Below are 144,179 nucleotides of genomic sequence, written 5' to 3'. Positions count from 1 at the left end.
AGTCATTTGTCAGACGCTTTTATCCAAAGTGACTTACAAGTGAGGTACAAGGCAGCAAAAATCTAAGACAAGGAGAAAACATCAAAGCAAAGTCCTATCAGAAAAGTGTTCACAGTTCATGAGATGCAAGTGCGAGAAAGAGCAGAAAGGATTTTTTATTTTTTATTTTTTTTAAAGAGATTTAAGTGCATATTAAGATGCGGAAGAGTTCAGTTGTCAGCAGTTTTTTGAATATTGGGAGAGAGTCAGCTGAGCGTGCAGAGTTTGGTAGCTTGTTCCACCATCGTGGGATCATTGCACTAAACAGTTTTGCTTGGTGTCTTCTGTGCGGTGCTGGGACACCAGACATCGTTCGTTGGCAGACCGCAGCAGGTGGGAAGGATTGTAGACTTGAATGAGTGAGTTGAGGTAAGCGGAAGCTGTCGAGTTAACCACCCTGTAAGCAAGAGACACAGCTTTGAACCTGATGCGAGCAGCTACAGGAAGCCAGTGTAGAGATCTAAAAAGTGGTGTGACACAGGTCTTTTTGGCTGATTAAAAATTAGGCCCTAGAGACTGAGGAGATGTGGTCCTTAAAGCTCAGTTGATCGTCGATGATGACCCCCAGATTTTTGGCCGATTTAGTGGGACAATCACTGTAGATCCAATGTTGATGCTGATGTTGTGTTGCATCGAAGGTCTGGCTGGGAAGACAAGGACTTCGGTCTTGGAGAGGTTGAGCTGAAGGTGTCTCTCACTCGTCCAGGCTGAGATGTCTGAGAGACAGGCAGAAATGCCCGATCAGACTGTGGAGTCGTCCGGTGGAAAGGACAGGAAGAGCTGTGTGTCATCAGCGTAGCAGTGATAGGAAAGACCATGTGAGTGAATGATGGCACCTAGGGATGAAGTATAGATAGAAAAGAGGAGAGGACCAAGAACTGAGCCCTGCGGCACACCGGTAGAGAGGCTATGAGAGTTAGAAAGATGCCCCTGCCAGGATACCTTGAAGGTTCTTCCTGATAGGTAAGAACAAAGCCAGTCTAGAGCTGATCCAGAGATGCCCAAGTCAGAGAGTGTGGACAAGAGGATCTGATGGTTCACAGTGTCAAAGGCTGATGATAGATCAAGTAGAATTAAGACAGATGATTGACCTGTGGCTTTTGCAGCTCGAAGATATTCCACAACAGTCAGGAGTGCCGTTTCCGTGGAGTGACCCCTCTTGAAGCCAGACTGGTTGACATCGAGGAGGTTGTTCTTGGAAAGGAAGTCTGAGAGTTGTAGACTGCTCGTTCCATTGTCTTGGCCAGAAAAGGAAGGAGGGAGACAGGTCTGTAGTTCTCCACAACAGAGGGATCAAGAGAAGGCTTCTTGAGCAGTGGGGTAATCAAGGCCTGCTTGAAAGAGGTTGGAAAAGTCCTTGTTTTGAGAGATGTGTTGATGACTTGTGTAATAGCTGGCATTAGTGCAGGTGCAACTGCTTGAAGAAGAGTGGAAGGGATTGGATCCAGAGTGCAGGTGGTCTGATGATTAGAGAGGAGGAGGGTGGATACGTCATCCTCAGTCAGAATTGCAAATGATGAGAGCAATGCAGTGTTGGAAGAAGTTAGATGGATGTCATCATCTGGAGGAGAGAACTGTGAGCTGATGGCTGCCACCTTGTTGGTAAAAAAGTTGGCAAAGTTGTCAGCAGTGAGAGAGGTAGATGGCGGAGGTGAAGGTGGGTAGATGAGTGATTTAAAGGTGGAGAACAGCTTTCTGGTGTCTGAGGTGTTGCTGAGCTTCTCCTGGTAGTAATTGATCTTTGCCCTGGTGACACTGTGAGAAAAAGGTCCAAGCAGATTCTGATACTCAGCAAGGGCAGATGGAGTCTTGGATTTGCGCCACTTCCTCTCAGCACTCCTGAGCGGATTAGAAGGTGAGAGACGAGCGGGTCTCAAAGACTTGGGACAGAGACAATCCAGACATGATGAAAGTGTATTGCAAAGGCTGTCTGTGGCTGCATCTGCATCGCGGAATGGAGAGGTCCTGTGTTGGGGGCAGAGTTGCGGAGACCAACGAGGAGAATCAATCCGGGTTGAGAGACCTGAGGTTGCGCTGGAATGTTACAAGTGTGGTAGGAGATTGCGAAGGTCTAGGGATAAAGACTGTGAGTTGAATGAAGAAATGATCCGATACATGCAGAGGAATGAACAAGATGTTGTCTGTGGTGCAGTTCTGGGTGAGGATGAGGTCGAGGTTGTTGCCAGCTTTGTGGGTCGGAGGAGTGGAGACCAGACTCAGGTCAAATGTGTTTAGAAGAGCAAACACATCAGCCGCCTGTGGTTTGTCCAGGTGAATGTTCAGGTCTCCCATGACGATGAGAGGAGTGCCATCTTCCAGGAAGTGGGACAGCAACATGTCCAGTTCATTGCAGAAGTTCCCCAGCTGGCCCGGTGGTCGATATATCACAATCACCTGGACTGCAAACGGTGCTGTGATCCTAACGGCATGATATTCCAGAGAAGACAGATTGCCGAGTGGTGCTGTGGAGGAAAACTTCCAGGTGTCATTGATGAGAAGTCCAGTCCCACCCCCCGACCTGATGAGCGAGGAGTGTGAGAGAATGAAAAATTGACAGTTACATCATCAATACACTTGTTGATGTAGGCACTGACAGTCTCTGAGTACTCTTGGAGGTCTGTGGTGTTATTGTATGTGGCAGCCTGCTTAAACATATTCCAGTCAGTGGAGTCAAAACAGTCCTGAAGAGCCTCTGACGACCCTTCCGGCCAAACCTGTATCTGTACATTCTCTGTCAGCATGCACACATGGACATTACATGGCTCTCAGACACACACTCTTTGATTCTTCTGTTCTAATGGAGGCTTGTATGTAGGGATGGACATTCAGCAAAGACTAAAGGAACTGGAGCAGAGTCCAAGAGGAGCAGCTTTACAGACACTGCAAGAAAAAGTTTTAGTCTCATTTGTTGGTTTTATTTAATCAAATTGTTGTAAATTAATCACAAATGACACAAAAAGTGGAAAAATATTATATTTGGCTCTTCTTCCATAGTTTGAGCGACCTGTCATTTCCAGTGTAGGTTAAACTAAAAACATCAGAAACTCTTCAGTCTGTACTTGTCATGTGAAAATATCTATATGTAATATATCCACAAAGACAGAAGACAGAAGACACAGTGGAAGGTCACATCTGCCCAAGACAACAAGTACTTAGAAGTCCTCCATGAAAGACAGACATGTCACTGCTCCTGAATTAGCTGCATCGTTGAATAAAACGAGAGAAACCGGTGAGCACAGACACTGGCCTCATGGGCAGAGACGCTAAGAAAAACCCACTAAGTTTGTCAAGTCAGAAGAATAAATTGCAGTGGGTCAAGATGTTCATGGAGTCTGTGTGCTTGTAATTGTTTGCTACTGTTACGGTCCAGGCCATATGTGTTGTTTTTATTTTGTTGTTCTTATAGGTGCCCTGCCTGATTGGCCGGATTGGGGGGCAGTACAGGAAGCTGATTGGTCCATCCTACACTTCCTGGAGTTTTAAAAGTACGGTTCCCAACAGCTAGCGAGGCTCTTTCTGGCAGCAGCACCTGTTTGCTGTTCTTGGTTTCCAAACCTTATTTAGCATTTTTGAATTGTTAGGTTTTGTGCCGTGGTTTTGTTTAGAAATTGTATATTTTGTAAATAGTATTAAATCTGTAGGGGTGAACTGCCATTTTCTTTTGATTGTTTTCACATTAGGGAGTTCGGGTTAGCGACTGTCTTTTGGTTTGTTTATTTCTATCAGGCTAGCTAGCACTTTCTGTGGGAAATAGCTTATTGTGTTTATTATGTTGGCCTTGGTTCGCCCTGAGTTGTAGTGTCATGTTTTGTTTGACACTTTCTTTCGTTTAAAATAAATATCGTTCTGTTGGGACATCTCAAACCTGGATTTTGGTTTGGGGACCGGAGAGGGAACATCCTAATTTATCTTTGTATGTTGCAGCCTGACCCCCTAGACAGGGGCGTAACAGCTACTTAGAGCCAAACCACAAGTGTTTAAATGTTATTTTCATATGTTACAGAAAACCCTTCATTAAATGTGTAGCAGGAGTTTGAGCCTAGAGACGTCGTTATGTGCACAGACACAAATAATTATAAAATGGGGTTAGCAGGAAGCTTGCTCCCCACTTTGTTGGTCCTTTCCCCGTCACCAAGGTCATTAACCTTGTGGCCGTCAAGCTGCGACTACCCAGTCCACTTAGGATCCATCCCACGTTCCATGTGTCTAAGGTCAAACCAGCCCTCACCAGCCAACAGATCGTCTGCTTTCTCAAACGGACTTTTCAGATTTCATCAAAATCATCATCTACGGTTCCAAGCTAGGTTTTTGACCTGACTCTGCTGCTACTTTGTTTTTGTGAGTAACTGCTTCCTATTGAGTCTCTCTTGCCGATCGCATGTATGACTAAGGATTATGAGAATTGTTATCGACCCATGAAGAATCAGCATTATCATGAACTTTTGTAACCACGTCATTAGAAGAAGAGGATACATCAGGCTATGTCTACACTTTGATCAGGCCATGCACACGTATGTTTTACTAAGCCGTGTGATTGTCTGTCTACCACTTTTTATGGAGCCTGTGCCAAGAGATTTTGGAGTTTTTTGAGATTGTATCACTAAAGGGATTTTGGAATTTGGATATCATGTCACCAAAGGGATTTAGGAGTTTTTGTTGTTATATCACAAAAGGGGAATTTGGAGTTCTCTCCATGTCAGGGATTGGAGATTCACCAAGGCTACATTCCACTCACTCACCACCAAGCCTGCCTCTGTGTTACGGTTCCAGACCACTACATCTTCCCCAGTGGACCGTCCTCCCACCATTTCCCTCCCCTTTATTCTAGTCTCTCATCTTCGCTGCATCTCAAGAATATCTACACTGCCAGGACCATACTCCACTCTTCCCTATGAGAACCTTGCTTCTCCTTTAGACTCCGCTTGTTGCCCCACTCACTCTAACTGGACTTCACCACCACCTAGCGAGTCGGAAGACTTACTACATCTCCACCCTGTTTTGCCAGCTATTATATTTTATAATAAACCTTATTTAAGCTGAGCAGTTGTGTAAAGCACCTTATTGGGTCCAATCCTAAAACTAGAACCTTACAGTAACTTATTTAGGTTATGTGATCACAGCTGAGGGCATAACCAGACAATCCATTCTCTTCACTTTAACCAAAAAAGAAATGATGAGTTTCTTGGGTATGACGTCATACTGAAAGCAATGGATTCAAAATGATCAAGACAGAAAAGCTTCAAATTCCAAATTTGTCTCTATTATTCCATAGAAAATAACTCTCAGCTTATGATAAAATAATTTGAGCACCATAAGCAGATTCCACATGTTAAGTTTGTTAACCTGAGAAACAGCTGTACAACCTATTGCTTACTTTTCTGCTAAACTGGACCCTGTAGATGCTGGATTACCCTGATGCTTGCAAGCTGTGAAAGTTGCAGAGAAAGCTGATCTACTGTAACCTTTTTGGTTCCTTATGCAGTCTCTGTCTCTGTGTCTCTCTCTGTGTGTCTCTCTCTGTGTGTCTCTCTCTCTCTGTCTCTCTCTCTCTCTCTGTGTGTCTCTTTCTCCCTCTCCACACCCTTCTACAGTGAGATGGCTGAGATATGATACAGTGTTACTTTACATGCTTAATGTAACTGTTGATGGATGTAATATTCTTGACCCAGTTACACTGTTACTTTTTCCTGAAGGTTCTGCATTATTCAAACCCTCCACTGGAGAGAATCAAGAAGATTTTACAGTTGTTACATTAACTGATGTTTGAGGTTTTGTGTGTTACCATCTTATTGTTTAGCTTACGGTGCTGATTTTGTAGCTCATGGAAGCACGAGATAAGCTGCAGATGAAAACAGTAAAGATTCCAAGTTCTAGATGTGTATTGGAATTCTTCACCAATCTGCAGCACTATGGACAAACAGAGAGTTCAAGGAATCTGATAACGATCATATTCTTTAACATAATAATGTTGCTGCATAGCTTGATATAAAGGTTTGTCTAACAACACTGACTTAGTTTCAGCAGGAAACCAGAGAGTGGATGCTGTAGCTAAGAAAGCTGAGCAACAAGAAGTCACACACACACACACACACACACACACACACACGTTGAACAGACACAGACATTTGACCATCACTTACTGCTACTGCTACGTTTTCTACTGCAGAAGATAGAGAACGTTGAAAAAAGGTAACAAATTCCAAAATGAACTTTGGATCCCAGTCTTCATAAAAACGTATGAAGTTGACACACAGGACAATGATTTACCAAAGATGATAGGTGAGAAATATTCTCAATCCTGAGACATTGTCTTCTGTTATGACTGACATGTACAAACAAAATTGGTACCTTGAAGAAACTGGTCTCCCTTGGACTGAGGTTTCACCGGTTGTTTTAAGGAACATGAGAATAAGACCAAACAATTTGTTTGGGGAATCTCCAACTTTGGGAATAGGACATTCAGCAAATTCCCACCATCCACTATCGTGAAAAATAACATGCTGCAGTATTACCAGACCTTGTCTTGTGCTTTGTTTCAAATATATTAGCAGTTGAAGGACATTCTTCATATTCCAGCTGAAAGCTGATGTCTAGAAAGTAGAACAGATTCTTCCAAATGATGCACACAAACCACAGTGCAGTGCAGGATGCACTGCACTGTGTGAAATACTGAGTGAAATACTAGGTCTAATTATGCAAAGCACAGCAAGTGCTGTGACTCATCAGATGGTACTAACTGACATAGAATCTCTAAAGTATATTGTTCCTCTCTTACAATCTGATGTTCTCTCTTAAAAAAAAAAAAATACTTTCTGCTCTCTTGCACTTGTATCTGGTGAACTGTGAACACTTTTCTAATAGGACTTTGCTTGGATGTTTTCTCCTTGACTTAGATTTTTGCTGCCTTGTACCTCACTTGTAAGTCACTTTGGATAAAAGCGTCTGACAAATGACTAAATGTAAATGTAAAATGTAAATGATGTTGGTTCATCCACAGATACAACGTATATTGAATCTCTGAATTTGTACATCTGATGACTAATGTTGTATGTCGTGTGATTAAATTGTAATCAAAAAGTGGGAATTGTGATGGAAAATCAAGTATGAATAATGTTAGTTCTTATGTTTTCTCCAGTTGTAATGATAAAATGTACTAATTGTACTTATGCAGGATGTTTTATAGGGATGTTGTGACACTTGGTTTCATTTAGATGTTTTTGTTCTGATTGTCTGTAGAAGTGCTCTAGGTCAGCTACATGGTTGACTGTCCACACAGAGATGTCTCCAAGTTACACCAAGTTCCTATGTGTTTAACATATGTTGGAAAAGTTACCATAAAAGGAGAAAAGCTGGAGGCAGCAGCCTGGAGGGTAAAGAATATTCTGCCCAGCAACAGAAGGATATAAATTCATGTTTGACATGTTAAGTCCTTAGAACTGGAGACGGAGACTTGAATCTGTTGGTGAACTTCTCTCTTGCAAGAAAATAAAACCCTTAAAAACATCCTGGATGTGGAAGCTTCTTTAGTGATTAGACTGAAGGTGTCTGTCACCAGTTATTGTCGAATTTTGCCGCGACACTTTGCTTTGTGTGTTTGGTAACTGATCTTCATGAAGACAAGTTACTGTCGGTGTATGTTTGATATTAGACTTTAGTGGAATAACATCTGTCTGAGAATATACACACACACACACACACACACACACACACACACACACACCATTATAATGCTACAGCTGCTCAAGGTGAAGTTGACATTAACTACTTTAGTTTAGAAACTGTTGGGATGTTTAAATTTGACTCCTATTTTATAAACTTATCACACACAAATACAAAATATCAAACTAACAATTAAGTAAATTACTAATCTTACAAATCATTTCATTAGTAAACTGATGTTAGAACTTCTGCAACATAAAACAAATCATGTTCCATTTACCTGAGCTGTGAGATATAAGGCAGACACTGTAGGAAACTCCTCACTTCACTCTCTTCATCTGACCATCCTGTCAGCTTCACTGGTTTCTTTTCTGGTTGTAGTTTCAGCACTTCCAGGAGGATGGAGGTCTTTCTCTCTGAGAGGTTTATGGATGTAGTGAGAGAGGACATGAAGTTAGTTGGTGTGAGTGAAGAGGATGCAGAGGACAGAGTTAGATGGAGGCACATGATTCACTATGACTCCTGAAAGGAAACAGCCCAAAGGAAAAGAAGAAGACTGTTTTTTATGGAATCTTTTCAGTAAACCAGGATCAGGCTTAGTGTCAGTTCCTCTTTCCATGCTCTTATTTCAAAGACCTATTGTGTACTGACTGATATTAATGAGCTGATTTTTCGTCCTCCTCTCCATCTGAAGAAGCAGCCACATGCACTAATGACCATCCACTGTGTTTACTTGGATTAAATCAGGTGCAAAGAACAAACTAAAGCTCCAAGAGAAGCACAGAGCTTTACACTTATGTTACCTCCTTGTGAGGGGATTTCTGTGGCTCTTTAACTCTGTGTCTTCACCTTATGTCCAGCTCTCTTGACATCGTATCAGTGGTTGCATCTGTATTTGTGAAGTTACAGAACTGTTAGTTAAGCTGTTACTGTCACTGTAGTTTCCATAAAGCCCCTTTGTTCTGACTGAAAACATGAACTCGTGCTTCCTGCTTGCTCGACTTGAGAGGTTTAAAAATAACACTGAAAAAGCATCAGATCAGAAATCAACCCATCATTTATGTCTATTACCATGAATGAATGAATGAATGTCCCTCACCCCCCTCCAAACATAAAGCAGCACTGAAAAGGACATAAACATTATCACTATATCAGGACAATGGACATAGTAAAAGCTGATTGACTTTATTGTTATGAGTGGGACTGTAAAACTAAAATGGTTAAAATCCTTTATTAACTTTCTATTACAATGTGATTTTGATGCTGAAAAAAATGCGTCCAAAATCACAGTCTAACGTCCCCAATGATGTCACATTATGGGGCTGACGCACGTCTCCACAGGAAGTGACTTTCCACTGCCCGGAGTAATGACACAGGTTTTGAAGGTTCACATCTTTAACACATCTATATATAAAAGCAGCAGTGAGGTCAGATAACGATAGATAACAACCCTACAGAGGAATCAGCTCGACAGAAGACGTGACTGAGTGCATGCTGGGAGGGAACCATCAGTCCTGGAGTCTCTACTGTTCTGGAACCAGTTACTCTGTTTCTCTCAACAGCAGAACAACAGATCCACCTGCTCCCTCCTCCTCTAACAGAGTAGAAGTGTATCTGGACTGGTCCTCTGGCACTTTGTCCTTCTACAGAGTCTCCTTTGATAAACTGACCCACCTTCACTGAACCCGTCCACCCCTCATTCAGAGTTGGCTTTCAGCTCGGCTTCCTTGGTTCCTCCGTCTCCCTGTGTGAGCTGCAGGAGGGACAATCGTCCTGGGTTTGAGGACACATTCAGACTGAAGGTGAGAGACACAAAAAGACTGCAAACAATGTGATGGACTCACATTTAGTCGGTTTGTGTCCGTGGGCCTTTTGGTCCTAATCCATCCATGTTTATGTGCGAGTCTCTTTTACTTCACGTGTTTAAAACCAGCCGTTAATTTGTTTGTCTCCCCACTGTTATCATTTCTTAAAGTGCTGTGTAACTAAAACATGTCAGACTTTATTTTCCTCATCATTTTCTCACCTTCTGCCACTACAGGTTCGAGAGTTCAACAGCTTATGACATGTATTTTCCGCTGTGTGAGACATTTGACAGATACGTTTCCTCAAAGTTACAGCGAGCGACATTTTCCACGTTGTTTTAATAGAAATGTGCAGTAAATGTCCAGAGGTCCAGTGAAGCCTCCTGGGACACAGACTCATTGAGCAGCACTGGGAACCAACAGTTTGAACAAAGCTCGTCCTACTGACCAATCAGAGAACGGCAACGATTTCTGCTGCATTAATACGTTTATTAGCTTCTTATTGATTCTGATTTCATAACTAATATTCAAACTACTATAAACTGTCAGTACATTTTAGATTCAGCATATTGTTTCCTCTGCAAGATTTATTACAGAATTAGCTGCATCTTCACTGATATTTCTACATACTGATGGATTTATGTGTGATCTTCTGTACATCAAGGACCAGGCACAGAAGCTGTGGGCTTCTCCTGATGTGCAACAGCAGCAGGTGGAAAAGCTGCATCACTGACACCTGTGAATAAACTTTAGAAACTCAGATTCCTCTTTTAGAAAAAGGTTCATTGAGTCAATGCAGCAGCAGATTTTGCAGATTGTTAAAACAGAATCTGATGAAGTAATAAGTGCTGATGTCAGTTTATCTGCTAAAGAAAATTCAAAGTTTGTTTGCAGCACAAAACTAAATTGAGTTGATCACAAATTGTTTTCTGCTTGAATCTGTAATAAATGAAACTTATGAACTGAACATTTTATTTGTACGTTATCAACAGCATCAAGTTTAATAGTGTTTGTTTAAATCAGTAACTCAGAAAAATCACTTTCTTATTGCAGCACTGATGGACTTAAAGTACTTTTTACTACAGGTACTTGGTACTTTTTAGCAAAGTTTCTGCGGTTTCTGCTACTATTGAACGTTCTGAAAGCTCAGGATCATATGACTCATCATTAACTCGTTATTTGTGACATAATGTCACTCAGATAATAAACTGTTTTCATCTGTTAAAGTATTATAGTGAAGAGAAACACAAAATAGTCAAATACACAAATATCCTTTAGCTCTTGTATTTCATTTAAAATATCAAATAAAAAGTATATTTAAACTGAGATACTGTATCTTTGGAGGTAGAGCACCTGTCCATCAATACTGGGTTCAATTCCCAGCTCCTCCTGTAACATGTCCAAGTGTCTGTGAGCAAAACACTGAACCCAAACTTAGTTGTTCTGGGGGAGTGTAGACCAGCAGCACAGCAGCTGCCACATCAGTGTGTGTGTGTGTGTGTGTGTGTGTGTGAATGAGAAGCAGTGTAAAGTGCTTTTGGTACCAATGTGGAAGAAAAGCATAGACCATTTACTGCTGAACATACAATTGCATCAAAGTGCTGCTGAACCAACATTTCACCTTTTAAAAATCATTTTAAAATCATATGATTCCAACATTAATCCAAGAATATAAACATAATTTTTCCTCACAAAAAATATAATTATGATCCCAACAGAACAATCTGTTAAATTATGTAAACAATGAAATACTTTTCACAGTTTCTCAATCAAAAATGTAAGTACATCAGTAGAAGAACTGACGGTATCGTAACAAATAGAGACGAGGATGACGAGGATCCTGCTGGAGTTTTCATCATTGTATAAAACTGTACTTTTAGAACTGACTGCCACAAACACAGTATTAGTAGAGTACTTGTACTACTGCAGTATTTTCTTGAGTTTCCTCCCTGATCATTGTCGTGGCAAAAACTGTAAGGCAAGTTAGGAGGCAAAAGGCAACTTACAAGTGAATGATAACGGTGAATTTAATCAGCAAAATAGAGAAACATGCAGAGCAGAACAGAGCTACACTCTAGAGTGGGCCAGTCTGATTGACCAAGATGTGTAGGTTGTTCAGCCTTTTATACATACAACTCAACAGCTGGGTTCACACAAAGAACAAAGGGATGAGTCAATGCAAATCAACCTTCATACAATGTGGTCAGGAGTCTTAATTAACAAGTTCATGTTACTTTGTCCTTTTGTCTTCATAGTCTTTTAAGTTCTTGATGATTTGTGCTGGTTCCCGTGGGCTCCCTTCTGGGAAGCAAATGTTCAGGTGTAGGTAGTTTTATAGTTGATATCTACCTAACATACTTCTTTGTGTGGCCAGAGACATGATGTCTTGCTGGGGAGCAAAAGGGGAGGGGGCACTGGTGTAAGCAGGTTTGATAGTGGGTCTGTGAGAAGTGTGAGAACAGTGAAACAGTGTTACCTAGATTTTGAAATTTCTCTCACAATCATCACATCACTTCACTGACACTGATTCCCCACATTTCAAACTGCTTCTGTTTCTTAAAGGGAGTTTTGTCCACAATGTTGTTGCTGAAGAGTCTAAAAAAACAGAACAAAAGTCACTGATACAAACTGAATAATATGTGGAACTGAGATAATTAATGATCAGTCTGTAAGTGAAGGAGTAGAAATGTCTCCATTAATCATATGATAATTAATGTTTGCTCACCTCACTGTGGTGATGGAGGAGTTGATGGAGACCAGCTGCAGTAACCTGACAGTCGAAGCATCACTGATCTTATTGTGACTCAGACTGTAACATGGACACAAACACAAAAGATTTACGTCATTAAAGTCAGAGGAGCTGATGTTATTGGTTATTAAGCGTCACATCCTGACTCCGCCTGTTGCTATGAGACAGATTTGATACATTATTACTTCACCACCACCTCAGCAGGAGCCAACACTGCATCCTATACAGGACAATGTACACACAAGTATGTTTACAGTGAGACTCACTCCAGGACGTGGACTTTGTGCAGATGTTTGATGAATGTGAGCAGCAGCTGGTCCGTGAGATCACAGTGACTCAGGTCCAGTTCTGTCAGTCCTTCAGAGAAGTCCAGCATCAGGTCCAGAGCTTCACAGACCCTCTGATCCAGTGTGGTGTGACTGAGGTCCAGCTCTCCATCCAGGGCTCTACACAGGGACTCTGCACGTCTCACTGAGTCCCTCTCACTGCTCACAGGGACCAGGGACACCAGCTGGAGGAGGACGGCTTTACTGGCTCTAAACAGGACAAACAGAGCAAAGAACAACTGTTAGGATGCAGAAACATGAAAGTGGATCAGGCCATTTAATGTTCTTTCCCACCTGAGGTGGACTCTGTTTAGGACAGGAAACAGCAGGTCCAGTCCCCTGTCCTCCACCTCACAGTCTTGCAGGTCCAGCTGTGTGTCCTCTCTGCTATGTGTCAGGATGGTGGAGATGGACCTGCAGTCTGCAGCAGACAGACTCAGAGTCTCGGTCTGATCCTGATCTGTCAGCTCCACACAGGGGGAGCGGGACAGAACCAACCTGTGCTGCAGAGACCTGATCAGACCTGATGCTGCATCCTGCTGGACGTCAGTGGCAGCACAGCAGTGGATGAACCTCAGCAGCAGATTCCTGTCGACACTGGTGGAGACAGTGATGCATTAATGCAGAGATTATTGTTATTCAATGTTCATTTTGATTCTTATCAGCACTACATGAAACTGTCTGTTGGAGAGAACTGATACAGGTACAGGACTGAGAAACAAGCACTGATGTCTGACCTGAGGTGAGAAACTCTGTCCAGCGTGAAGACGATTCGCTGTATTTCCTCTGCTGGTATGGACGTCCACACAAGCTTCAGTGTAACTCTGTCACTGTGTCTCAGGGTGAAGATCAGAGCAGCACAGTCCACTGAGTCCAGCTCTCTGCAGGTCAGGCTGATCACATGATCCAATGACCTCACTAAACTGGGTATGAGGTGACTGGCCTGAGTTTTATAGACCTGTCTGATGGCAGCCAGCACAAAGCTGGGACCGGGCCTGAAAACACAGAGCTCACAGTATTTATCAGGACACTTTGTTTAGTTTGTATCTGTTAAAAACTAATTCACCACCTTTTAAATCTGATCCGATCCAGAAAGGGCAGCAGACGTGTGACGTTCTCCTGTAAGAACTGGTTCTTCCTCAGGTTCACAGTGAAGGTCTGAGCTGACGACTGCAGCACAAAGTGGAGAAGCTCCCAGTTCAGACAGTAGGAGGTCAGGTCTCCACCAACTTTACTCAAGAAAGACCAGGCCAAGTCTTTGTCCTGGATTTCATGGAGGAGGACCAGTAGCTGCTGGAAAACCTCATCCCTCAGTCTGAAGGATAAATACATTTAGAATGAACTAATAATAATTATTTTCATCTTCATTCATCAGTGTGTTTATGAGGCTCAGAAAAGACATTTACTTGATAGTTAGAGGACCATCATGAAGCAGCAGTGGACAGAGACACTGAGCAGAAACACAGAATTCAGTCAGGTCTAAATGTCTGACTGTCCAGTGTCTCAGCAGAGACGCCAAACTACTGACAACCCTCAGTGATCCTCTTTGTGACTGCAGCGTCTTTGGAGCAAGACAAAGTTCTTCGATAGTCAACAGACAGACGACTCTTCCTCTTCTTATCCACTGAAACAGCAGCATGGCCATGTCATTGGACAGCCTGAAAGTCAAAGACACAGAATGATGTCTCTGCTAACTGGACATTTAAAAGATGTTACTGTAGGAACAGAAGCAGTGATTGTATGAACGTAGACCTCAGACTGTGTAGTTGTGTTGTACGTCTAAAGAGGTGAGCGGCTCCTCTAACCGACATCTTTCTGGGTGTCAGGATGAGATCCACCTTAGAGCCACAAACCCTGAGAACTCTCCCCACAGAGCAGCAGGTTTTCCTGGGTAAGTATCCTGTTAATGTCAGGGTGAAGCCCAGCAGCTGCAGCAGAGAGGCCAGCTGCTGGACCTCCTCTCTGGATCTGACACACATGGATGTACACATTCTCTGGAAGAAGTCTGGATCACAGCTGAAACACAACATTATGATGAACTGTGAAAGCAGCAAAGTACAAAAGTAAAACAGCAACTGCAACAGAAACCAGCTTGTGTAACACGACTTTTATCAAGTAAGAAATTCAAGGCAAACACAAACCGAACATTCAAGGTAGAAGCTCTGTGTGTGATTCATTATCTGTGACACTATCACACTATGATTATTAGCTGTTATTGAAATCTTTGACATAAACCATGTTTCATTTTAAATAAACAGTATTTGTCAGTGAGTTATAAATGTTTTATACTGCAGTTTGGAGTAAGTGGGTTGGACCATGATGTACTGGAGTAAGACCAGGAGTTATTTTAGAACAAAACTGTTCATATTTAAATCAGGTTCCATTTACCTGAGCTGTGAGATATAAGGCAGACACTGTAGGAAACTCCTCACTTCACTCTCTTCATCTGACCATCCTGTCAGCTCCACTGGTTTCTTCTCTGGTTGTAGTTTCAGCACTTCCAGGAGGATGGAGGTCTTTCTCTCTGAGAGGTTTATGTACCAGACTCTAGGAGCTGACTGGAAAACTGACAGTAATGATGGAAGAACTCTCAGACCTGTTTTAGTCTCATAGTCTTTCACACAGGAGAACACATCCAAACGGAAATCACACTGACGTTTTATAACATCATCATCCACATATGCGTCACACAAAGGCAATGTTTGATATGTGCAGACTGATGATAACAGCTCCAGTATCTTCTCTCCTGTCTGCTGTTCTCTCTCTGCTGCTGCACAGAGCAGATTCACAAAGATCCTGGTTTGATCTGAGTCTTTAAACCAGTGTCTGACACTGAAACGAGAATCAAACATTTTGTTTCAATATCAACAGCAACAAAATTCATGTAAAACTGGTTTTACAGATGTTTCTTCTAAAAGCCAACAAATACCTGCTAATGAGCAGAAACTGAAATCAAACATGAATCAGTGTAAAATACAACAATAACAGGATAAATCATACATGGAGTTTTTACTTTTACTCACTGAAATTCTTCTAAAATGTTGAAGGAACCACAAACATCAGGCTACAATGGTAAATCCTCAGTATTTTTATCAATTCATCTCCTTCAAAGCTCAAAATACTGGAGCGGAAGTTTAAACATCCATTATTCTGTAAAACTCTATCAAACTTCACACACTGATGTTGTAGCATAGTGAAGATTTGCAAAGCTCTACTTTCACTTCCATGTGACGTGTAATTTCATTTCAGTGAAGCTACAGAAAAATAAAGTCATTCAAACATTCGACTAAGTTCCAGTCACTTTACTTTCTGTATCAGAGTCACAGGAGCCACTGAATGAGTGTTTGATCCAGCATCCATCACTGATATTTGATCAGAGAAATGATAAAGTCAAAGTTCAACCACTTTACATAAATGTTCTTAAGATGATTTGTAGATCAAACTCTAAAACCCTGATGTGTTTAGAACAACTGAACTTCTAATCATCAACACTGTGCGATCGTCTCTGCTGCTTCACAATAACAACAGTTAATGTTCAGAACAAACTGGGAGCTTAGTGAAGTAAACATGTATCAGTTAATGAGAGATGAGCAGTTCTCTGTAGGAAAGCTGCCTTTAGGTCCTACTGAACTCTGGGAAATGTAGGACATTAAAACTACACTCCATGATGTGATGTTTATGTGGACACATCAGCTGAACACATTTTAACTTTCAAACTAACAGTGAGGTGGTGTCGATGTGAGAACACAGCTCCACAAATGTTCACTACAATCATTTACCTGAGCTGTGAGATATAAGGCAGACACTGTAGGAAACTCCTCACTTCACTCTCTTCATCTGACCATCCTGTCAGCTTCACTGGTTTCTTCTCTGGTTGTAGTTTCAGCACTTCCAGGAGGATGGAGGTCTTTCTCTCTGAGAGGTTTATAAACCAGACTCTAGGAGCTGACTGGAAAACTGACAGTAATGATGGAAGAACTCTCAGACCTGTTTTAGTCTCATAGTTCTTCACATGGGAGAACAGATCCAACAGGTAATCACCCCTATTCAAAAAAAATGTTTGATATCTGCAGACTGATGATAACAGCTCCAGTATCTTCTCTCCTGTCTGCTGTTCTCTCTCTGCTGCTGCACAGAGCAGATTCACAAAGATCCTGGTTTCTTCTGAAGGATCTGATGACTGAGGATAAACACTGGAACAGTGAGAAACAGATATTAGCAGATATGAACAGATATTAGCTTGTAAATGTCCTGTATTAAATGAAATGTAAATGTACTTGGTGGATGAGTTTTACCAGACATGAACAATATATGAATATATTACAAAGCAAAACATCTAAAAGTCTTTATCATGTCCAGTAGTTGTACAACAATTCCCATCATGCAATGCTTCATCCTGCTCTGGAGAAGACAGATGTGTAAACTTCCATCACGTTGAACTACATGTGTGAGTAGAGACACAAAATGATGATGATTCATACTGAAGGTGTCTGAACTCTTCATTTGTTGTTCACTGGTACAAATCTTATCATGGTCAGTAAAGTTCATTATAGTTAGAAACTAAGAGGCAGCTGAACATACTTCTCTTTGGTTTCAGTAACTGTTTTAAAGATACTATTATTTTGGATTCACATCATTCTCTGAATTACATTTGTGTTTCAACGTCATGTTTTTCTATTAGCAGGGCTGAATTCTTCCATTTTTATTCTTCTTCACATTTCATTCTATCTTTGCTTTGTGTGTTTGGTCACTGATCTTCATGAAGACAAGTTACTGTCAGTGTATGTTTGATATTAGACTTTAGTGGAATAACATCAGTCTGAGAACACACACACACACACACACACACACACACACACACACACACACACCATTATCATGCTACAGTTGATCAAGGTGAAGTTGACATTAACTACTTTAGATTAGAAACTGTTGGGATGTTTAAATTTGACTCCTATTTTATAAACTTATCGCACACAAATACAAAATATCAAACTAACAATTAAGTAAATTACTAATCTTACAAATCATTTCATTAGTAAACTGATGTTAGAACTTCTGCAACATAAAACAAATCATGTTCCATTTACCTGAGCTGTGAGATATAAGGCAGACACTGTAGGAAACTCCTCACTTCACTCTCTTCATCTGACCATCCTGTCAGCTTCACTGGTTTCTTCTCTGGTTGTAGTTTCAGCACTTCCAGGAGGATGGAGGTCTTTCTCTCTGAGAGGTTTATGAACCAGACTCTAGGAACTGACTGGAAAACTGACTGTAATGATGGAAGAACTCTCAGACCTGTTTTAGTCTCACAGTCCTTCACATGGGAGAACAGATCCAACAGGAAATCGGACTGATGTTTTCTATCACCATCATTCATGTATGAGTGATTCCAAAAGAATGGTTCATATGTGCAGACTGATGATAACAGCTCCAGTATCTTCTCTCCTGTCTGCTGTTCTCTCTCTGCTGCTGCACAGAACAGATTCACAAATATCCTGGTTTCTTCTGAAGGATCTGATGACTGAAGATCAAAACTAGAACAGTGAGAAAGAATAATTTTGTGAATATCTGATCTCAGCTACTAAAAAAATAAACACACACTATGAACAGATATTAGCTTGTAAATGTCCTGTATTAAATGAAATGTAATTGTACTTGGTGGATGAGTTTTACCAGACATGTACAATATATGAATATATTACAAAGCAAAACATCTAAAAGTCATTATCATGTGCAGTAGTTGTACAACAATTCCCATCATGCAATGCTTCATCCTGCTCTGGAGAAGACAGATGTGTAAACTTCCATCACGTTGAACTACATGTGTGAGTAGAGACACAAAATGATGATGATTCATACTGAAGGTGTCTGAACTCTTCATTTGTTGTTCACTGGTACAAATCTTATCATGGTCAGTAAAGTTCATTATAGTTAGAAACTAAGAGGCAGCTGAACATACTTCTCTTTGGTTTCAGTAACTGTTTTAAAAATACTATTATTTTGGATTCACATCATTCTCTGAATTACATTTGTGTTTCAACGTCATGTTTTTCTATTAGCAGGGCTGAATTCTTACATTTTTATTCTTCTTCACATTTCATTCTATCTTTGCTTTGTGTGTTTGGTCACTGATCTTCATGAAGACAAGTTACTGTCAGTGTATGTTTGATATTAGACTTTATTGGAATAACATCAGTCTGAGAACACACACACACACACACACACACACACACACACACACACACACACACACACACACACACACCATTATCATGCTACAGTTGATCAAGGTGAAGTTGACATTAACTACTTTAGATTAGAAACTGTTGGGATGTTTAAATTTGACTCCTATTTTATAAACTTATCGCACACAAATACAAAATATCAAACTAACAATTAAGTAAATTACTAATCTTACAAATCATTTCATTATTAAACTGATGTTAGAACTTCTGCAACATAAAACAAATCATGTTCCATTTACCTGAGCTGTGAGATATAAGGCAGACACTGTAGGAAACTCCTCACTTCACTCTCTTCATCTGACCATCCTGTCAGCTTCACTGGTTTCTTCTCTGGTTGTAGTTTCAGCACTTCCAGGAGGATGGAGGTCTTTCTCTCTGAGAGGTTTATGAACCAGACTCTAGGAGCTGACTGGAAAACTGACTGTAATGATGGAAGAACTCTCAGACCTGTTTTAGTCTCACAGTCCTTCACATGGGAGAACAGATCCAACAGGAAATCAGACTGATGTTTTCTATCACCATCATTCATGTATGAGTGATTCCAAAAGAATGGTTCATATGTGCAGACTGATGATAACAGCTCCAGTATCTTCTCTCCTGTCTGCTGTTCTCTCTCTGCTGCTGCACAGAACAGATTCACAAATATCCTGGTTTCTTCTGAAGGATCTGATGACTGAGGATCAAAACTGGAACAGTGAGAAAGAAACATTTTGTGAATATCTGATCTCAGCTACTAAAAAAACAAACACACACTATGAACAGATATTAGTTTGTAAATGTCCTGTATTAAATGAAATGTAATTGTACTTGGTGGATGAGTTTTACCAGACATGTACAATATATGAATATATTACAAAGCAAAACATCTAAAAGTCATTATCATGTGCAGTAGTTGTACAACAATTCCCATCATGCAATGCTTCATCCTGCTCTGGAGAAGACAGATGTGTAAACTTCCATCACGTTGAACTACATGTGTGAGTAGAGACACAAAATGATGATGATTCATACTGAAGGTGTCTGAACTCTTCATTTGTTGTTCACTGGTACAAATCTTATCATGGTCAGTAAAGTTCATTATAGTTAGAAACTAAGAGGCAGCTGAACATACTTCTCTTTGGTTTCAGTAACTGTTTTAAAGATACTATTATTTTGGATTCACATCATTCTCTGAATTACATTTGTGTTTCAACGTCATGTTTTTCTATTAGCAGGGCTGAATTCTTCCATTTTTATTCTTCTTCACATTTCATTCTATCTTTGCTTTGTGTGTTTGGTCACTGATCTTCATGAAGACAAGTTACTGTCAGTGTATGTTTGATATTAGACTTTAGTGGAATAACATCAGTCTGAGAACACACACACACACACACACACACACACACACACACACAAACCATTATCATGCTACAGTTGATCAAGGTGAAGTTGACATTAACTACTTTAGAGTAGAAACTGTTGGGATGTTTAAATTTGACTCCTATTTTATAAACTTATCACACACAAATACAAAATATCAAACTAAAAATTAAGTAAATTACTCTATTAATCTTACAAATCATTTCATTAGTAAGATGATGTTAGAACTTCTGCAACATAAAACATTTGCATAACCCACTGTAGAGTTAAATCATGTTCCATTTACCTGAGCTGTGAGATATAAGGCAGACACTGTAGGAAACTCCTCACTTCACTCTCTTCATCTGACCATCCTGTCAGATTCACTGGTTTCTTCTGTGGTTGTAGTTTCAGCACTTCCAGGAGGATGGAGGTCTTTCTCTCTGAGAGGTTTATGAACCAGACTGTAGGAGCTGACTGGAAAACTGACAGTAATGATGGAAGAACTCTCAGACCTGTTTTAGTCTCATAGTCCTTCACATGGGAGAACAGATCCAACAGGAAATCACACTGATGTTTTAAAACATAATCATCCACATATGCGTCACCCAAAGGGAATGTTTTATATGTGCAGACTGATGATAACAGCTCCAGTATCTTCTCTCCTGTCTGCTGTTCTCTCTCTGCTGCTGCACAGAACAGATTCACAAAGATCCTGGTTGTTTCTGAAGGATCTGATGACTGAGTATAAACACTGGAACAGTGAGAAAGAAACATTTTGTGAATATCTGATCTCAGCTACTAAAAAAACAAACACACACTATGAACAGATATTAGCTTGTAAATGTCCTGTATTAAATGAAATGTAATTGTACTTGGTGGATGAGTTTTACCAGACATGAACAATATATGAATATATTACAAAGCAAAACATCTAAAAGTCATTATCATGTCCAGTAGTTGTACAACAATTCCCATCATGCAATGCTTCATCCTGCTCTGGAGAAGACAGATGTGTAAACTACCATCACGTTGAACTACATGTGTGAGTAGAGACACAAAATGATGATGATTCATACTGAAGGTGTCTGAACTCTTCATTTGTTGTTCACTGGTACAAATCTTATCATGGTCAGTAAAGTTCATTATAGTTAGAAACTAAGAGGCAGCTGAACATACTTCTCTTTGGTTTCATTAACTGTTTTAAAGATACTATTATTTTGGATTCACATCATTCTCTGAATTACATTTGTGTTTCAACGTCATGTTTTTCTATTAGCAGGGCTGAATTCTTCCATTTTTATTCTTCTTCACATTTCATTCTATCTTTGCTTTGTGTGTTTGGTCACTGATCTTCATGAAGACAAGTTACTGTCAGTGTATGTTTGATATTAGACTTTATTGGAATAACATCAGTCTGAGAACACACACACACACACACACACACACACACACACACACACACACACACACACACACACCATTATAATGCTACAGATGCTCAAGGTGAAGTTGACATTAACTACTTTAGATTAGAAACTGTTGGGATGTTTAAATTTGACTCCTATTTTATAAACTTATCACACACAAATACAAAATATCAAACTACAAATTAAGAAAATTACTCTACTAATCATACAAATCATTTCATTAGTAAACTGATGTTAGAACTTCTGCAACATAAAACATTTGCATAACTCACTGTAGAGTTAAATCATGTTCCATTTACCTGAGCTGTGAGATATAAGGCAGACACTGTAGGAAACTCCTCACTTCACTCTCTTCATCTGACCATCCTGTCAGCTTCACTGGTTTCTTCTCTGGTTGTAGTTTCAGCACTTCCAGGAGGATGGAGGTCTTTCTCTCTGAGAGGTTTATGAACCAGACTGTAGGAGCTGACTGGAAAACTAACTGTAATGATGGAAGAACTCTCAGACCTGTTTTAGTCTCATAGTCCTTCACATGGGAGAACAGATCCAACAGGAAATCACACTGATATTTTAGAACATCATCTTTCATGTGTCTGTCACCCAAAGGGAATGTTTGATATGTGCAGACTGATGATAACAGCTCCAGTATCTTCTCTCCTGTCTGCTGTTCTCTCTCTGATGCTGCACAGAGCAGATTCCCAAAAAATCTGCTTTCTTCTGAACGATTTGATGACTGAAGATAAAAACTGTAACAGTGAGAAAGAAACATTTTGTGAATATTTGATCTCAGCTACTAAAAAAACAAACATACACTATGAACAGATATTAGCTTGTAAATGTCCTGTATTAAATGAAATGTAATTGTACTTGGTGGATGAGTTTTACCAGACATGAACAATATATGAATATATTACAAAGCAAAACATCTAAAAGTCATTATCATGTCCAGTAGTTGTACAACAATTCCCATCATGCAATGCTTCATCCTGCTCTGGAGAAGACAGATGTGTAAACTACAATCACGTTGAACTACATATGTGAGTAGAGACACAAAATGATGATGATTCATACTGAAGGTGTCTGAACTCTTCATTTGTTGTTCACTGGTACAAATCTTATCATGGTCAGTAAAGTTCATTATAGTTAGAAACTAAGAGGCAGCTGAACATACTTCTCTTTGGTTTCAGTAACTGTTTTAAAAATACTATTATTTTGGATTCACATCATTCTCTGAATTACATTTGTGTTTCAACGTCATGTTTTTCTATTAGCAGGGCTGAATTCTTCCATTTTTATTCTTCTTCACATTTCATTCTATCTTTGCTTTGTGTGTTTGGTCACTGATCTTCATGAAGACAAGTTACTGTCAGTGTATGTTTGATATTAGACTTTAGTGGAATAACATCAGTCTGAGAACACACACACACACACACACACACACACACACACACACACACACACACACACACACACACACACACACCATTATAATGCTACAGTTGATCAAGGTGAAGTTGACATTAACTAATTTAGATTAGAAACTGTTGGGATGTTTAAATTTGACTCCTATTTTATAAACTCATCACACACAAATACAAAATATCAAACTACCAATTAAGTAAATTACTCTACTAATCTTACAAATATTTTTATTAGTAAACTGATGTTAGAACTTCTGCAACATAAAACATTTGCATAACTCACTGTAGAGTTAAATTTTGTTCCATTTACCTGAGCTGTGAGATATAAGGCAGACACTGTAGGAAACTCCTCACTTCACTCTCTTCATCTGACCATCCTGTCAGCTCCACTGGTTTCTTCTCTGGTTGTAGTTTCAGCACTTCCAGGAGGATGGAGGTCTTTCTCTCTGAGAGGTTTATGGACCAGACTCTAGGAACTGACTGGAAAACTGACTGTAATGATGGAAGAACTCTCAGACCTGTTTTAGTCTCACAGTCCTTCACATGGGAGAACAGATCCAACAGGAAATCACACTGATGTTTTATAACATAATTACGCATGTATCTGTCACCCAAAGGGAATGTTTGATATCTGCAGACTGATGATAACAGCTCCAGTATCTTCTCTCCTGTCTGCTGTTCTCTCTCTGCTGCTGCACAGAACAGATTCACAAAAATCCTGGTTTCTTCTGAAGGATCTGATGAGTGAGGATGAAAACTGGAACAGTGAGAAAGAAACATTTTGTGAATATCTGATCTCAGCTACTAAAATAAACAAACACACACTATGAACAGATATTAGTTTGTAAATGTCCTGTATTAAATGAAATGTAATTGTACTTGGTGGATGAGTTTTACCAGACATGAACAATATATGAATATATTACAAAGCAAAACATCTAAAAGTCATTATCATGTGCAGTAGTTGTACAACAATTCCCATCATGCAATGCTTCATCCTGCTCTTGAGAAGACAGATGTGTAAACTACAATCACGTTGAACTACATGTGTGAGTAGAGACACAAAATGATTTTGATTCATACTGAAGGTGTCTGAACTCTTCATTTGTTGTTCACTGGTACAAATCTTATCATGGTCAGTAAAGTTCATTATAGTTAGAAACTAAGAGGCAGCTGAACATACTTCTCTTTGGTTTCATTAACTGTTTTAAAGATACTATTATTTTGGATTCACATCATTCTCTGAATTACATTTGTGTTTCAACGTCATGTTTTTCTATTAGCAGGGCTGAATTCTTACATTTTTATTCTTCTTCACATTTCATTCTATCTTTGCTTTGTGTGTTTGGTCACTGATCTTCATGAAGACAAGTTACTGTCAGTGTATGTTTGATATTAGACTTTAGTGGAATAACATCAGTCTGAGAACACACACACACACACACACACACACACACACACACACACACACACCATTATAATGCTACAGTTGTTCAAGGTAAAGTTGACATTAACTACTTTAGATTAGAAACTGTTGGGATGTTTAAATTTGACTCCTATTTTATAAACTTATCACACACAAATACAAAATATCAAACTACCAATTAAGTAAATTACTCTACTAATCTTACAAATCATTTCATTAGTAAGATGATGTTAGAACTTCTGCAACATAAAACATTTGCATAACTCACTGTAGAGTTAAATTTTGTTCCATTTACCTGAGCTGTGAGATATAAGGCAGACACTGTAGGAAACTCCTCACTTCACTCTCTTCATCTGACCATCCTGTCAGCTTCACTGGTTTCTTCTCTGGTTGTAGTTTCAGCACTTCCAGGAGGATGGAGGTCTTTCTCTCTAAGAGGTTTATGAACCAGACTGTAGGAACTAACTGGAAAACTGACAGTAATGATGGAAGAACTCTCAGACCTGTTTTAGTCTCACAGTCCTTAACATGGGAGAACACATCCAACAGGTAATCAGACTGATATTCTCTATCATCATCATTCATGCCTCTGTCACCTAAAGGGAATGTTTGATATGTGCAGACTGATGATAACAGCTCCAGTATCTTCTCTCCTGTCTGCTGTTCTCTCTCTGCTGCTGCATAGAACAGATTCACAAAAATCCAGTTCTTTTCTGAAGGATTTGATGACTGAAGATCAAAACTGGAACAGTGAGAAACAGATATTAGCTTGTAAATGTCCTGTATTAAATGAAATGTAATTGTACTTGGTGGATGAGTTTTACCAGACATGAACAATATATGAATATATTACAAAGCAAAACATCTAAAAGTCATTATCATGTCCAGTAGTTGTACAACAATTCCCATCATGCAATGCTTCATCCTGCTCTTGACAAGACAGATGTGTAAACTTCCATCACGTTGAACTACATGTGTGAGTAGAGACACAAAATGATGATGATTCATACTGAAGGTGTCTGAACTCTTCATTTGTTGTTCACTGGTACAAATCTTATCATGGTCAGTAAAGTTCATTATAGTTAGAAACTAAGAGGCAGCTGAACATACTTCTCTTTGGTTTCAGTAACTGTTTTAAAGATACTATTATTTTGGATTCACATCATTCTCTGAATTACATTTGTGTTTCAACGTCATGTTTTTCTATTAGCAGGGCTGAATTCTTCCATTTTTATTCTTCTTCACATTTCATTCTATCTTTGCTTTGTGTGTTTGGTCACTGATCTTCATGAAGACAAGTTACTGTCAGTGTATGTTTGATATTAGACTTTAGTGGAATAACATCAGTCTGAGAACACACACACACACACACACACACACACACACACACACCATTATAATGCTACAGTTGATCAAGGTGAAGTTGACATTAACTACTTTAGAGTAGAAACTGTTGGGATGTTTAAATTTGACTCCTATTTTATAAACTTATCACACACAAATACAAAATATCAAACTACCAATTAAGTAAATTACTCTACTAATCTTACAAATCATTTCATTAGTAAGATGATGTTAGAACTTCTGCAACATAAAACATTTGCATAACTCACTGTAGAGTTAAATTTTGTTCCATTTACCTGAGCTGTGAGATATAAGGCAGACACTGTAGGAAACTCCTCACTTCACTCTCTTCATCTGACCATCCTGTCAGCTTCACTGGTTTCTTCTCTGGTTGTAGTTTCAGCACTTCCAGGAGGATGGAGGTCTTTCTCTCTAAGAGGTTTATGAACCAGACTGTAGGAGCTGACTGGAAAACTGACAGTAATGATGGAAGAACTCTCAGACCTGTTTTAGTCTCACAGTCCTTCACATGGGAGAACAGATCCAACAGGAAATCGGACTGATGTTTTCTATCACCATCATTCATGTATGAGTGATTCCAAAAGAATGTTTGATATGTGCAGACTGATGATAACAGCTCCAGGATCTTCTCTCCTGTCTGCTGTTCTCTCTCTGCTGCTGCACAGAACAGATTCACAAAAATCCTGGTTGTTTCTGAACGATTTGATGACTGAGGATAAAAACTGGAAAAGTGAGAAACAGATATTAGCAGATATGAACAGATATTAGCTTGTAAATGTCCTGTATTAAATGAAATGTAATTGTACTTGGTGGATGAGTTTTACCAGACATGAACAATATATGAATATATTACAAAGCAAAACATCTAAAAGTCATTATCATGTCCAGTAGTTGTACAACAATTCCCATCATGCAATGCTTCATCCTGCTCTGGAGAAGACAGATGTGTAAACTACCATCACGTTGAACTACATGTGTGAGTAGAGACACAAAATGATGACGATTCATACTGAAGGTGTCTGAACTCTTCATTTGTTGTTCACTGGTACAAATCTTATCATGGTCAGTAAAGTTCATTATAGTTAGAAACTAAGAGGCAGCTGAACATACTTCTCTTTGGTTTCAGTAACTGTTTTAAAGATACTATTATTTTGGATTCACATCATTCTCTGAATTACATTTGTGGAACAGACAATACAAATTTCAACGTCATGTTTTTCTTTGCATGGTTTTTTGAAAATCCACGCAGGCTTAAAGAACCATTTTTGTTGGTCAGTGGTTCTTTGGCTACTACAAATGGTTCTTTGAAGAAGTAAGGGTTCTTCCTTCTTAGCTATTTGAGTTATTTGATTTTGGACAATGGCATAAACATTCATGTATTATGATGAAAAACCCTACTATTCAATACTGTAGCTAGCTACCTAAAAGTGGAATTTAACACTAAAATTGAAAAGACTGCCAGCAACACCTGCAAAAGGTCAAAAAACTGATACTGTTATTAGACCAACACTTGTTGGCATCTTGTCTGTATTAGAATATGTTACATCAATCTGCAAGTGTTGTTGGTAGTTTTTTCTTAACATCAATGCATCACATTGTTTCAGAAGTTGTTCCTTCAAATTTGACACAAAGTCTTCAAATCTCCAAACTCAACCACACACACAACTGCACACATGCAGAATTACACACACATCGTTGCTTTTATTACCCTGTGGGATCTGTTCTTTATCATGACTAGTACTTGCCTAACCCTAACCCAAAAGCAACTATTCACTGTAAGGGTTGTGGCGCTGACACATCAAGCCGACCGTCAGCTATCGGCCAATGTTGGGCCATCGGTGAGAATCACTGTTGGTACTACCCCTCCCAAACACACACACACGCACACACACACACACTTATGTATAACTTAATTTGGATTCATAATTCCAGAGGTGCGAATAACCACATACATTTAGTAAAGCACTGTATTTAACTTCAAATTTGAGGATTTTCTATTTCAATTTCTCCATTGTTGGCTTCAAGGCTAGTTTGTGCTCCTTAGAATCTGATAAATAATACATAATATAGTATAATCATAAAACTCATAAAAATCCTTGGAAATTCAGAGGTCACCCAGCAGTATTTAAAGTAATTCATCAGCTTATCTCTATCATTACCAGCTGTAACATTAAAGTGACACATTAATGAATCAATAATGTTATTCCAATAAAATAACATTCATTAATGTGATGTCTAATGTCACAAAAGTAGTTTGAGCTAATAATACTGTACTTTTACTGAAGTAGCATTTTGAATGCAGGACTTTTCCTTGTAACAGAGTATTTATGTATTGTTGTATTGCTACTTTTACTAAAGTAAATGATCTGAGCACGTCTCCAGCCACTAATTCATTATTAAGTGTATTGCCAGAGAGAGAAAAGGTGCGCACACACAGAATGTCACTGACCTACGAGAACTTTGTTGCAAATTAAACTTTTTGGTGACAGCAGTTACTGTCATCAGTATCTCTACTGCTTTTTCCCCACTTGTCGTCTTCATAGATAAGGTGAAGTATTTTCACAAAAACGTTTTAACATGTTGTTGTTTGTTAGCGTTAAATGTAATTGTACGTTTGCTAAGCTACCTATAGTGTTAGCTAGGCTGACAGAATTCAATTTAAACGTTACATATTTGGAAAGTAATGATAATGTCAACATATCAAATGGCACCTGAAGCCTCTTTTGTGATAACTATATTTCAAAGACTGTCGCTGTTTTGTTTGCTTATAAGTGATCTGTTCTCAATATTGGGAAAAATCGCCTTTTTTTTCAGCAGTAACGCTACTACAGAGAACGCTGCCGCATTGTTTTCATTGATGTGACCTATAAGAAAATTCAGTAGAGCAGGTTTTGAATAGTGGAATACAGCAATGCATCGACCACAGCAGATTGTGTGCATTTTTTGGAATAATACAAGTCTTACAAGTATTTTGAATAGATAAAATTCATTGATTCTCAACCCTGGTCCTCAAGGTCCTCTGTCCAGTTTTTTTCCCCAACTATCCCTGCCCTACCAATGGCATATTACTTAAGGTGTGTTTAGTCTATCAGAAGCTGGAAGATACCATCTAAGTTGAGGGAGGAGAGAGGGAAGACAAATAGTTTGACTTTTAGTTTTGAGAATTTGTGCCCATTTCTCTTATCATATAAACTACAAGGCATATAGGTAAAATGGAAAGCACTGATGACACTTTATATATTTTTTTAATATATTAATTAACCAATTACTGAAAATAGTTGATGTATTTATCAATATTAAAAAATTAATAGATGCAGCAATAATACCAAATCATGTCACAGAACATACAATGTAATCTGTGTTTTGCTTTGCTTTAACAGACTATGGTTCAGCAGTGGACTGTTGGAGAAGTATGTGTTTGGCTTGTGGAAAATAAATTGGCAGGTTATCAGCAAGACTGTGTAGGTGAGCAATTTAATGGAAGTGTCATACCAGTGTCCCTGGTATACTTGGACTGAATTTGGGACCAGTCAGATGCCGCAAATAAACTATTCAAAGAACAAATTTAAATCCTAATATTGTAATAACAGTCATGCCCATGATGAGTGTATGTAAACTTTCATTCACAACTGTATACAGTATCCAAAATGTGTAAAAGCTCTTCTCCTGCCCTATGATCTCTACATATGTTCATTTTTAGGTCAGATGGTGAACACAGCGATACCTCTCCTGCCTTCTGTTTTCAAAGATACTGCCTGCCATCTTTTTATAATGAATAAGGTTTGTTGAAATTTTTATGGTGCTTTTTAAAAATAATTTAAAAAAATGAATAATATGATTTCTAGAAATTAATTTCTATGGAGCTATGAGTGTGACTTGTCATTTATTGTTTCAGGATCTACTCAGCCCAGTGCCCACAATTGTCCTGAGCACCAGTGATGGCGAGCCACAGAATGACTGCACTGTGGTCAAAGTCCAGATGGATAGACACAAAATGATGTTGTATAGTGGGGAAGTAAATATTTCTCTGTCTCTGAGTATTGCATTGTACCTTTACTATGTCTACAATGTTGCCTATCCAGGTCAGCTGAAAAATACGTTTTGGAAGTATTTGTTCTGAAGCTTGAAACTTTGACTGCAACTGTATCAATAGCTGTGCAAAGGGTGGAAAATGCACTTAATGTGTCCTAGTGTCCTAGTGCCAACAAATTGTAAGAAGACACTTGCATTGTCCTGAAAAAGACTAACATTGAACAATAATTCAAACATGAAAGTCTTGTTACAGAAAAGTACAAGTACAGAAAAGCTGCAATTAATAATTAATTGATTGGTCCATTGTTAGTTAATTATTCTGCAACTGTTTTAATCTTCATATTAAAGTTGGTGTTGTTTAAATTGCCATGCAGAATGAAATTTTATATTTTGCAGTTTCTTAAACTGTTTTGTTAAGACAAAGATATTTGTGGAGGCCACATTAGGCTCCAGGATGTATTTTAAAATAACAGAATGTTTTTTTAACTACATTGGTAATGTATTCACACACACACACACACACACACACACACACACACCATTATAATGCTACAGTTGATCAAGGTGAAGTTGACATTAACTACTTTAGATTAGAAACTGTTGGGATGTTTAAATTTGACTCCTATTTTATAAACTTATCACACACAAATACAAAATATCAAACTACAAATTAAGTAAATTACTCTACTAATCATACAAATCATTTCATTAGTAAGATGATGTTAGAACTTCTGCAACATAAAACATTTGCATAACTCACTGTAGAGTTAAATCATGTTCCATTTACCTGAGCTGTGAGATATAAGGCAGACACTGTAGGAAACTCCTCACTTCACTCTCTTCATCTGACCATCCTGTCAGCTCCACTGGTTTCTTCTCTGGTTGTAGTTTCAGCACTTCCAGGAGGATGGAGGTCTTTCTCTCTGAGAGGTTTATGAACCAGACTGTAGGAGCTGACTGGAAAACTGACAGTAATGATGAAAGAACTCTCAGACCTGTTTTAGTCTCATAGTCCTTCACATGGGAGAACAGATCCAACAGGAAATCACACTGATGTTTTCTATCATCATCATACATGTATTCCTCATTCAGAAAGAATATTTCATATCTGCAGACTGATGATAACAGCTCCAGTATCTTCTCTCCTGTCTGCTGTTCTCTCTCTGCTGCTGCACAGAGCAGATTCCCAAAGATCCTGGTTGTTTTTGAACGATTTGATGACTGAAGATCAAAACTGGAACAGTGAGAAAGAAACATTTTGTGACCATCTGATCTCAGCTACTAAAAAAACCAAACACACACTATGAACAGATATTAGCTTGTAAATGTCCTGTATTAAATGAAATGTAATTTTACTTTGTGGATGAGTTTTACCAGACATGAACAATATATGAATATATTACAAAGCAAAACATCTAAAAGTCTTTATCATGTCCAGTAGTTGTACAACAATTCCCATCATGCAATGCTTCATCCTGCTCTGGAGAAGACAGATGTGTAAACTACCATCACGTTGAACTACATGTGTGAGTAGAGACACAAAATGATGATGATTCATACTGAAGGTGTCTGAACTCTTCATTTGTTGTTCACTGGTACAAATCTTATCATGGTCAGTAAAGTTCATTATAGTTAGAAACTAAGAGGCAGCTGAACATACTTCTCTTTGGTTTCAGTAACTGTTTTAAAGATACTATTATTTTGGATTCACATCATTCTCTGAATTACATTTGTGTTTCAACGTCATGTTTTTCTATTAGCAGGGCTGAATTCTTCCATTTTTATTCTTCTTCACATTTCATTCTATCTTTGCTTTGTGTGTTTGGTCACTGATCTTCATGAAGACAAGTTACTGTCAGTGTATGTTTGATATTAGACTTTAGTGGAATAACATCAGTCTGAGAACACACACACACACACACACACACACACACACACACACACACACACACACACACACACACACACACACACACACACACACACACACACACACACACACACGCACCATTATCATGCTACAGTTGCTCAAGGTGAAGTTGACATTAACTATTTTAGATTAGAAACTGTTGGGATGTTTAAATTTGACTCCTATTTTATAAACTTATCACACACAAATACAAAATATCAAACTAACAATTAATTAAATTACTCTACTAATCTTACAAATCATTTCATTAGTAAACTGATGTTAGAACTTCTGCAACATAAAACATTTGCATAACTCACTGTAGAGTTAAATCATGTTCCATTTACCTGAGCTGTGAGATATAAGGCAGACACTGTAGGAAACTCCTCACTTCACTCTCTTCATCTGACCATCCTGTCAGCTCCACTGGTTTCTTCTCTGGTTGTAGTTTCAGCACTTCCAGGAGGATGGAGGTCTTTCTCTCTGAGAGGTTTATGAACCAGACTGTAGGAACACACTGGAAAACTGACTGGAATGATGGAAGAACTCTCAGACCTGTTTTAGTCTCACAGTCCTTCACATGGGAGAACAGATCCAACAGGTAATCAGACTGGGATTTTAAAACATAATCATCCACATATGCGTCACACAAAGGGAATGTTTTATATGTGCAGACTGATGATAACAGCTCCAGTATCTTCTCTCCTGTCTGCTGTTCTCTCTCTGCTGCTGCACAGAACAGATTCACAAAGATCCTGGTTGTTTCTGAACGATTTGATGACTGAAGATAAAAACTGGAACAGCGAGAAAGAAACATTTTGTGAATATCTGATCTCAGCTACTTAAAAAAACAAACACACACTATGAACAGATATTAGTTTGTAAATGTCCTGTATTAAATGAAATGTACTTGTACTTGATGGATGAGTTTTACCAGACATGAACAATATATTAATATATTACAAAGCAAAACATCTAAAAGTCATTATCATGTCCAGTAGTTGTAAAAAAATTCCCATCATGCAATGCTTCATCCTGCTCTTGAGAAGACAGATGTGTAAATTACCATCATACCATCAGCGTATCTAGAAAACTTTGAGAAGACATTATGTGCACCACTGCAAAAAGGGTCATGTATTGGTCCAGAGAACCTTTGTTTACCTAATTCATATTTTCATTTGCATGCAAAGCTAGTTCATGGTAAACAACACATTTGCAAAAGGGGGATGTGTCCATATTGTAACAGCTATTGCTACAGAAGGTTTATATACCAGGGTTCTTCCAAGCATATGGAGCTGAATAATCTGTGCAGCACACAGATTATTTTTTATTTTTTCTAAACACGATGCATGTGCTGTGGTAAAAAGGCCCAAACACATGATCATTAGGTGAAGTTTTCCAGAAGAAAGTTATTAGTGACAATGGTCCTGGGTTTACCATAAAGGTGTTTAATGATTTGTCTAATTTGGGTTATTTTTCAGTATTGCTGCCTTATCACCCCCAGAGTGCAGGTACGATGGAATGACCAAATTAACAAAATGCTGTGAAGTAACAGGTTTGACGTGGATTTAAGAATTAGCATCGGTGCTAACTTAACTTGCTATATGCAAGTTAAGTCTGTTCCGAATAATGTTGGGAAAACCTCCTGGCGTAGTTGTTATTCAGAACAAACAAACTCTGACGAGTTTGTCATGAAGATGTGATCTTTTAACTATAGTGTGTAAACTCTCTCAGCTGTTTGTCCCCAGGTGAAAGCAGCCCTGACTACACCTGCAGCCATCAGCCTGCAAGATTTTAAACCAGGTGACTGGGTGCTCATCAAGGACCACTGGAGGAAACACTGGAAACAGAGACATTTCATAGGATCAAATCAAGTACTACTGACTTCTAATACAGCAGTGAAGGTGGAGACACGCATCACGTGGGTCCATGCCAGCCACTGCAAGAGGATCCCCATACCAGAACCAGAAAAGGAACTACAACCACACGCATACCGACTCGACAAGGAGACGATCACTGTGGAGGACGACCTACAAGCCACAGATGGTCAAATTTGACCTCTGAATTGTTCAGCTCGGTGAGGGGGGAGAAGCGATGATTGGGCTTGAACTAGACTTCAAGCTCCAACAACTTCAACAAAGGTGAATACTGGAAAGTGATAAAGGTGACATCTGCTGCCCAATGACGGAGAATCTCACACTCAAACTGAAGGAGTGGAACCTGAAGATCAGATTGTGCACATTTATTTATTATTCACCACGGTTGCAGAAATCTTGTGGATGATCCATGAATTATAGCACCATAAACAGATCACCCAGCAGCTCACTAACAAACCCAGACTGACAAGAAGTGTGGTTAAGTCTGCACGCTTACTTGACCCATATTCCAACACACGGTCTTCGTCATGGATGATGGACAACCTGCATAAAAACATTAATTATACTGTGAGGACCACATTCACCTCCTCATGTCTTGTTTCCCAGGGCTACAAGACCAAATTATCAGTGGAAGGACTTCCTGGGGATCCAGATTGCATGACAGACAATGTTAGTAAAGTTCTTCTGATTGACTGCATCATCATTCGAGCCTCCAGACAGACGACCTGGGACACCAATGACATTTTATTCCAAAAATGCCATAGTCCAATATCCATCATTGTCTCCACACTAAGCCACATCAAGCCTGCGCTGGGAGCTAAGTTTGTCTGCTTCAATCAGACCTATGGAAATGTGTCAGTAGGCATCACACCACTGAACTGCACAAAGACACATACCCTCTACCCACCACTTAAACCTGGACATTCACAGAGCTCTGAAGTTGCCAAGGAGATTATTGAAGATGGAGTTTATTGCAGACGCTGCAAGAGAGATGCTTTTGATGCAGGAATCAATCCCGTGCTGAATGTGTACTGGATGTGTGTCAGGTCAACTAGAGCTCTGCCAGCTAACTGGACAGGAGTGTGTTGTCACGGCTGTGAGTCTTAGTCTTGTTGCCTTGGTGATTGGTACTTCCTCACTCTGTTTTCCTCTCCTCTCCCCTCCCTGCCGATCTGCAATTAGTCTCATGCCGCTCACCTGTTGCCTCCCTTTATATACTCTGCTCACCTGTCACTCCCTGCCAGATTGTCTTTCTGACTGCCTCGGTGAATAATCTGTCTCTGATCCTGAAAATCCGCACCTAAGAGAATAAGGTCTTGTTCTAGTTTATTTTTGTTTTTTCTCTCGAGAATTCCTTTGCTAATTTTCAAATAACTTATCTCTCTGTTGCTACTTTGTTTGCTCACTGCCAGCGTTTAATTTGCTACTTTGTTTGCTCGCTAACAACGATTGAAGAAATTATTATTCTGTTGCTACTTTGTGTTGCTCATTGTTTAATTTCAGCATCTGTTTTGATTCTTTTAGCACTAGTTATTGAACTACTGTTTTTTTCCCTCCTACTTGGGGTTCTTTTGTTTTTGGAACAAGCGTTTTTGTGTTTACCTTTTTAGGCAGGGTTTGAGTTGGAGTTCGCTCCCCTGCACTTTTTCTTTGCTACTTGTGTTCTGTTTATGTTGGTACTTTGCTCGAGTCTGCCTGTTTTGCTCCCTGGTTGTTTTTCTGCCAGCGGCCTTTAGTTCAGCCCTTCCTCCTGTTCTGGTCTCCTGCCCAACCTGGTCTCCGCTCAACTTCAAACCTCCACCCGCAGTAAGATATCTGGTTCTCCCAATATATTCCCCATGCCATAGTTTGTCATTCACCTCTGTCTCCTTTTCCCCTCAGAGTTCCCTACCGTCTCCTGGCCATCCCCGCCTTCCTCTCCGGTCCAGAGTCCCCTTCTCCGCTTAACTTGAATAAACTGTTTGCCTTCCAAGTCCTCTGTGATCTGCTCATTTCTGGGTCCAATTCATACTTAATTTTAAGGCGTGATATGTGTGCCCTTGTCATGCTGGTCCAAGAAATACACGTACTCCCAGCAGTGACTCAGACATCGCACACTGGTCTACTGCACCACACCACAGCATGAGACAAGCACTCCAGAAACCTCTGGGATCATGTCACACAGAAGTGTATATTGATGACATTAGAGTAACACAGGAATCCCAAATGGATACAAGGCTCGCAACCAGATTGCAGCAGGATTTGATTCCTCCCTTTGCTGGTGATGCACAACCAACAAGAATGTTGATTGGAGCAACTACCTGTATTACAACCAACAGAGATTCATCAATCACACACTTGATGCCATTGGAGGTACAGCTGAGCAGTTGGCAGCAACATTGCAGATGACATGGGAGAACTGAACGGCAACTGACATGTTGCTTGTAGACAAGGGAGGAGTCTGCACCACGTTTGGAGACTCGTGTTGCACCGTCATCCCAAACAACAGAGGCCCACATGGGTCTGTTACAAAGGACCTGGAGGGACTGTGACAAGAGTGACAAGAACTGTAAAAAAAAAAAATTGTGGCTATGATGACACCAGCCCAGGCTGGTTTGAAAATGGAAAACCTTCATCCTGTCCCTCTTCACAGGTGTTGTTATAGACATTACTGCACTGACCCTGTGGGGGTGTTGCCTTATTCCGTGTGCATGTGGACTAATAATGCGTGTCACTGATCACTCCATCTCAAACCAAGTGACTATCCAAAGCCTTCCTTTACTTAGGGACAGTGCTTCCCCAGAATCCTTTCCCATCCCTAACTGGGAACCTCCATATCATGAGAATGATGACATAGCATCTAGTCCTTTTCTCTGAGGGTCAGCATGTATTTGTTTTTTTTTTTAACCCCCCAGTAAGAATCAAGACTTGGGGTGAAACTTTATCTCACTAAATTTCAGTGTGAGAAAAGATTTAGTTTAATATATGAAGTGACACTGGGGTGAACAGTTCAGCAGAATATGTTTTGGAGGGCTCCCTATACTCAGACAGAACAGGCCTGGGTAAGATGTAACAGGATTGAACGTGTTCTTCCAAGGACAGGGACCAGTCCTCTGGTGGACACAACCAAATCAGGAGGGAACTTTGTGACAACAATTTCTGGAGTGAGCATATTGTTGAGGTAAAGAAAACACTTTTATCCCCCTGAGAGGATTTATGGTGCAGCCCACAACAGTACAAATAAGCCAATAGCATATTCAGATTTTCAGATCGGATTCAAACTTTGCTCATTTGGTGCAAATACTGAAAACATTTGACACAATGGTCTTCAAAACAAACCAGAACACGTTTTCTAATACGTTTCTATTCAAACTCTAAAACCCTGATGTGTTTAGGCAGGAAGAGCCATTTGTGGCTGTTCTTTAATGCAGGAAATCTCCTGCTTCATATCTGAGATTTAAGAAACCAAGAACAAAGCTGCAGGACAGTAGAAAAACAAACAAACACAGCAGTTAATCACTGCTCCTGAGGAACAACTGAACTTCTAATCATCAACACTGTGCGATCGTCTCTGCTGCTTCACAATAACAACAGTTAATGTTCAGAACAAACTGGGAGCTTAGTGAAGTAAACATGTATCAGTTAATGAGAGATGAGCAGTTCTCTGTAGGAAAGCTGCCTTTAGGTCCTACTGAACTCTGGGAAATGTAGGACATTAAAACTACACTCCATGATGTGATGTGGACACATCAGCTGAACACATTTTAACTTTCAAACTAACAGTGAGGTGGTGTCAATGTGAGAACACAGCTCCACAAATGTTCACTACAATCATTTACCTGAGCTGTGAGATATAAGGGAGACACTGTAGGAAACTCCTCACTTCACTCTCTTCATCTGACCATCCTGTCAGCTTCACTGGTTTCTTCTCTGGTTGTAGTTTCAGCACTTCCAGGAGGATGGAGGTCTTTCTCTCTGAGAGGTTTATGAACCAGACTCTAGGAGCTGACTGGAAAACTGACAGTAATGATGGAAGAACTCTCAGACCTGTTTTAGTCTCATAGTCCTTCACATGGGAGAACAGATCCAACAGGAAATCACACTGATGTTTTATAACATAATCTCTCATGTATCTCCCTTCCAAAGGGAATGTTTGATATGTGCAGACTGATGATAACAGCTCCAGTATCTTCTCTCCTGTCTGCTGTTCTCTCTCTGCTGCTGCACAGAACAGATTCACAAAAATCCTGGTTGTTTCTGAACGATTTGATGACTGAAGATCAAAACTGGAAAAGTGAGAAACAGATATTAGCAGATATGAACAGATATTAGCTTGTAAATGTCCTGTATTAAATGAAATGTAATTGTACTTGGTGGATGAGTTTTACCAGACATGAACAATATATGAATATATTACAAAGCAAAACATCTAAAAGTCATTATCATGTCCAGTAGTTGTACAACAATTCCCATCATGCAATGCTTCATCCTGCTCTGGAGAAGACAGATGTGTAAACTACCATCACGTTGAACTACATGTGTGAGTAGAGACACAAAATGATGATGATTCATACTGAAGGTGTCTGAACTCTTCATTTGTTGTTCACTGGTACAAATCTTATCATGGTCAGTAAAGTTCATTATAGTTAGAAACTAAGAGGCAGCTGAACATACTTCTCTTTGGTTTCAGTAACTGTTTTAAAGATACTATTATTTTGGATTCACATCATTCTCTGAATTACATTTGTGTTTCAACGTCATGTTTTTCTATTAGCAGGGCTGAATTCTTCCATTTTTATTCTTCTTCACATTTCATTCTATCTTTGCTTTGTGTGTTTGGTCACTGATCTTCATGAAGACAAGTTACTGTCAGTTTGATATTAGACTTTATCGGAATAACATCAGTCTGAGAACACACACACACACACACACACACACACACACACACACACACACACACACACACACACACACACACACACACACACACACACACACACACACACACACACACACACACACACACACACACACACACACACACACACACACCATTATAATGCTACAGTTGATCAAGGTGAAGTTAACATTAACTACTTTAGATTAGAAACTGTTGGGATGTTTAAATTTGACTCCTATTTTATAAACTTATCATACACAAATACAAAATATCAAACTAACAATTAAGTAAATTACTAATCTTACAAATCATTTCATTAGTAAGATGATGTTAGAACTTCTGCAACATAAAACATTTGCATAACTCACTGTAGAGTTAAATCATGTTCCATTTACCTGAGCTGTGAGATATAAGGCAGACACTGTAGGAAACTCCTCACTTCACTCTCTTCATCTGACCATCCTGTCAGCTCCACTGGTTTCTTCTCTGGTTGTAGTTTCAGCACTTCCAGGAGGATGGAGGTCTTTCTCTCTGAGAGGTTTATGAACCAGACTCTAGGAGCTGACTGGAAAACTGACAGTAATGATGGAAGAACTCTCAGACCTGTTTTAGTCTCACAGTCCTTAACATGGGAGAACAGATCCAACAGGAAATCACACTGGTATTCTTTATGATCATCATTCATGTATCTCTCATCCAAAGGGAATGTTTGATATGTGCAGACTGATGATAACAGCTCCAGTATCTTCTCTCCTGTCTGCTGTTCTCTCTCTGCTGCTGCACAGAGCAGATTCCCAAAGATCCTGGTTTGATCTGAGACTTTAAACCAGTTATTGACACTGAAATGAGATGTAAACATCTTGTTTCAATATAACAGCAACAAATTTCATGTAAAACTGGTTTTACAGATGTTTCTTCTAAAAGCCAACAAATACCTGCTAATGAGCAGAAACTGAAATCAAACATGAATCAGTGTAAAATTCAACAATAACAGGATAAATCATACATGGAGTTTTTACTTTACTCACTAAAATTCTTCTAAAATGTTGAAGGAACCACAAACATCAGGCTACAATGGTAAATCCTCAGTTTTTTTTCTCAATCCATCTCCTTCAAAGCTCAAAATACTGGAGTAGAAGTTTAAACATCCATTATTCTGTAAAACTATCAAACTTCACACACTGATGTTGTAGCATAGTGGAGATTTGCAAAGCTCTACTTTCACTTCCATGTGACGTGTAATTTCATTTCAGTGAAGCTACAGAAAAATTAAGTCACTCAAATATTCGACTAAGTTCCAGTCACTTTACTTTCTGTATCAGAGTCACAGGAGCCACTGAATGAGTGTTTGATCCAGCATCCATCACTGATATTTGATCAGAAAAATTATAAAGTCTTGTAGAAAATCATATATAAATGTATTGATTATTATTTTAAATATAAAGTATATTTTTCTAGTATAAACTGTATCAATCAGTTTTCTGAATTTGGAGGTTGTTATTCTGAGGGAAATTTAAAAAATGCAACACAGTTTCTCCTTCACTACTATTCTGTCAAATCATACATCAGTGCTTCATCAGTGGACACTCACCATTTGTTTTCCCTCAAGACATCCTGTCTCCCACTGATGTGTTAGATAGACACCAACCATAAACTGCCTACATCTGAGTATTTGCTTCCCAGTAGGGAACCAGAACTGTTGATCAATCTCAAGACTTAAAAGACATGAGAAGCAAAAAGCTTATTAAGGGTCATTTTCATTGACTCATTCCTTGTCTCATTGTGTGAACTTAGCTGTGAGCTGAGTGGTTAAAGGCTGAGCAGCCTGTGAGGCCTCGTCAATCTGATTGTAGATATACAAAAGACTGACTGGATGGGAGAGTTGGGGGAGCAGACCCCAGATCAGGCGATACAAATACAATAGTGGGTGGGTGACCTCCACCCACACACGCACACACTCAGGAACAGAATCCAGGTAGGACCTGCATAATTTTACAAAGCATTGTCATTCTGATAAGTAATCCCTGTTAACAGCAGCTGTAATAATTTCAGGTGAGAATTCTCTTGTGTGTGTTACCATATTTTTGGTAAAAAAATAGGGGACCAACCAATTGAGTGGTGCTTTGTTCAAATTAACAGGAGGTGAATGCAGCCACACAGCACCTTAAGTAAAAATCTACAAATCATTCTTTCTCTGGTACCAACAAATTTTTTGTGTTTGCTACAGTACGTAGATGATTTGCTAATTTGCATTTTGTATTTGTCAGTTTAGATTAGCAGGGAAAAAATGTATATGGTGCAACTGTTAAAACATCTTGTTGACAATGGCCATGAAGTGATTCTTTCTAAACTGCAGTTTGACTAAAGTGACATATCTGGGTCATGTGATCGCCCCAAAGATAAACAGTGTCACAAAATTGAATTTGCCGCAATTCAAAAATATTCCAAAGCAGATGACTAAAGAAACGTTGACTTTTCTTGGCATAACAACATTTTTCAGACAAATTGTTCTCTGTGTGAAGTTTTCGTGTTTGCTGTGTTTAATATTTTTGTTGTTGTTGTTTGCACTTTATGAAAAAATGTGAACTCCTGAAGAAAAAGTGTTGCCCAATACTCTAGTTGTTGACCAGAAAGACAGTTACATGCCTTCTTTTTTATCCCAACCTCATTTGATTAGCTGTTCTGAGATGTTGCTTGAAAAGTCCAACATTGCTGTGAAAAGATGTTCTATATGTTGAACCCTGCTACTCTGCTGCCTGCAGAGGATGATGGATCCTCATAACTGCACTGAGGTAATAGAAACCATCTGTACTTCCAGACCTGATATCACAAACACACTAATTCTGATTTCTGACATAAGAGTTATGATGGCTTTGATTCTTAGTTTGCAGCTGCTACAGAAGGTTCATGATAAAACTACCCTCTAACTTGTCTGCACACGCTGGTGAGCTGAGAGCTCTTACTGAAACCTATAAACTATCCATTGATATGAATGTTTATGAATGAATGATTATTTAGACTGACTACATTTGTTGTTATTCGTAAGTTATTCGAACAGACAAAGGACTTTTACGACATCAGACACAACACTAATTGCACATTTTTCTTGTTGCAGCTCTATAGATCTTGTCTTGTCGCCTTAAGTCGATTAAATATCGATTATTAAATGTGACACACTAACATAAACAAAACAATCTATTGGTAGGAAATTCAATTCAGGAACTGAATCTACAGACTGAACTGCAAACCATGCAGTCACTATCAAGCGTATCTGGAAAGCTTTATGAAGACATTAGGTGCAACACTACAAAAAAAGGACATGGATTCGTCCAGAGATAAACTTTGAGAGAGAGAGAGAGACATGTCGCGTGGGTCCACACCAGCCACTGCAAGAGGATCCCCATACCGGAACAGTAAAAGGAACTACAACCACATGCATACCGACTCGACAAGGAGACGATCACTGTGGAGGACGACCTACAAGCCACAGATGGTCAAATTTGACCTCTGAATTGTTCAGCTCGGTGAGGGGGGAGAAGCGATGATTGGGCTTGAACTAGACTTCAACTTCCAACAACTCCAACAAATGTGAATACAGGAAGGTGACAGAGGTGACATCTGCTGCCCAATGATGGAGAATCCCACACGGTAACAGCACCCACTCAAACTGAAGGAGTGGAACCTGAATATCAGATTGTGCACATTTATTCTCTTCACCACGGTTGCAGAAATCTTAAGGATGATTCATGAATTATAGCAGAATCAGACAATGTTAGTAAAGTTCTTCTGATTGACTGCATCAGCATTCGAGCCTCCAGACAGACGACCTGGGACACCAATGACATTTTATTCCAAAAATGCCATAGTGCAATATCCATCATTCTCTCCCAATCCCAAGTGGATACAAGACTCGTAACCAGATTGCAGCAGGATTTGATTCCTCCCTTTGCTGGTGATGCACAACCAACAAGAATGTTGATTGGAGCAACTACCTGTATTACAACCAACAGAGATTCATCAATCACACACTTGATGCCATTGGAGGTACAGCTGAGCAGTTGGCAGCAACATTGCAGATGACATGGGAGAACAGAATGGCAACTGACATGTTGCTTGCAGACAAGGGAGGAGTCTCCACCACGTTTGGAGACTCGTGTTGCACCGTCATCCCAAACAACAGAGGCCCACATGGGTCTGTTACAAAGGACCTGGAGGGACTGTGACAAGAGTGACAAGAACTGTAAAAAAAAAAATTGTGGCTATGATGACACCAGCCCAGGCTGGTTTGAAAATGGAAAACCTTCATCCTGTCCCTCTTCACAGGTGTTGTTATAGCCATTAATCCACTGACCCTGTGGGGGTGTTGCCTTATTCCGTGTGCATGTGGACTAATAATGCGTGTCACTGATCACTCCATCTCAAACCAAGTGACTATCCAAAGCCTTCCTTTACTTAGGGACAGTGCTTCCCCAGAATCCTTTCCCATCCCTAACTGGGAACCTCCATATCATGAGAATGATGACATAGCATCTAGTCCTTTTCTCTGAGGGTCAGCATGTATTTGTTTTTTTTTTTAACCCCCCAGTAAGAATCAAGACTTGGGGTGAAACTTTATCTCACTAAATTTCAGTGTGAGAAAAGATTTAGTTTAATATATGAAGTGACACTGGGGTGAACAGTTCAGCAGAATATGTTTTGGAGGGCTCCCTATACTCAGACAGAACAGGCCTGGGTAAGATGTAACAGGATTGAACGTGTTCTTCCAAGGACAGGGACCAGTCCTCTGGTGGACACAACCAAATCAGGAGGGAACTTTGTGACAACAATTTCTGGAGTGAGCATATTGTTGAGGTAAAGAAAACACTTTTATCCCCCTGAGAGGATTTATGGTGCAGCCCACAACAGTACAAATAAGCCAATAGCATATTCAGATTTTCAGATCGGATTCAAACTTTGCTCATTTGGTGCAAATACTGAAAACATTTGACACAATGGTCTTCAAAACAAACCAGAACACGTTTTCTAATACGTTTCTATTCAAACTCTAAAACCCTGATGTGTTTAGGCAGGAAGAGCCATTTGTGGCTGTTCTTTAATGCAGGAAATCTCCTGCTTCATATCTGAGATTTAAGAAACCAAGAACAAAGCTGCAGGACAGTAGAAAAACAAACAAACACAGCAGTTAATCACTGCTCCTGAGGAACAACTGAACTTCTAATCATCAACACTGTGCGATCGTCTCTGCTGCTTCACAATAACAACAGTTAATGTTCAGAACAAACTGGGAGCTTAGTGAAGTAAACATGTATCAGTTAATGAGAGATGAGCAGTTCTCTGTAGGAAAGCTGCCTTTAGGTCCTACTGAACTCTGGGAAATGTAGGACATTAAAACTACACTCCATGATGTGATGTGGACACATCAGCTGAACACATTTTAACTTTCAAACTAACAGTGAGGTGGTGTCGATGTGAGAACACAGCTCCACAAATGTTCACTACAATCATTTACCTGAGCTGTGAGATATAAGGCAGAAACTGTAGGAAACTCCTCACTTCACTCTCTTCATCTGACCATCCTGTCAGCTCCACTGGTTTCTTCTCTGGTTGTAGTTTCAGCACTTCCAGGAGGATGGAGGTCTTTCTCTCTGAGAGGTTTATGAACCAGACTCTAGGAGCTGACTGGAAAACTGACAGTAATGATGGAAGAACTCTCAGACCTGTTTTAGTCTCACAGTCCTTCACATGGGAGAACAGATCCAACAGGAAATCACACTGATGTTTTCTATCACCATCATTCATGTATGAGTGATTCCAAAAGAATGGTTCATATGTGCAGACTGATGATAACAGCTCCAGTATCTTCTCTCCTGTCTGCTGTTCTCTCTCTGCTGCTGCACAGTACAGATTCACAAAGATCCTGGTTTCTTCTAAACAATTTGATGACTGAAGATCAAAACTGGAACAGTGAGAAAGAAACATTTTGTGAATATCTGATCTCAGCTACTAAAAAAACAAGCACACCCTATTGTAATGCTACAGTTGATCAAGGAGAAGTTGACATTAACTACTTTAGATTAGAAAATGTTCGGATGTTTAAATTTGACTATTTTATAAACTTATCATACACAAATACAAAATATAAAACTACCAATTAAGTAAATTACTCAACTAATCTTACAAATCATTTCATTAGTAAGATGATGTTAGAACTTCTGCAACATAAAACATTTGCATAACTCACTGTAGAGTTAAATCATGTTCTATTTACCTGAGCCGTGAGATATAAGGCAGACACTGTAGGAAACTCCTCACTTCACTCTCTTCATCTGACCATCCTGTCAGCTTCACTGGTTTCTTCTCTGGTTGTAGTTTCAGCACTTCCAGGAGGATGGAGGTCTTTCTCTCTGAGAGGTTTATGAACCAGACTCTAGGAGCTGACTGGAAAACTGACAGTAATGATGGAAGAACTCTCAGACCTGTTTTAGTCTCATAGTCCTTCACATGGGAGAACAGATCCAACAGGAAATCAGACTGATGTTTTCTATCACCATCATTCATGTATGAGTGATTCCAAAAGAATGGTTCATATGTGCAGACTGATGATAACAGCTCCAGTATCTTCTCTCCTGTCTGCTGTTCTCTCTCTGCTGCTGCACAGAGCAGATTCCCAAAGATCCTGGTTGTTTCTGAACAATTTGATGACTGAAGATCAAATCTGGAACAGTGAGAAAGAAACATTTTGTGAATATCTGATCTCAGCTACTAAAAAAACAAACACACACTATGAACAGATATTAGCTTGTAAATGTCCTGTATTAAATGAAATGTAATTGTACTTGGTGGATGAGTTTTACCAGACATGAACAATATATGAATATATTACAAAGCAAAACATCTAAAAGTCATTATCATGTCCAGTAGTTGTACAACAATTCCCATCATGCAATGCTTCATCCTGCTCTGGAGAAGACAGATGTGTAAACTTCCATCACGTTGAACTACATGTGTGAGTAGAGACACAAAATGATGATGATTCATACTGAAGGTGTCTGAACTCTTCATTTGTTGTTCACTGGTACAAATCTTATCATGGTCAGTAAAGTTCATTATAGTTAGAAACTAAGAGGCAGCTGAACATACTTCTCTTTGGTTTCAGTAACTGTTTTAAAGATACTATTATTTTGGATTCACATCATTCTCTGAATTACATTTGTGTTTCAACGTCATGTTTTTCTATTAGCAGGGCTGAATTCTTCCATTTTTATTCTTCTTCACATTTCATTCTATCTTTGCTTTGTGTGTTTGGTCACTGATCTTCATGAAGAAGTTACTGTCAGTGTATGTTTGATATTAGACTTTAGTGGAATAACATCAGTCTGAGAACACACACACACACACACACACACACACACACACACACACACACCATTATAATGCTACAGTTGATCAAGGTGAAGTTGACATTAACTACTTTAGTTTAGAAACTGTTGGGATGTTTAAATTTGACTCCTATTTTATACACTTATCATACACAAATACAAAATATCAAACTAACAATTAAGTAAATTACTAATCTTACAACTCATTTCATTAGTAAGATGATGTTAGAACTTCTGCAACATAAAACATTTGCATAACTCACTGTAGAGTTAAATCATGTTCCATTTACCTGAGCTGTGAGATATAAGGCAGACACTGTAGGAAACTCCTCACTTCACTCTCTTCATCTGATCTTCCTGTCAGCTTCACTGGTTTCTTCTCTGGTTGTAGTTTCAGCACTTCCAGGAAGATGGAGGTCTTTCTCTCTGAGAGGTTTATGAACCAGACTGTAGGAAGTGACTGGAAAACTGACAGTAATGATGGAAGAACTCTCAGACCTGTTTTAGTCTCACAGTCCTTCACATGGGAGAACAGATCCAACAGGAAATCGGACTGATGTTTTATAACATCATCATTCATGTATGAGTGATTTAAAAAAAATGGTTCATATGTGCAGACTGATGATAACAGCTCCAGTATCTTCTCTCCTGTCTGCTGTTCTCTCTCTGCTGCTGCACAGAACAGATTCACTAAGATCCTAGTTTCTTCTGAAGGATTTGATGATTGAAGATGAAAACTGGAACAGTGAGAAAGAAACATTTTGTGAATATCTGATCTCCGCTACTAAAAAAAACAAGCACACCCTATTGTAATGCTACAGTTGATCAAGGTGAAGTTAACATTAACTACTTTAGGTTAGAAACTGTTGGGATGTTTAAATTTGACTCCTATTTTATAAACTTATCATACATAAACACAAAATATCAAACTACCAATTAAGTAAATTACTCTACTAATCTTACAAATCATTTCATTAGTAAGATGATGTTAGAACTTCTGCAACATAAAACATTTGCATAACTCACTGTAGAGTTAAATCATGTTCCATTTACCTGAGCTGTGAGATATAAGGGAGACACTGTAGGAAACTCCTCACTTCACTCTCTTCATCTGACCATCCTGTCAGCTTCACTGGTTTCTTCTGTAGTTGTAGTTTCAGCACTTCCAGGAGGATGGAGGTCTTTCTCTCTGAGAGGTCTATGAACCAGACTGTAGGAGCTGACTGGAAAACTGACAGTAATGATGGAAGAACTCTCAGACCTGTTTTAGTCTCACAGTCCTTCACATGGAAGAACAGATCCAACAGGAAAACACACTGATATTTTATAACATCATCATTCATGTGTCTGTCATCCAAAGGGAATGTTTGATATGTGCAGACTGATGATAACAGCTCCAGTATCTTCTCTCCTGTCTGATGTTCTCTCTCTGCTGCTGCACAGAGCAGATTCACAAATAACCTGGGTTGATCTGAAAGTCTAAACCAGCGACGAACACTGGAACGAGAAAAAGACATTTGCCGTTATGTCAAAAAAAAAAAAAAAAAAAAAAAAAAAAAAGTCAAAGGCCCACCGTTCTACAAACGTACAATTGGTTTGTGTTTTTTCTACAAGCCAACAAATATCTGCTAATGAGCATATTATAAAATTAAATATGAAGGTTCATCTGACAAAAACAGGTTAATTCCCAAAGCTTTACCTTCACTTCAATGTGACGTGTAATTTAATTTCAAACATTCGTCTCAGTAACAGTATGTCTGGCTCACACACTCACAATCAACATCAGCTCCACCCATAATCCTTTGTTTTCACTCCCATATTTCTCATGATCACACATCTCGTTTGACTTGATTATTGATCCATTTCGTACATAACACTGCCTGCAGTTACTCATTGCTGAAAAGTAGAATTACCACCCAAGTTTCTCTTGTCTGCCAGTGTTTTGAATCATTCATAAATAAAGTTTCCCTTTCACGTCTGCATTATCTCCCCAGTGCCTGTTAAAACTACGAATGTTTCCTCTGTCAAGCTTCATACTCTTTGTGTCAGGCATTATTGACTCTTTCTTTATGTCATGTAGCTTCTCATTAGCCATTTGGCATAGAGCTGATGTTGCTGTTAACAGTCTGGAGCATTTTTTAGACATGTTAACAGAAATACACAGAAACATCATTTTTCTTGATGTAGAAAATGTGGTGAAGCCTCCTGTCACACAGACTCATTGATCAGTTATGGCAGCAGTGCAGAGATTCTCACTTCGACAAGTGTTTTCAGCGAGTTTCGCCCTGATGATAACCAGAGAAGTAAAATCATTACTGCTTGATTATTATTAACTTCTTATTCATTGTAATTTGGTGACAGCGACCTGAAGGGCTGTGTAGCGTGTGGTGGAGCATAAAGCAGTGGTGGCCTAAAATGCCAGGTTTCACTACACTTTAAAAATAAAAATGTGGTGCAGGGTGCAATGTTTCAAACTGAAAGCTCACACAGAAACTTTAGGGGATCACTGATATTAACTGTTGTGATGGCAACATGGCATCTTCCTGACAGAAGATGACAATTCCAGAGCAGAGAGGACGGATTCCAGTCTCGTGTTAGCACTAGCTTAAAATGTAAACAGTGGCTTTAGGTTAGCTACTCTGTGTGAAACATTTATAGTTGGAGGCTACATTCTGACACCGATCTACCTCATTAGTTTTTTCTGTCTTCATCTTTTACTTAGGCTTTGGAGTCTTAGGCTGGATCTGCCTAAGTGCTGTTAACAAAACACAGTTTCTCACAGCCTAATTGTTTTAAGTCGGGACTCCCCACTTACACTTTTTCTCTTTGGACTTTTATTTTGTAGCCCCTTTTTCCCCACTTCCTGCTCCTAGTCCTGTTCTTTAGCTTTACCTTTCGTTATCTTTCTTTATTGTTTGCACCTGTTCCCCTCACTATTTAGGTCCAGCCTTCCCCACAGTCCCCTGCCAGACCATCATCTTCTCTTTTACAGCCTATGATCTGAACTCATGGTCTACATAATCCTAGCAATCCTGACTCCTGTGTATTGGACTCTGTCTTCCAGCAACTTTTGGTCTGAGGTTTGTTGTGCTTCTGTTGATTAGTTTCCTTAGCCTTGGCTTGTGTATTAATTTTGGTTTGTTTATCATCTTTGTCTCATTTTATTCCTGAGCCTTTTTGTAGTGTTTGGATTGGTTACTATGTATCCCTCCTGTTGTCGACATTAAGTCTGTTTGGCGTCTTGTTTTCTTTAAGTAAACTTCCCTAGTGTTCAGTCAAGTTGATAGTTTGTGTTAGACTTTTACCTGTCATGAGCCTTTTTCTTTGTACCCTCCTGTTAGGAGCGATTTCTGTCTGTCATTGAATTCTTACCAATAAATGCTTTTGTTAGTTCAGTCCCTCTCACAATCTCCTCGCTTGGGTCCCCCCTCACCCTAATTGTGATCGTATGTGCTGGCCCCTCACTGAAATCAAGCCGAGTTTTTCCACTATTGACCCAGGCAATCTCCTGATGCAAGGTGTTACGTGTGAAAGACCACTCCAGGCAATTGTAGTTAATGCAGGTCTTTCTCTTTTAGTTCAACAAAACTTGTGAACACCAATAACTAACTGAATCTGTAAACAAACTTCACAATAAATGCTTTTTTTTCCTGTTCTATCATCTGTTAATTACAGCAAGTTCTCATCTTCCACACTCAAGTAGAACAACTTGATAAGACTACATTACATTCTCCTGTAGCATTTCCATTTCCTGTGAAATTTAATTTTTTAAAATTCAGAAAACTCAAACATGCACTGAATTAGTTAATGTAGCTTAGTTTAAGTTAATGTAGTGCAGATAACTAGATGTGTAGTTACTAACAACCCAATAAAGGGAACAGTTAAAAGGACACTGTAAGATCATTGTGGACTAATTGAAGGACTCAGAACTAACTACTTACTGTGATCTTATATTTGACAGTTCACTATTTCTGATTAAGATGTTCCATCTTCCCAGTTAACTGATTCACTCTGTCCTCCAGGACACTGGTCCCCACAATGTTTACAGCCTGTTAGCTGAACTGCAAAGACTGTTTAAGCTTCACATAGCACGAGTGGGCGGTGAATTGTTGGTCTGTGTCATCAGGACACAGACGAAATGTTACAAAAAAGAAGTGCTTCTTCAATCTGCTGCTCTGTGGTCCCACATTTTGTGCTTCCTGCTCTTCATATGTGAAGACCTCTAAGCTTTTTAACGACCCACCCTGTACCAGTACTGTTTGAGTCTGTCACAGGAGACTTCCACCACATCTCTTCACATTAAAATAACTCTTGTAGCATGTTTCTTTTAAGAAATGTGATAAATGTTGTACACTGTCACAAACTGACTCAAATCTTGTAACAAAGCAGGGGAAATGACAATTAAATGCCAATTGTAAGAATTGGTTTCTAACAAACAGTCAAACCAAGAAAGAAAACACTATTATTTATGGAGTGTGCGTGATGTAGGACTCTCAGCAGTTTAGGCAGTGCATGGATGAGTAAAAGATGAAGCGTGGTTCTTAGGGGGGAGAGAGAGAGAGAGAGGGAGAAAGAGACTAAGCTCATTTAACTTTAACTGAAACCTGGACAGGTTTGACTGAATTGGGTAAACAATCCTGCCTGCCTGCAGTCTACTGCAGAGAAAATGCAGCCAGGAAACAGGGTCATAATGTAAAGAATGGAAAGGTGGGCAGAGGTTCACCAATCTGTGCCAAAAAACAAACAATTTCAGAAAAATGCTCAATGCTTTTCTTTTGACAAGAAGCAATAGTTAAAGTTTGCTCAGCAAGATCTATGGGTAAAATACAGTCTAAGAGGGATCAAGCTATCTTTAGAAACTGGTTATGTACCAACTGGTTATGTACAAAGACCTATAAAGTTGCTGTATTCAAACCTCTGCTTACAAAAAACTGCTTCTTGAGCCAGGTGTTTTAGCCAATTACAGTCCAATATCCAATCTTTTGTTTATTTCTAAAATCCTTGAAAAAGTAGTTGCAAAACAATTATGTGAACACCTTTTACAGGAATGATTTGTATGAAGACTTTCAGTCAGGATTTAGAGTTCATCATAATACAGAAACAGCACTGGTAAGTCACCAATGACGTTTTCTTGGCGTAAGATAATGGACTTGGGTCTGTACTCGTCCTACTAGACCTTGGTGCCCCGTTTGACACCATTGACCACAACATTGTATTACAGAGACTGGAACATGGATTTGGGATTAAAGGAACCACGTTGCATTGGTTTAAATCTTATCTGTCAGACAGATTCCAAATTGCTCATGTTAATGATGAATCTTAATCTATATACGTGTGGTCAAAAGCATCACTGAGTAAAAACCATTAAAACTACACTCCATGATGTGATGTTTATGTGGACACATCAGCTGAACACATTTTAAACTTTCAAACTAACAGTGAGGTGGTGTCGATGTGAGAACACCGCTCCACAAATGTTCACTACAATCATTTACCTGAGCTGTGAGATATAAGGCAGACACTGTAGGAAACTCCTCACTTCACTCTCTTCATCTGACCATCCTGTAAGATTCACTGGTTTCTTCTCTGGTTGTAGTTTCAGCACTTCCAGGAGGATGGAGGTCTTTCTCTCTGAGAGGTTTATGGACCAGACTCTAGGAGCTGACTGGAAAACTGACAGTAATGATGGAAGAACTCTCAGACCTGTTTTAGTCTCTGAGTACAGATCAATGAGGAAGTCACACCATTTGGATTTCAGAGAAGATGTTTGATATGTGCAGACTGATGATAACAGCTCCACTATCTTCTCTCCTGTCTGCTGTTCTCTCTCTGTTGCTGCACAGAACAGATTCGCAAAGAACCTTGTTTCTTCTGAAGGATCTGATGGTTGAGGCATGAAACTGAAAACACAAGGATTACCAAAACATGATTTTATTCAAGAAAAACTAAAGCTTTTATCCAGACTGGTTTGTCGAATGCATTCTGCTTAAATTATGTTTAAATATCAACAAAAACACTGAATATGGTTTAAATAAAATCGGAACTGATATGAAGGACAATCATTTACCTGAGCTGTGAGATATAAGGCAGACACTGTAGGAAACTCCTCACTTCACTCTCTTCATCTGACCATCCTGTCAGCTCCACTGGTTTCTTCTCTGGTTGTAGTTTCAGCACTTCCAGGAGGATGGAGGTCTTTCTCTCTGAGAGGTTTATGGACCAGACTCTAGGACCTGACTGGAAAACTGACTGTAATGATGGAAGGACACTTGAACATCCTTCACTCTTGAAATGCTCGTACAAATCAAGGAGGATGGTATGTAAGCTACTGTTAAAAGAAAACAACGAGATGAGCTTATCCACCACACTATGAAAACTTTCTACTCTTTGAAGTGCTGCTTTCCGACATAAATCCATTGATAGTTTCTTTTTCTCCATCTCCACTGTCCCATGGTGTTGTTCCTGGTCCTTTACTCCTGGATCTCTGTAGGTCATCCTGAACCTGTGTGACAGTAAACAAATTCATATTGAACAGTGTGTTTCGTATAACAGCAGCACAGCTGGATATGAGTCAGATTTTAGCTGTGTGGCTTTTGTTGTTTCACATTCTTTGACTTTTGTGACGTATTTGTGATTTTTTTATGCAGTACCTTCTAGTACCTCAATAGGATGAGTTCACCTTAACTAAGGGTCTTCTGATAAGGTTAACTGCAGCTCCTTCTCCCATTCGCTTTTAATCCGAAAGAGAGTTAATTATCAAATGATGAAAAGAGGTTATAGAAAACTGAGACTGAGCCAGAAGCTTTGAGTTGGGCCATAACAATGTTCAGTAATGAGCTATTTGGTGACTGTGGGAAGGAGGGAAAGTGCAAATGCATTATGCTGTGAACCTTAAAGTATTTGAAGAGATTTGATGTAAATTTGTTTATGGCTTGTTCTTTCATTTTTCCTTTTCTAAAACTAAATTGAAAATGTAAAAAAAATCTGATAGGTCAAATTTTTGCATGTGGTGTGTGAATGCATGACCCAGGTAAAGTATTTTTCTTATTCACACTTAATTCAACGTGTTTTTCGCACATTTTTGTAAAGTGATGATTAAAAAACCAAACAATTATGTTTTTACAAAACAATAAAACTTAAAATATGTGGAATAAGCAGTAAACAAGAAGTTACATACCTGAGTGAGCTGATGTTCGGCAAAGCCTCTAAGAGGGACTCACACAGATCTTGGTAGTCAGGAGCTTCCCTGTCCCAGTAGAGACAGACGTTAACCTTAGTAGTAATCTTCTTCATTACTTTAACAGCTCTTTCAAACAGCTGCCTTCTACCCACAACTGGAAGGTGCAACTGGTTTCCATCAAGTCTGAGTAAGCTCATGTGATCCATCTGCTCTTCACTGAGAAGGAAAATCTTCCAAAGCTGCCGTGGCAGAGGGTCACACCTACAAATGGGAGACAAATGGGAGACGACTACAGCATTCTGAACATTACAATAAGGAATCAACAAGGTGCCACAGCTTTTAAATGATGTTAAGATGAAGAAATATTTTACATTCTGCTCCGCATACCATTGGACATTTTGAAGGCATCCAAATAGTCCACTCATTCCTTTATCTGAGACTTTTACGTCCTCGAGGTTCAGCCGTATTTTCTTCTCCTTGGACTGTGTGATCACATAGGACACAGCACAGCAGGGGTAAAGATCTAGAGTCTTTTCACTGAGATCCAGGTGGTATTCCAGTTTCTCCAGAAAGTAGATACATGCTTCAGGACACTGGGACTCGTACAAACACTGGCATAGGAACAATATGTCAACATCAGGGCCACTGTCCTCAGTGTCCTCTTCCTCACACAGACAAGAGAAAAACGTGTTTATCGCTTCCTTGAAGAACCAGTTGGATGTAGTCTTGAGCTCCTGAGCTGGAATCAGACACTTCATTAAAGTTGGGCTCTTCTCATTCAACAATCGACACATGAAGGGGATCAAATGTTTCATGTGTTTCTTGTCCTCAGTGAGACACTGCTGAAAAACCTCCTTGATTTTATCAGGATTCTTCAAGAGCCACACTGCAGCAAAAAACTCCTGAATTGTGTAGTGGAGAAAAGCATATCTGGTTATTGTCTCAGTATGTGCAACTTTGACAACAAGACTTTTTAGGAAGGAAAGGACACAAATGTCTTCACAAGGCAGTTTAGTCAGATTCACAGTTTTTCCTTCAGTTGCAAGAAAAGCAACCTGAGCCAAAGACAGTATTTCCTCACTCTTGTTAGTGATGAAGGAGTTTAGGTCTTTGGTTTTTGATCTGTTGCTGTTCATCTGAAGGCTTAAACGAACAATGTTAATGTATATTTCAGTGACAGTACATGGCTGTGCAGACTGTTGGGATGAAAAACAGGCAGCCACCATCAGCGCGTACATCGGGACGTGGCAAAGAGTCAACAACTCCAGGTTGCTCGAAACTTTCTTCTGTTCTTCACCCAGCGTTGCAGATAAATATGTTTTGATGGTCTTTTCACTGAAGCCTTTCACTTCCACTCTGAGAAAGTCCCAATGAAAGAAGTCTTCTTCATCCTCTGGTCTGCACGTTATGATGATCTTTGCATCAGGTAGCAGGTCTTTGTCCACAAGCTTCTTCACCACTGATGAAGAGAGATCTGTGACTCCATCAAAAATGATTGTGACATTGTTCTTTATATCCTGTAAGACCTCTTCTTTGCCTTCACCTGGTTCACTAAACACATTAAAAAGAAGATCCTCCAAGTTCTTTGGGGTTTCAGACATTTGTCTCATGTCAAAGTAAAACATGTAATCTAGCTCCTCGTTGTCTCTTTCTGCCCAGACTTTGAACATTTCAAGAGAAAGTGCTGTCTTTCCAATTCCAGGTTTACCAACCAACAGTATGTTTTTATCTGTTTTCAGAAGGTCACTGGGGGAAATTTCTGGTTTGTCCTCAGGGACATAGGTCTTCAACTTTTTAGGGCGACTCATCCTGCTTTTCTTGCTCTTTAAAATCTTTATTTTAGATGGAGAAATGTTCTTTTGTGTGTCTAACACAAGGGAAGTGTACGACAGATCAGGCTTGTTTTCTTCAAACAGATTCTTGCTGGCCATCCAAAAGTCACGTGATATTTTTAGAGCTTTTGACTTCAGATAGTCCTGATATCTGTAACTCTGCTTTGAACCTGAAATAAAATACATAAATACCAAAAAAAATGTTAAAATGCCACCTAAAACCAGCAATGCAAAATATGATGAAGTCTCCATACATAAAGGTGGTTTGTAATTGGTCCAAAAAAACAGATCTCATCCCAATCAAGATGAAATGGGGGATAAGCTTGACATTCAGACATTGTCCTATGTGTTTAAACAGCAGTAAACGTACAACCTACAGCTAAGTTTTATAAATCCAGTCTGCTCGTAAACTTCACAATAAGGACTTGATTTGATTTATAGTTCTGAGCTGATCAGAGGTTAAACTATCTGACAATTGTACTGCTCTGTATGCAAACTTGTGAAATTAACAGTTGTGAGTTTGTCCCTGTTTCATAATGTCAGTTATTATATAGCAGCATTTCTTCCAATGTTTTCCACTTTTCAAAGGCTCAATCATTTGATACATAAAATTCCTGTGCATTGCATAGAAAGTAGGAACATTGTTAGACACTAGCTACAATACATACTCAGAGCCGTAAAAATATTCTAAAGTCATCGTTATGTGCCACCTGAAGTGTTTTCATTTTCTCTTAACTATAAAACCAACACAAATGCACTGTACTGAGTGGGGTACAGTAAGTTTTGAAGAGGGACATCTTTTAATCATCTGTACAAATGCGAAACCCACTTAAATGTACTTTGTAAAAAATAATAAGTATAAGATGTTATGAATCAGGATTCTGCTTCCAAATACCTTGTAAGTAGTTTGTTTCCATCTTTGTCTCTTCCTTAAAAGAAAAGCAGCTGATCCAGTGGTGAAGGTCAAATTTCTTGGTCTCAGTTGAAATGAAAGTTTTTTGGTCAGGGAGGAGAGATGGCCTCCCAATTGCCCTCTTCCTCATCATGTCAATAATCCTGAGGAACTTATAGCAGGCTTCTTCCCCATTTTTCATGACTGAGTCCAGTATTCTCCTGGTCTTATTATAGTCATATACCTCTGCCTGTATTTTACTGACCTCTTCATCACTGAGAACTCTTTGCTGGTACAGATTTTCCACGATCACTGAGAGATTCTGTAATTCTCTCACTAGGTGAAGTCTGGCCCTCTTGATGTAATCCAAAGCAGACTGGGATGTACAAGCCATGTGTCCTCACCTCTGTATGTTCTGCAAACACCTCCAGCTTAACTCATCTGAAGAATAAGATACAATGTAAAATGATAACTAAAGTAACTATAATGCCTGTGATGTGTGATCAGTTATGTAAAAATCTAAAAACCTGCATCTTTGCATCAGCTGGATATAAAACTGCTGCAAAACATCCCAGTGTCTAAAGGATTTGGCCATTGTTTATTCTCTGTTTATTCACTAAATGAGTCTCTTGTTTTCCACTTTTCATATGTTACACATGATGTTTTATTAATCAGTGTTGTAATAATAGTTTAACATAAGTGATCACTAATAAATCATCACAGAGACAGTCAGACTTCTCTCAATGCAACTAATGTGAGTAAAAAAGCTGGTATTAAAGCCAACTTGAGCATAGTACAATCTCAGAAGAGGAAACCAGAGGACATTCAGACAAAATATTAATCTTTTTCTCTAAATCACAGCAGTCAAATGAATTTAATGAAGAGAGGAGAGGCTGAAAAAGGAAGAAGAGAGAGAGGTGAAAGGGGCAGAAGGAATATATATGGTTGAGAATGACCAAGCTAAGATCCTTGACGTGGAAGGTGAAGGCACAAGTGCTACTCGTGGTAATAGGAACACTGGGGGCTGTGATCCCCAAACTGGGAGAGTGGTTCCAGCAGATTCCAGGAACAACATATGAGATGTCTGTCCAGAAGTGTTCAATCCTAGGAACAGCTAAGATACTGCACAGGACCCTTAAGCTCCCAGGCCTCTGATAAAGGATCAAAGCTTGAAGGAAGGAATAAGACCGTCCCCAAGTAGGAGTGAGTGGGGAGTTTGTGTGTGTGTATGTATGTGTGTAATTAGAGATTATTTTTAATATTCTACTTTTTTTTTTTACAGTCTGACTCTGAGCATTAGGTTGGCTTTAGATGTTCTGACATGCATTTCTGTCATCCTGATCACAATTCTGTGTATAACCAGCATTGTGTTGCGGTGATAGAAAGTAACTTTATTTACTTTGGTGTAATTCTACTTGAGTATTTCCTATTTAGCACTTTAATTTTACTACACTTCATAGGCAAACATTTTACCTTTACTCCACTACATTCATTGATAACTATAGTTACTATTCATAATAAGATTAATAAAACAAAATACACAATTATTATCACACTTTATTGATCCCTGGTGTGAAATTTAGAAGCTATCCAGCATTCAAAATTTTTTGGCTGAAAACATGATCCTGAAATTAGGGATTAAGAGTCGTTAAAATAATTCCTGTTGTTTTGATTAATTAATCAACAAGGGGGAAAACATATATAAAAATTAACTGGGGTTTTAACATTAACAGGCGCTACATGCAGGTATCTCTGCACTTGTTAGTGCATCAAGTAAGACACCACTTTTTACTGATATCTGTAACAATGAAAAAATTTAAATGCAACTAGAATGGGCATTTCCTACAGAAAATGTGTGTGATTGCTGAAAGCCAGCTGCTGCAGCCATTGCCAAATCTGCAGATCTGAACATTGTAGAAGCGACAACACTCGAACAATAAAAATAAAAATCATTTGCAGTTCGCCCAGCGGAGCAATATAGGCAACACTGTAACATGTAAAGCATTTCATCATGGAGCAGCTGTCCACAAAGTTTCATCACGTTAGTGAATCTGAATCTGAATAATAATAATAATAAAATTAAATACTGGAAACAACAAGAGTGTCAGCAATCACACTAATAAAACTATTGTTAGGTGGTTTACTGCCACGATGTGTACAAGAGAAGTGAAAGGAGTCTTTAGTGATTAGAGTCTTTGGTAATTACATTCCATCCTGATTACGCTGCTTTGAAAAGTGATGTAAGATTATGAATGGAACACGAACAACCTCTGAAGTAGACTAGACACTGGTGGTATTGGTGGTAAAGAAGAGGCTCAAGATGTGGATGGAGAATATGTAAGCTGTGGAGGAGGTTTACTTCGACCCAACACTGAAATGACAGCTAACAGCCCAGAGGGGACCAGATTTAAAGTTTGACAGCTATTGGCCGACTGGTTCATGCAGACTGCTGATTGGGATTATTAGTGGAAAGGGAGAGGGAATAGTGGATGCAGTAAAAGAGTAGGGATAGTGCAACATGTCGACGTAATCAATTATAAAAATATGCTGATTTATGAAACGTGCGTGGCCTCGTCACAAGTTGGGCCAGAAATTAAGGGGGCACAAAGATTCAGTACATGAATCTTATTTATTAATAATTAAGTTGTATAATTAATTAAAAATAAATAAACAAATGTATTAATTAACATCATGACAATAGCAGGTAGTATGCCGTATATTATTTAGCCCACAGATTTTAAAAGCGCTGCCAAATTATATAGAAAATAATTTTAAACCAAAATTTAAGTTATTTTCTGATCAACATTTATCAAACAATATTCTAGGGGTTTTTTGTCATTTTTTGTTCCTTTCAGCTTATCTCATAAGTTCAGGGTCACCACAGCGGATCATTGTCCGCATGTTGATTTGGCACCGTTTTTACGCCGGATGCCTTTCCTGACGCAACCCTCCCCAATTTCTACCGGGCTTTTGGGATCGGCACTGCACAGCTGGGGAGGGGAATAGGCTGTTAGGGGCTCAGTGTCTTGCCCAGAGACACTTCGGCATATAGCCGGGACCTGGGATTAAAATTAAAAAATGTTTAGAAATTGTATAAGCTTTTTAAATGCAAAAAAACAAACAAAAAACAAACAAAAAAAAAAAAACACACCTGGTCCAATTTAAGCAGTTCCATCTAAGCCAGGACCCTCTAAACCACTGTTTCAGGCTAATAGAGGTCTATTATGCAGCATTCTAGAACAGTAGATGAATGAATGGAAATTTATGCAGGTGTGGCTGTATTTACATCATTCAACTTCACCAAAATCACACAGATTATCTCAACAGAAAAAGCGAAAGAGCAGCTCTGGTTTTTAGACCAAGGTTTAATGCTCACTATTGTCAAAGATACAGAGTCACACACCAAAACTAATAGTACACAGGTCGTGTAGGAAATGTCGGAATTTGAAGCAAAAAGCTCAAACAGTAAACAAACATAGTAATTATGTAATGCAGATCACAATATGGACAATTTGAATGCATCTGTTTCGGACATGGTTAACACAGCTGTCCTTATGGGGAAATAGCATATACACTGTTGCAAATGGAGTAGAGCAAACCCTCCTTTTTTTTGTCAATGACTTTAAACTTTTTTTTAGCACTAAAAAAAATTAAGTCCAATAATATAGCAAGTAAGATGTATGTTAAAATATATATGCACTTCTTTAATTTAAGCCTCCTCTGACTGCAATCATATGCCTGCTTTTTAATTCCATACACTTGTACTGCTCTTAGTACTTCCTTTTATTCTGCTAAATGTTCTTCATTTGTTAAATCCACTTGAATTAGGGACATGTGATATGTTTGCGGAGTCTTTAACAGGCCTCGTCACAGTCGTCTTTACTTCCTATCACAGCCTCACTCACGCTGATGTCACTAGATAATATAAAACCGGTTAAACCGGAAGAACGTGATAAAGTTCAGTTTGTGTCCTAACACCAGGTTCTCGGTCAGTAGAACGTTGCCTGTGACTTACTATTCGCAGAGCCTCGTTACCAGTGAAGCAAATGGTCAAAATAACAAAACCGAAGGTAACGACCAGTGACTTTAACAAATCCAGTTGTTTGGGTTCGATCACAGTCGGAGTTGATTTAACAACCGAACCGCGGTTTTCTATTAAATGCGGTGGAACAAGTAGCAAGAGTTAGCGGCGCTAACGTTAAACGGTAAAACACTGAAAACATGTCACTTACCTGCGCTTAAAAAGGTGGGAAAATGCTGCGTCACAATGTTCAGTTAAAGTAAAACTAAACTGAACATAGGAAGAGGAGGAGTCTTCGTCTTCTTCGTCTGCTAATCCATTTCCGGCATCCTGTACATTACAGGGTGTAACGCTGCCCTCTACTGTCCTGTTATTCTACCTCATTTACTGTTCAGAAAAGAACTTAGTGTTTGTCAAATCCTCACATATGGGCCTGAGGAGTACTTTACATTTTATTTCCTTATACGATGGGATTTCTTATCTGAAGTAGAAAAAAAGAGAAAGAAGAGAATCTGTTGGGTCTTATAGCCGCTGCCTTTTTTTGTAGTTTTAACAAAGAATGACATGCTGCACGCTCACTAATTAACCACGTTGACAAAGACCATCAATGTTTAGTTTCACTTTTACGGAAGTTTGTGACGCAGAGCGTTTTCTTCATCCAAACCTCCGTCTGAAGGTAAGAAAACGTACTTTAATGTTTCACTCGTGAACATTAGTCGTTGTTGGTTTAGTTACTGTAGAAATCTGCTGTTGAATTGTACACGTTCATAGAATCACAGCTTCAACTGTGAACTAGGAGCGAAGCAGACAAACAACCGCCATGTTAGAAACAGGAGAAGAAAATTTGAGTCAGCTGATGGTCAGTAGGCAAAAACAGAGTCCTTGTTACTGAGGCCTGAAGCAGCTTTTCCTGCCTGAATCAGTCTGTGGAGGAGACGGAGATGAGCCGCTGCTCTCCCGCTGTCTGAGACAGTAAATGCGGTCTGAGCTCGGCCGGACATCCGCTGGACCACAGCTCAAACCGTCTTTGTCAGGAACCAAAGGAGACACTGTGGAGGGAGTTCAGAGGATAATAGTAGTTTTTGAGTTTACAGTAAGATAAAAAACACTGGGCCAGAGAGGTAGCTCCGTTCCAGTACTTCCGCCTTTTTCATTACCGTCAATAAATGGTCTGCATTTACGGTATATAGCGCTTTTCTACCTATTAGTACTCAAATCTATACACTGCTTCTTATTCACCCATTCACACTCACACACCAACACTCACCGGCAGCAACTAAATTGGGGTTCAGTATCTTGCCCAAGGACACTTCGACATATGATTGGTGGAGCCGGGGATCGAACCAGCAACTGCGAGATTGGGGGAGAACCGCTCTACCTTCCTGCGTCAAAGTAAATGTAATTCACTGTAATTTCAATATAACTTTACATAAAGGTTATTAGTGTGATTGCTTTCAGCAGTTTGTCGGCAGAGCCCCGTGGGAGAAAAGCCTTTTAAACCTGGATGATGGGGTTCAGGTATGAAGGTGCTGCTGAGTCAGACCATAGAACCTGATGGGAGCAGCTACAGGAAAACGGTGCTGCTGACAGGAAACCACTGACATTTTCTGTCTCTGATGTTACATTAGTGTGTGATGCTGCTCTGTCTCTGTGTTTGGTTGGTTGATAGGGTTTAATGCACATTTGGTGTTGGCCACAGGTGCAACTTTGGATTTATCGAGAAGTTTAAAATGTAAACATTATGCTACTTGTGTTTAGATTGTGTATATGAAAGTTCTCATTTGAAGGTGAAAAAATATTCAGGTCCTTGAAATAGTAATACTGCAGTCTAAAAATTCTCCTGCCCGTTCCACTAGTACAAAAAAAGGAGTGTGCGGATTATGGTAAAATATGAAAATTTAAAAATTGTGTGGCGGCTATAGCTCAGTAGGTAAGGCAGTCGTCCACGGACCACAGGGTCAGTGGTTCGATATTTGTCGTGTCTCTGGGTAAGACGCTGAACTCCCCAGCTGTGCAGTGCCGGTCCAAGCCTGGTAGAAATTGGGGAGGGTTGCATCAGGAAGGGCCAAACAAACATAATCCGCTGTGGCAACCCTGAACTCACGGGATAAGCTGAAAGGACAAAAAAAAAAGAAAAGTGCAAAAGTTTGCATCCTTCTTTATAAATTAATTTAAAAAAAAGCTTAACTCATTTGCGATAAAAGAAGATTTGTAGTAGCTGAATGTGTATTAAACATGTTGATGAAAAATATTCTTTGTTTTACTTTTTCTAACATTTCAAAATAAGTGATACAAATTTTTTCACCTAACTGTATGTCCACATACACAGCCTCTGTTTGAAACCAGTAAACAATTACTATTTATATACAGTCCTACTGCACATAACTGTTGAAGGTCACTGTTAAGTAAAATAAAGAAAAGAATTCTGTCCACATGTCTTAATGTGCATCACAGTTCTGCTCCAGGTCATGTGGGAACTTGAAAGAGGAAAGTCCCACATGTTGCATTTACAGAACAGTAGATGCTGTGGACATAGAGATTGTGATGATTAAGTCTATGATCCTCAGTCCTTGTGTTTGGCAGTGAATGTCTTGCATCGTGTGTGTGCTGGTGTTTATCTTGGTGCCTCCATCTCAGACTGATGATTGACGTGGAGCAGCAGATGAAGGATGTGTGTTTTCTCTCCACAGGAAGGTAGAATGTGTGTGTGAATTCAGAAGCATGGATCAGTGTGAGGACAGAGAGGAGGGAGACCCTCCCAGTAAAAAACCTCGGTGTGGGGAACCTGAGAGTCAGACCAAAGCTCAGAGGTGAGATGAGGATCTCTAACTGTCCATGACTCTTCTCCATGTCAGAGCTCAGCACCAACAATCACTCCACCATCATTATTCACACTCTGACCTCTGTCTGTGTTGTGTTCAAGACCAGAGAAGCTGCACAGACCAGACTCTGCTGGACCTGGACCTGAACCCAGCTGTGTGTCCATGAAGAGTGGCTGGTCAATGGAGCATCCTCTTCATTTCAGACAGTCTACTGATGGAATGTAATATATTTAAACTGACAGAAAGACAGCAGTTTTTTATCCATCATACATTTACAGCTCAGTTTGTAATAAAGAGCTTCCATAATTAGTCGTTGGCATTGACACTGAAAATATGCCAACATCAGTATTTGTAACTAATAATTTATTTTTTGTCATATTGATAAATTCACCTTCCATAGAGCTTTACTTTACATACTCATAGATTCTGGGCCAACAATATTTAACTTTCACGTTTCAGCTCTTGTCAGTGGAATCTGATTTGTTTAAAATCATTAACGAATCATCATCATTATTCACACTCTGACCTCTGTCTGTGTTGTGTTCAAGACCAGAGAAGCTGCACAGACCAGACTCTGCTGGACCTGGACCTGAACCCAGCTGTGTGTCCATCAAGAGCGGTCGCTCTATAGAGCAACCGTTGTATTTCAGAAACTGTTCACTACTGGGAAAGTAAGTGCGCTTCAAGTTACTTTACAATTTCTGCAACATTACAAAACATTAACGGAAACATTAACAGCAAACATTAACTTCTAAATACCATCAACAAAAACTTCACATTAAAACATCATTTATTTTGCAGGTAGAAAGTGTCATCCAGTATGTGACAGTTAAGAAAAGATGTGAAGATGACAGTTTGGATTTCAGGCTGAAACATTTTGAACCTCTGTGCAGCTGAGGGATCCTCATCGATCCAAACTGGTCATAGTCAGATCTTTACTTTACATACTGTCAGTACACCTACAGGGAGTTTTACAGCCAACTTAATTCATCAGTAACCTCTAAACAATCTTTTTTCAGTTTAGTTTTAGTCAACATACAGTTTGAACTCAGCAAATTGAAATAACTATGCAGTAGTGAAGACGAGGTATAACTATTGCCTGTTTGAGAAATTGGGCAGCAAATTCAGAAAGTTAGGGTCTGATCTAGAGTCGGGTACCAAAACCCAGTATGAAAGGGGCACCGGGAATAAATGATTCAAGTTGTTGCTAGAGAAGTGAAGAAAATACATTTGCTATTTGTGATTTCTACATTAAAGTTTGTGGACTGAATACTGGCTCTTGACTATGCGATGGGCAATGGGCAGGTTAAGTCACTCTGACAACTCCCCATAAACTCCAATACATCCAAACCTCTTTAGCCTCACTCTTGATGACCACATCCCTCATCGCATCCAATTCAAGATCTAATATGAATCAAGGACAGTAATCATAGGAGCATCCAGTCAAGATTGGTAAACAGTCTAAACAGGTCCATCACTCAGTTTATCATTTTCTAATAATCCTGCAGTGTTTGTGGTTTAAAACCAAAGTGAATTTTTGTCTCGGTTTGTCTTTTCTCTGTACCAGTGTTGATGTGGCATTAGCTGTCCTTGAAGCTGGACCTGAGCCCAGCTGTGTGTCCATCAAGAGTAGTCACTCCATGGAGCAACCATTTAATTTCAGAAAACATTCACCACTGGGAAAGTAAGTCTACATTACAAAACATTAAGGGAACAAAAGACAAAGATGCTGTAAGCATATCCCAGGCCACTTCCTGATCACACGTTACCCAATCTAGTTCCAACAATTCCAAAGCCCTCTTTACTAGATTTAAAATTCTGAGGTCTGTGGACAACATGGCCCAGAACGTTACACCCAAATTACACATGAATATGAATAAATGTCTTTCATTCATTATTTCCAATCAAACCAGAATAAAAATGACTTCTCAATCTCTTCCGTCACATTAAATGGCCGCTTTCTGACCATGTTTCTACTCAACCCACATATATAAACTCCTCCCTCTGCTTTAGCCAAGTGTCTTTCCCAGGGAGTAACAGGTGTTGACCTCCTGATCCTCTGGTATGTGGACAACTGCTGTTGCAACTGATCCACTGCCATCCGCACTCGTTTCCAGAGATTCTCAACTTATCAGAAACTTACTGGAAATGGGCACTTACGTCCTTAACAGCTGATTCCTATACAACAAAAGTTCTATTCTCAATAATAATACTTGAGCTTGAATGTTCTTTCCGTCACTGAAAACCTTTGACCACTGGGATGTTACTCACTGAACCACGGTAGACCTGATGGATTCACCCATCTCAACCAACCATAGCTAGAAAGCTGAGGTTTGTTGTGTACAGACATACAGTCTGCACAGATTTCTACTTTGGAGAAACAAAATAACAGCTTCACAAGCACAAGGCATAAGACAGGACAACTGGCTGCTCACCATATTTCATCTCTGGGACCCCTGCATTTTTTATGAATTAAGTATTTTTTCCCATCTTGTGCATTTAATAGCTTTTTAAATGTTGCTGTTGCACACATTTTAATGGTGTCTTTATTTATTCATTTATTTGATGCAATTATATATTTTTTGCTCAAACTCTATAAAGCTTTTTCTATTGTCATTCAGTCTTATCAGGGCAGTTTGTTTGACTGATTTACTTCTGTCCTGCATAGGTATCAAATGTACGGCTCATAGCTTCCTTTCATCAAAAAACTTCTGTATTAATGTACAATGGTGCAAACTGTGTCCAGGTGTTGATTAACATTAATTTAAACAAAACAAGTCTCAAAACAATTATTACATCCAATTATTTTGGTAATGTAAGGTTCCTCTTTCCCAGCCTGCACCAGAGATCACTGCCTTTGTTGCACCAACTGGTCTTTACTCCTACACTGTCATGCCTTTTGGGCTCTGCAATGCTCCTGTTAGGTTCCAGCTCTTGATGAGTCGCGTATTAGGGGACATGCAGGGCTAGATAGTGTATTTGGATGATGTGCTTGTGTTTTCTGATACTTGGGAGACTCACTTGAAATGCGTCAGAGAACTGTTCGCTTGATTGGCGGAAACAAGACTTACTGTCAACCTGGCGAAGTGTGAGTTTGCGAGGGCAACAGTGACTTACCTCGCCCGAGTAGTGGGGCAAGGACAAGTTCACCCAGTGAGAGCCAAAGTTCAGGTTGTAGAACAGTCCAGTTCCAGCTACTAAAAAGGAACTGATGTGTTTTCTGGGCCTTGTTGGTTATTACAGAAGTTTCTGTAGGAACTTCTCTACCATGGTGGCACCATTCACGGATTTGCTTAGGGGAATAGAGAAATTCATTTGGTCCCCTGCTTGTCAGAAAACTTTTGATCAGGTTAAAACACTCCTCTGTTCTGCTCCAGTTTTGTGCTCTCCGCATTTTGACAAATTTTTCAAACTGTATGTTGTTGCCAGCCAGGTGGGGGCTTGAGTTGTCCTCATGCAGCAGATGATCTTGGCATAGATAAAGCTGTCAGTGTTTTTTTTTTTGTTTTTTTTTTTAATTCAACTATAACCTGTTAAATTACTCAGTGATTGAAAAGGAGACATTGGCTTTGATCATGGCTTTAAAACACTTTGATGTGTATGTTAGCTGCAACAGTTTCCTGTAGTTGTTTACAACGACCATAATCCACTGACTTTTCTGAACTCTCTGCAGTGTCTGAATCAGAGGTTGATCAGGTGGTCATTGGTTTTACAGTCCTATTGTCTTTATATCCGTTATGTGAAGGGTTCTGACAACATGGTGGCAGATGCATTTTCCAGAGTCCCCTGTAAGTGACCAGGTCTAAAAGTGTGCTTACGTTGGTACTCCCCTTGCCTCTTCCTGGCCTCTTAAATTGCTTCCTAGGTGCACCGGTTGCTGAGATGAGAATGTGTCCAGGGGATGTTGGGCCTTGGAATGTCACCTATGGACCAGGTATTGTGATTTTAGCTAAACAGTTTGGGTAATGTATGCACACTTATTTGGAGTAAAAGTGTTAAATGTAGTTATTCTGCAGTCGGAATTCTCTTTGGGGCCCTGTTATTTTGGAGGGGGGTCTGATTTCCCTCTGGCCCATCAAGCAATTGTATGTTCTACTTGCAGGTACCTGCAGGTGGAGCCAATTAAGGTTGTTTAGGGCACCTGGGCCCAGTGTCCTACTTCCTATAAAACCCTGGCCTCCCTTAAAGACAAGCGGCTTGCCGCCTTGTTGGGTGGCCTGCTCTTGTCACTCAATTTTTGCTTACTTTGTAGTTTTGTTTTGTCTTGTTTTGTTATGTTACTTTATTTAATAGAAGCGGCTCATTCTTCCCGATTTCTCCACAGAGTGGACCAGCAGAGCTCAGAGGTTTCCAGTGGTCAGTCTCCCCAGCAGCATCAAACACACCTGGACTCCATATTTATGGTCTGTACATGTACAACTACTACTTTTCCATCTGTTGTGTCCACAATAATGTTCATGCTGCACTTTTTAGACCAGTGGATTGTCAGTCTGTCCAACAGGGATCTGATGTTTGGCTCCATGGTTTTACTTGGATTGTGTCATTCATATAGTTTTCTGTTCCAGCTGCTGGAGGACAACATTGTCACTTTTGTGAAGAAAGAGCTGAAGAAGATCCAGAAGAGTCTGAGTCCAGATTACCCAGAATGCTCAGAGAGTCAGAGGGAGGATGAGGAGGTGTTGGATGGTGAGGATGAAGAGCAGAGGAGGAGCAGCAGAGAGTCATTTCTGAAGATCACAGTGAACTTCCTGAGGAGAATGAAGCAGGAGGAGCTGGCTGACTGTCTGCAGAGAGGTAAGAAGATTTATCTAAAGATTTAATGCCATGGATAGCTTGAATATTTACTGTTTTTCAAGATATGAAAAAAGATTTCAGAAGTTCAAATGCAGGACCAGACTTCATATTAAAATGACTGTGTACTTTGATTATCAATCAAGATTCTCAGTCATCCAGGTAATGTGTGTGTGTGTGTGTGTGTGTGTGTATATATATATATATATATATTGTGTGTGTGTGTGTGTATATGTAATGTTGATAAGTTCATCTCCTATCAACATTCTCCATCACCTGAATCCATCAATCTATGTTTATTATCCAAAACTCAATTGTGGTCTTTGTTTCTAATTTCTGTAAAGCAAATATGACATTTTTCTAGTCACTGATATCATTTACTGTTTTTATTCAGAAACTCTTGCTGGGGCTTTTTCACGCAAACAGAAAGCTGCCCTGAAGCAAAAGTTCCAGCATGTGTTTGAGGGCATCACTAAAGCAGGAAACCCAACTCTTCTGAATCAGATCTACACAGAGCTCTACATCACAGAGGGAGGGACTGGAGAGGTCAATGATGAACATGAGGTCAGACAGATTGAAACAGCATCCAGGAAACCAGTCAGACCAGAAACAACAATCAGACATGAAGACATCTTTAAAGCCTCACCTGGAAGAGATGGACCAATCAGAAGAGTGATGACAAAGGGAGTGGCTGGCATTGGGAAAACAGTCCTAACACAGAAGTTCACTCTGGACTGGGCTGAAGACAAAGCCAACCAGGACATACAGTTCACATTTCCATTGACTTTCAGAGAGCTGAATGTGCTGAAAGAGAAAAAGTTCAGCTTGTTGGAACTTGTTCATCTCTTCTTTCCTGAAACCAAAGGAATCAGCAGGTTTGAAAAGTTCCAGGTTGTGTTCATCTTTGACGGTCTGGATGAGTGTCGACTTCCTCTGGACTTCCACAACAATGAGATCCTGACTGATGTTACAGAGTCCACCTCAGTGGATGTGCTGCTGACAAACCTCATCAGGGGGAACCTGCTTCCCTCTGCTCGCCTCTGGATCACCACACGACCTGCAGCAGCCAATCAGATCCCTCCTGAGTGTGTTGACATGGTGACAGAGGTCAGAGGGTTCACTGACCCACAGAAGGAGGAGTACTTCAGGAAGAGATTCAGAGATGAGGAGCAGGCCAGCAGAATCATCTCCCACATCAAGACATCACGAAGCCTCCACATCATGTGCCACATCCCAGTCTTCTGCTGGATCACTGCTACAGTTCTGGAGGATGTGTTGAAAACCAGAGAGGGAGGAGAGCTGCCCAAGACCCTGACTGAGATGTACATCCACTTCCTGGTGGTTCAGACCAGACTGAAGAGCATCAAGTATAATGGTAAAGGTGAGACAGATCCACACTGGAGTCCAGAGAACAAGAAGATGATTGAGTCTCTGGGAAAACTGGCTTTTGAGCAGCTGCAGAAAGGAAACCTGATCTTCTATGAATCAGACCTGACAGAGTGTGGCATCGATATCAGAGCAGCCTCAGTGTACTCAGGAGTGTTCACACAGATCTTTATAGAGGAGAGAGGACTGTACCAGGACAAGGTGTTCTGCTTCGTCCATCTGAGTGTTCAGGAGTTTCTGGCTGCTCTTCATGTCCATCTGACATTCTTCAGGTCTGGAGTCAATCTGCTGTCAAGACCAAAATCAACCACCCAGATTATTAAAACAATAAAGAGTAAGTTTGCAGACTTCTACCAGAGTGCTGTGAACATGGCCTTACAGAGTCAAAATGGACACCTGGACTTGTTTCTTCGCTTCCTTCTTGGTCTTTCATTACAGACCAAACACCTGGGGGGTCTGCTGACACAGACCGAAAGTAGCTCAGAGACCAATCAGGACACAGTCCAGTACATCAAGAAGAAGATCAGTGGGAATCTGTCTGCAGAGAAAAGCATCAACCTGTTCCACTGTCTGAATGAACTGAATGATTGTTCTCTAGTGGAGAAGATCCAACAGTACCTGAGATCAGGAAGTCTCTCCACAGAGAAACTGTCTCCTGCTCAGTGGTCAGCTCTGGTCTTCATCTTACTGTCATCAGAAAAAGATCTGGACGTGTTTGACCTGAATAAATACTTTGCTTCAGAGGAGGCTCTTCTGAGGCTGCTGCCAGTGGTCAAAGCTTCTACAAAAGTTCAGTAAGTATTTTTATTCATTTATTAATAATCTTAGAAAGATAAAGAATAAATGTACTTATTGTTTTTTTTTTTACTCCAGACTGAGTGGCTGTAACCTCTCAGAGAGAAGCTGTGAAGCTCTGTCCTCAGTTCTCAGCTCTCAGTCCTCTAGTCTGAGAGAACTGGACCTGAGTAACAACAAACTGCACGATTCAGGAGTGAAATTACTCTCTGATGGACTGAAGAGTCCACACTGCAGACTGGAGACTCTCAGGTCTGTTTGTTTTCAATGGGTGGAGATTTATCACCTCCAATAGTTCTGACATTATTGATTGATACAGCTCAAACATCTTTCTGAAATATGAAATGGGAGCAAATCAGCTGAGAATATGAAAACATTCAGGCATTACAGACATAGATAAACTGTTAGGATTATCACACCAGTGGATATGGATGGATTTTTATTTATTGAACATTCTTCATGTTGCTATAAGAAGGAATCAATATGTTTAAGATAATCAACCATCTACATAGTGGTAATGTACCATATTTGGTTAACTAGCACTAAAAATGACTTTCTTCCATGTCTCTCTCTACCTCTTTGTTGGCTGTGAGCAGCACTTGGGTCGATTAGCTGGAATCAACTGGCCAAACTCACATTTCTTTCCCCCTTTGCTGTGCACATGCACACACAGTTCAATGTGTCCCTTCAAATGTTGCTGAATATGGCAAAAATGTAGAATGATTTACAATCTTAGACTACACCTGTAGATATGTAGGGCTACAATTACAATAAAGAGTCAGAACAGAAAAACTGCTAAATGGCAGCAAGCAGGCTAAGGACCCTTTTTGTGTCTTTACACTGATTAATGGACAAACCACTCTGGTTACTGAGACACAGCTGCCCTGTGCCTGAGGACACCCACACACCAAGTCAACATCAAAGAACTAGTGGAAAGTGAAAACTGTATTATTTTGTCTGGTCCAAAAAGGGCCTGGACCTCAAAAGCTGTAGCAATGGTCAACTAACTGCATCCTGTGTCTGTATGAGAGGATGTAACTTCACTTGACTTTCTTCATTCCACTTGTGGAAAAGCGTGTTGAATGACAATTTCCAAGCCACACCACATCTCATGTTCAAATATAAACCAGAGTAACAGCTGTGACTCCAAACTTCAGCTTCATAGTTGAAGACACATTAACTCTTATAACTTGATACACATGGTACAGTGTCAGACTAAGTAGATCACATTTACTTCAATTTGTCAGATTCTGAAACCATAAACACATATTTACCTATGTTAAATATAACTATTAGGTCATAATTGAATCAGGCCTAATAAGAAAGATGAATGAAAACAAACCCAACTTTAAATATAGAATTCAGGAGGTGGTCTTGGAGCATGTTCTGTACAAAAAGAAACCTGATCTTTCCTCTATCACTGATCTGACCATGCTCCACACACACTGCATTCACCATTCAGCTTTCACTGCAAGCTTTTTTTTTTCTCCACTGACAATTGCCACTGAGACAGGAGACTTAAAGATCGTATGTCTGCAGTGATGCTCAGTTTCTATGTGGATGGTTAAAAGGAGAACTAGACAGTGAAACATCAACAGGTTGGTCACAATTGAGAGGTTAGTGATTAACGAACTAGTTTGACAGACACACTCCAAAAGCTGATTATCAGCTCAACTGATATGTTTTCAGAGGACTAAATCTAAATGAAACCCAGGTGACAAAATCACATTTCTATCGCTGATGGTCACATCTTCAGCTTAGTTAGAATAAAATTGCAAAATGTTATTTGGTAACAAAGGAGATTATGACCAAATGTAGCAGCTTCCAACTGTCTTCTCTGCAGGAGAACTGTGTCGTTTTGTTATTTCAGAGATTTTTGTTACTTCTGAACCTCTAACACACTGTTCATATTTATTTCCTCTCCAGACTGAGCAGCTGTAACATTTCAGAGAGAAGCTGTAAAAATCTGACTTCAGTTCTCAGGTCTGAGTCTTCTTGCCTGAGAGAACTGGACCTAAGTACCAACGACCTGCAGGATCGTGGAGTGATGTTACTGTCTTATGGACTTGAGAGTCCAAACTGTAAACTGGAGAGTCTCAGGTCAGATCAGTTTACAGTTTGTCTTAAATCATTTGAGATAATTCTCAACATTTTTCAATTTCATTTATTCTGCAATACACTTAAGGAGATAAAGACAAACTCATCTGTACGTTTAAGTTCTAAGCTTGATCTTATTTGTTTTCTGTCCACTGTGTCATCATCCTTTAAATGTGACTACAAGAAACTCAAACATTTTTATTATTATTATTATTATTATTATTATTATTATTATTATTATTATGATTATATAAATATTATATTATTAAATATATAAATAAATTATTATTTATTATTTTATTAGTATTATTTCCTCTCCAGGCTGAGTGTCTGTAACCTCTCAGAAAGAAGCTGTGAAGCTCTGTCATCGCCTCTAAGCGACCGGTCCTGCAGTCTCAGAGAGCTGGACCTGAGTAACAATGACCTGCAGGATTCAGGAGTGAGGCTGCTTTGTGCTGGACTGGAGAGTCCACAGTGTAAACTGCAAACTCTCAGGTCAGGATTCATCCACCTGTGTAACATTTGAGCATTTCTAATCAGATTAACATGAATAAATAACAGCCTCTGTGTAAAGTACATTTTACCAAATGTGAGCATTGCTTTTTGTGTTCAGTGAAGGTTCTTATGTGGCATTTTGTGTCTCTACAGACTGTCAGGTTGCCTGATCACAGAGGAAGGTTGTGCTTCTCTGGCCTCAGCTCTGAGCTCCAACTCCTCCCATCTGAGAGAACTGGACCTGAGCTACAATCATCCAGGAGACTCAGGAGTGAAGCTGCTGTCTGCTGGACTTAATGATCCACTCTGGAGACTGGACACTCTCAGGTATGAAGACACCTGCTGCAGGCAAAAATCATTTAGATGTAAATACACCAAAATATGTCAGTTAGAGCCATGTAATGTCCATGTGTGCATGCTGACAGAGAATGTGCTGCTCTGACCCCCCTCCTCCTTTCAGGGTGGAGCCTGGTGGAGAACGATGGCTGAGACCAGGTCTGAGGAAGTGTAAGTGTATTTTTAATGAGATTGATGGAAACAAAGCAGCAACATTCAACCATCTTCAAACTGTCACATCACTCATTCACATCATCAAAGTGTCAAGAAATGAACAGATGATGGATTAATAACTGCAGCTGTTTGTGTCTTGTTGTCTCCATCAGATTTCTGTCAACTCACAATCGACACAAACACAGTGAACAGGAAACAACGACTGTCTGACAACAACAGGAAGGTGAAACATGTGGAGGAGGATCAGTCGTATCCTGATCATCCAGACAGATTTGATAACGTCTATCAGCTGCTGTGTAGTGATGGTCTGACTGGTCGCTGTTACTGGGAGGTGGAGTGGAGCGGAGTGGCTTTTATATCTGTGAGTTACAGAGGAATCGGCAGAAAAGGACAAAGTAGAGACTGTGTGTTTGGAGACAATGATCAGTCCTGGAGTCTGGAGTGCTGTCATGATTATGATGATGATGAAAATAGTTACTATGTCAAACATAACAATAAAGGAACAAACATCCCCTCGTCCTCAGGCTCTAACAGAGTAGCAGTGTATGTGGACTGTCCTGCTGGGACTCTGTCCTTCTACAGAGTCTCCTCTGACAAACTGATCCACGTCCACACCTACAACACCACATTCACTGAACCTCTATATGCTGGGTTTGGGTTCTTGTCATTTGGTTCCTGGTTGTCTCTGTGTCCAGAGTAGAGCAGGGAGTCTTGTCCTGTTGGAGACACTGTGTCAGTGTTGGACAGATTTGGACTTTCAGTTACACACAAGTTTTTCAGATTTGTGGATTTAATCAGATCATTCTAGAAACAGTTCTAAATGATTCCTTGTAAACTTGTTCGTCTTTGGGTCCTTTTAAAATGAAGCTTCCATCATTACAGGATCAACATGTTGCTGACTGCTCATTAAGTGTAAACTGTATTATAGATATATCAAACATGTTTTTACTAATTATCTTCATTATTTCAGGGCTTAGGGCAATAAAAGTAAATTGTATCAGTCATAATATTCTGATGTCTTGGTGACAAAAAGACTGAAAACCAAACAAATGTGCTACAACACGAACTGTAACATCAGTCTGAAAACAACTTAAAGATATTATTGATATATTGATTTTAAATATTATTCTGAACACACTCGTGGTTTTAACTTGATCATTTGAAATCATTTGATTTCTCTGTAATTTATTTGTGTGTGCATTTTAATATTTTAAGTATAAAACAATACAAAGACTTGGTGTCAGGTTAAACCTGACTTTCAGCGACGTAACATGAAACTCTGTTAGCTGTGTTACTCAATAACACAACACCAGTCCTCAAGAAGTAGAAATGTAAAGTACCAGGTATTTTCCACCATGTGTAGAAGGAAGTCTGTTGTTACTTTACTGCAGCAGGTGGAGTTCAATGACCATAAAGGATCAGACTTTGACCTCAGACGTGTTCTTAGAGCTTTATTTACAGTTTTTGTTCAATCTTAAAGAAGTGAAGACTTGAGACAGTGAGGACAGTCCCACTGTTCTCATTGAATTTCCTCACTTTGCTGCATTGAGGGAAATCTAAACCAGTTTTTGTCTGAGCTGCTGGACAAACATATGAGCTCCATCATTACTTGTGTGAGTAGAACTCAGAACTTGAATGAATCTTTATTTCAGTGTTTATTGTTTCCTCCTCAGAAAACAAGCTGCTGGAACTTTATTCCAGTCATGAATCACTGATTTGTCTCTTGTCTTATTTTGAAAAACGGCACACTGACTGATGGACTTTATTAATAGTAATGATCAGTGATGTTTCCTGATTAAAACAAAGTATTTAAAGTGTAGTGAACATGATGATTTGTTCCACATGAGCCTCATAAATAAATAAAGGTTCTGCAGAAATCTACAATCTTCACACTGTAAATAAAAGTCTTAGCATCCAAATACACTAATGAGATGAAATCATTATTGAAGCATGTGTGATGCATCAGTGTTGCAGCAGGTAAAGGTGAAGCTGATTTTAACTCAAGCACTGACAATAAAGCATCAGCCTCTATTAGTTCATTAGTTTGTTTTTCAGAAAAAGAAACTGAAGCTGACAGATACATGTAGTGGAGGAAAAGTTACATAAAATGCAAAGACTCAAGTGAAATACAAGTACCTTCAAATTGTTACACACATTAAGTACTTGAGTAAATGTACTTAGTTACTTTATACCACTTGTGTCCAGACGCTGTGTCAGGTGAAGGGAAACAGCTGCAATGAGCAGAGATTTTCCTCAAACCCAACCAGCATTAGCATTGTAATCATCTTCATCAGAAAACAGAAGCTGTGTCTCTGCAACAGCATGAGTGTGTAAGCTGTTATATGAAGGACAAGAACAACCACACTGTGTCTTCCACAGACAAATCAGAGCGGGTGAGGCTGAAAAAGCAGCAATGAGGTCAGATAACGATAGATACTAAGACTATTGGACAGGAGGAGACCAGGGACATTCTAAAGACATCAACCTGAGGAATGAGGGTTAAAGTCTGTTCAGAGCTGCTGGTTGCAGATGTTTCAAAGTACAGTACTGCAGTCCTCAGGACACAAGGAGACACACAGTAGGACTTACAGTATCAGCCTTGTGTCCATGACGAGGACACAACAAAGAAACTGTCCAACTTAAAATGGCCTCTGGATGGATTTTTAAAGCTCAGGATCATGTGGCTTCTCATGAACTCAATGGCTGCATTAACATGGATCTAAGGAACCAGGTTACTCAGAGAAATCAGTAGATTAACCTAGTTTCCCCACGTCTGACTTATTTTATGTTTCGTGTTCCAGCTGATCAACACCGGTCTGCGTTTTAAAAAATCCACAGAGGAAAGTGACTTATTTTGACTTCTACGAGACACTTTGTGTAAAATTACGCTGACTTTGGTTTTTATTGAGGCAGCATCACCCTGTTAACTTGTAAACAATCTGTACTTTCATTCATTCTTTCACTCAGCTGTGTGCAGCTTGTTGTCTGCAGCCTTTGGTTCTGCACATGCACAGTTGGAGAAAGACGAACCAAAGCCACTGTTCCCCTGATTATCTGATTATAATAATGAACTAAAAAAATACCATTAAAAGTCAAGTATCAGCTCATTCAGGGCTACACGACTGATTCATCTTTAAAATAATTTCAGTCTTTTTAAAAATCACTACAAGTTTATAATAAAGCATTTTATTTATAAAATGTCATATGTCATTATCTCTTGTATCAATTAGTTTAAAAATATCAAATAAAAAGTATATTTAAACTGACAGTATATTCAAAAAGAGACGAGGATCATGAAACACTGCTGTAAAACTGTACTGTATGAGCTGACTGCCACAAACACAGTATCAGTACAGTACTTTTACTACTGCAATATTTTCTTGAATTTCTCTCCGATTATCACATCACTTCACTCACCGATTTTCAAACTGCTGGTGTTTCTCAAAGGGAGTTTTGTCCACAATGTTGTTGGTGAAGACAAACAAAAGACACTGATACAGGCTGAAGTGTCATTTCACATAAAAAGTACAATGAAGCTGTGGCTGCTCTTCTCAATAACAACAGTGCACTAAAATATGACACAATACTAAAATGAAGTTTTTTTATGGCCCAGGGGAACAAACGGTTTGTTAGCCTGGACTTTAATGACCTGAAGCGTCATCCGGATGACAACAGGTCAAACGAGTGATGACATGTGATGTGAAGCATCTGTGATGGCCTTGACTTTACTAAGGCAGCGAGACCTGCATATATCCTCCAGGGAGGGCAGAGGGCAGCTCGTGACTTTTTGAGCTGTATCTATCACCTTCACCCGTACAACATGTCAGCGCTCTCCACAGAGGCCTGATACAAAGCCAGCAGCAGGTATTTTCTCCTGAGGACCCGCAGGTGAGGGAGGGGTTTAGCTCTGGAGGCAGGCTTAAAGTTTGAGTGTACATGATCAAGTGTGTTTCCCTCCTTGGACACTTGACATGTTGATGGAAATTGGGGAAAACTGGCTTGTTGGTTGAAATTCCCAGCAATGATATGAATGAGCCCTCTGCTGTTTGTTCAGAGCTGACGCTTGCATCTGGCAGGATGTAAACAGCAGTAACAATGACAACCGTTAGTTCCTGTGGCTTCAGTTAGAAACTGTAGTCTTGCTTATCAAGTCCTGATGGCTGTAGGATGGGTGTCCGTGACAAAACAGGACAAAAAGACAAATGCAAATAAAAAGACACATTTCTGAGGAGCCGCTGCGTCCACACGATCTGAACATGACAATAAATAAATAAAATAAACTGTATATATAATAGAGAATATAATGATGGACATTAACTGAATTGATTGTGTATCTTTGTCCAGAGTGGATCATGGTGGATCCTGCATGTTGAGACCAGGTCTGAGGAAGTGTAAGTGATTCATTAAAGAGCTCCACTGTGCCGACAACAAAGATAACTTCTGTTTCTTAAAGGGAGTTTTGTCCACAATGTTGTTGCTGAAGAGTCTAAAAAAACAGAACAAAAGCCACTGATACAAAATAAAATACAAATAAAATAAAGAAGAGAGCAGATAAGAGCAGTAAAGGTAATAAAAGTGACGTAGTGCAGTTCTGAATGTGCAAGTGCAAAATGTAAATCAATGTAAACAGTTATGTCCATGGATGCAACTCCTGTCAGTTGTTTAGGAGTCTGATGGCAGAGGGGAAGAAAGAGTTCTTCAGTCTTGAAGTCCTGCATTTCACACTTCTGTACCTCCGTCTTGAGGGTAGAAGTGTGAACAGTCCGTGCTGGGGGTGGGAGGGGTCTTTGAGGGTGGTACTCTGCGGTGGTAGATGCTCTGCAGAGAGGGCAGTGGAGTCCTGGTGATCTTCTGCGCAGTCTTCACTCTCTGCAGGCGTTTGGTCCATGACATTAGTGCTGCCGTACCACACAGTGATGCAGTTGGTCAGGACACTCTCAATGACGCAGCTGTAGAAGTTGCTGAGGATCTTGGGCGACATGCCAAACTTCCTCAGCCTCCTCAAAAAATACAGCCACTGTTGGGCCTTCTTGACCAGCTGCGTGACATGAGGTGTCCAAGTGAGGTCCTCACTGATGTGGACACCCAGGTATTTAAAGCTGCTCACCCTGTCCACTTCAAGCTCCCGGATGAACAGTGGCTGATGCGTTCTCCTCTCCTTTCTCATGTCCATTATCATCTCCTTCGTCTTGTCCGTGTTGAGGGTGAGGTTGTTGTCTCCACACCATGACACCAGACTGGCCACCTCCCTCCTGTAAGCTGCCTCGTCACCGCCAGCGACGCGTCCTATGACTGCGGTGTCGTCCGCAAACTTCAGGATGATGTTGTCCTTGTGGGAGGCCACACAGTCATAGGTGAACAGGGTGTAGAGGATGGGGCTGAGTACACAACCCCGTTGGGCCGGTAGTGTCTGGTATGCTGCTCTGAATGTCTCTCGAAACACTTCATAATGATTGGAGTGAGTGCCACTGGCCTGTAGTCACTCAGGCAGGTGGGTGGGCTCTTCTTAGGCAGGGGGACGATGGTTGTGGTCTTGCACGAAGCAACGGTGCACTGGCTAAGGGAGAGGTTGAAGATGGATGTTAGGGGTAGAGTGGTGCAACATGGGAGTCACACGCACCACTTACATCTATCAAACTAATTTCCAGACAGGCAATGCAGGAACACGCACACACACACAATGTATGTTACATGTAGCTGGACCCAAAATGCACATACAGTAACACAAGTCAAACACACATTTATCCTAACTAACACACACACACACACACACACACACAGTCTTAGGCTTGTGGAGTGTTTTACAGAAGCCTTGGGGCTAAATCAAACACAGACACTGATCAAAGGTGGGATGTAAGCCCTCAGAAAAGTGTGTCTTCCAGACCACTAGTATAAAACTTCTGTTAGGTCTCTATCAGCTGCTGTAGGACTGTACACTGTGTGTGCAAAACCCCGAGGCTACATTCCTGGAATCTCACTACTTTTCCAATGTATTTATTTCTAGGCTCACAGTTAGGTCCAAAAGTGTGCATCCACCTGTTTGAGATGGCAAAAAGAGAAAAAACATTATTTTTTTCATCAACATAATATTGAATGCACAGTGAGCTAGTACAAATGTTCTTCATGCAACGTTTTTGCACCAATGTAATTTTAAATATTGAAGTATTTTTTTAACAAACTAATTCACCTTTTATGATGATGAAAGGACCTTTGTACTAACATGGTGCATCTTCTTGAATAATTAAACTGAAATAAACACATTTTTTAAATGAATTAACATTTTTACCACCTCAATTTACATTAAATATTATGTATAAACTATGAATATTAACTAACAACAATTTTTGACTGTAGTTTTTCTCACACTGGAGTAATGGCAATGCTACAAATGCTAATATCGGTAGCACGAACCAAGAACAAAGCTGCAGGACAGTAGAAAAACAGACAAACACAGCAGTTAATCACTGCTCCTGAGGAACAACTGAACTTCTAATCATCAACACTGTGCGATCGTCTCTGCTGCTTCACAATAACAACAGTTAATGTTCAGAACAAACTGGGAGCTTAGTGAAGTAAACATGTATCAGTTAATGAGAGATGAGCAGTTCACTCCATGATGTGATGTTTATGTGGACACATCAGCTGAACACATTTTAACTTTCAAACTAACAGTGAGGTGGTGTCGATGTGAGAACACAGCTCCACAAATGTTCACTACAATCATTTACCTGAGCTGTGAGATATAAGGCAGACACTGTAGGAAACTCCTCACTTCACTCTCTTCATCTGACCATCCTGTCAGCTTCACTGGTTTCTTCTCTGGTTGTAGTTTCAGCACTTCCAGGAGGATGGAGGTCTTTCTCTCTGAGAGGTTTATGAACCAGACTCTAGGAGCTGACTGGAAAACTGACAGTAATGATGGAAGAACTCTCAGACCTGTTTTAGTCTCATAGTCCTTCACATGGGAGAACAGATCCAACAGGTAATCACCCCTATTCAAAAAAATGTTTGATATGTGCAGACTGATGATAACAGCTCCAGTATCTTCTCTCCTGTCTGCTGTTCTCTCTCTGCTGCTGCACAGAACTTTCTCTCATAGCCTCTTGGTTTAGTCGCCTGGTGTGCTGCAAGGTTCAGTTCTTGGTCCTCTTCTTATTTCTGTCTACACTACTTTCCTGGGTTCTATCACCCACTCACATGGCTTTTCCTATCACTGCTATGCTGATGACACACAGCTCTTCCTGTCCCTTCCACCGGATGACTCCATTACGCCTTTCTGCCTGTCTCTCAAACATCTCTGCTTGGATGACAGAGAGACATCTTCAGCTCGACCTCTCCAAGACCGAAGTCCTTGTCTTCCCAGACAGACCTTTGACACAACAAAACATCGGCATCAACATTGGATCCACAACATCGGCATTAACATTGGATCCACAGGGATTGTCCCCACTAAGGAGGACAGAAATCTGGGGGTCGTCATCGACGACCAACTGACCTTTAAGGATCAAATCATGCAGATTTGCCCTCTCCAACATCAGAAAGATCAGACCCTACCTCACGTAATACACAACCAAACTCATTGTACAGGTGCTGGTCATATTGGGTCTTGATACATAAACCAAAAATGACAACAAGAGGAGTTAATCATAATAACCTAATAAAAGTTGAGACTACTCCTCTTACAGAACAAAACCCCAGAACTATTAAATGTGGATTATTAAATATCAGATCTCTCTCTTCTAAATCTCTGTTTTGGATTTATTTTGTCTTACTGAAACTTGGTTGCAGCAGGAAGAATATGTCAGTTTAAATGAGTCATATTAATTGTCATGTTCCTAGAAGCACAGGCTGAGGTGGAGGAGTTGCAGCAATCTTCCATTCTAACTTATCAATAATTCCTAGACCTAAACATAGCTATAACTCATTTGAGAGTCTTACTCTTAACCTTTCACACCCAAACTGAAAAACTCAAAAACCACTATTATTTGTTATCGTGTACCGTCCTCCAGTCCCTTGTCCCTACATATGGCATTGAAACGGATAATATAACATTATTTCCTCACAATTCTCTTCTGTCTGACCATTTTCTAAAAACATTTAAATTTACAATAACAGACTATACAGCAGTTAGGGAAAAATTCTACTATAGCAGATGCTTAAGTGAAAAAGCTGTCAACAAATTTAAAGAAATTATTTCTTCATCATTTGCTTCACCATATGTTAATACAATGGAAAGTAGTCTCCTTATTGTTACTCCTGCACAACTTGATTATCTTGTTGACAATTCTGCAGCCTCACTACGTACAATACTCGATAGTGTTGCCCCTCTGAAAAAGAAGGCAGTAAACCAGAAGAGGTGATCTCCATGGTATAGTTCACAAACACGCAACTTAAAACAGGCAACACGAAAGTTGGAAAGGAAGTGACGTTTCAGAAATTTAGAAGAATCTCATTTAGCCTGGAAAAATAGTTTAAAAATGTACAAAAAAGCTCTCAGTGATGCCAGAACAGCATATTATTCATCATTAATAGAAGAAAACAAGAACAACCCCCAGTTTCTGTTCAGCACTGTAGCCAGGCTGACTAAGAGCCATAGTTCTGTTGAGCCTAGTTTTCAATTCAATTCAATTCAACTTTATTTATATAGCGCCAATTCACAACAAAGTCATCTCAGGGCACTTTACAGAATAAAGTCAAGATTATAAAGATATATAAAGAGAACCCAACAATTCCCCCTGGAGCAAGCCATAGGCAACAGTGGAGAGGAAAAACTCCCTTTAACGGAAGAAACCTCCAGCAGAACCAGGCTCAGGGTGGACGGCCATCTGCCTCGACCGGTTGGGGTGAGTGGAAAGGGGAGAGAGAAAAGAACAGAGCAACAAAAAGCAACAACAAAACATCGGGCAGATTGGTAGGACCAGTAGCTGCACGCTGGAACACAGCTTCAAAGCCGGGGGACACCTGCAGAAAGGGACAGAGAGAGGGGGACAGAGGAGGACAAAGACAACTACGGGAGAGAACACACAGAGTTAATGACATACAGTGGTGAGAATTGCGGGGTGAGAGGAGAGGAGAGATGGTCAAGAGGAGGAAAGGAGCTCAGTGCATTGGGGGGTGGGTCCCCCAGCAGTCTAAGCCTATGGCAGCATAACTATAACTAACTATATGCTTTATTAAAGAGGAAGGTTTTAAGCATAGACTTAAAAGTAGAGAGGGTGTCTGCTTCCCGAATCTGAACTGGGAGCTGGTTCCACAAGAGAGGAGCTTGATAGCTAAAGGCTCTGCCTCCCATTCTACTTTTGGAAATTCTGGGAACCACAAGTAGGCCTGCATTCTGAGAGCGAAGTGGTCTACTGGGATGATATGGTGCTATGAGATCTTCTATATATGATGGAGCCTGACCATTCAGAGCTTTATATGTAAGAAGCAGGGTTTTAAATTCTATTCTAAATTTAATAGGAAGCCAATGGAGAGAAGCTAGTGAAGGTGAAATATGATCTCTCTTGCTAGTTCCAGTCAGCACTCTTGCTGCAGCATTTTGGATTAATTGCAGGCTCTTTAGTTACTGGGGCATCCTGAAAGTAGGGAATTACAGTAGTCCAACCTAGAAGTAACAAATGCATGGACCAGTTTTTCGGCATCACTTTGAGACAGTATGCTCCTAATTTTGGCAATGTTTCGTAGGTGGAAGAAGGCTGTTCTAGAGATTTGTTTTATATGTGACTTAAAGGACAGATCCTGATCAAAAATAACTCCAAGGTTCCTTGCAGTAGTACTGGAGGACAGACTTATGCAATCTAGGGTAACAATATGGTTGGACATCATATCTCTGAGATTTTTGGGCCCAAATACTATGACTTCAGTTTTGTCTGAGTTTAAAAGTAAAAAATTGTGGGACATCCAGGCCTTTATGTCTTGTAGGCTTGAAGCTTTATTAACTGATTATTTTCATCTGGTTCCATAGATAAATATAGCTGGGTAACATCAGCATAGCAGTGGAAATTTATGGAGTGTTTTCTAATAATGTTGCCTAAAGGAGACATATATAAAGTAAAAAGTATTGGTCCTAACACAGAGCCTTGTGGAACTCCATAGCTAACCTTTGTGTGCATGGAGGATTCATCATTAACATGAACAAATTGAAATCTATCAGACAGATAAGATTTAAACCAACCTAGTGCAGTTCCTGTAATTCCAATTTCATGTTCCAGTCTCTGTAATAAAATGTTATGATCAATGGTATCAAATGCAGCACTAAGATCTAACAGAACAAGTATAGAGATGAGTCCATTATCTGAGGCCATGAGAAGATCGTTGGTGACTTTTACCAGTGCTGTTTCTGTACTATGATGAACTCTAAATCCTGACTGAAACTCTTCATACAAATTATTCCTATGAAGGTGATCACATAATTGTTTTGCGACTACTTTTTCAATTATTTTAGAAATAAAGGGGAGATTAGATATTGGTCTGTAATTGGCTAAAACACCTGGGTCAAGACAGGGTTTTTTAAGTAATGGTTTAATTACAGCTACCTTATAGGCCTGTGGTACATAGCCTGTTTCTAAAGATAGATTGATGATATCTAATATGAACGTATCTATTAAGGGTAAAGCTTCCTTGAGCAGCTTAGTTGGAATAGGGTCTAGCAGACAGGTTGTTGGTTTAGATGAGGTAATAATTGAAGTTAGCTCAGAGAGATCTATGGGTAAAAAGCAGTCTAACAGGGAGTGGGGCCTTATCCATGATTCTAGCACTGCTGTACATGAAGATCTATCTGTAATTTTTGGGGGGAGGATCTGGTGAATACTTTCTCTAATAGCTACAATTTTATTCATAAAGAAGGTCATGAAGTCATTGCTGCTCAAAGTTAAGGGAATAGTAGGCTCAACAGAACTATGGCTCTTAGTCAGCCTGGCTACAGTGCTGAACAGAAACCGGGGGTTGTTCTTGTTTTCTTCTATTAATGATGAATAATATGCTGTTCTGGCATCACTGAGAGCTTTTTTGTACATTTTTAAACTATTTTTCCAGGCTAAATGAGATTCTTCTAACTTTCTGGAACGCCACTTCCTTTCTAACTTTCGTGTTTCCTGTTTTAAGTTGCGTGTTTGTGAACTATACCATGGAGATCGCCTCTGCTGATTTACTGCCTTCTTTTTTAGAGGGGCAACACTATCGAGTATTGTACGTAGTGAGGCTGCAGAATTGTCAACAAGATAATCTACTTGTGCAGGAGTAACATTAAGGAGACTACTTCCCATTGTATTAACATATGGTGAAGCAAATGATGGAGAAATAATTTCTTTAAATTTGTTGACAGCTTTTTCACTTAAGCATCTGCTATAGTGGAATTTTTCCCTAACTGCTATATAGTCCGTTATTGTAAATTCAAATGTTATTAAAAAATGGTCAGACAGAAGAGAGTTGTGAGGAAATATTGTTAAATTATCCGTTTCAATTCCATACGTAAGGACAAGGTCTAACGTGTGACTAAAACAGTGAGTGGGTTTATTTACATTTTGGGAAAAACCAATTGAATCTAATTATGAATTAAATGCAGTGCTCAGGCAGTTACTGTCAGCATCTACATGAATGTTAAAGTCACCCACTATAATGACTTTATCTGTACTAAGCACTAAATCAGCTAGAAAATCAGAAAATTCAATCAAAAACTCTGAGTAAGGGACTGGAGGACGGTACACGATAACAAATAATAGTGGTTTTTGAGTTTTCCAGTTTGGGTGTGAAAGGCTAAGAGTAAGGCTTTCAAATGAGTTATAGCTATGTTTAGGTCTAGGGTTTATTGATAAGCTAGAATGGAAGATTGCTGCAACTCCTCCACCTCGGCCTGTGCTTCTAGGAACATGATAATTAATATGACTCATTTAAACTGACATATTCTTCCTGCTGCAACCAAGTTTCAGTGAGACAAAATAAATTGAATTGATGATCGCTTATTAACTCATTTACTAACAGAGATTTAGAAGAGAGAGATCTGATATTTAATAATCCACATTTAATAGTTTTGGGGTTTTGTTCTGTAAGAGGAGTAGTCTTAACTTTTATCAGGTTATTATGATTAACTCCTCTTGTTGTCATATTTACTTTATGTAATTTAGGTCGGGGAACAGACACAGTCTCTATAGGTATGTGGGAGTTGTGGGGGGGTGACGGTTGTAAGGACACTGCAGAGAGGCGTGTAGGACTGGATCTCTGCATCCTAGGCTCAACTCTGGATTGTCATACTTTTGGTTGTTTAATAAAACCGGCCATATTTCTGGATAAGAAAGCTGCACCATCTAAAGTAGGATGGATGCCATCTCTCCTAATCAGCCTAGGTTTTCCCCAAAAACGTTTCCAATTGTCTATGTAGCCCACATCGTTTGCTGGACACCACCTAGACAGCCAGCGGTTGAATGACGACATGCGGGTGTACATGTCGTCACTGGTCAGATTTGGCAGGGGGCCAGAGAAAATTACGGAGTCCGACATTGTTTTGGCAAAGTTACACACCGATTCAACGTTCATTTTAGTGACCTCCGATTTGCGTAATCGGGCGTCATTAACTCCCACGTGAATAATAATCTTACTGTATTTACGTTTATCCTTAGCCAGGAGTTTCAAATATGATTCAATGTCGCCCGCTCTGGCCCCAGGAAGACATTTGACTACGGCCGCTGGAGTCTCTAACTTCACGTTTCTGACTATGGAGCTGCCAATTACCAGAGTTGGTTTCTCAGCGGGTGTGTCGCTGAGTGGGGAAAATCGATTGGAAACGTGAACCGACTGGTGGTGAACCTCGGGCGTCTGTTTAGCATTAGATCTCTTACGAACCGTCACCCAGCCGGACTGGCTTCCCGGCTGCTCGGGAACTGCCGGGGGACAGCTAGCAGGGGCTACGCTAGGTCGGCCCGCACCAGCTACCGGGGCCTGACTAGCGGAGTTGTTTTCCATGGTGCGGAGCCGTGCTTCCAATTCCGTGAGCCTCGCCTCCAAAGCTGCAAAAACCTTACACTTGTTACATATACCATTATCACTAAAGGAGGCAGAGGAAAAACTGAACATGAGACACACCGAGCAAGTGAGAGAAGGAGAGACAGAGGGAGACAGAGAAGCCATTGATAATGTTTAACTGCTAAGCTAGCGAAGCTAATATAAGTGAAATGTGGAATTTGTAAACTTTAGCTGGTTATGTTTTGCAAAAGCAAGTGCTTGTGCAATACAAGCGTATGTTGCGACTAAGTATTAATTCTTGTGTGAAGAAATCACTTATTTAAGTAAAAATAACAGCTACAATTAATCAGTAAACAGTCTTTCGGTAGAAACCCAAGAGTGTGCAGAAACAGGAAGTGACGCAATACGCTTACCGCAAATCTGGAAAATCGCAAATTTTTCCCTTAACTCTGAGCAGCAATGACTTCATGACTTTCTTTATGAATAAAATTGTAGCTATTAGAATTCACCAGATCCTCCCCCCAAATATTACAGATAAATCTTAATGTACAGCAGTGCTAGAATCATCATTAAGGCCCCAATCCCTGTTAGACTGCTTTTTACCCATAGATCTCTCTGAGCTAACTTCAATTATAACCTCATCTAAACCAACAACCTGTCTGCTGGACCCTATTCCAACTAAGCTGCTCAAGGAAGCTTTACCCTTAATAGATACGTTCATATTAGATATCATCAATCTATCTTTAGAAACAGTCTATGTACCACAGGCCTATAAGGTAGCTGTAATTAAACCACTACTTAAAAAACCCTGTCTTGACCCAGGTGTTTTAGCCAATTACAGACCAATATCTAATCTCCCCTTTATTTCTAAAATAATTGAAAAAGTAGTTGCAAAACAATTATGTGATCACCTTCATAGGAATAATTTGTATGAAGACTTTCAGTCAGGATTTAGAGTTCATCATAGTACAGAAACAGCACTGGTAAAAGTCACCAACGATCTTCTCATGGCCTCAGATAATGGACTCATCTCTATACTTGTTCTGTTAGATCTTAGTGCTGCACTTGATACCATTGATCATAACATTTTATTACAGAGACTGGAACATGAAATTTGGAGTTATTTTTGATCAGGATCTGTCCTTTACCTCACATATAAAACAAATCTCTAGAACAGCCTTCTTCCACCAACAGAACATTGCCAAAATTAGGAGTATCCTGTCTCAAAGTGATGCAGAAAAACTGGTCCATGCATTTGTTACGTCTAGGTTGGACTACTGTAATTCCCTACTTTCAGGATGCCCCAGTAACTAAAGAGCCTGCAATTAATCCAAAATGCTGCAACAAGAGTGCTGACTGGAACTAGCAAGAGAGATCATATTTCACCTTCACTAGCTTCTCTCCATTGGCTTCCCATTAAATCTAGAATAGAATTTAAAACCCTGCTTCTTACATATAAAGCTCTGAATGGTCAGGCTCCATCATATATAGAAGATCTCATAGCACCATATCATCCCAGTAGACCACTTTGATCTCAGAATGCAGGCCTACTTGTGGTTCCCAGAATTTCCAAAGGTAGAATGGGAGGTAAAGCCTTTAGCTATCAAGCTCCTCTCCTGTGGAACCAGCTCCCAGTTCAGATTTGGGAAGCAGACACCCTCTCTACTTTTAAGTCTAGGCTCAAAACCTTCCTCTTTAATAAAGCATATAGTTAGTTATAGTTATGCTGCCATAGGCTTAGACTGCTGGGGACCCACCCCCCGATTCACTGAGCTCCTTTCCTCCTCTTGTCCCTCTCTCCTCTCCTCTCACCCCACAATTGTCACCACTGTATGACATTAACTTTGTGTCTTCATTATCCAAAGTTGTCTCTCCTTTTCTGTCTCCCTCTCTCTGCCACACTACTGTGTATATTTAACTTATAGTAGGACCCAAAACAGGAGACGGCGAGGGGAGGTGTTATGGTGAATGAGGGTTTATTGACAAAAGAGAAAGCACTAAAAATCACTCCACGAGGAGTTCAGATTCAGGAAGCAGACACCCTCTCTAGGGCAGGAGAACACACGTAGTAATAACTAAATAAACAAAGTAAAAGAGAACATGAACTTAAACAGACTGGAGATGGAAGAATAACTAAATTATAACCTTGCCGGGGAAGCAAGGGAACTAACTAAATAACTAAGGTGAACCAAACAGGGAAAAACAAATGGGAAACCAAACCTCAGACCAAAAGCTAAGGGCAGACACTGCTACGGTGAAAAGCTGCAGGTCTTTTTTGCAGAAGGCTGTGTGTGGATTTGGTCCTCTTTATCCATGTGTTGTGGTTTTCGTTTCGAGCCAACGCTAATGAAAACAACAGCCTCTTGGCATGTGGGCGCAGTGTGTTGGGGTGGGTCAGGGTCACACATGAAAACGGACTGACCGATCAGTCACACGGAGACCCAGGTGTAACAGTTTAATTAAGACTAGTTTATTTCTCCATCTACTAAACAAACTAACTACTTGGTCGCACTGCTATTTATTGTGAAAGACACAGTTACTTTTTCAAGTACTTTCAAGCACTTTATCTAAAATTCAAGCACATTTCAGACCTGAAAGCACAAAATTAAAATTCAAGTATATAAAGCCGTTTCCCTCAGACATTTTTGTTCACACATACAACCACTTCTAAAAACGTCAGGATAAGATCAGGATTCCAGTGCATGTCTGAAATAGGCTTTATATAACACATAACTAAAAGAGAATCAGAAGCTGGTAAAAAAACAAAAACAAAATGAAATTAATATAAATATTAAGCGAGAAAGTCTCAATGAAATAATGTAGGATTATTATAATGTTCTTCTAAACTTCTCTGTTGTCTGATGACACTATTCTCAATATTTGATGCACAAAATTAAAAATTACTTTTAATATCAGGCTGTTTCTGCTGTAGGAGCAGAGAGAACACAAGTTACTCTTAAATACTGTTAATTTATAATCACAGGAAAACTGTTCAGATTTTTTTTACAATGTCAGTAACAGTTATTGCAGAGTTTTGTTCTTTAGGTTTTCTGCTGTGGTCAAACAAAAAGTTATCAGAAAGAAATAAAACTCATCAATTCACTGAAGAAACAGGACAAACTGAATCCAGCACTGCTAAGTTCCAAAATTAAAAAAAATACTCTATTAAAATCCCGATTACTGCTGGTATAAAAGTACAGGAGTATCAGTAAAAATGTAGTTCAAATACCAAGAGTTAAAGGACATATCATGTAAAATTGAATGTTTTTATTAGATTTTAAAATTTATGTTTTATTTAAATGAGTTATTTGCCAACAGACATAAACCACAAAGAAGAAAGAGTAAGTGAGTTTAGTTCCTGTGTGGCAGGTCTGTGGTTCACTCTCTCAGACAAAATGCAGGACAGAAGAAGCCGTTCATCCGATTGTGAGTTAGAATGAGATCAAAACCGATTTCTGTGTCTTTTCCGTCAAGAACTCAGTTTAAAAACCGGGAAAAATAACCCGAGGACAGACGTGTTCTCAGCAGGACATCGACGTCTTTGCAGACTTTAAACTCTTCATTTGACATGTTGGAGGTGAAATGATGTTTGAACACTTGTTGTCGGTGTAAAAGCAGAGGATTAAAAAGTGGAAAGTTACCGGTAGGGGGGAGAGAGAAACCTGCAGCCGCTCAGCATCCAGCTCCTTCACTTCACTCAGGTGACTGGACCTGCGCTCAGCCCAGAGTGGGAGGGGTCGGGAAAGTCACCTGAGATCAGGTTAAACAGGGGACACAGACACTGACTAGATTATTAAGAATAGTGTGTTAATTAATTACATGGTAAAAAAATAATGATTTGTGAAACAATTAATTTTGAGCCATTGTCCTGACTATGACTAAAGCTAAAACTAAAAAATGAAGACGTTGAACAAAAACCATCAGATAAACATAAAACACATGTTTGAGAAGAATAGCTTGAAAAGCGCTGGGTGCTCCTTGTTCCAGATGTTTCCAGATGTTTGCCTCTCTCACAGAATCAAACAATCATAAAACACAGTCGACTCTATTAATGTGTCAGTGAGTCTATTTTTAAACTTAATCCAAAGTCAATCAATGAAACCTGTCAATGATACAACAGTGGGGACAGTGACTGGGTTTGTTAGAAAGCAGTGATTGACACACTGTGGTACTAACACTGCTGATGGTAACAACTGCCCTGAAGATCCTCATCTCCTCTCTCCCTGCAAACACTCTGAACTCTCTTGGTTTACCTGATTGTAGCAGTCCTGTCCCCTGGATATTGGACTCCGTTTTCCTGGTCTGGTCTGAGGTTCAGTGTGTATCTGTTTATAAGTTTCTTTAGTCTTTTTCCGTTTGTTCATTTTGTTTAGTAGTTTGTTTCTCATCCATGTCTTATTTTATTTGGTGTGTTCCTGTTGGTTCCTGTTTGTTAGTTTCCTTGGTCTTTTCCAGTTTGTCCTTTTGGGTTTATCAGTTTATGTTTCACATCCGTGTTTTAATTTATTTCTCAGCTGTTTCGCTAGTGTTTATTTTGTTTGCTTGTGACGTTTGACCCGCTTTGTTTTCTTTAAGTTAATTTCCATAGTGTTTAGTTGAGTTGATAGTTTGTGTTTAGCCTTTTGTTCAGAGTTCACTACCTGCCATTAGCCTTCTTCTTGTAACCTCCTTCAAAAGGAATCATTTAGAACTAAACTTGACATGTAAATCTGAAAGAGAAAGAAACTGACATGGACAGACTGAACAGATAAGCTCAAAACAGGCAAAGCTTCTCTGAAAGGCCCCTCGCTCATTTTAAATATGATGGCCACAACACTAGAACCACCTCTTCTTATAATGTACTGCAGTACGACCTCAAGAATACACACATAGTAGAATTATCACCTTTCTGAGAGTTTCAGCCTAAAAACTAAGAAATTCTAACCTTGTAAAAAGTAGAATTCATGGCAGAGCTGCTGTTCTGGATTGTCTTAGATTGCACAGGTGGTCATAATGTTGTGCTTGATTGGTGTATCTTTGGCCTTATTATTTACATGCTTCTTTTGACTCATTTATTTCTTAAAAATTTAATTATTTTGTATTTTGAACACAGCATAGCATGTTGATCTTTAGCTTGTAGTAACAGATACCATGACTGAGGCTTCAGGTAACAGAAAACAATGCAGCTATTCACTCACTGAATTCCCTTAGCAAATCAGAACACAGAAGAACAGTCAGTTTCCTGCCCAGTGCAGTGAGTTTACTATGAAGTAGATATCACTAAATATACAAATCACATAGGCCAAGCACTGCAGAAAAGACTAAAACAGAAAGAAAACTGCACTTTTGAACATTCATTTTTGCAATAACAAATAATTAGATATAAATAGTTATTTATTTAATGATGCCACAAGCGGGGGCCCTACGCAACTAACTATATTATCTAAAGATCAGCACAATTAACGAATGTACAGCCAATTGACAATGTGATTTGAGACCTACAGTAACTACAGCTTTACATGGCTCTATAATGTGTGTCGTTCTCGACTTCACGTCCATGATTTTGTCATTTGTTTTTGTTTTTTGTCTTTTGTCTTTAATGATGACTTTACTCTTAGATTGTTAAGTTTAAAAAGTCAAGGTTCCTGCTTGCCGCCATATTTCTTTTGGCACAAGAACACGGAAGACTTTTCTGCTCTATCTCCAGGACATTCAGATGTCCCGGTAAGTTGTTTAGTGTATTGCCCACAGTTTGTCAGTGAAACAGCTGTGAGCTGCTCGTAGACTGTTAGAGACTAGAAATCTGTGATAGTTGGTGGAAACAGTGTTTATGTTTGAACTGTCCAGTCTTTGACAGTCATTGCTAGTCTTCAGGTGTGTCCCCAGCTTAATGGATGGGCTGTCTATGTTCTCAATACTACACTAGACACAAAGTCACTGAGGAGTCAGGTGACCAGAGTCCAAACCCAGCATACAGAGGTTCAGTGAATGTGGTGTTGTAGGTGTGGAGGTGGATCAGTTTGTCAGAGGAGACTCTGTAGAAGGACAGAGTCCCAGCAGGACAGTCCACATACACTGCTACTCTGTTAGACACAGAGGAGGTGGCAGAGGAGGAGGAGATGGGCAGTCCTCTCATAGTGTGACAGACAGAGTATCCACCCTCATCGGAGCAGCCAAGAGTCCAGGAGTGATTGTTCCTACCAAACACACAGTTATCAGTGTATCCTTTCTTTCTGATTCCTCTGTAACTCACTGATATATCAACACATTCCCTCCACTCCACCTCCCAGTAACAGCGGCCAGTCAGACCATCACTACACAGCAGCTGAGGCCAAGTATCAAATCTGTCTGGATGATCAGGATATGACTGATCCTTCTCCAGCAGTTTCACCTTCCTGTTGTTGTCAGACAGTTGTAGTTTCCTGTTCACTGTGTTTTTGTCGATTGTGAGTTGACAGAAATCTGATGGAGAGAACAAGACACAAACAGCTGCAGTTATTAATCCATCATCTGTTCATTTCTTGACACTTTGATGATGTGAATGAGTGATGTGACAGTTTGAAGATGGTTGAATGTTGCTGCTTTGTTTCCATCAATCTCATTAAAAACACACTTACACTTCCTCAGACCTGGTCTCAGCCATCGTTCTCCACCAGGCTCCACCCTGAAAGGAGGAGGGGGGTCAGAGCAGCACATTCTCTGTCAGCATGCACACATGGACATTACATGGCTCTCAGACACACACTGTTTGATTCTTCTGTTCTAATGGAGGCTTGTATGTAGGGATGGACATTCAGCAAAGACTAAAAGAACTGGAGACCTTATCTTGGACTGATATGGAGCAGGGGGGTCAGAGTAGCAATGGCATAAAGGCTCTACTTTCCCAGCAGCAATTTTTCTCCATGTTCTCCTTCACTCTGTATACTATGGACTCTGACTTCTCTGTTAAAAGCCTGATTTGTATGTATGTATATTCCTCCTATCTGATAAGATACGTTTGCTGTTGGTGATTGTCAGCAGTTCAGTGTTTTATCTCCAATGGTAGAATTATTATGCACAATAGGGAGAAATTACAACTGTGTACTTTCAGTGTCAGTTGTGAACCTGTTTAGATCTTTGTAAGCACATGTCAAAGTGTGATTAGAGCAGTTTACTCGAGGACTCATTCATTATTGTCCAGGTGGGTCATCAACATGCTGGTTGTTTAACTGGGTTCTAAGATTTTGTGTCCCCCGGGGACAAGAATTGGGGTCAGATGCAATGCATCCTGGGTGGCAGTCAAGGTCAGGGCCTGGGCGTGCTGATCCCTGTTTCATGGGCTGGTTGTAGGCATGTGAAAAGTCACCTCTTTGGTGGAGAAGGTGCAGGAGCTGGTGTGAGAGAAATTTCCTTCTCTCACAATGCATTCTTTGAACTCGGTGAAGGTTCTCAGTCATCCAGGCTTGGTGATCTGAAGGTTGAATCATATTAACTGGACTTCTTTACCTTGGTTAGAAACGTTTCGCCTTTTTTTCACCTATGAAAGTCAACAAGTCTAAAAAAAGCCTTACTTTATGAGGAATTGTGGGTTTGAGCACCACAAAATTTGACAGAATAATTGCATTTTTTCCTTGTGCAAACACAGGAAACTTTAGTTAGTACATTTCACCTGAGCAGCTTCTTCAAGAAGCTGCTTAGATAAGTAGCAAAACGTTTGCAAAGAATGCATTTCTTTGCAACTCTGACGAGTTTGTCATGACAATGTGCTCTTTTAACTATAGTGTCCCCTGGTGAAAGAAGCCCTGTCTACCCCTGCAGCCAGCAGACTGCACAATCTCAAACCAGGTGACCGGGTGCTCATCAAGGACCACCGGAGGAAACACTGGAAGCAGAGACATTTCACAGGATCACATCAAGTACTACTGACTTTTAATACAGCAGTGAAGGTGGAGAAAATTGTCGTGTGACTCAACAAGGAGACCACAGCTGTGGAAGATGACCTACAAGGCATGATCCGAATGTGCACGTTTATTTTCTTCACCACGGTTGCTGGATGATCAGTGAACTATGGCACAATTAACACAATTAAGAGATCAGTCAGCAACTCACCCATAATTCCAGGGCAACAACAAGTGTGGCTGATCCTACACTTGCTTGACCTATATTCTTCCACATAGTCTCTGTCATGGATTGTTGACAACCTGTGGATGCAATATATTAACTACGTATATTACAACCAACAGAGGCTCATCAATTGCATACACACAACAACATCGAAGGAGGTCGTGGAAGAAAACGAGATGCCAAAGGACATGCTGCTCACAAAGAAAGGAGGTGTCGAGTAGTAACCTTATACCAAACAACAAAGGTGGTAGAGGGAATGAGGTCACTGCCACAGGGACTGAAAAGACATTCTGGCTACCACACCGGCACTTGCAGCTGGTTTGATGTTATGTTTTGAAGGTAGAAAGTTCTGCTGGAGGTTTCTTCCATTAAAGGGAGTTTTTCCTCTCCTAGGACTTGCTCAAGGGAGAACTGTTGGGTTTTCTTTATATATCTTTATATAGTTTTGACTTTATTATTTAAAGTTCCTTGAGATGACTTTATTGTGAATTGGGTTGAAAAATCTTACTGCTCAGCCCTGATGAATCCCAACCGTCTTTTAGTTATCATTGAATGATGTAGGAGGGGATTTGTGAGAGCAATTTCATCATGGTGACCAAATGCATCCTTTGAACTCTGCTGTCACACCTCAGCAGACCTTCTGACTGCCCTGTCTTTAGAGCAGTGCTTCCACAGGAAGCTGTTCCAGCAGGGAACCCATAGGAGATGAGTCCAAGTCTACAAGTCTTAGCAGAAAAACGGAATACTCAATTTTAGAGTTTTCTCAACCACAATTTGTCCGAGCTTGAATTGACAGCTTTATAGTAAACTACTAGTAAATGTGCTATTTTGCTCAGTTCCTTCACTGTAAAACCAGTATGAGATATTTCGTGAATTAGAAGTCTCGCAGCTGAAATGAATGAAAGCTGATTTTGTGCTGATAAAGTGTGAAAATAAAGTAAACCAAGTATTTGTATTCTCAATAAAACCAAAGTTCACGATCTGGTAAAGGAAACAGTGTAACACATACACTGTGTAGAGACATGATGAACGACTACAATCACGATTGTGAGAAAACTTTTTTTATGCAACTTGTTTTTCTAGCGATCTATCATCAGCTGCCACTAAAAAAAACATTCCAGCCCTTCCTCCTCTATGAGACATTGTCTATGGCTGCAGTAGCCCTCTTCATACCTGAGAGTCTTTAGTCTCCAGTGTGGATCATCTACTCCAGCAGACAGCAGCTTCACTCCTGAGTCTCCTGGATGATTGTAGCTCAGGTCCAGTTCTCTCAGATGGGAGGGGTTGGAGCTCAGAGCTGAGGCCAGAGAAGCACAACCTTCCTCTGTGACCAGACAACCTGACAGTCTGCAGACACACAAGACAACACAGGAACCATCTGTGCAGTGTTTCTTGTTTTCAGTTCAGGTCTATTTGGTCCACAAAAATACACTGAATGTGGTCATACTTCCACACAGCCCTTCAGGAAGGGTTTTGTATGAACAAAACTGAATTGCACATTTCTTCTGTCTGCTCCTCCCTACCCATGGCAAGTTCCATTTTTTTGGCTTCATGCATTTAAAAGTCTTTCAAATAGAAGGTGTTAAACGTATTTTTATTACAATTCAGTTTTTTTAAAATAGCAATATTTCTGAAAATAATATAGTTAAACATAGTCTTTCATAACTGATATAATCTTGATTGGTAGTAATATCCTATCGTATATGCCATTAGAAAACAGCTTGTTAGAAGAGGGACATGCCAGAGGGCTTTCTTTGAGGCCCCTAGTGAAACATACAGGAGAAATTATTTGCCTCCAATAAATACATCTTATTACTACTCACTTTGTTTTACCAACAGTGCTGCATGAGAATTAAAAAAAAAAGGGACTGAATGCACTTTACACTTGTAAATGAAATTTTAAATGAAAATTAGTTTAATAGTTTGATGAATCCTGACCTGAGAGTCTCCAGGTGACAGTGTGGACTCTTCAGTCCATCACAGAGTAATTTCACTCCTGAATCCTGAAGGTTGTTGTTACTCAGGTCCAGTTCTCTCAGACTAGAGGACTGGGAGATGAGAACTGAGGACAGAGCTTCACAGCTTCTCTCTGACAGGTTACAGCCACTCAGCCTGGAGTAAAAAGAAAAAATGAAAAATACAATATTGAATTTTTTTTCCCTCTTTGAAATAACTGATTGGTAAATCTAGCTGTTTTCTTACAAAACTCTTTTGGAGGCTTTGACCACAGGCAGCAGCTTCAGAAGAGCCTCCTCTGAAGCAGAATATTTCTTCAGGTCAAACACGTCCAAGTCTTTTTCTGATGACAGTAAGATGAAGACCAGAGCTGACCACTGAGCAGGAGACAGTTCATTTGTGGAGAGACTTCCTGATCTCAGGTACTGTTGGATCTTCTCCACTAGAGAACAATCATTTAGTTCATTCAGACAGTGGAACAGGTTGATGCTTTTCTCTGCAGACAGATTCTCACTGATCTTCTTCTTGATGTACTGAATTGTGTCCTGATTGGTCTGTGAGCTAATTCCTGTCTGTGTCCACAGGCCTCGTAAAAGCATATGATTGGTCTCCAGAGACAGGCCCACAAAAAAGCGGAGAAACAGGTTCAGGTGTCCATTTGGACTCTGAAAGGCCTTGTTCACAGCACTGTGGTAAAACGATTTCTCTGCAATTTCATATTCCATTGTTTCTAACTTCTGGGAGTTTGATTGTTCTCCTGACAGCAGATTGACTCCAGAGTTGATGAAAGTCAGATGGACATGAAGAGCAGCCAGAAACTCCTGGACACTCAGATGGACGAAGCAGAACACCTTGTCCTGGTACAGTCCTCTCTCCTCTTTAAAGATCTGTGTGAACACTCCTGAGTACACTGAGGCTGCTCTGATATCGATGCCACACTCTGTCAGGTCTGATTCATAGAAGATCAGGTTTCCTTTCTGCAGCTGCTCAAAAGCCAGTTTTCCCAGAGACTCAATCATCTTCTTGTTCTCTGGACTCCAGTGTTGATCTGTCTCAGCTCCTCCATCATACTTGATGTTCTTCAGTTTGGACTGAACCAACAGGAAGTGGATGTACATCTCAGTCAGGGTCTTGGGCAGCTCTCCTCCCTCTCTGGTTTTCAACACATCCTCCAGAACTGTAGCAGTGATCCAGCAGAAGACTGGGATGTGGCACATGATGTGGAGGCTTCGTGATGTCTTGATGTGGGAGATGATTCTGCTGGCCTGCTCCTCATCTCTGAATCTCTTCCTGAAGTACTCCTCCTTCTGTGGATTATTGAATCCTCTGACCTCTGTCACCATGTCAACACACTCAGAAGGGATCTGATTGGCTGCTGCAGGTCGTGTGGTGATCCAGAGGCGAGCAGAGGGAAGCAGGTTCCCCCTGATGAGGTTTGTCAGCAGCACATCCACTGAGGTGGACTCTGTAACATCAGTCAGGATCTTGTTGTTCTTAAAGTCCAGAGGAAGTCGACACTCATCCAGACCATCAAAGATGAACACAACCTGGAACTTTTCAAACCTGCAGATTCCTTTGGTTTCAGGAAAGAAGAGATGAACAAGTTCCACTAAGCTGAACTTTTTCTCTTTCAGCACATTCATCTCTCTGAAAGTCAATGGAAATGTGAACTGTATGTCCTGGTTGGCTTTGTCTTCAGCCCAGTCCAGAGTGAACTTCTGTGTTAAGACTGTTTTCCCAATGCCAGCCACTCCCTTTGTCATCACTCGTCTGATTGGTCCATCTCTTCCAGGTGAGGCTTTAAGGATGTCTTCGTGTCTGATTGTTGTTTCTGGTCTGACTGGTTTCCTGGATGCTGTTTCAATCTGTCTGACCTCATGTTCATCATTGACCTCTCCAGTCCCTCCCTCTGTGATGTAGAGCTCTGTGTAGATCTGATTCAGAAGAGTTGGGTTTCCTGCTTTAGCGATGCCCTCAAACATATGCTGGAACTTCTTCTTCAGTTTTGACTTATGCTCATGTTGACAAACCCCAGGAGAAGATCCTGAATTAATACACAACAAGAAAATCAACATGATCAATGAAGAAAAAACAATTTATTCCCTAAGATGAACCTCTCCCAAAGTGGTGGAAAGAACAAAGTGTGAAGGAAGAAAGAATCTCCTCACAATCCAAACCATACAAGCTCATATGTGAAGCACAGTGGAGGTAGTGTCATGTTTTGGGCAGCATGGCTGATTTTGGAAGAGGCTCACTGATCTTAATGGATGATAGCAGCAGAATGAATTCAGAGGTGAACACAAAATTTTGTTTAGTTTTGAGGAAAGACTCAAAACTAAAGCAGAACTTTAATATGTAGCAGGATAATGATCCAAAACACACTATTAACTCAACAAAAGACTGTGGAGGCTTTTACACTGACAGAGTCAATCACCAGATCGTAAACTGAACATCCATTTTACCTGCTGAAGAGGAGACTGAAGGGAGAACCCCCAAAACAAACAGCAACTGAAAAAAGCTGCTGTAAAAGTTAAAAGAAAAGAAACCTTTTAAAAATTAAACAGGTTGTGATTTGTCTGTTTTTTTCCTGCTGTTTGGCAAATTTTATTTTTCCAGCTGTCATTTATACAAGCTGTTGCACTCAGCACTCTGTGGCACATAGAATGCCACCCCAGCACTAACCCTGGCTGGCAAAATAAATCTTGACTAAAACTAGTCTTAAACAGCAAACGGCAAGAAAAGGCAAACAAATCTTCACATTTTTGGTTTGTGATAGAAACAACTTTTGATGTCAGGGAGTCATGAGCTCGTCCCAGTTTCTGCAAGTAAAGGATTAGTAACAGAAGATAGAATCTTATTTGATTTGAATCTAAGTTAGAATCATTTTTCCCAGTCAAACTTTGGGTCATCTGGTACAGCAGGTGCTATCTTCTGACTAGTTTAACAATAGAGGTGTAACATATGAAGACACTCTCGTTTCCACTCTGACCGAGGACAGAGGACAGTACATCCCTCCTCCTCTTCTCAAACCATCCTACCACCTGGTCTCTGGATCCAATCCCCTCTACTCTCCTTCAAGCAATTGCACTCACACTAATCCCAGTCATTACAAAATTCATAAGTACATCTCTCACAACAGGAACTGAACCCAGCACATTTAAACAGGCCCAGATTATTCCACTGCTTGTGGAAAATTACAGACTCGTCTCCCTTTTTCCATTTCTGGCCAAGACCATTGAGCGAATAGTCTTCAATCAAATCACAGATTTTCTTTCTCTAAACAACCACCATGATGTCAACCATTGTCTTGGCCTACCTTTCTGAATATGCAACCAAACTCCTCATGCAGGCTCAGGTAATATCACATCTTGACTAGTACCATGGCCTCCAGACAGCACTAACACCAGCACTCTTTAATATTTGAGACAGTATGTTAACTGGAATGGTTTATTATATACATATGAGTAAACGTTAGTGTATTATCTTAATGAAAATGAATATAAAATTGTAATTACAATTACTCTGCACTGTATTCTGTAAGTGTCATTTATTGACAAATGTCATTACTTAAATGTTTCTAGTAAAAAGAGTTGGCAGGTCTTTTGTTAGGTAAAGAGGATTTGGAAGGAAAAAGTCTTCTGCTGTGTTGCTGTAATGACTGCAACTGCAACATTACCCATTCACTAAAGTGCACTTAAATATCCACTGTTTATTGTTCTAAAAGTGAAGCTGAAATACAAGATAACCATATGATATGTGCAGGTTGTATGTTGTTCATGTCGCACCATGTTCTTGCTGTCAAATACCAACTTTTACCTTTTGTAAACAATTTTAACAAATTGATTTTTAACATTACAAACTGATTCACAATTGTACAAGACCTGAATTGTGATTCTCCAGGAAATTCATTCTTCCACCCACCTCTATTTATCAGATTAAATCTTTACAGAAATCCTCTTACTGCTGTGCAGACAGTCAGCCAGCTCCTCCTGCTTCATTCTCCTCAGGAAGTTCACTGTGATCTTCAGAAATGACTCTCTGCTGCTCCTCCTCTGCTCTTCATCCTCACCATCCAACAACTCCTCATCCTCCCTCTGACTCTCTGAGCATTCTGGGTAATCTGGACTCAGACTCTTCTGGATCTTCTTCAGCTCGTTCTTCACAAAAGTGACAATGTTGTCCTCCAGCAGCTGGAACAGAAAACTATATGAATTACACAATCCAAGTAAAACCATGGAGCCAAACATCAGATCCATGTTGGACAGACTGACAATCCACTGGTCTAAAAAGTGCAGCATGGACATTATTGTGGACACAACAGATGGAAAAGTAGTAGTTGTACATGTACAGACCATAAATATGGAGTCCAGGTGTGTTTGATGCTGCTGGACAGACTGACCACTGGGAACCTCTGAGCTCTGCTGGTCCACTCTGTGGAGGAACCAGGAAGAATGAGCTCACATTATGTCTGTCCACACAGAGACACAAGGTGTTTGTTACTTTACTGAATTAGATGATTTTCTCTTTATTAAAACTGCTTGTAATGTTGATCCCACTGTGAATCACCAGCTTTTAATTTACTGTGTTGGTTTTCCTGCTTGTCAGGTTGATCTGTTATTGTCTCCTATAAAACTGTGCAGCAAAGCAATTTCTGCAACAAACAACAAAGCCAAGACCATCTGAAGAGGAGGTTCTTAGTCCACTTGTACTTAAGTGGAGTTTATTGGCTTTAAAAAAAAAAAACTCAGCAGAATTGTGTGATCTTACATTTGTAATTGTAGCATGAATTTTAAAACACTATTAAATCCATCTACTGACTGCAGACTGTGAAAAAAGACCCAGAAAACAGCCAAACCATGTATTTAAGTAATTAAGATAAAGTAGAAAAAGCTGTTGCTCACTGTGGTTCCTGCCCCCAGGTGAACAGGGTCTTTAACCAATGAAAACCTGTCAACTTAGTCCAGAGTGGATCATGGTAAAAACTGTTCTTGTGTTGTTAGCTGATATGAATGTCCACATTCACAGACACCTCATCTCTTCTAGCAGCATGAGTAAAAACACAGTGGTGTTTCTTCAGAGTTGAGGTCTACAGTTTGAAACTGGTTCTATTGACCAGTTTTTAGATTTGAAAAAATTATTGATAAGAAACTTAATCAAACATCCCTCAGCAAACTATGTGTTCAGAGTCCAGCTGATACCACTGAACATGACTGAAAACTACAAGATGAGGATTTGATGGAGGAGATCAGTGAAATTGGGGTTTTCCTTTGTTAGCAGTTAGCATCTGTTACCTTCAATAAAATAACTGGCTTGTACTGGACAACAGCAACAAAACAAGTCAAAGTCAAAATTGAAAAGGAAACGACAGAGTGTAGCAAAAATAGGTCTGCAGTTAAAAAGTGGTTCTTCTGAACAGCAAAGAACATAAATGATCAGAAACATGTTTATGAAACTTCTCTGCAGGTACTGAAACAGGAACTCACCTATTTGCAGCCATGGGCTGTTGTCCTTTAAAATCAATGATGTGATCATTTGACCAGTCACTCTTTATGGACATACAGCCAGGTTCAGGTTCGTGGTCAGAGTCAGGATCGGGTCCAGGTCCAGCAGAGTCTGGTCTGTGCAGCTTCTCTGGTCTTGAACACAACACAGACAGAGGTCAGAGTGTGAATAATGATGGTGGAGTGATTGTTGGTGCTGAGCTCTGACATGGAGAAGAGTCATGGACAGTTAGAGATCCTCATCTCACCTCTGAGCTTTGGTCCGGCTCTCAGGTTCCCCACACAGAGTGGTTTTAGAGGGAGGGTCTCCCTCCTCTCTGTCCTCACACTGATCCATGCTGCTGAATTCACACACACTTTCTACCTTCCTGTGGAGAGAAAACACACATCCTTCATCTGCAGAGGAAGCTGCCATCAGCTGATCCACTTCTACCATCAGTCTGAGATGGAGGCACCAAGACATTCACTGCCAAACACAAGGACTGAGAATCACAGACTTAATCGTCACAATCTCTATGTCCACAGCACCTATAACGATGAGGACTTTATATCAAAAACAATATTAAAATCAGCAGCAACAAGTTCTAATAAAAAAAGACAAGTAAGTTTTGTTCATTGTTTTATTTAATGCTCAAAGTCCAAAAGAATAACTTCATAAGGAGACACGTTTATTCAAACAAGGGTCAACATTTTAATAAAGAGAGACCAGAGAAATCTACGAGTTGATTGATTTAGAAAGAGCAGCAGACGAACTCGCATGGACGAGGATGTTTCATGTGACGTCTTCCTGGTTTCACAAGCTGCCGTGAGTACGAGCAACCGCCGACTTTAACGTTTTTTAAAGTCAGTTTTTAGATGAGGAATATTTCTGCCATTTCTAGTGCAGGTGAACTTAAGGCAGCTATGATTTGTATCGTGAACAGCAGTTATTGAAAACCCACATTACCTTTCGATGGAGAGGAGAACATGCGTCACATCTGTGGCCCCAAAGTGAAACTAGCGTTACGCTGTCGGAGACGAAAGAAGGTGCTGAGACACGTGACCGCACGGAGAGAGCCGAGTTACCTTCACTGTCAATCAGCTGTTTGTTTATTTAGAATTTATTCTAATGAATTTATTAGTTCTCCAGATATAATAAACCGTACATTAATAATTTTTGTTGCGCGTAAGAAGTAACTTATGAAATGTTCACATTCTACTATTTCTAACTCCAAATACTCATAAATACATAATAATAAAAAGAAACATCCCTCGCATGAATTATCTGCCTGGGTGCAACAAACAGAAAATTCTACAGTGAAATGTATTTTTTAAAAATCTGTGTACATGTGCGTAAGAACTAAATTATTATCATTATTGCTCATGACCTATAACATCGTTGTCACCACTATCAGATTTTGGGGTTTACATTCTCTGTCTGTCTTTAGACAAACTTTTAACCATCTCTCCTTTATTCACTCTGCTGCGTTTTTTCCATCTGCATCCTGTTGTTACACATGTGCAGTTAGAAAAAGCCAATTAAGAAGCTGGTTACATGGCAAAGAAATTCGCATTCTCTGTCAGAAACCTACCTGGAGAAACCAGGTTTCCCTGATCCCTGTGAAAGTAGAGCTTTGCAAATCTTCACTATGCTACAACATCAGTGTGTGAAGTTTGATAGAGTTTTACAGAATAATAGATGTTTAAACTCCTGCTCCAGTATTTTGAGCTTTGAAGGAAATGAATTGATAAAAAATACTGAGGATTTACCATTGTAACCTGATGTTTGTGGTTCCTTCAACATTTTAGAAGAAATTCAGTGAGGAAAAGTAAAAACTCCATGTGTGATTTATCCTGTTATTGTTGAATTTTACACTGATTCATGTTTTATTTCATTTTCTGCTCATTAGCAGGTATTTGTTGGCTTTTAGAAGAAACACCTGCAAAACCAGTTTTACATGAATTTTGTTGCTGTTGATATTGAAACAAAATTTTTGATTCTCGTTTCAGTGTCAGACGTTGGTTTAATGACTCAGATCAACGCAGGATCTTTGTGAATCTGTTCTGTGCAGCAGACAGGAGAGAAGATACTGGAGCTGTTATCATCAGTCTGCACATATGAAATATTCCCTTTGGATGAGAGATACATGAGTGATGATAGAAAACATCAGTGTGATTTCCTGTTGGATCTGTTCTCCCATGTGAAGGACTGTGAGACTAAAACAGGTCTGAGAGTTCTTCCATCATTACTGTCAGTTTTCCAGTCAGCTCCTAGAGTCTGGTCCATAAACCTCTCAGAGAGAAAGACCTCCATCCTCCTGGAAGTGCTGAAACTACAACCAGAGAAGAAACCAGTGAAGCTGACAGGATGGTCAGATGAAGAGAGTGAAGTGAGGAGTTTCCTACAGTTTCTGCCTTATATCTCACGGCTCAGGTAAATGATTGTAGTGAACATTTGTGGAGCTGTGTTCTCACATCGACACCACCTCACTGTTAGTTTGAAAGTTAAAATGTGTTCAGCTGATGTGTCCACATAAACATCACATCATGGAGTGTAGTTTTAATGTCCTACATTTCCCAGAGTTCAGTAGGACCTAAAGGCAGCTTTCCTACAGAGAACTGCTCATCTCTCATTAACTGATTCATGTTTACTTCACTAAGCTCCCTGTTTGTTCTGAACATTAACTGTTGTTATTGTGAAGCAGCAGAGACGATCGCACAGTGTTGATTAGAAAGCCTAACAACGACTGTTACTAATAAGTACACAGTAAGTCCGCTGTACTTACCCTGTATCACCTAATGCATACTCACTATAATATATACTTTTACATTAGTAGTTATTGTGATAAAATAAACTGAAATGATATTGTCTACATTTATATAATTTGTATTTACTCAAAAAGTTTGAGTATGACAAGGCCAAGGTTGAGTGGCAGAAAGCAGGCCAGCCAGCAAGCTGCTTGTCACCAAGGGAGGCCAGAGTTTTATAGGAAGTAGGACACTCTGCCCAGGTGTCCTCAATCACCGTAATTGGCTCCACCTCCACCTACCTGCAAATAGAACAAAGGCCAGACAGCCGTCACATGTTTTTGCGGCAACAAAAAAAATTGGGTTATTTTGTGGCCGCGTTTCTTTCCTCTGTATCAACCTTGGCTTGACCCATAATGCCACCGTGATGCCCCTCACCAACTCTAGTCACATGACCCGGATATCAAAATAAAAGCTTTTACAAGATCATTCAACTTTGACCAAACAATTTTGCATTTTACATACAGACCTAGTTACAAATACATTTTAACAGTTGTATGAAATAAAATAATTCAGACCTTATAACAGAACCATAATAATAAACATTTCAATAAAAATGTCTCAGACAATTACACTGCCACCAAATTACTATGATTTATGACAACCTTTATACATATATTCAAATAAATCTAGTAATTTCCAAAATCAATAGATGGCATCTACCGGTGCTGGTCAAATAATTAGAATATATTGACAAAGTTGATGTATTTCACTAATTCCATCCAAGAAGTGAAACTTGTTGTCACGATTTAGGTTAATGGATGGACCCAAGAGGAGAGACAGTGTGAGGGATGAACCAAAAAGGGCTTTTATTGATAGGGAACTTAACGATAACAGAAACCGCTGCTACCAGGAGGGTCCAAGAAACTGACTCCAAGTTAACAACACACTACCGTACACCAGGGAAATAAAACTTAAAGACAACGCTGAAAGAAAACAGAGGAACCTGACACACAGGAATACCTCAAATCACACAAGACATAGACGGGAAACCAATACAAGTCTTGAGTAAGGGAATGGGACAAAACTTAGGAAACTAACCAACAAGAAAACGCCAAACAAAGATACGGGTAACTACACATATCAAAACCTGAATGAACACATGGGAAACAATAAAGAAACTACACAGAAAACTCCATGAATTAAGTAAAACAAGGGTGAAAAACTCAAACTAAACCAGCATTAATTTTAGTGATAAAAACTAGAAGACTAACAAACTGAAATAAAACTCCTGAAGAAAAAGGGCACGGGGTAAAGCATAAGCTACTAAAAAACAAGGCAGGGATAAACATGAACTGACAAGTAACGGGTAATACACGGAGGGGGGACTAAGGAAAACTGACAAACAGAGGTAAACCAGATAAATAAGGGGCAGACAAACATAAGTCACTACACAGGTAAACACACGGGGAAGTCTAAGGAAATTAACAAACAGAAAAACTAAACTAACGGGACTCGGATAAACAAAGCTGCAAACAGGAATCTCACCAAACCTCAGACCAAAGGGGAAAGCTGCACAGGGTCCAGAATACAAAAGCCCAAGAGAAACAAGAGTCCCGAATGCAAGAGTCCATGAAACACACATTCAGCTTTTACCTAGAGTCCAGAGTCAACTGTGGGGTTGGTGAGGGTGTTAACAACAACGAAGACAGGAACAATGACAGCAGTGACCATGAGGATCTGACAGGGGAGTGAAGGGCAGACTGAACTTAAAGAGAGGAGGGAACAGGTGCAAACAGTGAGGGACAACGAGGGCAAAGCTGGGCAAAAAGAACCAGGGACAGGAAGTAAGGAGAAGGGGCCACATAATAAAAGTACAAGACCAGGAAGTACACTGTGACCATGACACTTGTATAATGTATACTTTCATTCCACACAGACTGATATATTTCAAGTGTAGATTTTCTATGGGGTTAAGCTCAGGTGAGTTTGCAGGGATACCATGGTCCTTAAACCAGGTAATGGTAGATTTGGCACTGTGTGCAGGTGCCAAGTCCTGTTGGAAAATGAAATCTGCATCTCCATAAAGTTGTTCAACAGCAGGAAGCATGAACTGCTCTAAAACGTCCTGGTACAACTGCGTTGACGTTGGACCTCAGAAAACACAGTGGAGCATCACCAGCAGATGACATGGCACCAAACCATCACTGACTGTGGAAACTTTACACTGGACCTCAACAACGTGGATTCTGTGCCTCCCCTCTCTTCCTTCAGACTCTGGGACCCTGATTTCCAAAGGAAATGCAAAGTTTACTTTCATCAGAGAGCATAACTTTGGACCACTCAGCAGCAGTCCAGTCCTTTTTGTCTTTAGCCCAGGTGAGACGCTTCTGAAGCTGTCTGTTGTTCAACAGTGGCTTGACACAAGGACTGCGACAGCTGAAACCCAGGTCTTGCATACGTCTGTGCGGAGTGGTTTTTTAAGCATTGACTCCAGCAGCAGTCCACTCTGTGACTCTCCCCCACATTGTTGAATGGGTTTCATTTCACAATTCTCTTCAGGGTGTAGTTATCACTTTGGCTTGTACACTTTTTTCTACCACATCTTTTCCTTCCCTTCACCTCTCTATTAATGTGCTTGGACACAGAGCTCTGTGAACATCCAGCCTCTTTTGCAATGACCTTTTGTGTCTTGTCCTCCTTGTGCAAGGTGTCAATGGTCGTCTTTTGGACAACTGTCAAATCAGCAGTCTTCCCCATGATTGTGTAGCTTACAGAACTAGACTGAGAGACCATTTAAAGGCCTTTGCAAGTGTTTTGAGTTAATTAGCTGATTAGAGTGTGGAAAAATAATTTCTTTGTACTGGTCTTAAGTAATATTCTAGTTTTCTGAGATACTGAATTTGGGGTTTTCATTAGTTGTCAGTTATAATCATGAATGAATGGAATGAATGTTTACATTATACAAGTTTCACTTCTTGAATGGAATTAGTGAAATACATCAACTTTGTGAAGATATTATTATATTATTATATTATTTGACAAGCACCTGTATGTTGTACATATTGTAAGTAGAATTATTTTTCGTATAGTTACAGCATAAACTAATGGAAACTACAGTCATGTCACACTTTTGTCCAAATCTCCTCACAAGTTACAGTTACGCACATCAGAAACATGTTCTTCAAAGGGAAGCTGGAATGTAACTGTTATGTAAAAAGGTAATAATGGTAATGACAGTGTTCAGCATGGACTTTTAATTCTAATGATGTGATACTGTCAAACAGAAAAAAAAGTGTCTCACAGGAAAAAGTCCATAAGAAAATCAAACAATGTATACTAGTAAAGATTTTAAAAATATTAAATTTAAAATAACTTACTGGTTTTGTATTTTCATAGTTAAAGTCAAACTCAAGGTCTTTTGTTTGTGGTTCATGTATTAAATGTGTTTATCTAATCTAAAAGAGGAGGATGGGAGCTGGACAACAAAACACTTGGGTTCAATTATTAAAAATGTTGTACGCGTTCACATTTTTCTGTCCATTTATTTAAAGGTAATAATATTTTAAGTCTTTATTAACAACAGTAAGCTTTGCTGCTAATGGAAGTGAAGCTAGTTCCGGTAATTCAAATCAATATGGCGGGTTTTCCTTCATGTCAGTTTGTGTATCGCTGTTAGCTTCCGATGGTTGTAAACGCACGGGACAGCGATGGAGGAGCAGAAATACACCTGCAGCAGGGAAATAAGCCCGTTACCAGGTGTCAGATCAGTGAACAGTCAGAACTCCCCCTAAAATCTGACTTTTACAGTCTGTAACGTTAAATGTAATATGTAAAGGTGAACAGCTACGGCGCTGAGGGAGTTCTTCAAACACAAGAGTGTTCCGTCTTGTGGATTTGTGTGTACAAGCCAATGGTAATTTGATAAATGGACTTTAAATGGTAAAGTCTTTAATCGTGGCGTAGACAGTCTCTCCACCAGATTTATTGCGCATCACGGACAAAAATGTTTCTGATCACATAAGTGTTTTCTTCACACCACCATCCGTGTTTAAAGCGTATTTATTTAAAAAGCTTTGCGGCACCCGATGGTTCAAAGGGAAGTGGCAGGCTGAAAATAATGCACGATTAACTTTTAATGCTTGTTTTGTCTAGTTGTAATGGCAAATTGTACTTATGAAGAACTTTGTCTCATATATATGTTTTGTCTTGAAGTGTTTGCAAAACTGCTCCAAGGTCAGTTATTGTCTAACAGCAGATTATCCCAGTTTATCAAAGTTCTGAAAGGGAGAAAAGGGCCGGGAGCAGTAGCCTGAGGGTGGAGACTGTTCTGGCCAGTAGCAGAGAGATATAAAACTAATGTGTCATGTATGAAGTTTAGAACTGCACTGGATGGAGACATGATACTCTGTTGAAACTCAAAACCTTTAAAGACAACATGGATGTTGAAGCTTCTTTATTGACTACACTTAAAGTGTCTATGACCAGAGAATGTCGATTTTGCTACGACAGGGACCATCTCTAAAGTGCATGCAGCGTTGTCACCAGGGTTAATAAAGGTTTTTCTCATTTCCTCCTTTCTTTGTGTTTCTTCCTAAATATTTCAAAGCAACTTTCTAATCAGTGAGTCCACTCATTACATGCAGATGATTTGGTTTTGGAATAAAATCATGTAATAGGGTGTTACATCGGTTACATTTACTTTTATCCAAAGCGACTTATAAGTGAGGTACAAGGCAGCAAAAATCTAAGTCAAGGAGGGAAAACATTAATGCAAAGTCCTATCAGAAAAGGGTTTATATTTCATGAGATGCAAGTGCAAGAAACAGCAGAAAGGAAGTTTTTTTTACAGATTTGAGTGCATAGGAAGATGCGGAACAGTTCTGTTTACAACAGTTTTTTGTAATATTGGGAGTGAGTTTGCTGATTGTGCAGAGTAGCTTGTCCCACCATCGCGGGGTCAAGAGTTTTGCTTGGTGTCTGCTGTGTGGTGCTGGGACCACCAGACGTTGTTCTTTGGCAGAGCACAGCAGACTGGAGGGATTGAAGACCTGAATGAGTGAGTTGAGGTCAGCAGCAGCTGTTGAGTTGATCACCATGGAGGCAAGAGACAGAGCTTTGAACCTGATGCAGGCAGCTACAGGAAGTGTAGCGATGTGAAGAATGGTGTGACATGAGTCCTTTTTGGGTGATTAAACGTGAGGCATTCTGCCGCATTTTGGATCGACTGCAAGGGTTTTCAGTGCCCCAGACTAGGTCTGCTGCAGAGCCCAAGCTGTCCATGACCAAAACCCATCACCTGGCTTCTTTTGTTTTACGGTGGCCCAGGACCCAGAGTGGGTCACTGAGGTCTGCTGGACTGTCTGAGAAGGACTGGAGGAGGACTGACTTCTAATACAGGTTGATGGAGTACTACAGGCGGCTGTGTCTCTGGAGGTCCTGCCAAGGCTTTGGACTTGAGACCTGACTGTGGGGATGCTGAGTCCTCACCTCCAAAAGGTCCTGGGTGTCCAGCTGAGCTCCAACAAACACCAGGTGACCAAGGGGAATCCACAGATCTGGTCTACAGCTGTACTGTGAGCTGAAGAGGACAATCAGGATCCAGATTGTAGATGTCACAGAGGAGCCATTCTCAGTTCTGAGTTGGGACCATCTGGTACCTGTGCTGACATCAGCCGGGTTGGTCCTAAACTCATCGCTGGGGAGGGCGATTGGTAAGACCACATACTTGCCCATAGAGACCACACGTGGTGTTAGGGATTAGTAGGAGACCAGATGCTGGATGAGAGGGAAAAGGGAGATCACATACAGGACCAGGACTGGGGAGACGGAAGCTGAGCAATAGATGAGATGTTGGTGCCATCTGGTGTTAGGTGCAGAGAACTACAGTTTTAACATTAAAGTGAATGGAGGGCTGTAGGAATGTGTCTTTTTTTTTGTTCTACACCGGATCCCCTTCCAGACGCAACCCTCCCCAATTTCTACCAGGCTTGTAACCGGCACTGCACAGCACAGTTTCAAGCCATGTAGAAATTTCCAGGTGAAGGAACAAAGAATAAAAAGTCACTGTAGTAATCAACAAAGAGTGGCAGCAGGAAAAGGAGGAAACAGAAAGGAGGATGTGGTAATGAGCAGACTACAAATACTACACATTAATCTAAATAGTACTCAGAGAGACAGAGGACATGGTGAGTGAGCGTAGAAGACGAGGACTGTTAAGTGTCGGGCTAAACGACATATTGGAGCCAAATAACCAATGTAGAGGATGTTATTCATTTTTCAATAGAACAGACCTGATCTCTTGAAGAGAAGAATATAGAACATGTAGGGAGAGAGAAACCAGAAGATGGCAGCAATGCAACAGATGGGATGCTGGCTGCCAGAAAACCCCAAAGAAGAAGAAGTTGTTGAAAGGATAGAAATGTAATAAGAAGCAGAAATGTTGTTTGATCCTCAGCAGTGGGAGAACATCTGTGTTGGAGTCAGAAAACAGCAGCTTCCCACATGTGGACAGAAAACTGATGCTGACACGTCTGCAGCCTGTGTTGGAGTGTTGGAGACAAACTTTCTACTCAGGACAAATGTTCAGCTCAGACTGGAATCAGGGAAAAACTCATTTGGTTCAATTGTAAATGTTCTACTTTTCTCCTTTTTGTGTCTTTTCTGTTGTCCTCTTCATCTTCTACATCTTTTTCAAAGGAGTTTGTTTCCATCACAGATGCTCGACTCGTGGCTTCTGCAGTGGAACTGCTGAAACAACAAAACCCTGATTAATCCAGGGACGATGGAAGTCAGTGCCTCACTCACATGTTGCTGTTAATGACTGTGGGCTTCATATGTGGAAAAGGATTCATCATCGGGGAAATTCAGTTTCAAACTGGAACGTGTTCAACTTTTCAGATATTGGGAATATGTAGCTTCAAGTCGCGATGATGTCACTGTGATCAATGATGATGTCACAGGTATCAATAAAATGTAAAACTTGTAGGAAACATTTCTGTCACTGAGCATTTCACATCTTATTTTTCCTGATTTGAAACTTTCCAAATGAATCTGTATAAATTTTTTATGTTTGGAGATTTTTTTCCCCTTGTTTTGTCTTTTCAGCTTATCCTGTGAGTTCAGCGTTGCCACAGTGGGTCAGTGTTAATTTGGCAAAGTTTTTACACCAGATACCCTTCATGATGCAACCCTCCCCAATTTCTACCGGCAGTGCACAACTGGTGATGGTAATGGGGTGTCGGGGCTTCAGTGTCTTGCCCAGAAACACTTCAACATATCGCCAGGACCTGGGATTGAACCACTGACCCTGTGGTCTGTGGACACCTGCCTTACTAACTGAGCTACAACTGCCCCGTGGCACTTTTTTTTAAATGAATGAATTAATTTTTTTAAGAAAATGTGATGGATATTCACTCAGTCAGTCAGTTTAATGAGTCAGATGCTGTTGTCTGGTCCAATGTCTCCCTCTGGTGGACATCAGTGTAGTAAGTAGTTATGAAGAAATAAACCATATAATTTTATTATTTAGAATAATATACACAACGCTTCTACACTCCGGCTTTATTTTCCTTTGCTCACAGTTCAACACACAGCCTCTACAGTTACAGTTGTCCTGACACTTCTCTTGGTTTAGGATTCATTCATCACACACACACGTCAATCACTGACTGTCAATCTTAAGGTGGAGGCTTAACCGCTAACAAACCGTATTTATGCCACAATACATATTTTTATGTGTCTAAGTGAGTGTAGCCATGTTGTAGTTCATCCTGATGCCCAGCAGAGGGAGACACTGGACCAGACAAAAGATTTATTAAACTAATAAAAAGATCAAAACGATGTGAATAGGAAATACAACAAATATGGCAAAAAGTGGTGATTATAAACTAAACTATTAAAGACAGTCTTTAATATATTGTTGAATTTACCTACAGACAGCATCAAATATTTGATTCTCTCTGTAATACATATATTTATTATAACAAATTAAAAAACTGAAATAATATTGTCTACAGTTTAATAATGTTTATAACATGTCAGTTTGACCATATTCTATGCTACAAAACTAAAAAACTACAAAACACTGATCAGGCATAACATTATGATAACCTGTGCATTTTAATACAATTCAATACAGTGACTCTGAATTCTACTTTTACAAGTTATAATTTCTCAGTTTTTAGGATGAAACTGTCAGAAAGGTGATCATTTTACTATGGGTTTCTTATTGAGATCATAGTGATGGAGTCGTACTGATGTGCATTATAGGAAGAGGTGGTTCTAAAGTTAATTTTGAACTTTGACCTCAATGATAAACACAGTAGGATTAAGTAAAGTAGTAAGTAGAGTAAAATGATGAGCTTGTTGAGCTGAAGTCAGAGACCTGTACAGATGGAGACACGTATTTAATTTGCTCCTTATGAACCATGTGAGACATATGAGACAAAGAGAAGAGGAAGAGTTTATTAGAAAGGAGAAGAAAAGATGGAGGAGCTGTCAAGGGGGTGAAGGAGGCTGGGAGATGCTGGTGTGGTGAGGAAGAGGAGAGCGAGAAGGCGACAATGGGAGGAGATGAAGAAGAAAATTATGACCAAAATTATGTCCATAAAATGATGAGCTTGTAAAAGTAGAACTCATGTATCATGTCATAATTCATGTACTGCAGTAACAGGGGGTCATAATGTTTTGCCTGATCGGTGTATGTGGAATAACAATAACAGGAAGATTTACCTGTGGAGCTGTTGGCTCATCATCCATCACTAGAAACACACTCATATTTAGTCCAGTTTACTACAAACCTTCAGGCTGAGCAAGTTCTGAGGGGGGGTCTGATTTCTGTCTTCTTTCTTGTTCTTAAACTTCACCCAGTGATTCATGTCAGGACCAGGATTTATTGGATGTGGACTGGCTTTAACTTACAGGACTCAGAAACCAGTTGGTCCCAGACTCCCAGTACCTGCTTCTTGTCCCTTAAGGTCTTCAGGTCCCAACAGTGAGGCTTTGGTTTCCTACTCTGTCCCACTAGTTTAAGACGTGCTGTCCTGATCGGACTGTCCTCTCTCCTCACGTGTCCTAGTCCCACAAATCTACAAAGTGTCTTCGTTTGGAAAAATGACAAAGTGGAAAGTTACCGGAAAGAGACAGAAACCAGCAGCCGCTCAGCGTCCAGCTCCATCGCCTCACTCAGGTCTTTCCTCTGTCTCTGATTGGACACTTAAGGGACCTCACACAGACTCTGACGTTTTCCAAATAAGTGAGGGACACACACACACACACGAAGAACTCAGGTTTGTTCAGTATCTCTGTTCCTGTGTGGTTGCAGATTAAATCAGAGACAAATCAACACAGTTCAGTTTAACATTTATTATCACGACTTATATTAGACCAACAGGACACAGACTCAGACTTTCTCTTCAAAGACGTGTGTGTGTGTGTGTGTGAAGACTCAGAAACACATCAAACCATTCCACAATCTCCGTTCTGCTAGAGGAAAACATAAGTTTTTATTGAGAAAACAGGAAAAAGCTTAAATTAAAATGAGCTAAAAACAATAATTTTCAACCACTTATTCTGATACTAGAAACAACAACAACAAGTGTAAATAATTGTCTAAATCTCAACTGTAAGAACAAACTGACATCCTGCTGCAGGACGCACATGCTTTTATTCTGAAAGGTACAAACTCAGTTTCTGATCAGCTCACACACACAGATGTGTTTGGACAAAACTCTAATGACGTCTGATAATGTCAGTGGAGATAAAAGACAGAAAAAGACTTGATGAGCAGTCAGCAACATGTTGATCCTGTAATGATGGAAGTTTCATCTTTAAAGAACTGGAAGAGGAACAAGTTTACAAGGAATCATTTAGAACTGTTTCTACAAGACACTGATTTAATCCATGAATCTGTCTGAAAGAGACAGACATGGACAGACTGAACCATCTGTCCAACACAGAGACTGTTTCTCTGACAGGACCAGACTCTCTACACTACTCTGGACACAGAGACACTGAGGAATCAGGTATCCAGACTCCAAACCCAGCATACAGAGGTTCAGTGAATGTGGTGTTGAAGGTGTGGAGGTGGATCAGTTTGTCAGAGGAGACTCTGTAGAAGGACAGAGTCCCAGCAGGAAAGTCCACATACACTGCTACTCTTTTAGAGCCTGAGGACGAGTGGGAGATTGATGTTTCCATTTTATTGTACCTGACAAAGTAACCACAATCTTGGCCAACCAAATACCAGGACTGATTGCTTCCTCCAAACCAAAATTCTTTACTGTTTCCTTTTCTCCTGATTCCTCTGTAATTCACTGAAACATCAATCACTCTGCTCCAATCCACCTCCCAGTAACAGCGACCAGTCAGAACATCACTACACAGCAGATAAGCCAATTGGTCAAATCTGTCTGGATGATCAGGATACGACTGATCCTCCTCCACAACTGTCCCCTTCCTGTTGTTGTCAGACAGCCGTAGTTTCCTGTTCACTGTGTTTGTGTCGATTGTGAGTTGACAGAAATCTGATGGAGAGAACAAGACACAAACAGCTGCAGTTATTAATCCATCATCTGTTCATTTCTTGACACTTTGATGATGTGAATGAGTGATGTGACAGTTTGAAGATGGTTGAATGTTGCTGCTTTGTTTCCATCAATCTCATTAAAAACACACTTACACTTCCTCAGACCTGGTCTCAGCCATCGTTCTCCACCAGGCTCCACCCTGAAAGGAGGAGGGGGGTCAGAGCAGCACATTCTCTGTCAGCATGCACACATGGACATTACATGGCTCTAACTGACATATTTTGGTGTATTTACATCTAAAAGGTTTTTGCCTGCAGCAGGTGTCTCCATACCTGAGAGTGTCCAGTCTCCAGAGTGGATCCTTCAATCCAGCAGACAGCAGCTTCACTCCTGAGTCTCCTGGATGATTGTAGCTCAGGTCCAGTTCTCTCAGATGGGAGGGGTTGGAGCTCAGAGCTGAGGCCAGAGAAGCACAACCTTCCTCTGTGACCAGACAACCTGACAGTCTGCAGACACACAAAACAACACAGGAAACATCTGTGAACACTCTGTGTGTTTAAGTCCATTTCAGTCCAGGTTCTATGTATTTGAGTCAGATGTAGACATTCAACTGTAGAAATGTTCTCTACATAGTCCAACACAGCTTAGATTTATATCTGTGTAATTCTTATTCATCACTTTTACAGGTTGTTGAATCCTGACCTGAGAGTCTCCAGTTGACAGTGTGGACTCTTCAGTCCATCAGAGAGTAATTTCACTCCTGAATCCTGCAGGTTGTTGTTACTCAGGTCCAGTTCTCTCAGACTAGAGGACTGAGAGCTGAGAACTGAGGACAGAGCTTCACAGCTTCTCTCTGACAGGTTACAGAGACTCAGCCTGGAGAGGAAACAATGAACAAGATAAAACTTTTGTATTATCTTTGTGTTTAAATGTAGTTTTCTAGAATCTTGTGTCAGGACTGTCTACAGTCATTGTTGGAAACACTGCAGTTTAATACAATTAACAACTAATAGACAAAAATGTAAGTCATCAAAATAACAACACAAAATCAAATCATAGCTGAGTTTCTCTGTATTATCAGACTTATTGTTTATTTTCTCAACTCATTGAGGACAAACAGTAACTTGATCTGACCTGAGAGTCTCCAGTTGACAGTGTGGACTCTTCAGTCCATCACAGAGTAATTTCACTCCTGAATCCTGAAGGTTGTTGTTACTCAGGTCCAGTTCTCTCAGACTAGAGGACTGAGAGCTGAGAACTGAGGACAGAGCTTCACAGCTTCTCTCTGTGAGGTTACAGAGACTCAGTCTGAAAGACAGTGATGTATAAAATGACAAGTTTAGTGATAACAAATAAGGAAATGCAGCGTAACACAAGGAAACAAGTAATAAATTATGTTATTTATCTTTTCTCTTGTTGAAGTTTACAGCAGCAATGTATTTATTGAATAAATTGACTCTTTATCTTTGTACTCACACAACTTTCTTGGAGACTTTGACCACTCCCATCACAAACCGAAGATCCTTCTCTGAAAATTGTGAAGAGAATTTCTTCGGGTCAAACACGTCCAATTCTTCACCTGATGACACTAACATGAAGAGCAGAGCTGACCACTGAGTACGAGACAGTTTCTCTGTGGAGAGACTTCCTGATCTCAGGTACTGTTGGATCTGCTGCACTAGAGAACAATCATTCAGTTCATTCAGACAGTGGAACAGGTTGATGCTTTTCTCTGCAGACAGATTCCCACTGATCTTCTTCTTGATGTACTGGACTGTGTCCTGATTGGTCTCTGAGCTACTTTCGGTCTGTGTCAGCAGACCCCCCAGGTGTTTGGTCTGTAATGAAAGACCAAGAAGGAAGCGAAGAAACAAGTCCAGGTGTCCATTTTGACTCTGTAAGGCCATGTTCACAGCACTCTGGTAGAAATGTATTGATTTTTTTCCAAATAGTTTGGAGGATGTCAATTGATGATGACTGACAAAATTCTCTAAATCAGAGTCATACTCATAGTCACTATCCCAGTGACTATAGTGACTATGATAGTCATAGTCACTATAGTCACTGTCTGATTCTAAGTCAATATTACATTCATTGTCTTCATATCTCTGCGAGTTTGATTCTTCATTTGACAGCAGATTGACTCCAGAGTTGATGAAAGTCAGATGGACATGAAGAGCAGCCAGAAACTCCTGAACACTCAGATGGACGAAGCAGAACACCTTGTCCTGGTACAGTCCTCTCTCCTCTATAAAGATCTGTGTGAACACTCCTGAGTACACTGAGGCTGCTCTGATATCGATGCCACACTCTGTCAGGTCTGATTCATAGAAGATCAGGTTTCCTTTCTGCAGCTGCTCAAAAGACAGTTTTCCCAGAGACTCAATCATCATCTTGTTCTCTGGACTCCAGTGTGGATCTGTCTCAGCTCCTCCATTATACTTGACGTTCTTCAGTTTGGTCTGAACCACCAGGAAGTGGATGTACATCTCAGTCAGGGTCTTGGGCAGCTCTCCTCCCTCTCTGGTTTTCAACACATCCTCCAGAACTGTAGCAGTGATCCAGCAGAAGACTGGGATGTGGCACATGATGTGGAGGCTTCGTGATGTCTTGATGTGGGAGATGATTCTGCTGGCCTGCTCCTCATCTCTGAATCTCTTCCTGAAGTACTCCTCCTTCTGTGGGTCAGTGAACCCTCTGACCTCTGTCACCATGTCAACACACCAAGGAGGGATCTGATTGGCTGCTGCAGGTCGTGTGGTGATCCAGAGGCGAGCAGAGGGAAGCAGGTTTCCCCATGATGAGGTTTGTCAGCAGCACATCCACTGAGACGGACTCTGTAACATCAGTCAGGATCTTGATGTTCTTAAAGTCCAGAAGAAGTCGACACTCATCCAGACCGTCAAAGATGAACACAACCTGGAACTCTTCAAACCTGCTGATTCCTTTGGTTTCAGGAAAGAAGTGATGAACAAGTTCCACCAAGCTGAACTTTTTCTCTTTCAGCACATTCATCTCTCTGAAAGTCAATGGAAATGTGAACTGTATGTCCTGGTTGGCTTTGTCTTCAGCCCAGTCCAGAGTGAACTTCTGTGCTGAGACTGTTTTCCCAATGCCAGCCACTCCCTTTGTCATCACTCTTCTGATTGGTCCATCTCTTCCAGGTGAGGCTTTAAAGATGTCTTCATGTCTGATTGTTGTTTCTGGTCTGACTGGTTTCCTGGATGCTGTTTTAATCTGTCTGACCTCATGTTCATCATTGACCTCTCCAGTCCCTCCCTCTGTGATGTAGAGCTCTGTGTAGATCTGATTCAGAAGGGTTGGGTTTCCTGCTTTAGCGATGCCCTCAAACACACACTGGAACTTCTTCTTCAGGTTAGACTTTAGTTTACGCTGACAAATTACAGCAGGAGTTCCTGGACAGGCAGATAAAAATCAGACAAAGATATATAAAAAGGTAAATTTTTACAGAAATCCTCTTACTGCTGTGCAGACAGTCAGCCAGCTCCTCCTGCTTCATTCTCCTCAGGAAGTTCACTGTGATCTTCAGAAATGACTCTCTGCTGCTCCTCCTCTGCTCTTCATCCTCACCATCCAACACCTCCTCATCCTCCCTCTGACTCTCTAAGCATTCTAGACTCTTCTGGATCTTCTTCAGCTCGTTCTTCACAAAAGTGACAATGTTGTCCTCCAGCAGCTGGAACAGAAAACTATATGAATGACACAATCCAAGTAAAACCATGGAGCCAAACATCAGATCCATGTTGGACAGACTAGTTGTACATGTACAGACCATAAATATGGAGTCCAGGTGTGTTTGATGCTGCTGGACAGACTGACCACTGGGAACCTCTGAGCTCTGCTGGTCCACTCTGTGGAGGAACCAGGAAGAATGAGCTCACATTATGTCTGTCCACACAGAGACACAAGCTAAATGTTTGTTACTTTACTGAATCAGATGATTTTCTCTTTATTAAAACTGCTTGTAATGTTGATCCCACTGTGAATCACCAGCTTTTAATTTACTGTGTTGGTTTTCCTGCTTGTCAGGTTGATCTGTTATTGTCTCCTATAAAACTGTGCAGCAAAGCAATTTCTGCAAAAGTTTATAACTTTGGTAGAGTTGTGTATTGTCTCTTCTTTGATTATATCTCCACAAAGTCTCGGTGTAGAGTTATTGTTGTGCACAGTTAAGCAGAACAAACAACAAAGCCAAGACCATCTGAAAAGGAGGTTCTTGGATCATTTTGACTTGAGTGGAGTTTATTTGCTTTGTAAAAGCAAAACTCAGAAACAGCAGAATTGTGTGATCTTATATTTGTAATTGTAGCATGAATTTTAAAACACTATTAAATCAATCTACTGACTGCAGACTGTGAGAAAAAGGCCCAGAAAACAGCCAAACAATGTATTTAAGTAATTAAGATAAAGTAGAAAAAGCTGTTGCTCACTGTGGTTCCTGCCCCCAAGTGAACAGGGTCTTTAACCAATGAAAACCTGAGCAGTTTTCAAATGATAAGAACTTAAAGGTGACTCAGTGACTGATGGTCACATTACAGGCTGCAGCAACAGAACAACAACAGAGGTCAGTGGAGGTAAACAGATGATCCCCTCTGCCGACATTCATGTTGTTACATACAGGTTCCACATAACTGGTGCACAGGAGAACATGTTTGTGTACTGATGACAGTAAGGTTAATGAATCTAGATAATTGGGTAATGTGGTCTCACAGATGGAGCTTCAGTCAACATTGGAGTCTACAGTGGTTTTTTTAATCATTTAGTCGCTCGGTTGTCAAACTGCTGAACTTTTATTGACAGAAGATCCAATGGAGACATGTTAAAATGATGGTATTGTCTATGTGAAGCTAGGACAGTTTCACAATATTAGATGGTCTGCCCAAAAACAGGAGACTCTGTAGAAAACATGGAGGCTTTTATCTGCCATTAAATTCCAGTGGCCACTTATGAAGACAGGGATCTAAAACATACCTGCACAAAGTGTTATCAGTGTTTTCTATAGCTGACACTTCTGCTTGACAGTGAAGTTCAGAAAAGAGACGAGGACATGGACACAGCTGATGTAGTGAGAGGTTTATTTGATAAGTGTGAAAGCAGATATGAACCATGTGATCAGTTTTTACATTTTGATCTAACAACATGAAATCTAGCAGCCAGCTTCAGAAACATGAGGAAAGCTCGTCTGTAGACGGGGAATCCACTTTAAGAAAAAAACAGCTTCATCTGGGTCTAACTTGGTCAACATAGTGAAGACAAACATCTACAAGGTTGCTCTGATGTCCCTTACATTGCCTTGAGCAGTGCAGCATGTGAGAGGGATTTTCACATCTTAATGTATTAAAGACCAAGTACAGATCCTGCCTGTCAGGTCCTCACCTTCTCATTCCTCATGGACATCAACTTGTCCACAATGACAGAGACATTTGATCCAAAACCAGCTGATGACTTATGGATGCAGTCCTCTCTTTGCATTTTTGTACAAAGTATTCACATTCTCCATATTGTGTAACCACTAGAAACACTGACTGTCCTCCACTGGTTGGAACTCAGCTACTGCAGTTGAGTGTAACTATTGGGCTGAGCTGCCAGCTTAGGCACCAACCAACCCCAACCCCACCTCATCTGCCTCCCTGCCCCCTCCTAGAAAATCATGTTCCACCTAATACAGACTGAAGACTCAGTGTGTTTACATGCACTTAAAGTAACCAGGTCACAGTCCGATTTCTCATTAAGATGATTTCTTAACTGTCATGTAAACGGGAAAGCTGGTTTCTGAAATCAGGGTAGGGGTTTAGAGAAACCTGGTTTCCCCCAGTAGATGCCTCCTGGAGAACAACATCTGCATGGCGAGAGATCATTAATGGGGCAACGCAGCCTTAGAAGTCTAAATAAGTCACTTTCCACTGTGGATTTGTCTTCATACAGCTTTCACACACCAGAACAGCAGGACTCTGATCTCTTCATTTCTCCCCCCGAGTGGTTAAAAAGAACCGTTCACCAACATGACATCATGAGCTGCAGCTTTTATTGGAAATCTGGATGTAGCCTGATCTTCACTGCAGGAAGTGAAAGGACAGCTCAGGACATTATCAGATATTTAGTGGGTAGATAGACTGGGAGAGTGTGGGGCAGGAACGAGCAGGCTGGTTGGAGCAGAGTGGTGCCTCATGTAGCATTAGCTTCATAGAAGCTGTTTAATTAAAGAGGAAAAATTTGAGAGGAAATGTTTGCTCATTTAAAAACCTTCAACAACATTTAATGACAATGTTTAACATGTAGTAAATTTAAGGAGAATTCAATCAAGTGAAGGTCATGCAGCCTGAGGTGCACACACTTATTTCTCAGCACTGAATTCTCTTATTTAATCAGAGTTTAGCAAATGTTTGTGCCAAATGTACAAAGTACAAATACTGTACACACAGCAACAGAAGGTCAAATCTTAATTAGACAGATTTAAACATTAACAGTCTGATGACTTTAGTAAATCAAATATCAACTGGGAGAATCTGAAACTGATGTTTTCCTCTGTTCATGTTGGAGCTACTGAAACACTCAGTCACTGAGCAGTGATGTGTTGAAGTGTCTCCACTGACTGCAGACAGAACAAACCTGATAGGAAGTTGAATTTGTCCTGTCATCAGTTTAAATCCTGGCGTTAACGTTGGTTCATCACAGCTGATCTGAGCTGATGTTTGACATTTGAAGCACAATCAGTGACGATCAGCGACTGAGAACAGGAGGCTGCTCCATTCATGATTTCTACACTGAGCTTTGCTAACAATGTGTCAGAACTCAGCAGGGAGCTGGTCTGATGTGAAACATCATTTCTCACATTCACAAACTATCATCTCCAATATATGACATCATCTCCAATATGATCAATAACTGTGATATTAATGATCCATCAGTGTCAGCGATCACAACATGAGACATGATTCTTCACTGAGTGTCTCATGTGTCTGTTGAAGAAAAGCAGGTGAACTACACAGTAACACACTTACTGTTAAAGTCAGTTTCCCCTGAACCCACATCCTGCAGTGGGTCCCAGCTGATCACAGTCCAGCTGTTATCAAGGACATGTTTCTACCTCTGTGAGGTCACTAACATCACATTTTACCTTTTTCTATCAGAGGGTTGTTGTCCTTTAAAATCAATGAAGCGATTATTTGACTGGTCACTCTTCATGGACACACAGCTGGGTTCAGGTCCAGGTCCAGCAGAGTCTGGTCCCCCATAGATCCTGGTAAATAGAGGAGACCAACAGAGAGGGAAATTCACTTTTTAGTCTTCAGTCAAAGAAACTGGTGGAAAATCTAGAAACTTTCAACAAGAACAAATCAATAAAAGTACATTTCTTCACTGAACGATTTCAGATTATTTTCTCTATAAAAACTGGACTAAAACTAAAACACTGATTAACACAAACAGCTCACCTCTTTGCAGCAGGGGGTCGTCTGTTAAAATTAATTTGACGATTATTTGAGACGTCACTCTTAAAGGAGACACAGCTGGGTTCTGGTTCAGGTCCAGCAGAGTCTGGTCCTCCATAGATCCTAGTAAATAGAGGAGACCAACAGAGAGGAAAATTCATTTTTTAGTCTTCAGTCAAAGAAACTGGTGGAAAATCTAGAAACTTTCAACAAGAACAAATAAATGAACTTTCTTTCCTCTAAATGATTTAGAGCATTTGTTTGTGTCTTTATTAAAATAAATAAATAAATACAAAATTGATATTATAGAAATATAATGAAGTCCAGGTAGCTTTGAATACATGAGCTCCTACATTAGAGCTTTGTGTTAACTACTGTGTTACTACTTGATTGGACACAAAGTTCAGCAACAACTCTGCACAATCAGTGGACTAAGTGTCTGTAGTTTTAATCAATTTATATTTTTAATTCATCAGCATTGGCTGATATCTGTGCCCAACCACCCATTAAAAAAAACATCTGTTAATTTTTACTGTGTGTGCATCAGCTCAGAACATGAAGAAAAAAACAACAAGAATTGTTCATCAGCACACGTTGAAAATAACATCAGCTCTTTCCCCTGATCTCTCATCCACCATCCACCACAGCAGCTTGTTGACTGATCATTAACTACTATGAACATGTTTAACTGAATCCTGAAAGGATTTGGCAGAAAAACCACTGTGTACATATTGACACTATGTAGAGTTAAGATCTAAATATGACCAGTTTGGATCAGGAAGGATCCCACATCCAAACACAGCTGAGCAACACAGAGCTTGTTTCAGCCTGAAATCCACACTGTCATCTTCACATCTTTTCTGTCCTATCACATGTTGGATGACACTTTTCTACTGAACTATGAATAGTTTTAAAGTGGAGTCTTGCTGCTGCTCTTCAGGAGGAGTTTGTTCCTTACATGTTTTGTATTGCTGCAGAAATTATAAAGGGATTGAAGATGACTTACCCTCCTGGTCCAACGGTGTCCAACGGTGGTAATAAACGGTACAACAGTGGATCCATGAACTGATGACTCTTCAGTGAGTCTCCGATGACTCACATCAGGGTTCAAAGTCAAATTCAGAAGAAACTGGGCACCACATAGACACGGGTACAAAGAGAACACCAGCAGAGAAAGAGAGAGAGTTTTTTTTATTTTAGTCACTGAAGTTAGAAAATCATTGAGACTGAGTTACTGATCCCTCTTTAGACCATTCACAGTGGTCCTGCTGCCAGTCTTTACCGGATGCTGCCATTACTACTGTCTACTACTATTTGTTCATATCAAATCTTGAATTGGATGAGGTGGGGGATGGGGAGCCAGTGGTGGTCATGCAGAATAGGTGATGTGAGACAGAGACAATGCATCCACACGATGGACAATATCTTCCTTGGTCATCGACAGCATCTGTTTATTTCCAATGGAAATGCAGTGTAAGTCCATGCACTGATAGAAAGGATTAAAACTAATCTGATCTACTGGCGTCATTAATCCTCCTCTTCATCATTTCTCCTTCTTCTCTTCTTCAGATCAGTGGCAGCTGAATGCAGTCAGAGGAAGCTGCCATCAGCTTCTCCACTTCTACCATCAGTCACTAGATGGAGGCAGGAAGCTAAACTCCTCATGATGTGTGTGCTGGTGACACATTTACTGTAAATAAGGTTTTAGTTACAGAACTATAATTGCAACTGGGAGAAACTAACCAACTGAACTCACTACTTATTACTGATTATTAATAGCAGTGTTCATATCATCAACTACAGCTACTGTTCAATAACAAATATTTGTTCACAGCCTAATTTCTCAATGAAAACACGACTTAATAAGTAACTGTACATTATTTAATGACTGTTTTAATGTAATGTCTTGTTTAGTGCACGATAGAATAACACAATGTGGCTCCTGGTTACTAAAACAGTGATATCCCCTCCCTCCCAAAGTGACCTCCCACTTTACTGTTAATAGGAAACATCTCACATTCATTAAGGTTCTGTTTCTGTCAGCTATATTATCTAATTACTCCATTGGTATTAATACAAAGCAGCAACAAAACAGCTAAGAGAAACTATGAGAAGATGCAGTCAACATGCTACATTTATAAAAACGGAACATCAGAAGCTGTGGATGTAAATATAACGTTAATGTTACTTTCACTTGGACATGTTTCATGCTGCCATTAGAATAAGTTTGAGATTATATCAAAGGTTTATAATCTAAATATATTTGTTCTTTAATGAAATATCACTGTTTTCCCATCTTAATTTGTAACACATAGATGAAGAATATATAAAAAAAATTGAAGGATTCAAACCTCCTATGATAGACGATATAAAATTAGAAATGTTAATTCCTTATTACCATTCTGGTTTAGGTAATAAATAAATAAAAACACTGGAGGTCAAGCAAAAACAATTACTTTATAATAGAAGAACTAAGAACAAACAAAACAAACTAATAAAAAGATAAAATTCACATAATGAAATGTATCAAATAAAACTATTAGAAACTCAGAAGTTGGTGCAAACTGCAATTTGAAATCCTCAGCATATTGAAACAAACTGCTTATTTTCTCATCATGAAAAATAACTTATTTGCACTTATTTTTTCTGGATACATAAATCTATAAAAATTCTCCCATATGGGACCCATTTATTAATGTTCTCATACAGACTCGCAAATGTTCTCCTTGTCTCCAGTTCCTGATTCCGTTTACACCTAATGAAAGTGAAGATTTTTCTTTGGTGACTAAATTCTTTAAAACTTTGTTTGAAACCTGTGAGGTCAACATGGGCTGTGTTTGAGGTTCTTTAACCATTCTGGGTCCCAGTCAGATGTTCTATGTTTGCTTCTATCTGCTGGTTTATCTGCAGCTTGCGTTTAATCTATAGCCTGTATAACTTTGTCATATTACAAATCTCACTTTTATTTGATTCATTACAAGACAGATTGTTAACGTTAAATGTTGATCTTCTGTTAAACTACTATAACGACACATTTTAACGTGTAATGTATTAAAAGTCAAAGACGAGACAAATACAGTTACATTGTGGATTTATGAGAAAACATGTTTTTCAGCTGTTTTCCAGCTGGTCTGGTGACACAGGAGGAGGGCAGCTCCTGTTAAAGGACACCGGCGGCCTGGTAGCTCAGTGGGTTTGAAAAGTTCTCACCAGCTGGACTGGCTTCTCTGGCAGCAGCACATGTACTAGGTCCTCGGCCTCCAAACCCTCTTGAACATTTTTGTGCATTTTTTGTGGATTATTGATACATAAATTATTGAATTGTTGGGCCTAGTGCTATAGCTGCTGTATTCTCTGTATATCTTGTAAATAGCACTAGTCAACACTATTGGTGGAGAAACGGAAGCTTTCTGAAGCTCTGAATCAATATTAGGACATTGTGTTGAAAATGGTTTAGTGTTTCGAAGCATTTGAGTTAAATATGGCGACATCTGCTGCCAAATCATTGATATCACAAGTGAATGAGCAAAATAAATGATGAAACTTTTGATTTGAATTTAGGTTGATTTTATGCTGCCATTATTGTGATTTTGTTCAACAGTGGTGATTATATAATTAAATGCAAATTTGGAATCCAGACTTTTGGAGAACATGAACAGCTTTGTTTTGTTCTTTCTTGTTACACTCCTACCCTCCTAGATTCAATTCAAAGATTCAAAGATTCAAAGATTCAAAGTGTTTATTGTCATATGCACAGATAGAACGCATGTTTCCCTGTACAATGAAATTCTGACTTTGCCCTCCACTCTGAATGTCACACAGTAAGTAAGATGAGAATTTACAAAAAATAGAAATAAAATAAAACACAAATAAAATAAAAAAGTAATAAAATAAGAGCAAACAAATAAGAGCAATAAGGTGAGGTAGTGCAGTTCTCAGTGCGGTAGTGCAATTCAAAAACAATTTGTGTGATTCGTGAGCAGTTGTGTCCATGTATCAGTTGTGTCCGTGTAACAGTTATGTTATGTTATGTTATGTTATGTTATGTTATGTTATGTTATGTTATGTTATGTTATGTTATGTTATGTTATGTTATGTTATGTTCATGGTTGCAAACTCCTGTCAGCTGTTTAGGAGTCTGATGGCAGAGGGGAAGAAAGAGTTCTTCAGTCTCGAGGTTCTGCATTTCACACTTCTGTACCTCCGCCCTGAGGGTAGAAGTGTGAACAGTCCGTGCTGGGGGTGAGAGGGGTCTTTGAGGGTGGAAGCAGCTCTCCTGTGGACTCTGCGGTGGTAGATGCTCTGCAGAGAGGGCAGTGGAGTCCTGGTGATCTTCTGCACAGTCTTCACTCTCTGCAGGCGTTTGGTCCATGACAGTAGTGCTGCTGTACCACACAGTGATGCAGTTGGTCAGGACACTCTCAATAACGCAGCTGTAGAAGTTGCTGAGGATCTTGGGCGACATGCCAAACTTCCTCAGAAAATACAGCCGCTGTTGGGCCTTCTTGACCAGCTGTGTGACGTGAGGTGTCCAAGTGAAGTCCTCACTGATGTGGACACCCAGGTATTTAAAGCTGCTCACCCTGTCCACTTCAAGCTCCCGGATGAACAGTGGCTGATGCGTTCTCCTCTCCTTTCTCATGTCCATTATCATCTCCTTCGTCTTGTCCGTGTTGAGGGTGAGGTTGTTGTCTCTGCACCATGACACCAGACTGGCCACCTCCCTCCTGTAGGCTGCCTCGTCACCGCCAATCACTGCGGTGTCATCCGCGAACTTCAGGATGATGTTGTCCTTGTGGGAGGCGACACAGTCATAGGTGAACAGGATGTAGAGGATGGGGCTGAGTACACAACCCTGCGGAGTGCCAATGTTTGTGATGAGTCTGGCTGAAGTCCTGTTACCAATCCTGACAGACTGAGGTCTGCCAGTCAGGAAGTCTAGGAGCCATTCACAGAGGGTGGGGTGCAGACCAAGTGTGGACAGTTTGTGGGTGAGTTTGTGGGTGATGACCGTGTTGAAGGCGGAGCTGTAGTCTATGAAAAGTATCCTAAGGTATGAGTCCTTATTTTCCAGATGAGAGAGGGAGTAGTGGATGGCAGCAGCAATGGCATCCGAGGTGGACCTGTTGGGCCGGTAGGCATACTGCAGGTGGTCGATAGTGTCTGGTATGCTGCTCTGAATGTCTCTCGAAACACTTCATAATGATTGGAGTGAGTGCCACTGGCCTGTAGTCATTCAGGCAGGTGGGTGGGCTCTTCTTAGGCAGGGGGACGATGGTCGTGGTCTTGAAGCACAAAGGAACAGTGCACTGGCTGAGGGAGAGGTTAAAGATGGAGGTGAGAACGTCAGCCAGCTCGTTGGCACATGCTCTGAGGGCCTGCCCAGGAATGTTGTCAGGACCTGCTGCTTCCTCAGAGCTTTGTGTACCTGGGTCGTTGAGACAGTGGGTGGAGGGGAGGGGGGTTGAGTGGTCCGGGTGTGTGTGGGCCCCCTCTCTGCAGTGTAGCTGGGGGCCTCAAAGCGGGTGTAGAATGTGTTGAGGTCGTCTGGCAGGCTGTCTGTTGAGGTGGTGATGTTGGTGGTGGTGGTCCTGTAGTCTGTGATGTGCTGCAGGCCTTGCCACATCCGCCCTGAGTCAGTAGTAGAGTAGAAGCTGTCCAGCTTCTCTCTGTACTGCCTCTTGGCCGCTGTGATGGCTTTTCTCAGTCTGTACTTCGCAGCTTTGTACTCGGTCTCATTGCCTGATCTAAATGCAAGAGAGCGCGTACGCAGCATTTGACGTACCTGACTGTTTATCCAGGGCTTCTGGTTTGGAAACTTCCTGATTTGTATGGTGGGCACGATGTTATCAACACAAGTGCTGATGTACCCAGTCACATACTCAGCATAATCCTGTACACTGATGGAAGAGTCCTCCAGAGTGGCTGCAGCTTTAAACACATCCCAGTCTGTCAGAGCAAAACAGTCCTGCAAGGTGGTCTCAGTCTCTGGGGTCTAGAGTTTAACCTGTTTGGTGCCAGGGTGTGTTTGTTTCAGTCTTTGTCTGTAAGCAGGGTACAGGAACAAAGAGATGTGGTCTGAGTGTCCAAAGTGGGGGTGGGGTGCAGCCCTGTATGCACCACGTATGTTGAATCAGAATCAGAATCAGAAAGAACTTTATTGCCAGGCATGTTTACACATACTAGGAATTAGTTTTGATGACAAAGCTTCACAGTGCAACAGAATGACAGTGACAATACAAGAACAAATAATAAGAATAAAGGAATAATATACAATATAAAGATAAATGCAAAAAGCTAAACAAAATATAAAATTGACAAAATGTTAACTCAGTAGTAATGTGTGCAACTTGAAAAGTAAATGAGTATGAATTTTAATTAGCTTATGTGCAATAGTGTTATGTGTTCTGTGATGGTCAAGTGTTCATGAGGGTGATTGCCTGAGGGAAGAAACTGTTCCTGTGTCTGGTCGTTGTGGTACTCAGGGCTCTGTAGCGTCGACCAGAAGGCAACAGTTCAAACAGGGAGTGTGCTGGATGTGAGGGGTCCAGAGTGATCTTCTTTGCCTTTTTCCTCACTCTGGATAAGTACAGTTCTTGGAGACTGGGGAGGGCTATACCAATGATTCGTTCAGCAGTCCGGACTACTCTCTGTAGTCTTCTGAGATCAGACTGGGTAGCTGAGCTGAACCAAACAGATATAGCAGTGCAGAGGATGGATTCTATGATTACAGAGTAAAACTGTTTCAGCAGCTCCTGTGGGAGGTTGAACTTCTTCAGCTGGCAAAGAAAGTACAACCTCTGCTGGGCCTTTTTCACAATGGAGTCAATGTGTATGTCCCACTTCAGGTGGGAGATTGTGGTGCCCAGAAATCTGAATGACTCCACTGCAGTCACAGTGCTGTCCATGATGGTGAGTGGGGGGAGAGCAGGGGGGGTTCTCCTGAAGTCTACGATCATCTCCACTGTCTTGAGCGTGTTGAGCTCCAGGTTGTTAAGGCCGCACCAGACGGCCAGCTGTTCCACCTCCAGTCTGTAAGCCGACTCGTCACCGTCCTGGATGAGGCCTATCAGTGTGGTGTCGTCCGCAAACTTCAGGAGCTTGACAGAGGGGTGTTTAGAGGTGCAGTCGTTGGTGTACAGGGAGAAGAGCAGTGGGGAGAGAACACAGCCCTGAGGGGCACCGGTGCTGATGGTGCGAGTACTGGATGAGAGTTTACCCAGCCTCACTAGCTGCTGTCTGTCTGTCAGGAAGCTGGTGATCCACTGGCAGACAGAGGAGGGCACGGAGAGCTGAGTAAGTTTGAGCTGGAGAAGTGATGGGATAATGGTGTTAAAAGCAGAGCTGAAGTCCACAAACAGGATCCTCACATAAGTCCCTGGTCTGTCCAGATGCTGTAGAACATAATGCAGTCCCATGTTCACTGCATCGTTCACAGACCGGTTTGTTCGGTAAGCAAACTGCAAGGGGTCCAGTAAGGGTCCAGTGATGTCCTTCAGATAAGCCAAAACCAGTCTTTCAAATGACTTCATGACCACAGACGTCAGAGCCACGGGTCTGTAGTCACTAAATCCAGTGATTTTGGGTTTCTTTGGGGCCGGAAAAATGGTGGAGCGTTTAAAGCAAGCTGGGACTTCACACAGCTCCATTGATGTTGCTGTAAACATGGTCCAGAGTGTTCTTATCACGGGTGGGAATGTCCACATGCTGCTGGTATTTGGGGAATACAGTCCGTAAACTACACTGGTTGAAGTCGCCAGCAGCAATAAAAACAGCGTCAGGATGAGCCGTTTCTAACGCGCTGATGACATCATGGAGTTTGCTGAGTGCTGCCGTGGAGTTAGCTCGCGGGGGGATGTAAACAGCGGCCAAAAACACAGCAGTAAATTCCCTCGGTAGATAATAAGGAGGCACTTCAGCAGTAGAAACTCCACATCTGGCGAACAGTGTTCATCCACCATCTGTATATCTCCACACCACGAGTTGTTGACAAACACACACACACCTCCCCCTTTAGCCTTATCGGACGCGACCGTTCAGCTACAGACTCACTCGGTGAACAGAGTGAGTCTGTAGCTGAATGGCGTCCTCTGGGACTTTGTCTGAGAGCCAGGTCTCTGTAAAAATCAGTGCGCAATGTTACCTACAGTGATGCCTGTAATTCCAATCTTAAAATCTTTAAAAAAAACTCTTGAACACAGCACGTGGGATTTTACTCTTTGATGTTCCGACACAGAACAATGACGCACAGTAACACACATGTGGCCAAGGGGTATTGGGGGTGGGCTGTATTCACAGTGAAGTGCAGTAGGACTGTATATAAATAGTAATTTAGAGACCTGAGTATTTTCTACTATCACGCTTTATTAAGGGCTTTTGAAAGTCACTGCAGGTTTTATTTGTACCACAACAGTTACATTTATAAACTGAGGAACAAATCTGCAGCTTTGTCTAAAGATAAAGTTCAGCAACAAAGCAGCAGTGAATACTGACAGGATTGTGTAAATAAAAAGTAAAATATTTCCATCTAAAATGTACTGGAGTTAAAGTTTAAAGTAGCAGAACACGGGAATATCCAAGTAAAGTAACATCAAATGTGAACTAACGTGGCCCAACGTATTGGATTAAACCTACTTAGTTACTTCCCACAGCGGAAGTTACAACAGCTGATGAATGTGTCTAAAAACCACAGAAAGCTTCTAAATCAATTAACAGACACATAGGTTATTAAAACTTTATTTTGCGTCAAGCTTTAAAAAACATGAACTACAATAAACATTTAAGTAAAGTTGTATTTGAATAAAGCCTCTCGGTAGCAGTAATAACTAAACCACAGAGAAGAGAAGTCCTGCGGCCATGTCCGTGACGCAGTGTCCTCAACTTTCCGAATATATTACTTATTTACATTTAGAAATACATAATTAACTAATGACTCTGTCTTCACCCACTGACCATCAGCTGACTACACTTCTGCTGATTTTACTGACTTTTCCCACTTTTACTACGTTCTACTTTTACTGATATTAACCCAACATCGCGGATGTTTGTCTGCTTCGCTCGCAGTTCACAGTTGAAGCTGTGAGTCTGAAAACGTGAACAATTCAACAGCAGATTTCTACAGTTTCTACTGTAACTAAACCAACAACGACTAATGTTCACGAGTGAAACAGTAAAGTCCGTTTTTTTTACCTTCAGACGGACGTTTGGATGAAGAAAACACTCTGCGTCACTTCGGTAAAAGTGAAACTAAACATTGATACGAACAAACTGGGCGTGTGTTTGTGGGGAGGAGGAAAAGACTATGTCCGTATTATTCCACTGCTGGGAGGTAACTAAGTACATTTATTCAGTGAAGAAGTTAACATCAGATATTTTGTAAATTGATTAATCACTTCAGTTTTCAAGTGGATGTGCAAATCTCTTTAATATTAGTGTAAATTCAAATTAGTTAGACAGAAGGAGACATTTGAACACATCACTGTAGATTCTGACAAACTCGATCAACGTTTAATTGTTTTCTATCATTTTGTGAATGAAATTATTAAATGTATTATACCCGGGGGTTATTAGCATTAGCATTAGTGTTGCTGGTGAATTTTAATTGACATCTTCTGCTCCTGGGTGTTTGGTGTGTGGGTGGGCGTGTCCGAGCGATGGGCCACAGGATTGGACTAAACACTTCTCGTCTTCCGGATGACAGCAGTCTCGCTCGCTCTTGCTCCGCCCACTTCCAGCCAACCATATTAGGATGATTAAATAGCCAGCAACTGCGTGTCATGAAGCTGTTTCTATTATTATGTCCACCTAATTAAGTACATGATGAAGGAGGATTTACTGCAGGATTGTTGGATTAGACTGACTTAATCTGAGCCTAATAAATGTACAACTGAGTGGGAATTTATTCATCATGTCTACAACAGCAAAGTCCTCACATAGACTGAGTGATGTCTCCTTAATCAAATGGAAACTGTGTGAAGTGTAAGAAGAATGGACATGAAATCAGTCCCTATGACTGATTCCCGTCCTCTGTCTGCTGATGGGGACTCTCTGCTCACAGCTACAGGTGATACAGGGTCCTGTCTGTGACTGTCTCAGGGTCCATCAGAACCTGTGGTACATCCATCTTTTTATGACTTCCAGCTTTAGGTGGATGGGAAACTGCCAGCACAGCGCTTTTCTTTACGTTTCTGATCGTTTAACGAGTGTTTGCCTCATTTCCTCTTGTAAATCGCTAATTTGCGGAGCGTTTTTACGCCGGAACCCGAATGAGCACTGATGTTGTCCGGTCAAGTTAAGCAGTAACTTTGACTTTACCTGATGTGTCTGCTCCCTGTGTTAAAATGAGCCGTCGTTTCTAAACCGCGGTCACATCGTTAAAATATGACTAAGATAAATAAAATAAAAATATATACTGAAATACTTGGCTGAATGTATTGTTCTACTGATACGATAAAAAAATATATGTGTATCGTGTATTGTTAGTTAAAATGCTGGGCGGACTTTACTTTATTCAAAAACTGTGCATTAAAATGGCTTTAAAACTGCTATGGTGACAGTTCTCTGTAATTTAAGCAGGAATCCATTTAACGTTTCAGGTAAACTTTAACGGAAAGTTCTTTATCAGACGGAAAACACGATAAAATGTTGTGTTATTGTTTACCTGTCATTATATTTTAATTTAAACATGTTGGTAGAACAATGTTTGTTCAATATGAATATGAATAAATTACAACTTTCAAACAAGTTTTCCCCTTTATACTTTTATTTCTATTTCAAATACTGAGATGTGTTAATCAGCAAAGGAAATACTCCATTTCACATACTATAATATTTTACTGGTATTATGCATTTTGTTCAAACATATTTGTCATATTTGAACTATGTGTCAAATAATACATTTTATGAACTACGTGAAATATGAAAATCTCGTAATTTTTCAGTATGCAACAATCCCCTGAGTCTTTACGCGTCATTTCTGACCCTTCGTAGTACTTGTACCGGAAATACCGGAAATGAAACGCAAAAAAAAAAATCAGCAGGTTTGACCGCGGTCTCTGCTGCAGACAGGGACACTTGTCTGAGCTCGTCCCCTGTCAGACTCAGAGAGAAGAACAGTGACGTCAGAACACAAAGATTTATTTCCTCGTGCTCTAGTTCACTTTTAACAACTAAATGTCCGCACTGTGACCTCATTTTCTTTATTGTCCCCAAATTGTCCCCCATCCCGATTGTTTGTGTCCCAGGTGCAATTTATACTCTCCCCAGGCGACGGGACACCGTTAGCTTGGAGCCCTGCTTGATGCATATTACGTATTTACGTAATCGATTACAGGGAGTAAGTCGCCCCAACAGACTCACTTCTGGTTCGTTTTCTCTGACACCTTTTGTTGGTACTTTGTTTAGTTGCTACTTTGTATTTTTGTTGTATTTTGTTTTTTTGGCTCTGTTACTGTCCTTTTTTTCCCCTGGTCTCTTAGCCGCCCTTTGTCCAGTTCTCCTCCATCCCTCACCTGTGCTCTGACTTCTCTAGAGGGACATCACTCGCCACCCACCTACAGTAAGAATCTCACTCTCATTCTAGTCTATATTGAGTTTATGCCATTGCTCACTATCTCTCTCCTCCTCAGATACTCCAGCACCTGCCCCATAGGTCCCCGCGGTCCTGTCTGTCCACCTGTTCCTCCTCTCCTCTTAGCGCACAAACTCATTTGACTTCCTAATCCTTCGCTTGTTCTGCGCTTATTGTGATAGAGACACTGAACCAGTGGAGCGATACCACAGCCCAAACCCAGGATACAGAGGTTCAGTGAATGTGGTGTTGAAGGTGTGAAGGTGGATCAGTTCCTCAGAGGAGACTGTGTAGAAGGACAGAGTCCCAGCAGGACAGTCCACATACCCTGCTCTGTTAGAGACTGAGGACAAGGAGGAGGAGGGATCAATGTTCTTTTGTTATTTTGTTAGACAATATAAGTATTACCAGAGCACTCCAGACTCCAAGACTGGATGTTTCTTCCAAAACTAAAATCTTCTCTGTCTTCTTCTTTTCTGATTCCTCTGTAACTCACTGATATTTCCACATTACTGCTCCACTCCACCTTCCAGTAACAGCAACCAGTCAGAACATTACTACACAGCAGTTGAGGCCAGTAGACAAATCTGTCTGGATGATCAGGATATGACTGAATGTCCTCCACATACTGTATTTCACCTTCCTGTTGTTGTCAGACAGTCGTAGTTTCCTGTTCACTGTGTTTGTGTCGATTGTGAGTTGACAGAAATCTGATGGAGAGAACAAGACACAAACAGCTGCAGTTATTAATCCATCATCTGTTCATTTCTTGACACTTTGATGATGTGAATGAGTGATGTGGCAGTTTGAAGATGGTTGAATGTTGCTGCTTTGTTTCCATCAATCTCATTAAAAACACACTTACACTTCCTCAGACCTGGTCTCAGCCATCGTTCTCCACCAGGCTCCACCCTGAAAGGAGGAGGGGGGTCAGAGCAGCACATCAAGTCAATTCAATTCAAGTCAAGCTTTATTGTCAGTTCTTCCACATGTACAGTACATACATACATACAGGGAACTGAAATTGTGTTTCTCTCGGATCCATGGTGCTTACAGGTAGTTCTAACAGTGGAGCCTAAGATCTAGATCACATATAAATATAAAATTATAAAAATACAACTATACAATAAGGGCATTGAAGAGTATACTAATAAAAATAAAGTAAAATAAAGTAAAAGCCGCACAAGGCACATGGCAGATGGAGTGCAGACCAGTAAAGTATACATCAGTGCAGGTAACAGAATTAGTGCAAAAAAAGCTTGTTCAGTCTGGTTAAAGTGACAGAGGGCTCAAGAGCAGTTCTTTAAATTAAGCTGACAGATGAGGTAGTAGGGGGTTATAGTTCTGTGCCTGAGGCAGAAGAGGGAAGGGGGGCAAGTTCGGGAGCGAGCTCTGGCTCTTCTCAGTTTGTGGAGGAAGTAGAGACGCTGCTGTGATTTTTTGGCTAGTGCTGCAGTGTTGTTGGTCCAGGAGAGGTCCTCTGTGATGTGCACACCCAAGAACTTGGTGCTGCTCACCCTCTCCACAGTAGCACCGTTGATGGTTAGAGGAGTGTGCTGAGTGTGAGCTCTCCTGAAGTCAACAACAATCTCTTTCGTCTTCTCCATGTTCAGAGAGAGATTGTTGCCACTGCACCACCCGGCCAGGCGTCTCACCTCTCTCCTGTAGTTTGTCTCATCGTTGTTGCTAATGAGACCCACCACAGTCGTGTCATCCGCAAACTTAATGAAGAGGTTGGAGTTGTGTGATGGTGAGCAGTCATGGATCAGCAGGGTGAAGAGAAGGGGGCTCAGCACACATCTTTGGGGGGCCCCAGTGTTCAGTGTGATGGTGCTGGATGTGTTACTGCCGACCCGTACTGCCTGAGGTCTTCCAGTTAGAAAGTCCAACAGCCAGTTGCACAGCGAAGTGTTGAGCCCCAGCTGGACCAGTTTGTGAACGGCATTCTGACGCATGATTCCTTTTTATCTAGAGGTGTGAGTGCTGAGTGGACAGCAGTTGCAACAGCATCATCGGTCGAGCGGTTGGACCGATATGCAAACTGGAAGGGGTCCAGGGAGGGGGGGAGGGCAGACTTGATGTGGTGCATGACTAGCCGTTCAAAGCACTTCATGATAATCGGAGTAAGTGCAACTGGACGGTAGTCATTGAAGCAGGATGGAGACGGCTTCTTCTGGACTGGAATGATGGTGGTGGCTTTGAAGCCTGTGGGTACAACAGCCTGACGTAGAGAGATGTTGAAAATGTCTGTGAAGACATTGGTGAGTTCTGCTGCATAGTCTCTCAGTACACGCCCAGGAATGTTGTCAGGACCCGGAGCTTTTCATGCATTGATCCTGCTGAAGGATCTCCTCACACTGTCTGGGGTCAGTGTCAACACCTGGTCGCCAGGAGGAGGGGGAGTCTTCTGTGCAGTGGAGCTGTTTTGCTTTTCGAAGCGAGCGAAGAAGGCGTTCACCTCATTCAGCAGAGAGATGTTTCTGTCACAGGTCTGTGGTGGAGGCCTGTAGACCGTAATGGTCTGTATTCCCTGCCACAGGCTCCGAGTGTCTCTGCTGTTGCTGAATTGATGGGCTATCCTCCTGGAGTACTGCCTCATCTCCAGCTCTGAAGGCAGCGTTCCGCGTCTTCAGGAGTCTGTAGACCTCCCCCGTCATCCATGGCTTCTTGTTGGCCCGTACAGTGATGGTCTTTTTGACAGTTTACATTTACATTTAGTCATTTGTCAGACGCTTTTATCCAAAGTGACTTACAAGTGAGGTACAAGGCAGCAAAAATCTAAGACAAGGAGAAAACATCAAAGCAAAGTCCTATCAGAAAAGTGTTCACAGTTCATGAGATGCAAGTGCGAGAAAGAGCAGAAAGGATTTTTTATTTTTTATTTTTTTTAAAGAGATTTAAGTGCATATTAAGATGCGGAAGAGTTCAGTTGTCAGCAGTTTTTTGAATATTGGGAGAGAGTCAGCTGAGCGTGCAGAGTTTGGTAGCTTGTTCCACCATCGTGGGATCATTGCACTAAACAGTTTTGCTTGGTGTCTTCTGTGCGGTGCTGGGACACCAGACATCGTTCGTTGGCAGACCGCAGCAGGTGGGAAGGATTGTAGACTTGAATGAGTGAGTTGAGGTAAGCGGAAGCTGTCGAGTTAACCACCCTGTAAGCAAGAGACACAGCTTTGAACCTGATGCGAGCAGCTACAGGAAGCCAGTGTAGAGATCTAAAAAGTGGTGTGACACAGGTCTTTTTGGCTGATTAAAAATTAGGCCCTAGAGACTGAGGAGATGTGGTCCTTAAAGCTCAGTTGATCGTCGATGATGACCCCCAGATTTTTGGCCGATTTAGTGGGACAATCACTGTAGATCCAATGTTGATGCTGATGTTGTGTTGCATCGAAGGTCTGGCTGGGAAGACAAGGACTTCGGTCTTGGAGAGGTTGAGCTGAAGGTGTCTCTCACTCGTCCAGGCTGAGATGTCTGAGAGACAGGCAGAAATGCCCGATCAGACTGTGGAGTCGTCCGGTGGAAAGGACAGGAAGAGCTGTGTGTCATCAGCGTAGCAGTGATAGGAAAGACCATGTGAGTGAATGATGGCACCTAGGGATGAAGTATAGATAGAAAAGAGGAGAGGACCAAGAACTGAGCCCTGCGGCACACCGGTAGAGAGGCTATGAGAGTTAGAAAGATGCCCCTGCCAGGATACCTTGAAGGTTCTTCCTGATAGGTAAGAACAAAGCCAGTCTAGAGCTGATCCAGAGATGCCCAAGTCAGAGAGTGTGGACAAGAGGATCTGATGGTTCACAGTGTCAAAGGCTGATGATAGATCAAGTAGAATTAAGACAGATGATTGACCTGTGGCTTTTGCAGCTCGAAGATATTCCACAACAGTCAGGAGTGCCGTTTCCGTGGAGTGACCCCTCTTGAAGCCAGACTGGTTGACATCGAGGAGGTTGTTCTTGGAAAGGAAGTCTGAGAGTTGTAGACTGCTCGTTCCATTGTCTTGGCCAGAAAAGGAAGGAGGGAGACAGGTCTGTAGTTCTCCACAACAGAGGGATCAAGAGAAGGCTTCTTGAGCAGTGGGGTAATCAAGGCCTGCTTGAAAGAGGTTGGAAAAGTCCTTGTTTTGAGAGATGTGTTGATGACTTGTGTAATAGCTGGCATTAGTGCAGGTGCAACTGCTTGAAGAAGAGTGGAAGGGATTGGATCCAGAGTGCAGGTGGTCTGATGATTAGAGAGGAGGAGGGTGGATACGTCATCCTCAGTCAGAATTGCAAATGATGAGAGCAATGCAGTGTTGGAAGAAGTTAGATGGATGTCATCATCTGGAGGAGAGAACTGTGAGCTGATGGCTGCCACCTTGTTGGTAAAAAAGTTGGCAAAGTTGTCAGCAGTGAGAGAGGTAGATGGCGGAGGTGAAGGTGGGTAGATGAGTGATTTAAAGGTGGAGAACAGCTTTCTGGTGTCTGAGGTGTTGCTGAGCTTCTCCTGGTAGTAATTGATCTTTGCCCTGGTGACACTGTGAGAAAAAGGTCCAAGCAGATTCTGATACTCAGCAAGGGCAGATGGAGTCTTGGATTTGCGCCACTTCCTCTCAGCACTCCTGAGCGGATTAGAAGGTGAGAGACGAGCGGGTCTCAAAGACTTGGGACAGAGACAATCCAGACATGATGAAAGTGTATTGCAAAGGCTGTCTGTGGCTGCATCTGCATCGCGGAATGGAGAGGTCCTGTGTTGGGGGCAGAGTTGCGGAGACCAACGAGGAGAATCAATCCGGGTTGAGAGACCTGAGGTTGCGCTGGAATGTTACAAGTGTGGTAGGAGATTGCGAAGGTCTAGGGATAAAGACTGTGAGTTGAATGAAGAAATGATCCGATACATGCAGAGGAATGAACAAGATGTTGTCTGTGGTGCAGTTCTGGGTGAGGATGAGGTCGAGGTTGTTGCCAGCTTTGTGGGTCGGAGGAGTGGAGACCAGACTCAGGTCAAATGTGTTTAGAAGAGCAAACACATCAGCCGCCTGTGGTTTGTCCAGGTGAATGTTCAGGTCTCCCATGACGATGAGAGGAGTGCCATCTTCCAGGAAGTGGGACAGCAACATGTCCAGTTCATTGCAGAAGTTCCCCAGCTGGCCCGGTGGTCGATATATCACAATCACCTGGACTGCAAACGGTGCTGTGATCCTAACGGCATGATATTCCAGAGAAGACAGATTGCCGAGTGGTGCTGTGGAGGAAAACTTCCAGGTGTCATTGATGAGAAGTCCAGTCCCACCCCCCGACCTGATGAGCGAGGAGTGTGAGAGAATGAAAAATTGACAGTTACATCATCAATACACTTGTTGATGTAGGCACTGACAGTCTCTGAGTACTCTTGGAGGTCTGTGGTGTTATTGTATGTGGCAGCCTGCTTAAACATATTCCAGTCAGTGGAGTCAAAACAGTCCTGAAGAGCCTCTGACGACCCTTCCGGCCAAACCTGTATCTGTACATTCTCTGTCAGCATGCACACATGGACATTACATGGCTCTCAGACACACACTCTTTGATTCTTCTGTTCTAATGGAGGCTTGTATGTAGGGATGGACATTCAGCAAAGACTAAAGGAACTGGAGCAGAGTCCAAGAGGAGCAGATTTACAGACACTGCAAGAAAAAGTTTTAGTCTCATTTGTTGGTTTTATTTAATCAAATTGTTGTAAATTAATCACAAATGACACAAAAAGTGGAAAAATATTATATTTGGCTCTTCTTCCATAGTTTGAGCGACCTGTCATTTCCAGTGTAGGTTAAACTAAAAACATCAGAAACTCTTCAGTCTGTACTTGTCATGTGAAAATATCTATATGTAATATAGCCACAAAGACAGAAGACAGAAGACACAGTGGAAGGTCACATCTGCCCAAGACAACAAGTACTTAGAAGTCCTCCATGAAAGACAGACATGTCACTGCTCCTGAATTAGCTGCATCGTTGAATAAAACGAGAGAAACCGGTGAGCACAGACACTGGCCTCATGGGCAGAGACGCTAAGAAAAACCCACTAAGTTTGTCAAGTCAGAAGAATAAATTGCAGTGGGTCAAGATGTTCATGGAGTCTGTGTGCTTGTAATTGTTTGCTACTGTTACGGTCCAGGCCATATGTGTTGTTTTTATTTTGTTGTTCTTATAGGTGCCCTGCCTGATTGGCCGGATTGGGGGGCAGTACAGGAAGCTGATTGGTCCATCCTACACTTCCTGGAGTTTTAAAAGTACGGTTCCCAACAGCTAGCGAGGCTCTTTCTGGCAGCAGCACCTGTTTGCTGTTCTTGGTTTCCAAACCTTATTTAGCATTTTTGAATTGTTAGGTTTTGTGCCGTGGTTTTGTTTAGAAATTGTATATTTTGTAAATAGTATTAAATCTGTAGGGGTGAACTGCCATTTTCTTTTGATTGTTTTCACATTAGGGAGTTCGGGTTAGCGACTGTCTTTTGGTTTGTTTATTTCTATCAGGCTAGCTAGCACTTTCTGTGGGAAATAGCTTATTGTGTTTATTATGTTGGCCTTGGTTCGCCCTGAGTTGTAGTGTCATGTTTTGTTTGACACTTTCTTTCGTTTAAAATAAATATCGTTCTGTTGGGACATCTCGAACCTGGATTTTGGTTTGGGGACCGGAGAGGGAACATCCTAATTTATCTTTGTATGTTGCAGCCTGACCCCCTAGACAGGGGCGTAACAGCTACTTAGAGCCAAACCACAAGTGTTTAAATGTTATTTTCATATGTTACAGAAAACCCTTCATTAAATGTGTAGCAGGAGTTTGAGCCTAGAGACGTCGTTATGTGCACAGACACAAATAATTATAAAATGGGGTTAGCAGGAAGCTTGCTCCCCACTTTGTTGGTCCTTTCCCCGTCACCAAGGTCATTAACCTTGTGGCCGTCAAGCTGCGACTACCCAGTCCACTTAGGATCCATCCCACGTTCCATGTGTCTAAGGTCAAACCAGCCCTCACCAGCCAACAGATCGTCTGCTTTCTCAAACGGACTTTTCAGATTTCATCAAAATCATCATCTACGGTTCCAAGCTACGTTTTTGACCTGACTCTGCTGCTACTTTGTTTTTGTGAGTAACTGCTTCCTATTGAGTCTCTCTTGCCGATCGCATGTATGACTAAGGATTATGAGAATTGTTATCGACCCATGAAGAATCAGCATTATGATGAACTTTTGTAACCACGTCATTAGAAGAAGAGGATTTATCAGGCTATGTCTACACTTTGATCAGGCCATGCACACGTATGTTTTACTAAGCCGAGTGATTGTCTGTCTACCACTTTTTATGGAGCCTGTGCCAAGAGATTTTGGAGTTTTTTGAGATTGTATCACTAAAGGGATTTTGGAATTTGGATATCATGTCACCAAAGGGATTTAGGAGTTTTTGTTGTTATATCACAAAAGGGGAATTTGGAGTTCTCTCCATGTCAGGGATTGGAGATTCACCAAGGCTACATTCCACTCACTCACCACCAAGCCTGCCTCTGTGTTACGGTTCCAGACCACTACATCTTCCCCAGTGGACCGTCCTCCCACCATTTCCCTCCCCTTTATTCTAGTCTCTCATCTTCGCTGCATCTCAAGAATATCTACACTGCCAGGACCATACTCCACTCTTCCCTATGAGAACCTTGCTTCTCCTTTAGACTCCGCTTGTTGCCCCACTCACTCTAACTGGACTTCACCACCACCTAGCGAGTCGGAAGACTTACTACATCTCCACCCTGTTTTGCCAGCTATTATATTTTATAATAAACCTTATTTAAGCTGAGCAGTTGTGTAAAGCACCTTATTGGGTCCAATCCTAAAACTAGAACCTTACAGTAACTTATTTAGGTTATGTGATCACAGCTGAGGGCATAACCAGACAATCCATTCTCTTCACTTTAACCAAAAAAGAAATGATGAGTTTCTTGGGTATGACGTCATACTGAAAGCAATGGATTCAAAATGATCAAGACAGAAAAGCTTCAAATTCCAAATTTGTCTCTATTATTCCATAGAAAATAACTCTCAGCTTATGATAAAATAATTTGAGCACCATAAGCAGATTCCACATGTTAAGTTTGTTAACCTGAGAAACAGCTGTACAACCTATTGCTTACTTTTCTGCTAAACTGGACCCTGTAGATGCTGGATTACCCTGATGCTTGCAAGCTGTGAAAGTTGCAGAGAAAGCTGATCTACTGTAACCTTTTTGGTTCCTTATGCAGTCTCTGTCTCTGTGTCTCTCTCTGTGTGTCTCTCTCTGTGTGTCTCTCTCTCTCTGTCTCTCTCTCTCTCTCTGTGTGTCTCTTTCTCCCTCTCCACACCCTTCTACAGTGAGATGGCTGAGATATGATACAGTGTTACTTTACATGCTTAATGTAACTGTTGATGGATGTAATATTCTTGACCCAGTTACACTGTTACTTTTTCCTGAAGGTTCTGCATTATTCAAACCCTCCACTGGAGAGAATCAAGAAGATTTTACAGTTGTTACATTAACTGATGTTTGAGGTTTTGTGTGTTACCATCTTATTGTTTAGCTTACGGTGCTGATTTTGTAGCTCATGGAAGCACGAGATAAGCTGCAGATGAAAACAGTAAAGATTCCAAGTTCTAGATGTGTATTGGAATTCTTCACCAATCTGCAGCACTATGGACAAACAGAGAGTTCAAGGAATCTGATAACGATCATATTCTTTAACATAATAATGTTGCTGCATAGCTTGATATAAAGGTTTGTCTAACAACACTGACTTAGTTTCAGCAGGAAACCAGAGAGTGGATGCTGTAGCTAAGAAAGCTGAGCAACAAGAAGTCACACACACACACACACACACACACACACACACGTTGAACAGACACAGACATTTGACCATCACTTACTGCTACTGCTACGTTTTCTACTGCAGAAGATAGAGAACGTTGAAAAAAGGTAACAAATTCCAAAATGAACTTTGGATCCCAGTCTTCATAAAAACGTATGAAGTTGACACACAGGACAATGATTTACCAAAGATGATAGGTGAGAAATATTCTCAATCCTGAGACATTGTCTTCTGTTATGACTGACATGTACAAACAAAATTGGTACCTTGAAGAAACTGGTCTCCCTTGGACTGAGGTTTCACCGGTTGTTTTAAGGAACATGAGAATAAGACCAAACAATTTGTTTGGGGAATCTCCAACTTTGGGAATAGGACATTCAGCAAATTCCCACCATCCACTATCGTGAAAAATAACATGCTGCAGTATTACCAGACCTTGTCTTGTGCTTTGTTTCAAATATATTAGCAGTTGAAGGACATTCTTCATATTCCAGCTGAAAGCTGATGTCTAGAAAGTAGAACAGATTCTTCCAAATGATGCACACAAACCACAGTGCAGTGCAGGATGCACTGCACTGTGTGAAATACTGAGTGAAATACTAGGTCTAATTATGCAAAGCACAGCAAGTGCTGTGACTCATCAGATGGTACTAACTGACATAGAATCTCTAAAGTATATTGTTCCTCTCTTACAATCTGATGTTCTCTCTTAAAAAAAAAAAATACTTTCTGCTCTCTTGCACTTGTATCTGGTGAACTGTGAACACTTTTCTAATAGGACTTTGCTTGGATGTTTTCTCCTTGACTTAGATTTTTGCTGCCTTGTACCTCACTTGTAAGTCACTTTGGATAAAAGCGTCTGACAAATGACTAAATGTAAATGTAAAATGTAAATGATGTTGGTTCATCCACAGATACAACGTATATTGAATCTCTGAATTTGTACATCTGATGACTAATGTTGTATGTCGTGTGATTAAATTGTAATCAAAAAGTGGGAATTGTGATGGAAAATCAAGTATGAATAATGTTAGTTCTTATGTTTTCTCCAGTTGTAATGATAAAATGTACTAATTGTACTTATGCAGGATGTTTTATAGGGATGTTGTGACACTTGGTTTCATTTAGATGTTTTTGTTCTGATTGTCTGTAGAAGTGCTCTAGGTCAGCTACATGGTTGACTGTCCACACAGAGATGTCTCCAAGTTACACCAAGTTCCTATGTGTTTAACATATGTTGGAAAAGTTACCATAAAAGGAGAAAAGCTGGAGGCAGCAGCCTGGAGGGTAAAGAATATTCTGCCCAGCAACAGAAGGATATAAATTCATGTTTGACATGTTAAGTCCTTAGAACTGGAGACGGAGACTTGAATCTGTTGGTGAACTTCTCTCTTGCAAGAAAATAAAACCCTTAAAAACATCCTGGATGTGGAAGCTTCTTTAGTGATTAGACTGAAGGTGTCTGTCACCAGTTATTGTCGAATTTTGCCGCGACACTTTGCTTTGTGTGTTTGGTAACTGATCTTCATGAAGACAAGTTACTGTCGGTGTATGTTTGATATTAGACTTTAGTGGAATAACATCTGTCTGAGAATATACACACACACACACACACACACACACACACACACACACACCATTATAATGCTACAGCTGCTCAAGGTGAAGTTGACATTAACTACTTTAGTTTAGAAACTGTTGGGATGTTTAAATTTGACTCCTATTTTATAAACTTATCACACACAAATACAAAATATCAAACTAACAATTAAGTAAATTACTAATCTTACAAATCATTTCATTAGTAAACTGATGTTAGAACTTCTGCAACATAAAACAAATCATGTTCCATTTACCTGAGCTGTGA

The 144,179-nt window shown here is 40.4% G+C and overlaps 6 protein-coding genes across 12 annotated transcripts; 1 reads left to right on the top strand and 5 right to left on the bottom strand.

Moving 5' to 3' along the window:
- Positions 1 to 11,512: 11,512 nt before the first annotated feature.
- Positions 11,513 to 16,855, bottom strand: LOC137125505 (uncharacterized). The gene is made up of 10 exons (XM_067501102.1): positions 16,358 to 16,855; positions 14,967 to 15,410; positions 14,331 to 14,594; positions 13,985 to 14,236; positions 13,645 to 13,893; positions 13,316 to 13,573; positions 12,873 to 13,175; positions 12,519 to 12,788; positions 12,229 to 12,312; positions 11,513 to 12,098 (listed from the first exon to the last, which is right to left on the bottom strand). Exons 3-10 carry the CDS (start codon positions 14,567 to 14,569, stop codon positions 12,008 to 12,010), a joined length of 1,746 nt encoding a protein of 581 aa, XP_067357203.1. The 5' UTR covers positions 14,570 to 14,594; positions 14,967 to 15,410; positions 16,358 to 16,855; the 3' UTR covers positions 11,513 to 12,007.
- Positions 16,856 to 24,046: 7,191 nt separating this feature from the next.
- LOC137125117 (uncharacterized) lies at positions 24,047 to 56,227 on the bottom strand. The gene is made up of 16 exons (XM_067500103.1): positions 55,790 to 56,227; positions 53,450 to 55,064; positions 53,060 to 53,323; positions 51,950 to 52,384; positions 51,378 to 51,782; positions 46,936 to 47,379; positions 46,173 to 46,619; positions 44,772 to 45,218; positions 44,013 to 44,459; positions 38,899 to 39,342; positions 37,443 to 37,889; positions 32,095 to 32,541; positions 30,626 to 31,072; positions 26,082 to 26,528; positions 24,743 to 25,183; positions 24,047 to 24,056 (listed from the first exon to the last, which is right to left on the bottom strand). Exons 1-16 carry the CDS (start codon positions 56,178 to 56,180, stop codon positions 24,047 to 24,049), a joined length of 7,578 nt encoding a protein of 2,525 aa, XP_067356204.1. The 5' UTR covers positions 56,181 to 56,227.
- A 2,966-nt stretch (positions 56,228 to 59,193) lies between these two features.
- On the top strand, positions 59,194 to 74,626 carry LOC137125465 (protein NLRC3-like). 6 transcript variants are annotated; one of them, XM_067500960.1, is made up of 14 exons: positions 59,194 to 59,856; positions 62,498 to 62,617; positions 62,731 to 62,850; positions 63,178 to 63,300; positions 64,197 to 64,313; positions 66,954 to 67,032; positions 67,195 to 67,423; positions 67,815 to 69,600; positions 69,680 to 69,853; positions 71,528 to 71,701; positions 72,020 to 72,193; positions 72,347 to 72,520; positions 72,654 to 72,700; positions 72,856 to 74,626. In XM_067500960.1, the coding sequence occupies exons 2-14, from the start codon at positions 62,529 to 62,531 to the stop codon at positions 73,401 to 73,403; spliced, it is 3,834 nt and encodes a 1,277-aa protein (XP_067357061.1). In that variant the 5' UTR covers positions 59,194 to 59,856; positions 62,498 to 62,528; the 3' UTR covers positions 73,404 to 74,626. The 6 variants fall into 6 exon arrangements, with proteins under 6 accessions (XP_067357061.1, XP_067357060.1, XP_067357058.1 ...); XM_067500959.1 differs by lacking the exon at positions 59,194 to 59,856 and adding an exon at positions 60,191 to 60,483; XM_067500957.1 differs by lacking the exon at positions 59,194 to 59,856 and adding an exon at positions 60,492 to 61,199.
- A 14,431-nt stretch (positions 74,627 to 89,057) lies between these two features.
- On the bottom strand, positions 89,058 to 132,744 carry LOC137125576 (NLR family CARD domain-containing protein 3-like). Its single transcript, XM_067501243.1, has 9 exons — positions 131,096 to 132,744; positions 101,448 to 101,567; positions 101,182 to 101,334; positions 99,660 to 100,129; positions 95,945 to 97,742; positions 95,681 to 95,854; positions 94,916 to 95,089; positions 92,257 to 92,303; positions 89,058 to 92,101 (listed from the first exon to the last, which is right to left on the bottom strand). The coding sequence occupies exons 2-9, from the start codon at positions 101,534 to 101,536 to the stop codon at positions 91,557 to 91,559; spliced, it is 3,450 nt and encodes a 1,149-aa protein (XP_067357344.1). The 5' UTR covers positions 101,537 to 101,567; positions 131,096 to 132,744; the 3' UTR covers positions 89,058 to 91,556.
- Positions 113,404 to 117,169, bottom strand: LOC137125499 (NACHT, LRR and PYD domains-containing protein 12-like). Of its 2 annotated transcripts, XM_067501096.1 has the most exons (7): positions 116,515 to 117,169; positions 115,932 to 116,475; positions 115,590 to 115,763; positions 115,158 to 115,331; positions 114,788 to 114,961; positions 114,608 to 114,654; positions 113,404 to 114,452 (listed from the first exon to the last, which is right to left on the bottom strand). In XM_067501096.1, exons 1-7 carry the CDS (start codon positions 117,167 to 117,169, stop codon positions 113,920 to 113,922), a joined length of 2,301 nt encoding a protein of 766 aa, XP_067357197.1. In that variant the 3' UTR covers positions 113,404 to 113,919. The 2 variants fall into 2 exon arrangements, with proteins under 2 accessions (XP_067357197.1, XP_067357196.1); XM_067501095.1 differs by having other exon boundaries at positions 115,932 to 117,169.
- On the bottom strand, positions 117,171 to 118,233 carry LOC137125529 (NLR family CARD domain-containing protein 3-like). The gene is made up of 2 exons (XM_067501140.1): positions 117,939 to 118,233; positions 117,171 to 117,871 (listed from the first exon to the last, which is right to left on the bottom strand). The coding sequence occupies exons 1-2, from the start codon at positions 118,216 to 118,218 to the stop codon at positions 117,171 to 117,173; spliced, it is 981 nt and encodes a 326-aa protein (XP_067357241.1). The 5' UTR covers positions 118,219 to 118,233.
- Positions 132,745 to 144,179: the final 11,435 nt, after the last annotated feature.

This window comes from Channa argus, chromosome 4 (genome assembly GCF_033026475.1).
Source record: "Channa argus isolate prfri chromosome 4, Channa argus male v1.0, whole genome shotgun sequence".
Taxonomy (NCBI): domain Eukaryota; kingdom Metazoa; phylum Chordata; class Actinopteri; order Anabantiformes; family Channidae; genus Channa; species Channa argus.
Note: the sequence above shows the minus strand (reverse complement) of the source record. Positions and strands in the feature narration are given on the sequence as shown.

Bases quoted from the DNA above. Each gene is read 5' to 3' on its own strand.
- LOC137125465 (XM_067500957.1), top strand. From the start codon at position 61,126: ATGATTGGTGGAGCCGGGGATCGAACCAGCAACTGCGAGATTGGGGGA. The intron at 69,854-71,527 runs GTCTGTTTGTTT...TTTCCTCTCCAG, and splicing joins TGCAGACTGGAGACTCTCAG to ACTGAGCAGCTGTAACATTT. The intron at 72,194-72,346 runs GTCAGGATTCAT...GTGTCTCTACAG, and splicing joins TGTAAACTGCAAACTCTCAG to ACTGTCAGGTTGCCTGATCA.
- LOC137125505 (XM_067501102.1), bottom strand. From the start codon at position 14,569: ATGTGTACATCCATGTGTGTCAGATCCAGAGAGGAGGTCCAGCAGCTG. The intron at 13,894-13,984 runs GTAAATGTCTTT...TTTATCCTTCAG, and splicing joins GATGGTCCTCTAACTATCAA to ACTGAGGGATGAGGTTTTCC. The intron at 12,099-12,228 runs GTGAGCAAACAT...CTGTTTTTTTAG, and splicing joins TCCTCCATCACCACAGTGAG to ACTCTTCAGCAACAACATTG.
- LOC137125117 (XM_067500103.1), bottom strand. From the start codon at position 56,180: ATGGCTTGTACATCCCAGTCTGCTTTGGATTACATCAAGAGGGCCAGA. The intron at 46,620-46,935 runs GTAAATGGAACA...TCACTGTTCCAG, and splicing joins CCTTATATCTCACAGCTCAG to TTTTCATCTTCAATCATCAA. The intron at 31,073-32,094 runs GTAAATGGAACA...TCACTGTTCCAG, and splicing joins CCTTATATCTCACAGCTCAG to TTTTGATCTTCAGTCATCAA.
- LOC137125529 (XM_067501140.1), bottom strand. From the start codon at position 118,218: ATGGATCTGATGTTTGGCTCCATGGTTTTACTTGGATTGTGTCATTCA. The intron at 117,872-117,938 runs GTAAGAGGATTT...CTGCCTGTCCAG, and splicing joins GGCTGACTGTCTGCACAGCA to GAACTCCTGCTGTAATTTGT.
- LOC137125576 (XM_067501243.1), bottom strand. From the start codon at position 101,536: ATGGATCAGTGTGAGGACAGAGAGGAGGGAGACCCTCCCTCTAAAACC. The intron at 101,335-101,447 runs GTGAGATGAGGA...GTTGTGTTCAAG, and splicing joins AGCCGGACCAAAGCTCAGAG to ACCAGAGAAGCTGCACAGAC. The intron at 95,090-95,680 runs GTCAGGATTCAT...GTGTGTCTGCAG, and splicing joins TGTCACCTGGAGACTCTCAG to ACTGTCAGGTTGTCTGGTCA.
- LOC137125499 (XM_067501095.1), bottom strand. From the start codon at position 117,169: ATGGTGACAGAGGTCAGAGGGTTCACTGACCCACAGAAGGAGGAGTAC. The intron at 115,332-115,589 runs GTCAGATCAAGT...TTTCCTCTCCAG, and splicing joins TGTCAACTGGAGACTCTCAG to GCTGAGTCTCTGTAACCTGT. The intron at 114,962-115,157 runs GTCAGGATTCAA...GTGTGTCTGCAG, and splicing joins TGTCAACTGGAGACTCTCAG to ACTGTCAGGTTGTCTGGTCA.